This window comes from Salmo salar, chromosome ssa01 (assembly GCF_905237065.1).
Source record: "Salmo salar chromosome ssa01, Ssal_v3.1, whole genome shotgun sequence".
In the NCBI taxonomy this organism is placed as follows: Eukaryota; Metazoa; Chordata; class Actinopteri; order Salmoniformes; family Salmonidae; genus Salmo; species Salmo salar.
In genome coordinates, this window is record NC_059442.1 from 55,026,551 (window position 1) to 55,129,261 (window position 102,711).

The following is a 102,711-nucleotide window of genomic DNA, read 5'->3' on the forward strand; positions in this document are numbered from 1 at the left end:
CACTTACGTTTTTCATTTCCTTCCCTTATCAAGCTCTAAGCTAAACTTTTCTCCCTGCAGAGAGTGCTAAGTCCAGCGCTCAACACAGATACACACCAAACGGCTCTCGCATGATCTGCACGCAATCAGGCCGACAGTACTAGGAAGGAGAGAACGGTAGGGAGAAGGGAGAGAGCTGCTGCTGCATCTCCAGCATTGGACTGCCGCCAAGTCTGTGGCGGCGAAGTGAGCTGACCTCCCGCTCACCTCATCCAGGCGCACACACACAGGCTCCCATCCATTTCATACCAGAAATACTGTATCTCCGCAGACAGTATTTTACACCCGCTCTACGGATCACCTCCTCCCAGTGGCTGTGCTGAGGAGGCCGGCCCAGAAGCTGCGCCTCTCCTCTCTGAGCCAAACTGAAGCCCCGGCCTGAGCCAAGAACAACTGACCTATCGAATCACACTGTCATCTAGAGAAAGAGGACAGTGCAGGGAATACAGGGATAGTAGCCTATCCATCCAAATTTAATTTGAAAAACTGTTAGTGGCGAAAGTTATTCAACAACTTTGTCTTTCTTTGGCTCCTAGACTAGTGTCTTGATTTTACACTAATTGAATCCTAATGCTCTTTCTTTTTTAGCCATGCTTTGGTAAGTCAAGCTACTGTATTTAATAACTTACACTATATATACAAAAGTATGTGGACACCCCTTCAAATTCGCGGATTCAGCTATTTCAGCCACACCCGTTGCTGACAGGTGTATAAAATCGAGCACACAGCCATGCAATCTCTATAGACAAACATTGGGCAGTACAATGGCCTTACTGAAGAGCTCAGGGACTTTCATTGTCATAGGATGCCACCTTTCCAACAAGTCAGTTCTTCAAATTTCTGCCCTGCTAGAGGAACCCGGTCAACTGTAAGTGCAGTTATTGTGAAGAGGAAAAGTCTAGGAGCAACAACAGCTCAGCCGTGAAGTGGTAGGCCACTCAAGCTCACAGAACGGTACCGCAGAGTGCTGAAGCATGTAAAAATTGTCTGTCCTCGGTTGAAACACTCAATACCGAGTTCCAAACTGCCTCTGGAAGGCCTCCTTGCTCGCACACGCTTTTTCAGTTCTGACCACAAATGTTCTATTGGATTGAGGTCAGGGCTTTGTGATGGCCACTCCAATACCTTGACTTTGTTGTCCTTAAGCCATTTCGCCACAACTTTGGAAGTATGCTTGGGGTCATTGTCCATTTGGAAGACCCATTTGCAACCAAGCTTTAACTTCCTGACTGATGTCTTGAGATGTTGCTTCAATATATGCACATACATTACCTTCCTTGTGAAGCCATCTATTTTGTGAAGTGCACCAGTCCCTCCTGCAGCAAAGCACCTCCACAACATGATGCTGCCACCCCCATGCTTCATCGTTGGGATGGTGGTCTTCGGCTTGCAAGCCTCCCCCTTTTTCCTCCAAACATAACGATGGTCATTATGGCCAAACAGTTGTATTTTTGTTTCATCAGACCAGAGGGCATTTTTCCAAAAACTACGATCTTTGTCCCCATGTGCAGTTGGAAACCGTAGTCTACCTTTTTTAAGGCGGTTTTGGAGCAGTGGCTTCTTCCTTGCTGAGCGGCCTTTCAGGTTATGTCGATATAGGACTTGTTTTACTGTGGATATATACACTTTTGTACCTGTTACCTCCAGCATCTTCACAAGGTCCTTTGCTGTTGTTCTGGGATTGATTTGCACTTTTTGCACCAAAGTACGTTCATCTCTAGGAGACAGAACGCGTCTCCTTCCTGAGCGGTATGACGGCTGTGTGGTCCCATGGTGTTCATACTTGCGTACTATTGTTTGTACAAATGAACGTGGTACCTTCAGGCGTTTGGAAATTGTTACCAAGGATGAACCCGACTTGTGGAGGTCTACAACTTTATTTCTGAGGTCTTAGCTGATTTCTTTTGATTTTCCCATGATGTCAAGCAAAGAGGCACTGAGTTTGAAAGTAGGCCTTGAAATACATCCACAGGTACACCTCCAATTGACTCAAATGATGTCAATTAGCCTATCAGAAGCTTCTAAAGCCATGACATCATTTTCTGGAATTTTCCAAGCTGTTTAAAGGCACAGTTAACTTAGTTTATGTAAACTTCTGACCCACTGGAATTGTGATACAGTGAATTATAAGTGAAATAATCTGTCTGTAAACAATTGTTGGAAAAATGACTTGTGTCATGCACAAAGTAGATGTACTAAGAGACTTGCCAAAACTATAGTTTGGAAACAAGAAATTTGTGAGTGGTTGAAAAACTAGTTTTAATGACTCCAACCTAAGTGTATGTAAACTTCCGACTTCAACTGTAGGTTTCCATGGCCCAGCAGCTGCACGCAAGACTAAGATCACCATGCACAATGCCAAGAATTGGCTGGAGTGGTGTGAAGCTCGCCGCCATTGGACTCTGGTTCAGTGGAAACGCGTTCGCTGGAGTGATGAATCACGTTTCACCATCTGGCAGTCAAACGGACAAATCTGGGTTTGGCGGATGCCAGGAGAACACTACCTGCCCCAATGCGTAGTGCCAACTGTAAAGTTTGGTGGAGGAGGAATAATGGTCTGGGGCTGTTTTCATGGTTCGGGCTAGGCCCCATAGTTCCAGTGAAGGGAAATCTTAACACTGCAGCATACAATGACATTCTAGACGATTCTGTGCTTTTAACTTTATGGCAACAGTTTGGGGAAGGACCTTTCCTGTTTCAGCATGACAATGCCCCCATGCACAATGCGAGGTCCACACATAAATGTTTTGTCGAGATTGGTGTGGAAGAACTTGACTGGCATGAAGAGAGCCCTGACCTCAACCCCATCAAACACCTTTGGGATGAATTGGAACGCCGACTGTGAGCCAGGCCTAATCGCCCAACATCAGTGCCTGACCTCACTAATGCTCTTGTGGCTGAATGGAAGCAAGTCCCCACAGCAATGTTCCAACATCTAGTGGAAAGCCTTCCCAGAGGAGGGGAGGCTTTTATAGCAGCTGGAGCGGACCAACTCCATATTAATGCCCATGATTTTGGAATGAGATGTTCGACGAGCAGGTGTCCACACGCTTTTGGTCATGTAGTGCGGCTTAGTGATCCCCCAACCTCCTCACACCCACCCCATTAAAAAGTTCCCACAACATCTGGGAACCAAAATCTGATTTTCTTCCCCTCACTCACCATGCCCAAGTCAACGAGGGAGCACCCAGCTAGCTCCTTCCTCACCTCTCTCTCTCATATCCCCCCGTTCTATCTTCATCATCAACACCCCACCCCTCAACCTCCCCTGTCTTCTGAGGAAAAGCCGGAACACATGTTAACAGTGAGCATCTGGACTGACCTCTTGTTCCCCCTCTGACACATACACTGGAAAATGTTCTCCGGCATGTCCTTCCACTATTCCTCTCTCTCTACTGTACCTCCATATATTTCCTTAACTGATTGCTACCCACTGTCACATACATAGCATATATGATATGCATGTAAAATGCGAACAAATTATCCCACTACAAACTTTATTTATCCATCTGTCTGTCTTGCTCTCTTTTGAATTGTTTGTCCTCTCACTCTCTTTCTCTGCCTCTCTCCAAGTGTAGCCTACTGTATCATTGTTGCTTGGCTGGCCTTTCTGTAAACTCCAAGCACAGGAGCTCTGCTTAATCTCACCCCCAGCTTCCCTGTGTCTTGAAGGCTCCAGGAAGTTCTACTCACTTATAATGCTTATAATCAGGATCTCGTTAGTGTGCTTATGGACTTCTGACAAATTCCTTCCTCCTCGCTCACTCTCTTGTGTTGTAGACTTAACATGCCAGCATTCTACTGAATCTCTCTTTCCAGAGAAAGCAAGGGCTCTGCGATGAAGTAGTGTGGGCCCTGAGCTGGAGCTACCACGTGGTCAATGTGGTGGAGTAGTGAGAGCCCTGTGGTGGGGCTGTGTGGTGGAGATGCCCAGATTTGTGGATGATTGGCTGTGTGAACACTTAAACAACACAAACGTCAGTCTACAAACTCAAAATATTAATGGGAACCGTAAGATGAAGCCAGGAGCGCTCGTTTCCTGCATTCACTACAGGCAGACAGGGATGGCAGGTAGTGTCTGAATGAGACTAAGGAGAGAAAGTCTCCCTGTCGTTTCCTTTCCCACTGCCTGTTCCCAGAAGGATGAATCAGAGAGGGAAACCACAGAGTGGCCATGAGCCTTTCCATCCTCTGTTCTCTAGCCCAGAACAGCGAGGGGGGTCAGGGCCTGACCACAGCATCTCTCGTCCTCTCCCCAACCAACCTCCCAGGGGAGTCATGTGACTTACACTGCTGTCACTACAGGACTGGTCACTATTTCAACAGTTTTCATGGGAGTTTAAGGTTACTTCTGTCAAATGTGTTGGTTTGAGTATAACATGTAACCCCTTAAGGGGTCCACCGGTAAATAAGGACGTAAACACATTCATAAGCAAAGCAGAACACGCCCTAACCCTAACCACTTAAACATCCACAAGGACGTCATGACTCACGCCTCATGTCAATTTGGCTTGTCGACGTAAGCTTATTAGGCTCTATGCTTTTTTTTGTGAAGCACTAAATAAGCTGTTATAAAGCGCTAATAAATGTGTTGCGCTGTTGTTATTTAGGACTGCAATGTTCATGTTGCCCAATCATTTATCACACAGGGAGTTGGGCTTATATGCTTTACATGCAGCCGTGCTGAGGGAAATGGAATTCTAGGAATAGAGCCAGAAGTTGAGGAATTACTGCCCCCCTCAGACTTTCTTTGCCACTCTAGACCTCTGATGCATGCTCTGTCTGTACAGATCTCTCTGTTCCCGGAACTGTGAAAGAAGAGATAGAAGAGACAGAAAGAAGAGACACATTCCTTGTGCTTCTTCTCACTCAAGTCAGAAATGGCTACACCAAACGAACTGATGAAGGGTCATTGCAAATGGAATGGAATGTGATAGGTGGTGTCTTGCTGGTATTTTCCTGGTGAAAATATGAATTTTTGGTAATGAAGGATCAAAGATTATATTCTCCGGGACCAGAGGACATGTTTGCTGGCAAAGAATAATGTTTGGTTTCGATAATGGTGTTAGCGTCAAAGCCTCAGCTCAGAGGCTTTGTGATACTTGTGGGCTGAACCAAGTGTGCAGGGTCTGAACCGCCAACAGGAAATGACAGAAGTCTGTGCAGAAGCTAAAAATAATGCTTGTTGTTAAGGGAGAATAGGGGCGCGTTCAAGTGGATCACTTTTGTGAAGTTGATGGTCACCGCCTTTCATTATGTTGCATTATGGTTCTAAAAATCATCCAACTTGCGACTTAATGAATTTGACAAAAATCATGTGATCAAAGTTAGTCGCCTTCAAGTCACTGCAGTTGCTTCTCACTAACTGCACCAAGCAGCCATCACCTGCATTGTGGTTTTTCTTACCCATGCGAATGTGGCCAAAGACGTGACTGAAACAGGAAACAACTTTTCCCTGATTTTATAGCTACGGGGGATATAAATGAAAGTGATATTTGAGAACTCTCTCTAACCAATTATTTTCAGTTTGTGAGTGCGTAATATGGGGGTATAGAAAAGTTTATTTTGACATTTTTAAAGAAGGACATTTATAAACAATAGCAGCTGTATTGATCTGAGCCTTGCTATTGGAAATAGGTGGCCCGCGGGCCGGGGGATTTTTAAGTTTTCTGAGCAAAAAAATATTTATAGATTTTTGTAATGTAGTTTTCGTTGCCATAAGACTAAAATCACCAGAAAATCAGTTCAAAGTAATTTTTATTTAGGAAATCTGTTCCAAGTATTCCAATTCATAAAGAGCGAGGCACATGTGATCATATCCCAATGTAATCAAGGTTTGAAATGATTCTTTTTGTCAAATACAATATCTGTTTGGGATTCATGAGGTCAATTTGCAATGATTTATAACTATGTTCCTGGCTTCTCCCGTGACCATCCGTTCAAGGAAAAATCGGTCCACGGCTGAATGTAACTGGGGACACCTGAAACAGTGTCCGACTTTCGGCTGTTGCAGATGCACCTCCCCCGACTTCACTCGCTGACTTCATCTTAAGTCGGCTTCGTTAGGGTTACCGCTCGAACAGGACTGGGGAGGCTGCGAGTACAGCAAATTATTGCAATTAAACCACAGGCCTTATTTCAGAAATAAGCCTGTCTGGAAGGTTGGTGAAAAGGAAAAGAGCAGAGATAACAAGATACGAGATAGCTTCTTGTCATTGTTGCTAGCTATCTGGCCATCCAGAATCACAACAACACAGGGACTTCTGCCCCATTGAATCATGCAAATAGTTTTTTGTGATGTTGTCAGCTAACCCAGAACTAAAATCTCATGTAATTGCGTCAGATGCTCGATTAAGGTCTGGGTGGGAGACGTGTGAAAAAATATGATTTGTCCAAATGATCAGTGACGAAAAATTTGCACACTGGAACAGGTTCCTTGTTAGTCACGGCATCCCAGTCTTTGATACCAGTTATGTTACATGTGTCTGTCCACGAGAGATTACCAAGAATCAAACAAAGAAAATGCTATCTGTCTTCTATCTTTGTTATTGTGACTGGCAATGTTTGTTTTGTTTAGCTCAATGGTTCAGCAGGCGTTCTCTCTGACTTCAGCATTGTTGAGAAAGAAAGAAAAATCCTCCAGAACTGTAATGTTGGCACCAATTTGTTACCACTGCCCCCCCCCCCTTCTCTCCTGGCAAGCGAAGGCACCCTGGCACACGACAGCATGGAGCTAAGAATGGCGTGTTCCTCCGGCTCACGCAATGTGGTGTACTAAAATTTCCTGCAATAAAAACTTGATTGGGAAGATCCCATTAAAAAGTGAAGAAAGAGCTGTGAGCATGCCAGCCAACTGCTCTCATAGGAGAGGGAGAGAAGGAGATGAAGGGTGGTTGATGAAGGGAGAATGGAGACATTTTTAAAAAGAGGAAGGAAATAGAGTGATACTCCCCCCGTTGACCAATGGTTACCCTGCCACTGCTCTTTAAAAAAATAAATCTAGTCCCCACAAGGACCTCTGTGTTTTTTTTCTAATCCTGTTTTCATTTAGCATAGGGCAAAGCTCTCTCTCTTGCTGAGTTTCTCAAACCAAAAACTATTTCCTGAATCACTCCCTCTCTCATATACACTGAACAAAAATATAAACACAACATGCAACATTTTCAAAGATTTTACTGAGTTACAGTTCATAAGGAGATCAGTCAATTGAAATACATTAATTAGGCCCTAATCTACGGATTTCACATGACTGGGAATACAGATATGCATCTGTTAGTCACAGATACCTTAAAAAAAAGTAGGGGCATGGATCAGAAAACCAGTCAGTATTTGGTGTGACCACCATATGCCTCATGCAGCACAACACATCTCCTTTGCATAGAGTTGATCAGGCTGTTGATTGTGGCCTGTGGAATGTTGTCCCACTCCTCTTCAATGGCTGTGTGAAGTTAATGGATATTGTCAGGAACTGTAACATGCTGTTGTACACGTCGATCCAGATCATCCCAAATGTGCTCAATGATTGACATGTCTGGTGAGTATGCAGGCCATGGAACAACTGGGACATTTTCAGTTTCCAGGAATTGTGTACAGATCCTTGCAACGTGGGCCGTGCATTATCACGCTGAGACATGAGGTGATGGGGCTGGAGCATTGGGCCAGTAACCGAAAGATTGTTGGTTCGAATCCCCAAGCCGACTAGGTGAGGGGAAAAAAGGTGATCTGATGACGGCGTATGAATGGCACTAAAATGGTCCTCAGGACCTCGTCATGGTATCTCTGTAAATTCAAATTGCCATCGATAAAATGTAATTGTGTTCGTTGTCCGTAGCTTATGCCTGCCCATACCATAACCCCACTGCCACCATGGGGCACTCTGTTCACAACGTTGACATCAGCAAACCGCTCGGTCACACGACGCCGTACACGCTGTCTGCCATCTGTCTGCCACAGTTGAAATCCTTTGATTAGGGCCTAATGAATTTATTTCAATTGACAGATTTCCTTATATAACTCAGTAAAATCTTTGAAGTTGCTGTGTTTATAGTTTCATTCAGAATACTTAGAAACTCTTTCCATGTTATTTTCTCTTCCCCGAAATGTCCTCTCTTCACACAATGAGAACAAGATGGATAGTAATAGTGAAAAATGGGGTGAAATTAGAAAAAGAGGGCGAATTAAAAAAAGGGACGATAACGAAAGGTGAGAGTGGCGTGTGGCGGCCTGCCGGTGCTGGGGTTTTGAGGCTCAGCTGTTAGCAAGACAGGGTTACAGGGCTGTTGTCTGGATGTCTCTCATGTCCAGACTCCCCTGGTGGTGTCCTCTTTCCTGCAGTCCGGTTTATTGGCTCCCAGGGCCACCTGCGTTCCTTCAAGTCACTCACTGAAAGCACTCTGATACCCCTCACTGAGGGAGACACCGGCCCTTGCCAGAAACAACCCTTAGCCCCTACACCCTTAAGCACTTGCGTAGATCTGAAAGGATTGGATACGAATAAGCAATGTGGTTGTAGGTTCACCTTACCTGGCTTCTGATAGGTTAGTTGGAATTGTTTCCATATTGCATATACCAATAATTTAAATGCCTATGTGGTAGGGGATATGGGAGGTTTCTGGACCAGGCCATAGTGTAGGTCTGCATGTCTGCCTGCCTGCATGTCTACCTGTCTGTCCACATGGCCCCCGACTGAAAGTTATGTGGGAGTAATACGCCAGTACACCAGACAGCCCAATAATAGCAATATGTTCTGCACTGAGGGGGCATTTTCACTGGGCAATGCGTATCACACTGCCACACAGTATATCAAATGTTCATGCAAACTTGACAGAAAGAGCACTATTTGTTGGAGTTCATAACCATGGTGTCTGCTGGTTAGGCCTAGTTTGTGTAAAGTAAACCACCCCTGGGGATCTGGGTTAAGAATGTCCCCTCAACAAAGTGACTATGTGACCTGTGACCCACCAGAGAGCCCCAGCAGACTTTGAGTCCCCATTGACACCATGGGAGAGAAAAGAGAAAGAGGGCTTTATAAACTATTGAATGAATGTTCAAAACAGCACGAGTGACTGTTAAAACATGAATATCCATAACACTGTAGTGGAGTGTCCTCTCTCTTCCTTACTTCCTCACTCTTCTTCCTCACAAATACACACACATACAGGCAGGATAGGGGGAGTTGGGTCACATTCCTTCCATCGGGGCTGCAATTCTGCCTGCCAGGTCACTCCCAGTTCAGTCCAGGGAAACTGGGAGGGAAGAATTTCCTCTGTGAGTCCATACTGAACAGAGTATTACTGAATACTGAATCCATACTGAACAGAACTGCAACCGCAGAACAGCCTGGTTATGTATACTTGTGCATGTATGTGTGTGTGTCTGTTGTTCGAACAACTGTACCAGTGTAGATTTGTTTCAGCATGTGCACCAGCATGTGTAGTCCTATCCCACTGGGCACATTATGTCTTTGCAAAATGGATAATTGAGTAATATTTGGTTGAGACGTTGATCAATGAGATTACAACCTATGTTCATCCACTCAGACAGCCCTGTTAGTTGAATTGGTAACACTGACACCTAGCGTCATAACATGATATGACACGGTCATTAGCATGTCATAAATGTCTTTACAGCTGGCATATCCTTTTCATAACATTGTTATGACATATTTAGATGTGTTGTGACAAATTGCAATATTTTATGGCTGGTTATGACCAGCCATAAGATGGTCAAAGCCCATAAATTCGACCACACAAGGCAAACCATTCCATTATACTTCTAAATAGTATGGTATATAACATTTCCTAAAATTGGCAATTTTATTATCAATCAATCAATCAAATGTGTTTATAAAGCCCTTTTTACATCAGCCGATGTCACAAAGTGCTGTACAGAAACCCAGCCTAAAACCCCAAACGGCAAGCAATGCAGACGTAGAAGCACAGTGGCTAGGAAAATCTCCCTAGAAAGGCAGGAACCTACAAAGAAACCTAGAGAGGAACCAAGCTCTGAGGGGTGGCCAGTCTTCTTGTGGCTGTACCGGGTGGAGATTATAACAGAACATGGCCAAGATGTTCAAACGTTCATAGATGACTAGCAGGGTCAGATAATAATAATCACAGTGGTTGTAGAGGGTGGAACAGGTCAGCACCTCAGGAGTAAATGTCAGTTGGATTTTCATAGCCGATCATTCAGAGTTAGAGACAGCAGGTGCGGTAGAGAGAGAGTCCAAAACAGCAGGTCCGGGACAAGGTAGCACGTCCAGTGAACATGTCACAGTCAGAGGTCACCAAGCGCAACATAGCTTCAGCGTGTAAATCAGCTAGAAAGATGTGTCGGCATCGATTAATTGTCTCTGGCCCCCTCCCAGTTAGGGGGAGTGATGAGCTCTACAGCAGAGTCTCACAACTCAATCGCTGGTTGAAAACTGTTTTCTGCCCCTCCCAAAAGATAGAATTTGTAGATAATTGGCCCTCTTTCTGGGACTCACCCACAAACAGGACCAAGCCTGGCCTGTTGAGGAGTGACGGACTCCATCCTAGCTGGAGGGGTGCTCTCATCTTATCTACGAACATAGACAGGGCTCTAACTCCTCTAGCTCCACAATGAAATAGGGTGCAGGCCAGGCAGCAGGCTGTTAGCCAGCCTGCCAGCTTAGTGGAGTCTGCCACTAGCACAGTCAGCGTAGTCAGCTCAGCTTTCCCCATTGAGACCGTGTCTGTGCCTCGATCTAGGTTGGGCAAAATTAAAAATGCCGGTGTTCGCTTTAGCAATCTCACTAGTATAAAGACCTCCTCCATTCCTGCCATTATTGAAAGAGATTGTGATACCTCACATCTCAAAATTGGGTTACTTAATGTTAGATCCCTCACTTCCAAGGCAGTTATAGTCAATGAACTAATCACTGATAATAATCTTGATGTGATTGGCCTGACTGAAACATGGCTTAAGCCTGATGAATTTACTGTGTTAAATGAAGCCTCACCCCCTGGTTACACTAGTGACCATACCCCCCGTGCATCCGGCAAAGGCGGAGGTGTTGCTAACATTTACGATAGCAAATTTCAATTTACAAAAAAAAAAAACAATGACGTTTTCGTCTTTTGAGCTTCTAGTCAGGATATCTATGCAGCCTACTCACTCACTTTTTATAGCTACTGTTTACAGGCCTCCTGGGCCATATGCAGTGTTCCTCACTGAGTTCCCTGAATTCTTATCGGATCTTGTAGTCATAGCAGATAATATTCTAATTTTTGGTGACTTTAACATTCACATGGAAAAGTCCACAGACCCACTCCAAAAGGCTTTCGGAGCCATCATCGACTCAGTGGGTTTTGTCCAACATGTCTCTGGACCTACTCACTGCCACAGTCATACTCTGGACCTAGTTTTGTCCCATGGAATAAATGTTGTGGATCTAAAAGTTTTTCCTCATAATCCTGGACTATCGGACCACCATTTTATTACGTTTGCAATTGCAACAAATAATCTGCTCAGACCCCAACCAAGGAGCATTAAAAGTTGTGCTATAAATTCTCAGACAACCCAAAGATTCCTTGATGCCCTTCCAGACTGCCTCTGCCTACCCACGGACGTCAGAGGACAAAAATCAGTTAACCACCTAACCGAGGAACTCAATTTAACCTTGCGCAATACCCTAGATGCAGTTGCACCCCTAAAAACTAAAAACATCTGTCATAAGAAACTAGCTCCCTGGTATACAGAAAATACACGAGCTCTGAAGCAAGCTTCCAGAAAATTGGAACGGAAATGGCGCCACACCAAACTGGAAGTCTTCCGACTAGCTTGGAAAGACAGTACCGTGCAGTATCGAAGAGCCCTCACTGCTGCTCGATCATCCTATTTTTCCAACTTAATTGAGGAAAATAAGAACAATCCGAAATTTATTTTTGATACTGTCGCAAAGCTAACTAAAAAGCAGCCTTCGCAAATGGAGGATGGCTTTCACTTCAGCAGTAATAAATTTATGAACTTCTTTGAGGAAAAGATCATGATCATTAGAAAGCAAATTACAGACTCCTCTTTAAATCTGGGTATTCCTCCAAAGCTCCATTGTCCTGAGTCTACACAACTCTGCCAGGACCTAGGATCAAGGGAGATACTAAAGTGTTTTAGTACTATATCTCTTGACGCAATGATGAAAATAATCATGGCCTCCAAACCCTCAAGCTGCATACTGGACCCTATTCCAACTAAACTACTGAAAGAGCTGCTTCCTGTGCTTGGCCCTCCTATGTTGAACATAATAAACGGCTCTCTATCCACCGGATGTGTACCAAGCTCACTAAAAGTGGCAGTAATAAAGCCTCTCTTGAAAAAGTCGAATCTTGATCCAGAAATTATAAAAAACTATCGGCCTATATCGAATCTTCCATTCCTCTCAAAAATTTTAGAAAAAGCTGTTGCACAGCAACTCACTGCCTTCCTGAAGACAAACAATGTATACGAAACGCTTCAGTCTGGTTTTAGACCCCATCATAGCACTGAGACTGCACTTGTGAAGGTGGTAAATGACCTTTTAATGACGTCAGACCGAGGCTCTGCATCTGTCCTCGTGCTCCTAGATCTTAGTGCCGCTTTTGATACCATCGATCACCACATTCTTTTGGAGAGATTGGAAACCCAAATTGGTCTACATGGACAAGTTCTGGCCTGGTTTAGATCTTATCTGTCGGAAAGATATCAGTTTGTCTCTGTGAATGGTTTGTCCTCTGACAAATCAATTGTAAATTTCGGTGTTCCTCAAGGTTCCGTTTTAGGACCACTATTGTTTTCACTATATATTTTACCTCTTGGGGATGTCATTCGAAAATATAATGTTAAATTTCACTGCTATGCGGACGACACACAGCTGTACATTTCAATGAAACATGGTGAAGCCCCAAAATTGCCCTCGCTAGAAGCCTGTGTTTCAGACATAAAGAAGTGGATGGCTGCAAACTTTCTACTTTTAAACTCGGACAAAACAGAGATGCTTGTTCTAGGTCCCAAGAAACAAAGAGATCTTCTGTTGAATCTGACAATTAATCTGGATGGTTGTACAGTCGTCTCAAATAAAACTGTGAAGGACCTCGGCGTTACTCTGGACCCTGATCTCTCTTTTGAAGAACATATCAAGACTGTTTCAAGGACAGCTTTTTTCCATCTACGTAACATTGCAAAAATCAGAATTTTTCTGTCCAAAAATGACGCAGAAAAATTCATCCATGCTTTTGTTACTTCTAGGCTGGACTACTGCAATGCTCTACTTTCCGGCTACCCGGATAAAGCACTAAATAAACTTCAGTTAGTGCTAAATACGGCTGCTAGAATCCTGACTAGAACCAAAAAATTTGATCATATTACTCCAGTGCTAGCCTCCCTACACTGGCTTCCTGTTAAGGCAAGGGCTGATTTCAAGGTTTTACTGCTAACCTACAAAGCATTACATGGGCTTGCTCCTACCTATCTTTCCGATTTGGTCCTGCCGTACATACCTACACGTACGCTACGGTCACAAGACGCAGGCCTCCTAATTGTCCCTAGAATTTCTAAGCAAACGGCTGGAGGTAGGGCTTTCTCCTATAGAGCTCCATTTTTATGGAATGGTCTGCCTACCAATGTGAGAGACGCAGACTCAGTCTCAACCTTTAAGTCTTTACTGAAGACTTATCTCTTCAGTAGGTCCTATGATTAAGTATAGTCTGGCCCAGGAGTGTGAAGGTGAACGGAAAGGCACTGGAGCAACGAACCGCCCTTGCTGTCTCTGCCTTGCCGGTTCCCCTCTTTCCACTGGGATTCTCTGCCTCTAACCCTATTACAGGGGCTGAGTCACTGGCCTACTGGTGTTCTTCCATGCCGTCCATGGGAGGGGTGCGTCACTTGAGTGGGTTGAGTCACTGACGTGGTCTTCCTGTCTGGGTTGGCGCCCCCCCTTGGGTTGTGCCATGGCGGAGATCGTTGTGGGCTATACTCGGCCTTGTCTTAGGACGGTAAGTTGGTGGTTGGAGACATCCCTCTAGTGGTGTGGGGGCTGTGCTTTGGCAAAGTGGGTGGGGTTATATCATGCCTGTTTGGCCCTGTCCGGGGTATCATCGGATGGGGCCACAGTGTCTTCTGATCCCTCCTGTCTCAGCCTCCAGTATTTATGCTGCAGTAGTTTATGTGTCGGGGGCTAGGGTCAGTCTGTTACATCTGGAGTATTTCTCTTGTCTTATCCGGTGTCCTGTGTGTATTTAAATATGCTCTCTCTAATTCTCTCTTTCTCTCTTTCTGTCTTTCTCTCGGAGGACCTGAGCCCTAGGACCATGCCTCAGGACTACCTGGTATGATGACTCCTTGCTGTCCCCAGTCCACCTGGCCGTGCTGCTGCTCCAGTTTCAACTGTTCTGCCTGCGGCTATGGAACCCTGACCTGTTCACCGGACGTGCTTGTTGCACCCTCGACAACTACTATGATTATTATTATTTGACCATGCTGGTCATTTATGAACATTTTAACATTTTAACATCTTGACCATGTTCTGTTATAATATCCACCCTGCACAGCCAGAAGAGGAATGGCCACCCCTCATAGCCTGGTTCCTCTCTAGGTTTCTTCCTAGGTTTTTGGCCTTTCTAGGGAGTTTTTCCTAGGGAGTTTTTCCTAGCCACCGTGCTTCTTTCACATGCTTTGCTTGCTGTTTGGGGTTTTAGGCTGGGTTTCTGTACAGCACTTTGAGAATATCAGCTGATGTACGAAGGGCTATATAAAAAATTTGATTTGATTTGATCTTTTATGACTGACATATGGTCATGTACGTGGTAGGCCTATCTGGCTTATATTATTACAACAACAACAAAAAATGTCCTGTGATAAATGTCTTTAAATGTCCATATTTTGGAATCAAAGTTTGTTGTCACAACACTATTATTGTAGTCCTTCATGGTTTTGCTTGAATATGTTTTTACATTTATTTTACCTTTATTTAACTAGGCAAGTCAGTTAAGAACAAATTCTTATTTTCAATGACGGCCTTGGAACAGCCTTGTTCAGGGGCAGAACACAGATTTTCACCTTGTCAGTTCGGAGATTCGATCTTGCAACCTTTTGGTTACTAGTCCAACGCTACCACTACAGGGAGACATTCAAACCGTTAGCTGCAGGCGCACGCCTCATATGTTAGAAGAAGAGAAGCAGGAAGAGAAGTCCAGAGGAAAAATGTAAATTGTCCATGTCTCCTTATTCATTCTGTTTTCAGGTTTGCGACATTTATAATAATGGTTTCGTTTTTTGAAATCTAGAGATAACATGTCTATCTAACCTGTGATGAGTTCTTGTAATTTTTACGTGTAATTTAAGTGTTTTGACCAAGTGAAAAAACAAGTGAGATTTTCCCCTTCATTTGAGTGTAGCCAAACTAACGAATGCTAGCTAAATCAATGAGACAAGATAGCATCTAGGATTAAATGTATTTTCATTAAACATTTTGGCTCTTAAACATTTTTATTTTATTTGTTTTTTATTTTTACAATCGATGAGTACATATGAACCATGCTAATGATATGTATTTTAGAAGGTAACTTTTTATATATGTGTATCCAACGGTCGCATGCTAACCAATAACGTTAGCTAACTCAGCGCTAAGCGCTAGCTAGCCTACCATAGCTAGCTAGTTGTTATTAGCTGTCCCTGGGTTTTTGTTACATTTAATACACAGGCCTCTTCTATAATTTGTTTGTACAATTATCACTGTATACAATATAGTGAATAAAATGCACTGTTGTTGCTTCTACAATGCATGGGTGTGTTTCAGAGCTGCCAACTCTCACGCATTGACCCTCTTCTCACGTGCACACGCTTTACCTCATATCTCATGCATTGAAAAATACTACTTTTATTTTAAGTCCATTGTATAGTGCGTTAACGCTCCACATCTTTTGAAATCGGAACATTTGCGACTGCAATTTAACATCACATGTGGAACTTTTATCGTTGGCCTGTTTGGCCACAGCACTGTGAACAGCGGCACATTGAATCATATGATTGGTGTAGTTACAGTATGTAAGGGATCAATGGATTCGGATGCACGTTTTAAAAAACTATGGATTCGGATGCACGTTTTAAAGAACAATGGATTCGGATGCACGTTTTAAAGAACAATAGATTCGGATGCACGTTTTAAAGAACAATGGATTCAGATGCACGTTTTAAAGAAATGCACCTCAAGATTAGAGTGGAGCTGAATGGAGAGAGAGAACGTTCTCCGCTGAGTTTATAAACCTGTAAAAAGAGCAGCGCAGTGCAATGTTGTCAACAAAATGAGGTTGCTGTTACTCCAGTCCCTATCGCAGAATGCAGCCTTGTGACAGCATGTACTAAAATCTATTTAGTCCCCTCGTTTGGTAATTGGCATTTAGGCTGTGATAACAAAAAGGCAGCAGACAGACCCACGTCTGTTTTAGCAGGGAAGTTTGGTAGTGTGACCTGATTTGTAACTAAGAATAATTTTGTCAGACAGATTGTGAATGCAAAAGTGTAAGTTTGATTCTAGAGGGGGGACAATAAATGTAACAATTATTTGGTTAGGGTGTAGGGGCAGATTTATTGAATCTTGTCTTCAGGAGATGTTATTATCAATTTCCTTTATTTAGTCTGATCAGTTGAACAATTCTCATTCTTAAAGGGCTTTTCAAACACAATTTTCAAACAACCAGCACTTGGGAAACATAGATCAGGTGTGACCAACCTTCCTGGAGAGTGTGTCAGCAGTTCCTGCAAGAGGAAGGCATTGATGCTATGGACTGGCCCGCCCGTTCCCCAGACCTGAATCCAATTGAGCACATCTGGGACATCATGTCTCGCTCCATCCACCAACGCCACGTTGCACCACAGACTGACCAGGAGTTGGCGGATGCTTTAGTCCAGGTCTGGGAGGAGATCCCTCAGGAGACCATCCGCCACCTCATCAGGAGCATGCCCAGGCGTTGTAGGGAGGTCATACAGGCACGTGGAGGCCACACACACTACTGAGCCTCATTTTGACTTGTTTTAAGGACATTACATCAAAGTTCGATCAGCCTGTAGTGTGGTTTTCCACTTTAATTTTGAGTGTGACTCCAAATCCAGACCTCCATGGGTTGATAAATTGTATTTCCATTGATTATTTTTGTGTGATTTTGTTGTCAGCACATTCAACTATGTAAAGAAAAAAGTATTTAATAAGATTATTTCCTTCATTCAGATCTAGGATGTGTTATTTTAGTGTTCCCTTTATTTTTTTGAGCAGTGTATGTGACAGTGTTATGACCAGTTATGAAAGGCGATACCTAACCAGTTGCCGCAACTGAATGGATTTAACCCATCCCCTTTGAATCAAAGATGTGCGAGGAGCTGCCTTGATCGACGTCATCGGCGCATGGGGAACAGTTATTATTGGGTGTTAACTGCCTTGCTCAAGGGCAGAACGACAGATTTGTACCTTGTAGGTTCAGGGATTCGATCCAGCAACCTTCCAGCTACTGGCCCAGCACTCCTACCTGCCAGGCAAGTTATGTCAGCTGTTATGACATATTATGATATGGTTATGACCATGTCATAACATGTTCTTGTGGAAATTCTTACAGACGAGACACTCGAAGTCAATCTTAATTTGTTTATTGTCAGTGCGCTGGAGAGGTTCCAACCAACTCAATGCACCATAGTAAACACCACAGTAAACATGTCAATCAGGAGCTCTCCTTGGGCAGTCCCAGCAGTTGTCTTATATACACAGACAATTTATATTTGCATGATTTAGCATAATTAATTAATCATTACCGTTTCATTCATGTGACCTACCAATACTGGTTCATAACATGTAACATACCAATACCTCAAGAGGCTTCTTCTTTCTAAGCTGAGACATCTTTTGTTATCAAAACAAGGTCTGGGTGTACTGCCAAATTGCAGCAACTGATAAGTGAGGATTCTTTAAATCAGTCACTTGCATGAACACAGAAATTGGTTATTAGAACAGCACATGAATAGAACACATGAGTTACAAGAAAAGCACAAACATTTTTATTTTACTAGGCAAGTCGGTTAAGGACAAATTCTTAAACGCAGACGATGCTGGGCCAATTGTGCACCGCCCTATGGGACTCCAAATCACGGCCAGATGTGATTCAGCCTGGATTCGAACCAGGAACTGTAGTGATACCTCTTGCACTGAGATGCAGTGCCTTAGACCGCTGCGCCACTCGGGAGCCCAAACATTAAGATTCCCATTACGGTGTTATGACACTAGGTGTCAAATAAAGAGTTACCGTTGAATTTCCAATGTGTTATGATGACTATGCTTTCAACCATCTAAAAGCACAACCAAATTCCAATGGAAAAACAATGTCTGATTTTTGCTTTAGTTGTCATCCAAATGTCTATCACCGGGCTTTCAATCATTTAAAAGCACAGCAAATTTCAAATGGGAATACAACGTGAGATATTTTGTTTATTTATACAACAGATTGTGGTATCACTGTGCTTCATCTAATAGCAGAACCAACCCACTGGGCACAAACTGGTTGAACAAGGGTTGGAACAGGTTCAGGGAACAGAACCAAAAACTGGAAAGATTTTTTTTCTTCTTCGAGGAACAGAACCAGAACTGAGAATGAAAGTGATCTGTACTGATCAGGAACAGAATCATTATTTGAATTAAAAGCATGGGAACCGCAAAATAACGTTATTTTACGTTCTGGGCATTTTCTTCCAGTCCCACAAAAAAAACGCAACAAAGCGCCTATGCAAAGCCCTCACTGTCACTCAGAAACGTATTCCAGTGCCTGCCTGCCAGAATGTGTGTAGGCTACCTGCCCCTCTCCCACCGTCCGAAGCGTGCAGTTTACTGTAGCTACTGATGTTACAGGCGTAATTCAGAATTAGGGAGAGATTTTTCATTAGAAAACAGTGGATTCACTTTTTCAATGCTAGTTAAGGATACATAGTTATCACGTTTCACACTGGATTTATTAACTACAAAAAGGTAAGACGTGTATTCATTTTCAAATCTGGTGCTGCTCTGCACACACAAGCTTGTTAGCTAGTTCTGGTCTAGCTCTCAAACTTTAGGTGGCAAATTTGTGTAATGTAATGGAACAGAGTCATGATAAAGGGATAGCTCCGGTCCCAACATTAGTTAAGCCAACTCTCTGAAGTTCAAAGACATTCAAAGGTTCGTTCATAGAAGCCGCTCTTCCGTACGTAGAATTCTGTGGGACTAATTCAGATAACGCATGTCATACGATGCCTAGCGCCTCAGGCCCAGTGTTCTCCTCACCCGCAAAATTTCAGTAGCATGTTGCACCCTACTTGTCTGTCCAATGCATGTACATTACTGGCCCACTGCTCTACCCACTGGTGAAGTAAGTTAATGTCGAGCTACATTTTGTATGCTGTTTTTTTGGTAGAGGTCTTATGGTTTGGCCCAGAGCTTCATCTCTTCGTCCCAGTGGTATCTGGGTCCAACTCAGGTTTACACAACTTATTGGAAATTCCCAGATTGCCTTGGGGTATTGGCCACTTTTCGCTGTGGGTGAACAACAGTTCAGCTGCCTAGACCCCGAGAGGCACCACGAGTAATCACATCACATCAGCTGATCTGTGCACCCAGTCACAACCAATGTTGTGACTATTTAGCACAACCCCCTCACAAACGTTAAATAGGCATCGCAAAGACAGAAAACAGAGTTACAATAATACTAGTACTTGCCCATAAAAGTTGTTTTGACGATATCTGTTTGACAGAAAGACACCACACACCTACTTTTCTATTCACTAATGGTTTTGCTCCTTTGCCCAACAGTGGAAGTGCAGGAAACGTGATTAACAACCATGCCCAACATGGGGAAAACATACTGTATGTAAAACAACAATCTCCACCAGTCTCTCCCCTCTCCTTTCTCTAATTCCCCCTTTATGTTACCTTCAGTGTGTTTAGTTTATCCACTGAGTCCTTCTCTAGCTGTAGGAGTCCAGATAGATCCAGCAGCGCTTTGGCGTGTTTGTCTCTCTGGGGACTCTACATCACCCAGCCTGGTTAGGTGAAGGACTCCCAGTCATCATGCCAATACAGAGAAAACTTTCCATCCACTGCCGCTATACTATTCTTAATGCTATATAGACAGACAGATGGATGGATGGACTGACAGCAGGCGGGAAAGCATTCGGTTAGCCTTTTAGCCATTAAAAATATAGAAAAGCCCATAAATAAATTTGGCATTGGCCAAATGTCTGGCAGAAGAAAAATCCCATTGCGTAGTAATGCTTTTTACCCTATTCATTGATGGAAATACCAGTTGATGTAAATACATTTGACTGGTCATGCTAATTGGTCTATGGGTTCATTTGCAGAGGTGTGTATATTCGTTATGTATCTTATTAATCACAACTGAACATCATACATATACAGCCTTTGAGCGGAAAATCTGTCAGACTGTGTTTTTATAAGCCCAATCATTGTGCAACAATTCTAAATACAATTGTCTGTTAAAAATGGGTTTTGATTAAAGATTAAAAAGAGCTACTAGTTTTATTTATTAACTGATCATTTAAGCACACTTCCCATTTGCTATTCAAATGCATAGGCAACGGAAAGCAGGCTTCATCAGCCCGTCACACAACACTTTGCAATGAGCTGGAGGCAGTATGCATTTGGAAACATACACTGAACAAAGATATAAACGCAACATGCAACAATTATAAAGATTTTAGTTAAATTGAAATCAATTAATTAGGCCCTAATCTATGGATTTCACATGACTGGGAATACAGATATGCATCTGTTGGTCACAGATACCTTCTAGAAAAAGGATCAGAAAACCAGTCAGTATCTGGTGTGACCACCATTTGTCTCGTGCAGTGCGACACATCACCTTCGCATAGTGTAGATCAGGCTGTGGATTGTGGCCTGTGGAATGTTGTGCCACTCCTCTACAATGTCTGTGCGAAGTTGATGGATATTGGCGGGAACTGGAACACAGCGTCGTACACGCCGATCCAGACCATCCCAAACATGCACAGTGGGTGACATCTGGTGAGTTTTTGAAACCAGTAGCCTATTTCTCTCATGTTCTGTTGGTTTTCAACTTTCTTTCATTGTCTCGAGACCAAATACTGAGTGTCTTGACTGGGTGTGGGATATATTTATACTCGATCTCGGACAATGACGACCTGTCATTTCTTCAGGAGACCAGCAGAGTAAAAAACTCATAATTATCAGCTTCCATTCAGTCAGTGCATAAAACCGCTTCGCCAGAGCAAATATATAAATTTCTTTCTTGAAACATGAATATCTTAACAGGCTAATCTATTATAGACATGTTTCCGCAGTGGTGAACCTTCAGTGTGTGACAGGTTTGTGTTTCTGAAAGGACAGCAACCGTAATACTATCTCACTCATGTAGGAGAGTGCACTTTTTGTAAAACACAAAAGGTCAGTGGAGGGTATATGCAGGTATAAACCATATACCCACTTATTTTTCAGTGGGCATTGCGTATACTCACTTCTTACTCCCTTCTGATTCGTATTAAAGTAGTGTAGTGGAGGTATACGATTGAACAATTATGTAGTACAATAGAGAAATCATGCACGAAGTAGCCTACACAATCGCAAAGCACGTGACATATATTCACATGCGCGCTGCACACACAGCCTAATTTCTGCAGAATATAATCTGCAGGCAGCAAGAGTGTGCAGCTCTCAACTGGTTTTGGCATGGAGCAGCTCACAGAAGAATGACATCGGTATGGTAGGAAAGACGTTTCAACTTATATCTACCAGTAAATGCTAACTAAGGCAACAATGGGTATGCAAACTAGGTGTTGAAAAAGTTTAGTTCTAGTTAGTTAAAGTTGGTTAGTAGGCTATTCGTGATGCCCAATTGTCATCATGTGCTGTTTGCATCAGGGGCATAGACATGGATGGTCCTGGGTGGACAGAGGCCCACCCACTGGGGAGCCAGGTCCTGACAGGCCCACCCAATCAGATTGATGTGGTTTAAGCACTGTTGTGGACTTAAGCGATCACATTTTGTATTAAAAAAAAAGTGATTTTGAGAGTGAAAATCTGAAAAATCTATAGGAAAACTCAAAGAAACAGGAAAGCATAGGATTTTTCACACAGGGTGCCTTTCCTTCACTGAGCAGTCCGTTTGGGAACTTCTTGGCAGAATTAGAGTATACCCACTTCTCCAGGCAACACTACACTGCATAGGGCCGATGGAAAGACATCAGTCACACACAGCATGATGTTAAAGGATTAACAGTCCATAAACAAAATAAGCCAGTAGATCCCAATCATAAGAATACAAACACAACCATGAAGCATTTCCCAATCGAAATGTACAGCTATTACTTCCCATTGCAAAACTTGTTTCAGGTTTAGCACACAAAGTAACTGGTGTCCTAACGTTTAAAGTGGAATTGACAGCGTTTTAACTACTTTGCAGATATGAAACAAACAGACGATCATAAATCAGTCAAAAATATAACATCCCCAAAATCAACTTTATAAGAGGTTTTAAAAATAGGTTCCATTTGACTCAACGTTCTATGACATACACTAAGGCATTGTTGGCAGAAAATATGGATGCAGTTCAATGCATAATTAATATAATTCACCAATACATTTCTTGGTAGTGTCATGGAAATTCTACACAGGGACACTCAGAGTTAATCTTAAATGAAGGTTATACTTCTATTAACATAAGGAACATCAACACATAAAACCAGACACTTCATAATTTCAAACCCTTCATTCTGGGTTGTACAATCCTCAACCCTTCTTGTAAAACCATGATTTAAGACCTTCGCTTCATTTACATTTACATTTATGTCATTTAGCAGACGCTCTTATCCAGAGCGACTTACAAATTGGTGCATTCACCTTATGATATCCAGTGGAACAACCACTTTACAATAGTACATCTATATCTTTTTTTTGGGGGGGGGGGTCAGAAGGATTGCTTTATCCTATCCCAGGTATTCCTTAAAGAGGTGGGGTTTCAGGTGTCTACGGAAGGTGGTGATTGACTCCGCTGTCCTGGCGTCGTGAGGGAGCTTGTTCCACCATTGGGGTGCCAGAGCAGCGAACAGTTTTGACTGGGCTGAGCGGGAACTGTGCCTCCGCAGAGGTAGGGGGGCCAGCAGGCCAGAGGTGGATGAACGCAGTGCCCTTGTTTGGGTGTAGGGCCTGATCAGAGCCTGAAGGTACGGAGGTGCCGTTCCCCTCACAGCTCCGTAGGCAAGCACCATGGTCTTGTAGCAGATGCGAGCTTCAACTGGAAGCCAGTGGAGTGTGCGGAGGAGCAGGGTGACGTGAGAGAACTTGGGAAGGTTGAACACCAGACGGGCTGCGGCGTTCTGGATGAGTTGTAGGGGTTTGATGGCACAGGCAGGGAGCCCCGCCAACAGCGAGTTGCAGTAATCCAGACGGGAGATGACAAGTGCCTGGGTTAGGACCTTCGCCGCTTCCTGTGTAAGGCAGGGTCGTACTCTGCGAATGTTGTATAGCATGAACCTACAGGATCGGGTCACCACCTGATGTTAGCAGAGAACGACAGGGTGTTGTCCAGGGTCACGCCGAGGCTCTTAGCACTCTGGGAGGAGGACACAATGGAGTTGTCCACCGTGATGGCGAGATCATGGAAAGGGCAGTCCTTCCCTGGGAGGAAGAGCAGCTCCGTCTTGCCGAGGTTCAGCTTGAGGTGGTGATCCGTCATCCACACTGATATGTCTGCCAGACATGCAGAGATGCGATTCGCCACCTGGTTATCAGAAGGGGGAAAGGAGAAGATTAATTGTGTGTCGTCTGCGTAGCAATGATAGGAGAGGCCATGTGAGGATATGACAGAGCCAAGTGACTTGGTGTATAGCGAGAATAGGAGATGGCCTAGAACTGAGCCCTGGGGGACACCAGTGGTGAGAGCACGTGGTGCGGAGACGGATTCTCGCCACGCCACCTGGTAGGAGCGACCTGTCAGGTAGGACGCAATCCAAGAGTGAGCCGCGCCGGAGATACCCAACTCGGAGAGGGTGGAGAGGAGGATCTGATGGTTCACAGTATCAAAGGCAGCAGATAGGTCTCTAAGGATGAGAGTAGAGGAGAGAGAGTTAGCTTTAGCAGTGCGGAGATCCTCCGTGACACAGAGAAGAGCAGTCTCAGTTGAATGACCAGCCTTGAAACCTGACTGATTTGGATCGAGAAGGTCATTCTGAGAGAGATAGCAGGAGAGCTGGCCAAGGACGGCACGTTCAAGAGTTTTGGAGAGAAAAGAAAGAAGGGATACTGGTCTGTAGTTGTTGACATCGGAGGGATCGAGTGTAGGTTTTTTGAGAAGGGGTGCAACTCTCGCTCTCTTGAAGACGGAAGGGACGTAGCCAGCGGTCAAGGATGAGTTGATGAGCGAGGTGAGGTAAGGGAGAAGGTCTCCGGAAATGGTCTGGAGAAGAGAGGAGGGGATAGGGTCAAGCGGGCAGGTTGTTGGGCGGCCGGCCGTCACAAGACGCAAGATTTCATCTGGAGAGAGAGGGGAGAAAGAGGTCAAAGCATAGGGGAGGGCAATGTGAGCAGGACCAGCGGTGTCGTTTGACTTAACAAACGAGGATCGGATGTCGTCGACCTTCTTTTCAAAATGGTTGACGAAGTCATCCGCAGATAGGGAGGGGGGGATTCAGGAGGGAGGAGAAGGTGGCAAAGAGCTTCCTAGGGTTAGAGGCAGATGCTTGGAAGTTAGAGTGGTAGAAAGTGGCTTTAGCAGCAGAAACAGAGGAGGAAAATGTAGAGAGGAGGAAGTGAAAAGATGCCAGGTCCGCAGGGAGGCTAGTTTTCCTCCATTTCCGCTCGTCTGCCCGGAGCCCTGTTCTGTGAGCTCGCAATGAGTCGTCAAGCCACGGAGCAGGAGGGGAGGACCGAGCCGGTCGGGAGGATAGGGGACATAGAGAGTCGAAGGATGCAGAAAGGGAGGAGAGGAGGGTTGAGGAGGCAGAATCAGGAGATTGGTTGGAGAAGGATTGAGCAGAGGGAAGAGATGATAGGATGGAAGAGGAGAGAGTAGCAGGAGAGAGAGAGCGAAGGTTGTGACGGCGCAATACCATCTGAGTAGGGGCAGAGTGAGTGGTGTTGGAGGAGAGCGAGAGGGAAAAGGATACAAGGTAGTGATCGGAGACTTGGAGGGGAGTTGCAGTGAGATTAGTAGAAGAATAGCATCTAGTGAAGATGAGGTCAAGCGTATTGCCTGCCTTGTGAGTAGGGGGGGACGGTGAGAGGGTGAGGTCAAAAGAGGAGAGGAGTGGAAAGAAGGAGGCAGAGAGAAATGAGTCAAAGGTAGACGTAGGGAGGTTAAAGTCACCCAGAACTGTGAGGGGTGAGCCATCCTCAGGAAAGGAACTTATCAAGGCGTCAAGCTCATTGATGAACTCTCCAAGGGAACCTGGAGGGCGATAAATGGTAAGGATGTTAAGCTTGAATGGGCTAGTGATTGTGACAGCATGGAATTCAAATGAGGAGATAGACAGATGGGTCAGGGGAGAAAGAGAGAATGTCCACTTGGGAGAGATGAGGATTCCAGTGCCACCACCCCGCTGGCCAGATGCTCTCGGGGTGTGCGAGAACACGTGGTCAGACGAGGAGAGAGCAGTAGGAGTAGCAGTGTTTTCTGTGGTAATCCATGTTTCCGTCAGCGCCAAGAAGTCGAGGGACTGGAGGGTAGCATAGGCTGAGATGAACTCTGCTTCATACAGTTACACATATACTTCATTACACAATTTCATTTATGGATTCTGGCAAAGGCTTTTGTTTATGACAGATCGCTAAATCAATACATTTCTAGTCTAAAGTACTATACATTTCACAGTGTGCAGACCTCCACAATCAACCTGATACCCCAAATAAACAATTTTGGATAAGCCTAAATCAATTCCAGGCACGGTTGACCCTCTCCCTCCCAGCACTCATTCTTCTGGCGTTTCAGTACGTCCTACCAATGGCACGTGTTCAAAGTGGATGGGCCTTGATAATGTCTCTCACCTGTGCCACCACTGTCCTTTACAGTTCATTATGTCTTGTCCCTTTTCCTACCAGTTCACCAGCAGCATGAGAGAAGTTTGGATGGGATCTCTCTCCATGCTCACTCATGTCGCACCCCTGAGAGAAAAGATAGTTGATAGCTTCGACTGGATGCTGTGTACAGGTTGCTGGCTCGGACTCAGGTCTCACTGTAGAAGTGGTGAAGGACCATAGTGAAGCCGTTGTCGCCATTACTTCAGCCGGTTAGAGGGGGTGAGGTTCACACTGTTCTCTGCCAAATTATCCCTTCCATGCATCTAGATACCATCTGTGACCACCTTCGCCATAACCTCAAGAGAGGACAGATCAGAACAACAGTTTAGTTTAAGCCATTTCTGATTCAGGGAATCCAGACAAATGATTTCAAATCAAATCAAATGTTATTTGTCACATACACATGATTAGCAAATGTTAATGTGAGTGTAGCGAAATGCTTGTTCTTCTAGTTCCGACCATGCAGTAATATCTAACAAGTAATCTAAGAATTTCACAACAACTACCTTATACACACAAGTGTAAAGGAATGACTAAGAATATGTACATAAAAATATATATGGATGAGCGATGGCCGAACGGCATAGGCAAGATGCAGTACATGGTATAGAGTACAGTGTATACATATGAGATGAGTAGTGTAGGGTATGTAAACATTATATAAAGTGGCATAGTTTAAAGTGATACATTTATTACATCCAATTTTTAATTATTAAAGTGGCTAGAGATTGAGTCAGTATGTTGACAGCAGCCACTCAATGTTAGTGATGGCTGTTTAACAGTCTGATGGCCTTGAGATAGAAGCTGTTATTAAGTCTCTCGGTCCCAGCTTTGATGCACCTGTACTGACCTCGTCCTGGAGGGCAGGTAGTTTGCCCCCGGTGATGCGTTGTGCAGACCTCACTACCCTCTGGAGAGCCTTACAGTTGTGGGCGGAGCAGTTGCCGTACCAGGCGGTGATACAGCCCGACAGGATGCTCTCGATTGTGCATCTGTAAAAGTTTGTGAGTGATTTTGGTGACAAGCTGAAGCTGAGGTGACAAATTATTCACTGAATGACAAATTATTACTACTACCAATATTTTTAATAGAATTGTGTAAGACACACAGTTGAACCCCCCCCATCATCTGGGCGATTTTTTTCATTTTACAGGCAGGCATGTGAAGAAAATCTATTTGGATATTTAACAAAGGGCCCAAGGGGACTGGTAATTCCCCCTTTGGACACATGACATACATCATGATTCATGCGTCCAAAAAAACAACACTGCCTGTTTAATCAAAATAACAAATACAATTATTATTACAACCGTTGATGGGCCTTGTCGAGAGCCCCTCTCTTGTAATCATTGTCATTTTGTTGCATTGGCATACAGTTCTGTACAAACTGTAGTTTAACAAATCTGCTAGGACCTTAAAAAATTTGGTGCTGGCTTATCAGCTCAATATTGGGTACTATTTTTTAATATATATTTTTTAATTTGTACTTTATTTAACTAGGCTAAGTTAAGAACAAATTGTTATTTACAATGGAGCAAGGGTAGAGTCTCTCTGCTGAAGGAAGTGTTGCAGCGCCTGCAAGCCTCCAGTGTGTGGGATGTTAGTGTCTGAGAAATGACAAACCAGTGAGTCAGGCTACACTCACTAACATGCTAGAGAAGGACAAAGAACTTTCAAAGATGGCTACGGAGAGATACAAGACTTCACAGCAAAAGTCAGAGTGCAAGATGGAACCAAGCCTATCTTTCACAAACAACGTCTAGTTCCCTATGCTCTTAAGGAAGCAGTAGGAAGGAACTGGCGAGCCTACAGAAGAATAACATCATCACGAAAGTGGAGAGGAGAGACGGCTGCTCCGATCATTGTAGTCCCAAAGAAAGACGAGAACGTGTAACGGCCGTCGTTAGAGAAAGACCAAGGTGCAGCGGAGGATGTGTTCATCTTGAATGAATTTTAATACAAAAAGAGAACACTTGACAAAATAAACAAAATGACAGCCGACAGTTCTGTCAGGTACTAACAACGAAACCGAAAGCACTAAACAGAAACAATCACCCACAAAAACCCAAAGGAAAAACAGGCTACTTATGTGTGACTCCCAATCAGCAACAACAAACTACAGCTGTGCCTGATTGGAAGCCACACGGCCAAAATCAACAAAACAAACCAACCTAGAAAAAAGAACATAGAACGCCCACCCAATGTAACACCCTGGCCTAACCAAAATAAAGAACAAAAACCCCTCTCTATGGCCAGGGCATTACAGACCGTCCGAATGTGCGGAGACTAAAAGGTCACAGTAAATACCTGCATACTACCAGAGGAATATCCACTACCAAACGCTGAAGATCTGTTTGCCACTCTAGCTGGTGGAAAGGTTTTCACTAAGCTGGACCTGTCATTCGCTTATCAGCAACTGAAGCTGGATCCGGAGTCAGAACAGTATCTGACCATCAATACACACAAGGGGCTATTGAGATTCAATCGCTTGGCCTATGGGATCTCGACAGCTCCAGTGATATTCCAACACACAATGGATCAGATCTTGGACGGCATAGACAATGTTGTGTGCTTCCTAGATGACATCCTCGTGTCAGTACCAACCATTGAAGAGCACTTTTCTCCTGAACTATAACGGAAAGTTTGTGGCAAACTTGTCCACATTGTTGCATCCGCTTCACCAACTGCAGCAGGCCGATACAAAGTGAAATTAGTCTCCACAATGCGAAGAAGCATTCAAGACTTGCAAACAGCGTCTGCTAAAGAGCAAGTGGTTTTCCCACTACGACACAGAGATGAAGCTGAGACTCGCGTGTGATGCATCTCCATAAGGAGTAGGAGCCGTCGTCTCACATGTTCTACCGTCAGGTGAAGAAAACCCTATTCCATTTGCATCAAGGACTCTGTCACCAAGTGAGAAAAATTATGCTCAAATTGAGAAGGAAGCCCTGAGCATAATATTCGGAGTGAAGAAGTTTCACAAATACCTCAACGGAAGGAAGTTCCAATTGCTAACAGACCACAAGCCATCATGGAACCAAAATCAGCCATACCAACCCTGGCTGCACTTCGAATGCAACGTTGGGCTCTGATATTGCTAGCCTACGACTACGAGATAGAGTACAGATGATCCAGTGATCAAACAAATGCCGTTGCACTATCATGACTGCCATGCAAAAGTGACTCCGACAGTGAAGATGATAGAGCAGTCTTCCAGATCTCTCTCATCGACAAACTGCCCATATCGGCTTCAGACATAGCAGAGGAACAAGGAAAGACACAGTGCTTTCAAAAGTCTTGGACTTAACATTGGCCGGCTGGCCAATCTTCGTAAACGACGATTACCTTCGTCCATTCATCGACAAGAAAGACCAGTTATCTACTGATCAAGGATGTGTCCTGTGGGGATCAAAGGTGGTGGTACCTCACAAATTAAAGAGGAGACTGCTATCTGACCTGCATGAGGGACATCCAGAGATCACTCGAATGAAAGCACTTGCCCGCAGCTACCTGTGGTGGCCTGGATTGGATCAGTACATTCAGCAGCATGTAGGCCACTGCTCACCCTGTGAAGCTGTTCACAACAAGCCTGCTACTGCACCTCTTCATTCATGGTCCTGGGCTGCTATACCATGGGAATGCATCCATGTGGATTACGCTGAGAATGACAGGCAATATTTCCTTGTTGTCATCAATGTCCATTCTAAGTGGATGGAAGTGTTCCCTACTCAACTGACAAGACCATCAATCTTCTCAGACACCTGTTCGCATCCTCCTGGACTAGTCAAGGAGCTCGTCTCGGCCAATGGCCCTCCTTTCATGTCAAACGATTTCGAAATGTTTCTAAAGAACAATGGAGTAAGGCACATTCTGGCACCACCTTACCATCCAGCATCAAATGGAGCAGCGTAGGGAGCCGTGCAAACCTTTAAGAAGACCTGGACTAGACACTAAGTTCAGTCTGTGCCCACCCACCAAAGGCTTCCCCGTTTTCTGTTTAATTACCGTAACACACCACACACAGTAACGGAACGTACACCAGCTGAACTGTTTCTGAAACGCCAACCACGTACCCGCCTGACATTGTTGAAACCAGACGTGTCAAACACTGTGGCAAAGCACCAGCTACAGCAGAAGAAATCTCATGACAGACACTCAAAGACTGTCAGAGAATTCAAAGAGGGAGAGAGGGTGATGGTACATGATTTCAGACACCCCAAGTGCCTGTGGACCTTAGGTGTGATCTTGCAACGCAGAGGACCTTTGACTTACCAAGTCCAAGTTGGTCATCGCCATGTCAACGTTCATGTGGATCATCTGCTATGGTCCAACGCCCCAGCAGAGACATGCCGAGGGAACAAAAACAATAACGACCCGCAGGACTTTTCTCCTGACTGTGGATGTACAGGAGAGACAGACCTTCCACCCGAACCTGGCCCACCACCGGAAGCCCAGAAGGAGCGGAGATAACCTGTTCGACAGCGAAGGGCACCTCAAAAGCTTGACGTGTGAGTTGAGCTGTTTCAGGAGGTAACGAACAGTAAAACAAACAAACACTGTAATATTTCCTAGATAAAAAGAAAGAAAGAGGACATTACCTGGGTTAGTTATTAGGACACAAATTCCAAATTCCAAGTGGTTCTTACTAAACAACACTAACTGTACTCCCGTCTCCTGCCCGGTCATTTTCTCCACAACACAAATATTACAAGAGACACATCCCCTACGTTCTAAAATCCTCCTATGGAACTGATACATAGATGATGTCTTTGTACTCTGGGAAGGAAGTCAACAGGAACTAAATTAATTCCAAACTCGAGAGCTCTGAATACCTCATCAAAGAGAACGATGCATTACACACAGACTTATTCACAAAGCCCACAGACCGCAATACCCTGCTATGTGCGGATAGTATGCATCCCCTTCCCCTCAAGAATGATCTACCATATAGCCAGTTATGCAGGGTTAAACAAATCTGTGGCCACCAGACAGATTTTGACAGCAATGCAAAAAAAATGACAGATACATTCAAAATGAGAGGCTACAAGGACAAAACTCTTGATGCTTCTATGATGAAAATATCTAAAAAATCAAGAGAGGAATTGCAAAAAATTTTACCAAATAAGAAAAACAACGCAATCGTCTTTTGGATCAAGTACACCAAGTGTTCGGAGAAAATGAAAGTCATCCTGAAAAAGCACTGGCATATTCTGCAATCAGACAAAAAAATAAAAATCGCACACCTCTTCAAGGAACCCCCACTGGTGGTCTATAAGCGTGGTCACAATAATGGAGATAGCTTGGTGAGATCTGACCTGCCCCCTGAGCCCACTCAGACACTCTTGACACCCATTCTAAATGGGAACTACAAATGTGGCTCATGCGCACAGTGCAATAGCACCACAAAAACATCCTTCTTCAGACACCCACATACAGGACGAAAAATCCCTGTTAGGGATATCATCTCATGCAAGACCAAGGGAGTAATCTATCTCATCACCTGTTCATGTGGGAAAGAGGTAGGACAAACGTAGGACAAACGAAAGAGCTGAACACCGCAGCTCAATCAGGTGTAAGAACATTGACTATCCAATACCAGGTCACTTTGTTGAAGCTTACCATCATATCTCCTCCCTCAAATACACAGGCATTGAGCATGTTGCTCTACCAAGGAGAGGAGGTAACATTGAGATTCTACTACTACAAAGGGAGGCTTACTGGATATCCTATCGAAAAACATTGACCCCTAGTGGTCTGAATATTGACTTTGACCTCGGGCCCTTATGAACAATTCTCTCTTTTATTAACAAGTCTTATAAATTGGTATATTCTTTCTACAGCTTATCAGCATACACACAATATGTTCCCCCTGTTGATGATGCTTATTATGCGCTATGGTTGAACCAAAAGATTACATGTAACACATTTTTTTATGAAATAGGAAACAATTAAATATATATGTGAAATTGAACTAAAAAATAATGTTTTTTTATTTTTATAATATGTTTATTATTTTCCAATAAAAAATACATTCACAAAAGACAGCGATACAAACATGAACATTCATTGTACTGTTGAATGGGATGGCCAATTTAGAGGACAAAACAAAACTTAACTCGCACATACACAAAATAAAACTAAATCCTATTAGGTGGTCATTGTATAAGAAGACAGCATATAGTCATTACAAGCAGTGTCATTAAGCCAAAAATAAATATTGAGTGGAGTAGAGCACAGAGTCGGAGCAGATCATCAACCCAGTTATGAAGTGAGACTAGACCCTTTATCCAGTATCGGCTGCCATATTTTGCAAAACATTGGACTTCTATTGGAGTTATTGTATCGAATCTTTTCCATATCTATTAGCCTTTCCCTCCTGGTTATTCCCATCGACTGTACCAAACAGAGAGATCAATGGGTCTGGGGCTATAAACAATAATGTTGATGCTAATATTATGTACAATATTCAATATTATTATTATTATTATTTTTTTTTTAATAGTGTTTCCATATGATAACAGCCTAATATATTCAATATGTCATAAACTTGTCACACCCTGATCTGTTTCACCTGTCTTTGTGCTTGTCTCCACCCCCCTTCAGGTGTCGCCCATCTTCCCGATTATCCCCTGGGCATTTATACCTGTGTTCTCAGTTTGTCTGTTGCCAGTTCGTCTTGTCTCGTCAAGCCTACCAGAGTGTTTTTCTTACTCCTGTTTATTTGAGCCCGTTTTCTAGTTTTCACGTTTTTTGATCATTCTGCCTGCCCTGACCCTGCCTGCTGTTTTGTACCTTTGCCACTGCCCTGGATTACTGACCTCTGCCTGCCCCCGACCCTACCGGCCGGTCCGTACTTTACGGACTCTGCCCTGGACTACCGACCCCTGCCTGCCCTTGACCTGTCCTTTTCCTGCCCCGTTTACATAATAAACGTCCGTTATTCGAACTGTCTGCATCTGGGTCTTTTGCATCGGAGCCGGGATAAAACTATTGTTTTAACAGCTTCACTCAATTCATTCTAATTAACTTAATAATTATGACACACCCTTCACTATTGTCATTGGTTGCACTAATTGCACTGTTTGTCTAAATAACCTGGTTCAAGCATTCATGAAATTACCCTGTAGAAGGCACAGTGGGAGTTAATATATATATATATATATATATATATATATATATATATATATATATATAGAGTGTGTGACTCTTTATTTTTTATAGCTTATAGTTTAATTGCCTAAGTCAGCATCTCCACATACAATAATTATCTCTGAGTATGTGCCAGCTCATGTTTTTTTTATCCCACCCATGAAGTCAAAATGTAATTGGTTGATTCCACTGTCACTCCAAAATGTTGCCTTAATTCAGTTAAATGGCAGATGCCTTTATCTAGCTTCTGATGGCCTAGCCAATGGCTGATTTAGCAAGCTAGATTTATCTCCCCAGAGACCAGCAAAGAAAAATCCTGATTGGATATTGTTTTCTCTTCAGTGTAAACCCTTTCCTTTCCAACAAAAACTGAGGAGATTAAATCAGAACATCATTGAAAATAAAATAATTATTTTATAAATAGCCTCTGAATGCGTAGAAGGTCCATTGTTCCCAACTGTGTTTCGGTTAGTAATCATTTGTAGAGTGGCTCTATTTTACCTCAGCATGTTAATTGTTAATTGAAATGCATTCCAGGTGACTACCTCATGAGGCTGGTTGAGAGAATGCCAAGAGTATGCAAAGCTGTCGTCAAGGCAAAAGGTGGCTACTTTGAAGAATCAAAAATCAAAAATATATTTAGATTTGTTTAACACTTTTTGGGTTACTACATGATTCCATATGTGTTATTTCATAGTTTTGATGTCTTCACTATTATTCTACAATGTAGAAAATAGTACAAATAAAGAAAAACCCTTGAATGAGTAGGTGTGTCCAAACGTTTGACTGGTACGGTAAACAAACAATTCCAGGTGAAAGCCAAAGGTCATATAGCTTTCTAGGGGGGGCACTACTACATTAATAAAACATGGCCCTCTTGCTAGATTGATGACTACATATTCAGAAACAGTGCAAAACATCTGTTAGCTCAATTGGTTTGGTAAACCTATAGGATTTACATGTAAATTGGTATGTCTATTACAGATTTTGAGAACCGCATACTGAAACATGAACAATGAGGATATATACTGTGATTTCGATGAGAACCTATGGCCAAATGCTCAAGACAGGCATTATGCAATCTAGAGCCTACTATACATTGTGTCTTTCATTTATTTCATTTGATTACATTGTGAAATATGTCTTCAACGATCACACCTTTGATCACACATGGGATAGAAATTATGGAAATGTGTTGTTCAGTCAATTTGAATTGGGTAATGCAAGTGTATTGCCTAATGTGAAAACAGTGTAATGTACTGTAATATACAGTACTGTAGCATACTACATTCAAAGGGCAATATTGAAACATGTATCTTACATTTTTTTGCTAATAGATTAACTGGTTGTTAAAATGACTAATTTGAGAAGATGTCATTATGTTGAGTTTTGGTGATTAAATCAATGTACTGTATTATATTTCACAGTAAACGTATATTTTGGATCAACGGTCGTGTGGTGAAAGACGTCTACAAACAAAATGATTGCACAATGAATGGTTTTGAATGTAAGAGTGTTACAACTGTTACCCGTTTGTGGTTTTGTACTAAGAGTTTTGAAAATTCACCACATACTTGTGAAAATAGTACCAAAGCGATTAAAACAAACTGTAAATCAAGACGAAAGAGGACATGATAGTGTGCTGGGGAGGGACTACTCTGTAAGGAGCACAGTCTCCCCAGCACACTATCATGGACAGACGCTGTAGGTTGTGTCACCTCTTAGTGGACATAGGCACAATTGCAATTTCACTCAGCAAATGTTACTCAGTTTGTTTTATATGTCCTATGTGCACTATTTGTAACATTGTAAAGAAATTAATGCACACACCCTTTTTGAAATCCATTTAAAAAAGGGTGGTATTAATAATATTGGTATTAATAAAGTTCTGTATTATCTGTAGTTTGATTTCATATGAAGAATGAACATGATAAATGATGATACAGGATAGACATTTTCCATTAACAGTTTTCAAAGGCTTCAATTCCATAGACGAGCTTAATGCTTGAATTCTTGTGATTCAGTGAGCATTTAGCCACTTTCCATCTGTGTCGAGTGAATTCTGTAGCCCTTCTGTGACCTTACGTAACCGGAAAGATACTTCAGTAAAGCCAGGTAAATGTAGAGGTGGGTGGGAATGGCATGTGATGACAGCTAGACACGCTGGGGGAAAAGCAACAGGCAGCTAGCTCAATGTATGCCTAGCGCTCCTGACTGTAGCATCACAGACCACACCGGTGAAGATGGCCCTGGGAAAGTCACCCGCGGATGGTGTCGGGAGTAAGCAGGAGTGTGCAGAGATATCCTCTGATTTTACCGTTGTCAGCTCTAGCACAGGTCAGTCCAAAACAAATTAGCTGTCAAAATTGTATTGTATCAGTCAAAGTTGTATGATGATATTATAATATTAATAACAAACTATTGTCGTAGGCCTTTCATTTATATCTGCCTGAATTACATTTTAATATTATGAATTGATGCTGTAGTATTAGTTAATAAAATGTAGGTACTTCATATTAAATTCCATTATATTTCTGGACTTTCATGAAAAAGATTCAGAAAGAACACCAACAAAAATTTTACAAATAAAATACTATAAAATACTATTTTGTCCAGTTCCCTGTTAATTCTGTCTGTTCATCATTCAGTGTAACGTGAGTAGCCCGTCAACTATGTCAACCAATTTGACAAATTAGTCACTGTTAACTTTTGTTAACTTAATCTTGTTCAAATCCCCACATCTCTGGTATCTCTTTCTCACGAGATTGAATTTGGTCAGCAAAGCCTTGTGGCTATTAGGTTGCCCGAGGTTGAAGGGAAAGATAAGGTCATGTAATCCCTCTTTTTTGAAGAACGGTCCTCGGTGAAATGTGTCCTTACAAATTTTGCCGACTTCCTATGTGGTGAAAGTGAAACACAAGTAGGCCTATAGGCCTGGCCAGCCTACATCATGAAACCTGAACTAGAGAGTATACTAAAGAAACTCAGCCAGAATGTACAGTTTAATTAAAGTCAGACTGAATGACTTTGCAGCATCCATTCAAAGTCCTCACACATTCAACCGATCCTCATCCCGACTACAGATGTGGGCAGCCCAGTCAGAAAAGTCCCATTTGACAGTATGGCCCTAGGCCTCAGCAGGCGTGGGAGAGCCTACCCATCCCCAGCGTGCAGGAGCTATCGCACCACCTGCAGTCACAAGCAGCTGGACCAGCTGGAGATGGTGTTTGGACAGAACCACTACCCCGGCATCTACTGCCGTGAGGAACTAGCGAGGCTCACCAAACTCAATGAAGCACGCATACAGTTCATTGGGCCTAGGCCTATTTATCAGTCCACACGAATTGTATTAGTTTTCTATCCTGTGTGGCGGGAGGGGGGGGGGGTGATAATACTTGCAGTTACGAACTCAAACAGTTTTAATTTACAAAAGGTTTAAATTTACAAAAGACTGTGACATACTTATTATCAATTATCCTATAAAATTGTCAAATCTCAAATTCAACCTACTTAAGACTTATTTCTTACTGTATTTGACAGGTATGGTTCCAAAATCGGCGTACCAAATACCGCAGGCAGGAGCGTGCGTCTCAAAAGGTCTTGCCAATGGGCATGATGACAGGGCACGGTGCAATATTGGGCTGCATGTGTGTTCAGTCCACAGGGATGACCTGTCAGTACTACCCTCACTCCCTGGCTCACCATATCCCCCGGTTCCCGTCTATGCTGCCCCCAGGTGGTTACTCCCACTCCCACCACACAGGCTCAACCAGACAGTGTCACTGTCCTACAGTCCCACTACAGCCACAACCCCCCCGCCAGCATGAGGAGTGGTACAACCCACTAAGGAACATTGGAGCCCCACCCAGCAACGCCTGTGTTCTCCCTGACCTCCATGACTGTTCTAGATCCTGCTTCTCACTGGAACTAACGAAAGGGCAACTTCTACATCAGGAGGTAGATAGGCTGTGTTTTTAGAAGAATTAACAGTTATTCATTGCGCTGTAGATCAGATTTTTTTTAAATACATATTTTTTTGTGTCTGTGCAGTGATAGGAACTAAGGAACATGAAGAATGTAGAGAATAGTGAAAATGACTTAACGCTTTCACCCCTTGAATACCTTCCATTGCATGTTACATGTTCTGTAACTTGCAGGTTGAAAGTTCAAGGTTGCCTAACAGAGAGACATTTGTCGGTAATCTAAATAGCATATATTTCAGGCAATCCATGCTCTTTCTCCTAACAATGTATTTTGTATTCTCACAGTAAATAAAGTGTGTATTGGGAGTGATGTTTGTTTATGTTAAAAGTGATGCTAGAAAAGGTTTTGTAGAATTTCAGCCAGTAGTTTTGAAAGTAGCGTTCATGAGTCAAAACTGGTCCCCGAAAATTGTGCAGAATTCTGTACACGTCATCCATTTCGTATGATGTTACTTCCTGAAAGAAAATATAATTTGTTTTTCTGCAATTGGTTTGACATGTTATCAAATTCAAATTAGTACAATATGTTACGAATTTATAAGTGCTTAAGATCCTGTTCAAACATAACCTACACCTCAGAGTGAACTGCACTAGCATACTCCAAAAGGCCACAGTGTGTGAATGCCACTTTGAAACATACTCAACATCAGAGAATACTTTCATATTTGTTTATTAAAAGCATATTCCACAGACAACACAGTTGCATCTGTCTACTAATCTTTTAACATTTTATAGTGTTCAATTACACATTTGTATTCAAATAAACTGAATTCACTGAACAACCAACACCGAATGATGAAAATAGAACTCTTCTGTAACAAATACTTTTTCAGTATTGGAAATGTTATACATGGGTTGAATATAGATCTGGGCCTTATAACACAAAGACCTTGTAACCTTCTAATGATCTGTAGCTGTTTGAAAGCAATGCATCTCATGAGGGGAAAAAAAATCAAGTGTGGTGTACCTACGCATAACATTGTCACTTCAATAGGCAGCTAACATTTATAGCAACACAACCATGCATTCTACTTATAGCACATCTGTCAAATTAAGTTATCCCTTGAGTAATGGCATCGCCCAGAGATCTCACAGTGCTGCAAGTGAAGTGAATCCAGTGACGAAGAAATCACAATGCGCAGTACAACACAGCTCCGGTATTACATTCAGATTCTGCTAATCTCAAGTATCAGCCCTGCTGTAAACTGTAAACGGAGTTGAGCGTTCAGGGAGGTGGGTAACAGACCACGTTAGGGACGCATATAGTGATCAGCAGAAAATGTACTAATTTGTTATTGCCTGCGTTTGACCAGAACCAGGCCTGTACAGTGCGTGGCTTTTATGTTACCTGGGTCGCTTTCTGTACAAACAAATGGGAGAAAGTGTTTTGAAAACAAGAATTAGCATACTTATATGACTAGCCGAGGTATTACTTCCTGTTTCGAAACACTGTCTTCCGTTTTGTTCCAACTCTACGCAACACTGTTCATAGCTTGTTTCTGTGATCAGACAAATCCTTCAAACCTGCTTTACCATTCCCACACTCTCATATTTATTCTGTGGTACATTATGCTGCTTCTGAGCCGTATAATTGCCACTATGAGTAATAGTAAAGGCCACACTTAAAGTTAAGGACCACAGGCAGTTGTTGTTAATGGCCTAACTTAGATATTTTGGTCCATAATCTTACAGCAAAGCATCACTTAGGTAAATATTAAATTCCAACATGACTGAACTAATTTAGCTGTTAGCATACAGCAGACAAATTTGGCAGTTTCTGTAATAATATATATATATATATATATATATATATATATATATATATATATATATACACACACACACAGTTGAAGTTGGAAGTTTACATACACTTAGGTTGGAGTCATTAAAACTTGTTTTTCGACAACTCCACAAATGTCTCGTTAACAAACTATAGTTTTGGCAAGTCGGTTAGGACATCTACTTTGTGCATGATACAAGTCATTTTTCCAACAATTGTTTACAGACAGATTATTTCACTTATAATTCACTGTATCACAATTCCAGTGGGTCAGAAGTTTACATACACTAAGTTGACTGTGCCTTTAAACAGCTTGGAAAATTCCATAAAATGATGTCATGGCTATTGAAGCTCCTGATAGGCTAATTGGCATAATTTGAGTCAGTTGGAGGTGTACCTGTGGATGTATTTCAAGGCCTACCTTCAAACTCAGTGCCTCTTTGCTTGGCATCATGGGAAAATCAAAAGAAATCAGCCAAGACCTCAGAAAATAAATTGTAGACCTCCACAAGTCTGATTCATCCTTGGGAGCAATTTCCAAACGCCTGAAGATACTACGTTCATCTGTACAAACAATAGTACGCAAGTATAAACACCATGGGACCACGCAGTCGTCATACCGCTCAGGAAGAAGACGCGTTCTGTCTCCTAGAGATGAATGTACTTTGGTGCAAAAAGTGCAAATCAATCCCAGAACAATAAGCAAAGGACCTTGTGAAGATGCTGGATGAAACAGGTACAAAAGTATCTATATCCACAGTTAAACGAGTCCTATATCGACATAACCTGTAAGGCCGCTCAGCAAGGAACAACCTACTGCTCCAAAACCGCCATAGAAAAGCCAGACTACGGTTTGCAACTGCACATGGGGATAAAGATCGTACTTTTTGGATAAATGTCCTCTGGTCTGATGAAACAAAAATAGAACTGTTTGGCCATAATAACCATCCTTATGTTTGGAGGAAAAAGGGGGAGGATTGCAAGCAGAAGAACACCATCCCAACCGTGACGCACGGGGGTGGCAGCATCATGTTGTGGGGGTGCTTTGCTGCAGGAAGGACTGATGCTCTTCACAAAATAGATGGCATCATGAGGAGGGAAAATTATGTGGATATACTGAAGCAACATCTCAAGACATCAGTCAGAAAGTTACAGCTTGGTCGCAAATGGGTCTTCCAAATGGACATTGACCCCCAAGCATACTTCCAAAGTTGTGGCGAAATGGCTTAAGGACAACAAAGTCAAGGTATTGGAGTGGCCATCACAAAGTCCAGACCTCAATCCTATAGAGAATTTGTGGGCAGAACTGAAAAAGCGTGTGCAAGCAAGGAGGCCTACAAACCTGACTCAGTTACACCAGCTCTGTCAGGAGGAATGGGTCAAAATTCACCCAATTTATTGTGGGAAGCTTGTGGAAGGCTACCCAAAACGTTTGACGCAAGTTAAACAATTTAAAGGCAATGCTACCAAATACTAATTGAGTGTATGTAAACTTCTGACCCACTGGGAATGTGATGAAAGAAATAAAAGCTGAAATAAATCATTCTCTCTACTATTATTCTGACATTTCACATTCTTAAAATAAAGTGGTGATCATAACTGACATAAGACAGAGAATTTCTACTAGGATTAAATGTCAGGAATTGTGAAAAACTGAGTTTAAATGTATTTGGCTAAGGTGTATGTAAACTTCCGACTTCAACTATATCTATCTCAGGGGTGATCTCAAGGGGGGGTATTTTGGGTTAAAATTAGAAATAATGGTCCTATTTATTTTCAAATTACTGCCCTTTTGCTGGCCCGAAAATAGACTTTGACAAACCAATCGGTCAAAAAAAAAAATAATCTGTGCAGCCCTCCGTTAAATTTCAAACTCCTGATATGGCCCTCGAGCCAAAAATTTTGTCCACCCCTGGTATGCTGTCTGGATGGATAAAGGATAGTGATAGCACCACAGAGAGCGTGAGACATGTACACTGGCTCAGGTAAATTAAACAAGACAGGTTGCTTTGAGATGGAAAGTGGCGTGGTTATGTGCAGTGCACTGAGAGAGATCTCAGCAGTTAGGCAGCGTCTCTCTACTCCAGGGATTTGGCGAACTCGGCGTAGTCTATGTACCCATCGTTGTTTTTGTCATCGTCCCTTAGAACGTCATCTATAAGGCTTATGAGGTCTTCCTCTTTCATAGGCTGGCTTTCCTCTCCTCTTTCCTGCAGAAAGGTGGAAAACGCATATACTGTACATGAGTGTGTGTGTGTGTGTGTGTGTGTGTGTGTACGTACATAGGTGAATAAAATGCATTACAGTATGTGGCATCATTGGCTGTTGATATCATTTGTAATTACACATACCTCTTTGTGTACATGACTGATGGCTGTGGCTAACTCCAGCCCATCCAGTAAGTTGTTGCCATCATAGTCATGCATCTTAAAGTAGTGCAACTGCAGCTCCTGCGGCAACATATCCGACTCAGGCTTGTCAATCACACCTTCCAGATGCTCCATGATGTGTCTGTTCACAGACAGGACATAGAAGAGACACTGGTCAGTGCATTAACCAAGCATATACTGTCAGCCAAATGGTAGGTAAAGCTTTAATTCAAGCGTCTGGGAGACTTAGGCTGAGAGACTGTTTGAGCTCAGGGGTTCGGTGCCGTAGTGAGATGTTTGGACAATATACACCAATTATGTGGACACCTGTTCGTCAAACATCGCATTTCAAAATCATGGGCATTAATATGAAGTTGGTCCACCCTTTGCTGCTGCAACAGCCTCCACTTTTCTAGAAAGGCTTTCCACTAGATATTGGAACCTTACTGCGGTGATTTGCTTCTATTCAGCCACAAGAGCATTAGTGAAGTCGTGCACTGGATGTTGGGCGATTAGACCTGGCTCACAGTTGGCGTTCCAATTCATCCCAAAGGTGTTCGATGGGGTTGAGGTCAGGGCTCTGTGGGGGCCAGTCAAGTTCTTCACACTGATCTCGACAAACCGTTTCTGTATGGACCTTGCTTTGTGCACAGGGGCATTGTCATGCTGAAACAGGAAACACCAAACTGTTGCCACAAAGTTGGAAGCACAGAATCATGTAGAATGTCATTGTATACTTGGCATTGTGATCTTGGGCTTCTGTGCAGCTGCTTGGCCATGGAAACCCATTTCATGAAGCTCCCAATGATTGTGCGGACGTTGCTTCCAGAGGCAGTTTGGAACTCGGTAGAGTTTTGCAACAGAGGACAGATGATTTTTACATGCTATGCGCTTCAGCACTCGGTGATCCCGTTCTGTGAGCTTGTGTGGCCTACCACTTCGCCACTGAGCTGTTGTTGCTCCTAGACGTTTCTACTTCAGAATAACAGCACTTACAGTTGACCGGGGCAGCTCTAGCAGGGCAGAAATTTGACGAACTGACTTGTTGGAAAGGTGGCATTCTATGACGGTGCCATGTTGAAAGTCACTGAGCTCTTCAGTACGGGCCATTCTACTGTCAATGTTTGTCAATGGAGATTTCATGGCTGTGTGCTCGATTTTATACGCCTGTCAGGTACGGGTGTGACTGAAAAAGCCGAATCCACTAATTTGAAGGGGTGTCCATATATATATGGATATATATATATACATATATAATAAACGCAACTTGTAAAGTGTTGGTCCCATGTTTCATGAGCTGAAATAAAAGATCCCAGAAATGTTCCATACGCACACAAAAAAACATTTCTCAAAAATGTTGGGCACAAATTTGTTTACATCCCTGTTAGTGAGTATTTCTCCTTTGCCAAGATAATCCATCCACCTGACCAGTGGAAGCTGATTAAACAGCATGATCATTACACAGATGCAACAATAAAAAGCCACTCTAAAAATGTGCAGTTTTGTCACACAACACAATGCACAGATGTCTCATGTTTTGAGGGAGCATGTAATTGGCTTTGTGACTGCAGGAATGTCCACTAGAGAGTTTGCCAGATAATTGAATGTTAATTTCTCTAGCATAAGCCGCCTCCAAAGTTGTTTTAGAGATTTTGGCAGTAACTCCAACCGGCCTCACGACCGCAGACCACGTGTATGGCTTCGTGTGGGCGAACGGTTTGATGATGTCAACATTGTGAACAGAGTGCACCATTGTGGCGGTGGGGTTTTATTTTTATATATATATATATATATAGCTCAAAAAAATAAAGGGAACACTTAAACAACACATCCTAGATCTGAATGAAAGAAATAATCTTATTAAATACTTTTTTCTTTACATAGTTGAATGTGCTGACAACAAAATCACACAAAAATAATCAATGGAAATCCAATTTATCAACCCATGGAGGTCTGGATTTGGAGTCACACTCAAAATTAAAGTGGAAAACCACACTACAGGCTGATCCAACTTTGATGTAATGTGCTTAAAACAAGTCAAAATGAGGCTCGGTAGTGTGTGTGGCCTCCACGTGCCTGTATGACCTCCCTACAATGCCTAGGCATGCTCCTGATGAGGTGGCAGATGGTCTCCTGAGGGATCTCCTCCCAGACCTGGACTAAAGCATCCGCCAACTCCTGGACAGTCTGTGGTGCAACGTGGCGTTGGTGGATGGAGCGAGACATGATGTCCCAGATGTGCTCAATTGGATTCAGGTCTGGGGAACGGGCGGGCCAGTCCATAGCATCAATGCCTTCCTCTTGCAGGAACTGCTGACACACTCCAGCCACATGAGGTCTAGCATTCTCTTGCATTAGGAGGAACCCAGGGCCAACCGCACCAGCATATGGTCTCACAAGGGGTCTGAGGATCTCATCTCGGTACCTAATGGCAGTCAGGCTACCTCTGGCGAGCACATGGAGGGCTGTGCGGCCCCCCAAAGAAATGCCACCCCACACCATGACTGACCCACCGCCAAACCGGTCATGCTGGAGGATGTTGCAGGCAGCAGAACGTTCTCCACGGCGTCTCCAGACTCTGTCACGTCTGTCACGTGCTCAGTGTGAACCTGCTTTCATCTGTGAAGAGCACAGGGCGCCAGTGGCGAATTTGCCAATCTTGGTGTTCTCTGGCAAATGCCAAGCGTCCTGCACGGTGTTGGGCTGTAAGCACAACCCCCACCTTTGGACGTCGGGCCCTCATGGAGTCTGTTTCTGACCGTTTGAGCAGACACATGCACATTTGTGGCCTGCTGGAGGTCATTTTGCAGGGCTCTGGCAGTGCTCCTCCTGCTCCTCCTTGCACAAAGGCGGAGGTAGCGGGCCTGCTGCTGGGTTGTTGCCCTCCTACGGCCTCCTCCACGTCTCCTGATGTACTGGCCTGTCTTCTGGTAGCGCCTCCATGCTCTGGACACTACGCTGACAGACACAGCAAACCTTCTTGCCACAGCTCGCACTACCTGAGCCACTTGTGTGGGTTGTAGACTCTGTCTCATGCTACCACTAGAGTGAAAGCACCGCCAGCATTCAAAAGTGACCAAAACATCAGCCAGGAAGCATAGGAACTGAGAAGTGGTCTGTGGTCACCACCTGCAGAACCACTCCTTTATTGGGGGTGTCTTACTAATTGCCTATAATTTCCACCTGTTGTCTATTCCATTTGCACAACAGCATGTGAAATGTATTGTCAATCAGTGTTGCTTCCTAAGTGGACAGTTTGATTTCACAGAAGTGTGACTGACTTGGAGTTACATTGTGTTGTTTAAGTGTTCCCTTTATTTTTTTGAGCAATATATATATATATATATACAGCAAGCAGAGTGAACAAAACATTAGGAACACCTTCCTAATATAGAGTTGCACACCCTTTTGCTCTCAGAATAGCCTCAATTCGTCAGGGCATGGAGTACAAAGTGTTGAAAGTGTTCCACAGGGACACTGGATGCTTAGTTGTGTCAAGTTTGGAAAGGGGATACATAGTCAGTTGTACAACTGAATGCATTCAACTGAAATGTGTCTTCCACATTTAACCCAACCCCTCTGAATCAAAGAGGTGCAGGGGCTGCCTTATTCGACATCGTCTGTGCCCGGTTAACTGCCTTGCTCAAGGGCAGATCGACAGTTTTTACCTCGTCAGCTCGGGGATTCAATCCAGCAACCTTTCGGTTACTGGCCCAACGCTCCTACCCACCAGGCTACCTGCCGCTGGATGTCCTTTGGGTGGTGGACCATTCTTAACACACACGGTAAACTGTTGAGTGTTAACCTGTCTCCTCCCCTTCATCTACACTGATTGAAGTGGATTTAACAAGTGACATCGATATGTGAGCAATCATAGACTGACCAGGTGAAAGCTATGTCATGGAAAGAGCAGGTGATCATACTGTTTTGTTAACAGAATTTGGTTCCTAACGTTCTTTTGGCAGGCAATAGTATTGCACATTTTTCTACCCATTCACAATTATGTGGCCTGTTCTTTAGACACAGAATGGAAGAAAATGCTCAGAAACAGAGAGAAAAAGGAAGGTACTATCTGTCCAATAAGAAATGTTTGCTTTTGTTCTGTTGCAAAGCACTTTGGATCGGTGTACCCTAATGAACACGACCCAGTACTCACTCTCTGTCATGGACCATGTTCTTGTCCAGGTGCATGTTTGGATGGTGAATCTCCGGTGGGTGTTCTTGGGCTGCCTGCTCATGTGAACAGACAGACAGCAGAAAGCAGGAGACCAGGAGTAGCCAGCCCCACACAACGCTCCTCCTGACACTTACTCTTAACACCATTCTGGGCTGTACAGTAACTACACAGACAGCCAGAAAGAGCAGCTAGCTGAGAGAGAAAGAGAGCTCCATCTATGAACCCATATGTACATTTTTGGAAACACATAGATAGCAGAAGAATGAGAAGATTAATCAAATGGAATTGCATTATTTGCAGGCAATAGGCCTAATTGTTTTCAGTGATGTGTTATTATATGTACAGTTCGGGATGCAAACTAACTAGTGATGTTGTAGACACAGACACATTGCTGGCTACCGTTAATTATACTAGCAGAGTGCACCTTTAGACAAATCTATTAGGTTTTCAAGACCATCCGTTAGTTTAGCAAGATAATCAATACGGCGATAACAAGCCCACCATAATGAACTGGATCTTCAGCGATATTGATTATCAAAATGCATACTCACGAGCTGAAAAACAGACTTGGAACCGTTTGCTTTAGCTATTTGTATTTGAACTCTCTTCACCCTTTTTGGGCATTGCTGTGAGCCGTAGTCACCTTTCAACCCATGGACACGACAGCTAAATTCTGATTGGATGTCGGCATTTTGCGTCAGAGATTTGAAGGCGTGCAATAGTCTAACCAGACACCTGTCAGTGTCCAAAACACGAACCCGAATGTAGTTGTTTCGTTGAATTTGAGAAATAAACACGTCTGACAAGCAAATGTCAACCTTTCATAGGGAAAATGAAGCCGCCAAATTTATTTTCCGAAGATTTGAGGTTGGATTAGATCTAGAAAACTGTCCTGTGATAGCTTGTAGTCGTAGGTAATGCACTTGACCTAAACATTAGTTTGCTGTGTTAGCTAGTCAAGTGCTTCGAGCTGTCGTTTTGTAATGTTTTTGTGAAAGACTATTTAGCAGCCGTCCTGTGAAACTATGGTTGCTAAAATGTGTTCTGCCACCATGTCAAGGTATATGAATTTATGTATTCTATTCTTGACAAATGGTCGATAAGATAATCATTCCCATATAGTGTATACATATATATTTGTAATATTTTGTATTTTTATTCACAAATAGTGTATGTTGTAACATTCAATGAACTTTACTGTACGACCACCATTGGAATGCTTCATGTGTTCGTCCCCCGTACTCACAAATAAGGCATGCGCCAATTAAATGTATACATTTTGTTGGATCCACTTTGTAAAGTGTAAAGTGTTACATTCTTGCCGATGGATTTGCAACAGGTGTACGCCTTGATCACACCTACAGTGTCATTGGGCAAAATGACACGCAGCATCATCTGGATATGTGTGCAACAAAGGTTCACCTTCTGCTATAATTTCTGTCAAGCCGTCTACGGATACAATTTGATGCATATATTCGATAAATCCAATGTATGTACCACTCAGAACGCACTGCAACTGGCTCTGCAACGCAATGCTTCAAAGCAAACGCAGCGTTCCACTGGAAATGAGCCACGCTTTACCGTGCAGTGCTGAATGTGTCTGAGCAGACCATATGGCAGATGTACATTTACCTATAGTCCCAAATATTGAAGTCGGTCAATGAAAATAGTTGATAACTGACATTTTAAATACAGTAGCCTACTTGGGATTTATTGAGGGATTGGACATACACTGCGGTGAAATCATGAATAATAATTTGCCACCTGTGTGTCTCAGATCCACAATTTGAATGTTACTGTTTTATCTATACACTCTGAACTCTTGTAGGCTATTAGCGTTAATCCCAGTAGGCTAATTGATCTAGTTAGGGAAAGCTTTTGAAGGAAAATCTAGGACGGGTTATCTAGGACAAAATGCACTTCAATACAAACGCCTTACAATTTGTATTGGTTTGTAGCGTAAATAGGCTAAAGAAAATAATAAGAAAAAAACCCAGAATACTTCGACAAGCATTATTGTTTCCTAAAATCTTTGCGCTGTGTTGGCCTATTGTATGCAAAATAAATACAAGCATAATAGGGTAGAGTCGACTACAAGGATTTATAATATATCGACTGGCTATATAATAAGCTAATTCATTGAATAGATAGGTATTATGATAGGTATTATGAAATATAAACAAAGAGTCTACGAAAGTTTTGTAAAAAATCACACAATGGGTATACACACATCTTCCTATCTCATCCTCAAACTGAAGCACCTGTACAATATGTATCTTGAGTTTGTTTAAAACTCATTTTCTTTGTGTGTGCTATTTATGAATACATTGTGGTTAAATATTATTTTGACATGTCCACCAATAATGTGTATAAGGGAAGGTAGGGCAGCAGCACATGCTCATAGATTACGTTACACTTTTTTCATGTTCTGTTTATCAGTCCGCAGTTACTCCCCGGGTATCAGGGGAGTACGGTCACCGAGACAGATCGGGATCTAGAGCGGGCATGGCAACCAGCAGGGTCTCCTTCTCGCAATACCGTCTGGAAGCGGAGATCGACCGCTACAGAGCAGAGTGCCAGTGGGACAAGATACCCCCTATCGTAGAGCAACTCGTGGCCGCACGATTTCACGAAGACGGTGAGTGCTGGTGACTACCTGTTGGATTTTTGTATAGGTTTGCTTTTTTTCTCAGTAAGTTTTTGTCACATGTCCGGGCAGGGATGGCAATAGTTCCGCATGTGTTGGAGTAAGCTCAATGTCATTCCCCTACTCTGCAAACAATGTACAACTTTACTGCAGTTTGGGCATATCTAAAGCTGTTCGTTGTCTACATCAATACCATACACTTCTCAATGGACAATGTTCAGAACACAGAACATATTGTAATGAACATGTATTAACTGATTGTCACTATCACTGTAATTCTTTGTCCTTTTTATTATTTTCAATGTATGTAAGCCTATATATTCAAACACACCACTCAAACACTCAGTAGGTAGGCTAATGTAGCTACTTACCTCACCTGGCTAAAGTAAACATGGGGTAAGGTGACATGGCTCATGACCTTGCTGCGTACCACTGTTATTGTGTCAATAATCAAATATATTATTGGCTGGATGGAGTGCCCACTGCCCACCTGAAACTGTTTTCAACATGCTTGCAAGTGTACAGAACACTTATTGTGTTATTCTAGACTAAAGTGTGTAGAATTCAAGTCATCCCAAGCTGGTCTGCTGTTAAAGTATGGCTTGACAGTGACAGTTTGCCCACTGTCTTGACACTGTCCCTAGTTGTTGCAATTCAAGACAATGGTGAAATCACAATCAGTCTCTGACCAGGAAGTTTGAGATTACAACAATGTGTTGAAAATAATGTCACTTTATCCAAATGCTATGTAGAGGATTTGTTCCTCTCCTGAATAATTCATAGAAGTTATGCACCACATTAACACACCCCGTGAAAATGATTTGTAACACATTGCTGTTATACTGTAGTTAATGTTTTATAGAGCAGAATGATTTGTTTTATGTGTTTAGACACCATACTGTATGTCACATTATACATTCTGCAGCCCCGATCCTCCCTTTCAGTGATTAACCTTGACTGGGACAGTCTCATAAACATGATGGGCTACAGTATGTCAGAGATGCCAGAACATAAACACCAGTCACAGACTTGGCGTCAGAACACACCACCAGAGACGGGAGAGGAGTGAGAGAAGTGAGAGCTGGACCAAACAGGAAGCCCTAATCCAGAATGTGTATACAAGTGACTTTTATTGCCATCCAGTGACTATAGTTTTAGACACCACTGGTGTTTTTTCTCCCTTCTTTCTGGGGCTTGTGGGAAATTATGCTATGATGGACTGGGCTGGGTTTATTTGTGGCTTCCAAAGTTGCTGACCCCTGACCTTGAACTTCCACTCTGCACTCAGTCCACTTAACCTTCCACTACTCTGAATTCTGTCCCAATTCCCTCTGCCCTTCTCCAGATGACTACGGCACGCTGCTATTGGCCGAGGCCCTTCTGGAGGAGTGTCTACAGGACAACCTGAGTCTTTTACGCAACGCTACTCCTTTGACGGACATCAACCAGCCCAAACTGTCCCGGTCCAAGGGCTACCTCAACTCCATCCTGAGCAGGGGACGGCTGGTGGTCAGTCTGAGCATCTCCCTTCTGTGTCACCTCCTTCTACACCTCACTTCCTCCGATTGTACTCAGCTTTCTATCTCGTTAATTTATCTCACCAAGTTTCCAATTAGTCTATTTTCACATTTACCTGTTATCTCTGTCACTCTTCACTTAGTCTCTTGAAACAGTCTTAACAATAAAATGAGGGTTCTTGCTGCCTTCCCTTGGTTTACTTACCTGTTTGTCATTGTTATGTCAAAAACTCACAGCCCTTGTGTCGTGTCTCTCTGTCTGTCTGTCCCCACACAGCCCAGGCACCTGAACGAGGCTCTTCTCCTGATGGCCAAAATACACTATGTCCAGGGCTGTTACCATGACGCCCAGGGCATGTGTGCAAGGGTTGGTATAGACGAGCTGACGGGGGATGAGCAGCCCCTCTACCACCTGCGTCTGCTCGCAGAGGCCTTTGTCATCAAAGGTACCAATCCTTTCATAAGCAGATACTGGGTGATATGGAATATGGAAAACACGTGATGTTTGACCTGTCTGGTATTTGTTTAGTAGACAGACTAAACATTCTGTGTGACCTGAGATTTTTTACTTGATTACGACCTATGCTAAATGGACATTCAATGCACAAAGTAAACACATGACCAGGGCCCGTTTTCATCAAGCATCTATTCATTATAATCCAAACATCGAAACTGATCCTAGATCAACACTCCTACTCTGAGACGCTATTTGAATACGAGCCCAGAGCTACAAATGATGATTTCTATCAGGTATCCTCTGGTTTTAGTCTCCATCTGTACAGTGTTATGATTACATAGAGCTCAGATATGATTTGCATACTGGCATTACTCCCTCTCCGATGAACTAGACAAAGACACAGCCAAAGCCTGTAGACTGGCACGTTTCCCTGAAAAACACTCAAGTTGAACAGCACTGTGCATAAATGTACCTAATGATCTAGTTCCTAATCTCCCATGGCAGGAGTTATTATAGGCCTGTGATGACTATAACCTTGTATGGGTTTAGAAATGGCCCGTTCTAGGCTGTATGAATACAATCATTAGAATGAAATGCGACTGGGAAACGTCTGCTTGATTGGAGAGATCAGTGTTTCCTTACCCCAGGTATGTTTATATGAATATAGATCAGTGTCTCCATACCCCAGGTATGTTTATATGAATATAGATCAGTGTCTCCATACCCCAGGTATGTTTATATGACTATAGATCAGTGTCTCCATACCCCAGGTATGTTTATATGAATATAGATCAGTATCTCCATACCCCAGGTATGTTTATATGAATATAGATCAGTGTCTCCATACCCCAGGTATGTTTATATGAATATAGATCAGTGTTTCCATACCCCAGGTATGTTTATATGACTATAGATCAGTGTCTCCATACCCCAGGTATGTTTATATGAATATAGATCAGTATCTCCATACCCCAGGTATGTTTATATGAATATAGATCAGTGTTTCCATACCCCAGGTATGTTTATATGAATATAGATCAGTATCTCCATACCCCAGGTATGTTTATATGAATATAGATCAGTGTTTCCATACCCCAGGTATGTTTATATGAATATAGATCAGTATCTCCATACCCCAGGTATGTTTATATGAATATAGATCAGTGTTTCCATACCCCAGGTATGTTTATATGAATATAGATCAGTATCTCCATACCCCAGGTATGTTTATATGAATATAGATCAGTGTCTCCATACCCCAGGTATGTTTATATGAATATAGATCAGTATCTCCATACCCCAGGTATGTTTATATGAATATAGATCAGTGTTTCCATACCCCAGGTATGTTTATATGAATATAGATCAGTGTCTCCATACCCCAGGTATGTTTATAGATCAGTGTTTCCATACCCCAGGTATGTTTATATGAATATAGATCAGTGTCTCCATACCCCAGGTATGTTTATATGACTATGTATCAGTGTTTCCATACCCCAGGTATGTTTATATGACTGTAGATCAGTATCTCCATACCCCAGGTATGTTTATATGAATATAGATCAGTATCTCCATACCCCAGGTATGTTTATATGAATATAGATCAGTGTTTCCATACCCCAGGTATGTTTATATGAATATAGATCAGTATCTCCAGACCCCAGGTATGTTTATATGAATATAGATCAGTGTCTCCATACCCCAGGTATGTTTATATGACTGTAGATCAGTATCTCCATACCCCAGGTATGTTTATATGAATATAGATCAGTGTCTCCATACCCCAGGTATGTTTATATGAATATAGATCAGTGTCTCCATACCCCAGGTATGTTTATATGACTATGTATCAGTGTTTCCATACCCCAGGTATGTTTATATGACTGTAGATCAGTATCTCCATACCCCAGGTATGTTTATATGAATATAGATCAGTGTCTCCATACCCCAGGTATGTTTATATGACTGTAGATCAGTATCTCCATACCCCAGGTATGTTTATATGAATATAGATCAGTGTCTCCATACCCCAGGTATGTTTATATGAATATAGATCAGTATCTCCAGACCCCAGGTATGTTTATATGAATATAGATCAGTGTCTCCATACCCCAGGTATGTTTATATGAATGTAGATCAGATCAGTCTTTACTCTAAAGGCACGAACAGACCGGTAGGATTGTCGAGTGTCTGCCTGCCGAGAGAAACTTAGCACCTCTGAGCAGAGTGCCGGCCTTAATTTGCGAACCGAATCGATGAAAATGATGGCCATCAGTCGCCCAACAGCGGTGGTCCCTATAACATACCACACCGTCGGCAAACGAACAGCCCCCTACTGTACAGACCGACAATCCGTCTGGTGAGATTTCTCCTTTAGGCTGTGAATGAAAGGGAAAGGGGGATACCTAGTCAGTTGTACAACTGAATGCCTTCAACTGAAATGTGTCTTCCGCATTTAACCCAACCCCTCTGAATCAGAGAGGTGCGGGGGGCTGCATTAATCGACATCCATGTCTTCGGCGCTCGGGGAACAGTGGGTTAACTGCCTTGGAATATAACATAATGAGTAACAATAACTTGGCTATATACATGGGGTACCAGTACCGAGTCGATGTGGAGGTATACGAGAAAATTTAGGTAAATATTTACAATACATATAGTTAGGGGTAAAGTGACTAGGCAACAGGATAAATAATGTTATGTGTGTGTCTTTGTGTCTGTTTGTTCCACAACCCAAATCAGTTCCTGGTTTCAGCAGTGGTTACAAATATAATGGGAGCCTATTCAGAATTTAGTCTAAGTAATTCAATAAAGCTGTCTCTAGGGCAGTGTTTACCATCTCCAGTCCTCGGGTACCCCCAACAGTATACATATTTTTTTTTTGTAGCCCCAGACAAGCACACCGGATTTAACTTGTCAACTAATCATCAAGCCCTTGGCAGTGTTTCCCCAACTCGGCTTCGCGACCCCAAGGGGTGAACTTTTGTTTTTTGCCCTAGCACTACACAGCTGATTCAAATAATCAAGTAATCGTTAATCTTGAATTAGTAGAATCAGCTGTGCAGTGTTAGTTAGGGAAATAATTAAAACTTGGACCCCTTGGGGTCCTGAGGACCGAATTTGCGAAATACTGTAAGATGAGTTGAATGAGGTGTGTTTGTCCGGGTATACAACAAAAATGTGTATGGTTGGGGGTACTTGAGGACCGGAGTTGGGAAACACTGCTCTAGGGAAACCTTATAACATAGTTGGACTAGAACTAATCAGATTGTGTTCCTAGGGTAGCGAGTGTCTGTCATCAGAATTTGTGGTGAGGATGGTTTCCACATGCAGAGGGCATTATCCATTGTCACAGCACACTGCTGGTCCATGTCTGGGTAATTGTGTTTGATAAGCATCACTCATCATCATGAGATTCATTACATTCAAGGAGTCATTGCTTCCTGGCCATTGACACATTGACGTCATCACAGTGTCTGCTGCTTAAATTGAAGGGAAGAATTCATGAAGTAGCCTTGTTGAGGTCTATCATTTAATAAACCATAATGAACTATAAGTAATGTTAGTACAACAATACTAGAGTCAAGCCAATATGTTCAAAGTAGAGAGCGCTTAAGAGAGAGAAGACCTGATGGGAATCACTCAACTATGTAAAGGGTTTGACATTGCATAGTTTCTCAGCATCTTTACAAAGTTTCCATGATTTTGTTTAGGGAATGTTATGCGATAGGAATATTTGTTAGATGAGATATTGTCTATTGGCAGCTGCTCCTTATTTGATTAAGGCTGGCGTCTGGTCTTGTCCTCCCTACCGCCCTGCAGTCCTGGAGGTCTCCTCTCACTCTATTTATTTATGCCAATAGCCGTATTCCCCGTCCAGCCGTCTACTGACGGTCTCGAAATGTCACATTACCCATACTAAACAAACTGGCGTCTTCCTACCAGCAACAGTATTATTTGTTTTCAGTGTCAAAAGCATCACCTAACTACAGAAAAAAACTTTCTTTCTTTTTCTCTGTCTGTCTGTCTGTCTGTCTGTCTGTCTGTCTGTCTGTCTGTCTGTCTGTCTGTCTGTCTTGCTCTCTCTCTCGCTCTCTCTGTCTGACTCTCTTTCGCTCTCTCTCTATCTCTCTCGCTGTCTCTCTCTTTCTGTCTGACTCTCTTTCGTTCTATCTCTCCCTCTCTCCCTATCTCTCAGGTCTGTCCCTGGACCACCAGGCAGTGTCAGCTGCCTCCCGTGTCCGTCTGTCTGAGAGAGAGGAGGAATGTCTTTCCTGCTACCTGAGGGCCTGTGACACCTCTCTCGTTTACCTGCAAGAACTCGATAAGGTGTGTGTGTCTGTGTGTGTTTTTGTTGGGTATTTCTACCCCCATTGCAGATAGTGCATGTTATTTCATGGTGAAAAGCAGCACAAAAGTACTTGGTGTATGTGTTTACCAACTGAAGTTTTTACTGTTGTGTTAGCAGATGGTGGTCACCCTTAGTTCTAAAGCAGCTAAGACCAGTTTGGCCCCTCCACCACTGGACATTGACCTGGGCTTCTTCCAGCAGGCGGCTCTGCAGAGTGCGTACCTGTGCCTGCTGCATAGGGGGTGAGTCAATGGCCCACTGGGCCCAGTAGAGCCCAGTAGAGCAGTCAAAGGCTCTGGAACAGTGCATTGGGATTTCAGCAACAGCGAGTGGCACTTTTGTTTTTGACCAGTAGGTGTCAGTATTGCACCTCAGATAGGACAGAGTTATTGCTTGAAGTGGCACGATTGAGCTCCACTCATTTATACTTAGATGGAACAGCATGCTGTTCTGCTGGCACTGAATAACCCCCCCACCCAGGTTTGAGAACAGGTGGACATGTGTGCAAAAACACTATTTATCCCTATCATACAGATTTGAAGGGATGTAGGATCATTAACAATGTAGGAACAGAATGGGACTGATGCTGTCTTAGATCTACCCATATGACATCTCACTCTCCTCTCATCCTCACCCATATAATACCCACGTGTTTAGTCCATCACTCTCACCTCGCTCACTGGTGTGTCTTTTGGGACTGTGTCATACTCACCTGTTTCTTTCCATGTTATGTTATCTGTGTTGTCCTAATCGTCTACATATTCTGTTAGCATACTGCAAAGTTGCCTAGGAGCTAGGAGCACGGCTACCCTAGCTGTCGCCGACATTTTCTTCAGAGAGAAGAAAAGGGCGTCAATCCGCTGACGTGTCTCAAACCCCGTTCGACATCATTCTCACTTTGCGAGGCCTTTGTCGCTGTCAGCTCAGCTGTTTGACTTGTTTCATTGACGTGGCTGTCTGCCTGTCTGTCCGTCTGTGTGTGTGTGTGTGTGTCTGTCTATCTGCCTGTCTGTGTTTTTGTCTGTCTGTCTGTCCGCATGTCTGTCCGCATGTCTGTCCATCTGTCTGTCCATCTGTCCGTCTCTCTGTTTGTCAGGCACCTGGCCCAGGGAGCCCACCAGCTGCGCAGGGTCCTCAGGGTGGTGGAGTCTCGGGGCTCCCAGAGCTTCAGGAAGGTGAGGATATGTATTTTATGTTTACGACGACGCGACTTGACTAAGTCAGGAAAACGGTCCTGGCTCTAGTTAAATCCTAGTCGCGTTCTTTGGCGTTACGGTACGTTAATCGTGTCTCGTAGGCTGCAGCGCGGAAGCTGGCTGAGGTGTTGCTGAGCTCGGTGAGTGAGGACAGCTACTGGGCGCCCATGTCTCTCCCACCCTCCGCCTGGCTGCAGAGAGAAGGGAACGCCGGCCCAAAGGATGCCATGTACCCCTCTCCCAAACCACCCCAACGCTACAGTACTGACAGGTCGGTACCTCTACCTCTTTCCTTCCTTCCTTCCGTCCCCCCTCTCTCTCTCTCTCTCTCCCTCCCTCCCTTTCTCTCCCCTCTCTTTCTTTTCTATTCATGTGTAGTCCCATTAATCCACTGGTATTACTCAATCCCCATTCAACATTAGCACTGGCTTGAGAGATTAGCTCACATTCCCCTACAGTGGGGTTGTGTGTACTCCTACTGAACCGTTGAGCTTAAATAGCCCCAGAGCATCAATAAGGTCTAAGACAGGCCTCCCTATAGGCCCAGGCGTCCACTGTTCCAGTCATACAAAACCCACACATGGAACAGAACTTGTTCTCGCCACTTTCTGACCTGGTATTGGCTAGGAGCTCTGCGGCCAAGGAATTTATACATGCTACTATAGGGCTCGGCGATCAATGGTATACTTCAGCCACCTCTCCTATAGAAGCACACGTTGCGTTCACACTTCCATTGCCCCCCCCCAAGGCTCCAAGATGTCGCACTGAGACCATTTCTATTCGGCTACATCTCCCATGCAAATTGTCGAACTTCAAAGGCTTTGTCAGGGACTTACCTTTGGCCGTTCCGCCATCTCTACGATAGGATCTTAGGGGTCTGCGCTATCCTCAAGACGATATCAAACCCTACACCCCAGACAACATGCACGAGTGTGAATGCACTCAGGGAAATCAAATGCAGATTCGTTGTCATGGGTTACTTGTTTAGAAGTGCCCTGATAGTATCTTGCAATTGTATCTTTAGTTGGTACATCATGGGCTCAGCCAGAGGGCAGTTAAGACGAGCACATGCACAAACGTGTACGCGTGTACTATACGCGTGCACGTGCGCGTGAGAGACACCTGAGAGAGTGGCGTACTGTGATACTGTCGGGCTGGTCGGAGGGTTGTGTGATACCACCAGAGCAGGTGAAGTAGAAACAGGACGCTCCCGGCGATCTAGCGTGACGCGTCACTTCCGTTTCCTGTGTTTCCCCGCAGCGTCTTCTGTCCCCAGGACGTGGTTGAGGAGGCCGTGCTCCTGCTGCTCATCACAGAGTCTACGGTGAGACAGCCCTCCCTCCCTCTCTGTCTGTCTGTCTGTCTGTCTGTCTGTCTGTCTGTCTGTCTGTCTGTCTGTCTGTCTGTCTGTCACAAATGTGTGCGCGCACGTACGTACACGTTTGGTACATGTGTATGTGCCTGCACGTGAGAGATACCTGAGAGAGCCACCTTCCTTTGTCCCTCTCCTTTTTCTCTGGCACTTTTCCCATTCCTCCCACCCATCACTTTGAAGTACAGTCTCTCTCCCTCTCTCTCCCTTTCTCTTTCCCCCCTGAGTCTATATCTATTACTGAAATTGCTATGTTTACTTTGACATGTGTTGATTGGACATTCCTGTGGATATTCTTGTGCCCTCCCCTTCATCTACAATGTGCAGTACGTAGAGTCTACGTTGATCTCAAAATGTATTGACAGGAGTTAGGCTGGCTTTCGCTAGTCCTGTCTGTACAGGTGAAGGAAAGGACACCAGCAGATTAAGCCACTTCATAGGCCTTCTACCGCAACAGCCTTGGTATGAATCGGATCGTAGACAGCTATGTGATTCCCACCCCATAGGCCAGCGGAGACGCAGTCATCAGCCGAGCCCCCGACCATAAGGAGGAGCGGGAGACCAGTCTGCAGGACGCCACCTCTGTCTACGACCTGCTGAGCATTGGCATGGCCAGGAGGGGGCAGTATGCCATGGTGTCTGAGGTAAACCTGCCTCGAAAAACACTGGAGGCCAAATTACTAAAACTAGCTACACAGTGTGAAGGGAAAACTTTGCCTCTGACAACTGTTTCATGCCCTTGTTGCGTCGTATACTTTCGAGCAGGGTTAGGGACTCTCTTGCTCTTTCTCTAAGAGAATCTCTATCTCTCTCACCCTCTTTCTCTATTCCTCTCCTTATTCTCTCTCTCTCTCTCTCTCTCTCTAGCTTACCCAGGCTTCTCTCTCTTTACGTTCAGATTGGCAGCGTTTTTTTTCTCCAGTTGAATGAGAGTGAGCACTGCCTCACTAGGCCAGACAGGTGAACCCTCTCACGTGTTGGGGCCATGCAGGGTACCACTAGTCTTGCTAACAACAAGTCGCTGGTTATGTCTGTCTGCCTCTACTGACATCGTTCCTCTCATAGGTGTCATGGCGTGTCAAATGAACATCTAACCTTCAACCTCACTCTCCTTCAACAATGTGGATTGATATCCCAAATGCATCTGTGTGTGTGTGTGTGTGTGTGTGTGTGTGTGTGTGTGTGTGTGTGTGTGTGTGTGTGTGTGTGTGTGTGTGTGTCCTCCAGTGTCTGGAGCGGGCCATGAAGTTCTCATTTAATGAGTTCCACCTCTGGCACCAGTTGGGCTTGTCACTCATGGCGTGTGGGAAGGTGAGCTCATCGTCATATCTTTTCACACGCTCACCCCCGCACACACACACACACACACACACTATCCTACTCTAATCTGGCACTACTACCTGCTCGCAAGCATATGTAATCACTCATCCTCTAAATGTTGCTGTGAGGTTGTGTGTGCGTTAGTCAGTAGAATGCATGAACCAGAAGGACTGAGTGATAACGAAAGATGAGCAGTGTGACAGATAGAAAGATCTGGAAGCCTCCCGAGTGAAACAGGAGAATTGATCTCCTCCCTGGCCTGGCTGCCTGCAGGATGAGTTGACACCGCAGATCAATGCAGAACTCTGGAAATAGGCTGCTCCCTATAAGGATGGGGGGGGACTCAGTGTCGTCTGGTCTGCTTCTATTTAGGGCCAGCTGTGGGTGTGAGGGAGCGAGAGAGTGTGTGTGTGTGTAGTGCATTGATGAATGACCTATATGACTCCCTTTCTGTGTTATTCTATACGGAAAGTAAATATGTGTGTGATCTATGCTCCTGTTATATCAGTAGACTAGTTCGTCTCTGTCACTACTGTAGGAGAGTGTGCGTAAGCATGAGTGTGTGTGTGTGTGTGACGACTTTTTTCGATGTGTTAGTGACCATGTGTGTGTGCCTGTGTTTTACAGGGTGTGGGCGCCGTGTCTGTGTTCAAGGAGTGTGCCAGGATGAGACCCGAGGACCCCTCACTGCCCATGTTGGCCGCCAAAGTCTGCATCGGCCAACTGCACTGGGTGAATGACACACACAGTCTCTCTCTATTTCACGATACCTTTACACTTCATGCTATGCATACCATCCATACGGGCAGTCGGCCACGATTCAGAATCGCTGCAACCATTATTACATAACAGCGCTCCACACGAACACCCACCTCCACCCCACCACTGTGATAATCAGCCTAGCAATGCCGGGCCTGTTGTTGATCCAGGAGGGGGGTAGTGTAGGATTAGGAGACGCATGGTGGCATGGCAACAGAGGGGCTAGAGATCAGAGGTGGCTAGGGAGACTAAGGAGCTTACAGCCTTAATCACAGTAGGATACTATGGGACCAAAGAGCAACAAATTACACACATCTTGACCCTTTCACCGACCTTGGAACTACACATTTGCACTGTATTGTCTGGGAGTCTGGGACTAGAGTCATTCGAGGGTCTTTGACCCCTAGTTGGTAGGAGTGGAGTGACCAATAGGTATTTGTGTCCGACTGGGGAACGTTATTTTTATAGTTGAAAGAAATATATATGATTTTTGTTGCATTATTTGATTGTAAAAATTACATTTAGGGAGTTTAATAAGGGAAAATATTTTTGTTTTCGGAATTTTCCAAATTCTTTGAATATTATTACACTGAACAAAAATCTAAACGCAACATGCAACAATTTCTAAGATTTTACTGAGTTACAGTTCATATAAGGAAATCAATCAATTGAAATAAATAAATTAGGCCCTAATTAGGCCCTATTACATGACTGGGAATAGAGTGGCTGTGCGAAGTTTCTGGATATTGGCGGGAACTGGAACAAGTTGTCGTACACGTCAATCCAGAGCATCCCAAACATGCTCAATGCGCGACAAGTCTGGAGAGTATGCAGGCCATAGAAGAACTGGGACATTTTCAGCTTCCAGGAATTGTGTACAGATCCTTGCAACGTTGGGGCTGGACATTATCATGCTGAAGCATGAGGTGATTGCGGCTGATGAATGGCACGACAATGGGCCTCAGGATCTCAACACGGTAGCTCTGTGCATTCAAATTGCTATCGATAAAATGCAATTGTGTTTGTTGTACCATAACCCCACTGCCACCATGGGGTACTCCGTTCACAACATTGACATCAGAAAACCACTCGCTCACACGATGCCATACACGCTGTCTGCCATCTGCCCGGTACAGTTGAAACTGAGATGTATCCATGAAGAGCACACTTCTCCAGTGTGCCAGTGGCCATCGAAGGTGAGCATTTTGCCCACTGAAGTCGGTTACGATGCTGTCACCCTGTTGATGACAACGAGCACGCAAATGAGCTTCCTGAGACGGTTTCTGACAGTTTGTGCAGAAATTCCTCGGTTGTGCAAACCCACAGTTTCATCAAATCAAGTCAAATCAAATGTATTTATAAAGCCCTTCTTACATCAGCTGATGTCACAAAGTGCTGTACAGAAACCCAGCCTAAAACCCCAAACAGCAAGGAATGCAGGTGTAGAAGCAAGCTGTGCAGGTGGCTGGTCTCAGATGATACCGCAGGTGAAGAAGACAGATGTGGAGGTCCTGTGCTAGTATGGTTACACGTGGTCTGCGGTTGTAAGGCCAGTTGGACGTACTGCCGAATTCTCTAAAACGATGTTGAAGGCGGCTTATGGTAGAGAAATGAACATTAAGTTCATAGACACTCCGTGCTAAAAGTTCTATGAGAATAGATGTGTTTTTATTGGGGATGTTCAAATGAATCGTTTTCCATATCTTACAAATGTTTGTATTGAACTTTATTTTTAGAGGCAAAAATATGTCTGTTTTGAGTATCTGCTGTCAACTCTGTCATTGGCTTGTCAATTCCGTCACTGATGGCTAACCAACTTAAGGTATTTTTTTTTAGTAAATATTATGAAAGAAAATGTATCACTGTTCTACAACATACAGTATGCTTAAACTTTTGAAGTATTTGCTTTGCTAGACCTAAAGCATGTTTGCGTTTTAAATGTTGTTTCATGTTATAAATCTATAAAAACATGCAAACGAAATTACCCCTGGAGCATTTAATAATGCATATTTGAATAATCTTATTTTAGAATTAAACAATAAAAAAAAAAAAAATCAGCACTGCAAAATATAAACAAACTGTTGAGATTGACAGCATTTAAAAGCTTACTAGCAGGGTTGTCAAACTATTTTAAAATGTATTGAAAAAAAAGTTTAAAAAAACCCAACAACATTTATGTCATTAAACGTTATCTAGAAACGTAGCTTAGATCCTAATTTTACATCATCTGAGTTGGGTCATTTGTGTTGTGCCCGCCATCGGTAGAGACGCAACATGCTCTTGAATAAAGGAGCACCTTTATCTCCTAAATGTTTAGCCATTTCCAATGGGCAAATATGTTTTGTTTAAATCAAAATGGACACTGTCAAAAAGGAACTCAATTCAAATGGATATATCCCATAATAACATAATGGCTCTCTTTCTTTCTATTGTATGGAACTTTGTTGATAGTGTCCGTATTCTGAGAAAGAGAGGGATAGAGAACGAGGAGGAGGATGATGAGGGAGGGGAGAGAGAGAAAGAGAGAGTAAAGGGCTTATGGTACAGGAGTAAGGCAGGGGAGGGGGGATAGTCAGGGAGAGTCTAAGCAGCTGTCCTGCTGGCACCGTGTCAATGGCAATTCACCGACCCCTCCCCATACCTCACACTGAGTGAGACCCTGTTACCTCGTCCCAGCTCAGCCACACTGACTGCAGTCTGGCACTGTTTGCCGGGGGACTCTAGTGCGCTGTTCTTCACCTGAATCTAGTGTCCTTAAACTAACCACACACTGCCCACAATACAACCCTTCAGACTATACAAACGCTCTATACTATACAAACACAAAAGCTCACTAAACAAGACAATCCGAAACCAACTGAACATGCCTTTAAACACTTGAGCTCACAGTTGATCTCACAAGGTTACATAGTAAGTACTTCAGCAGACTAGACACTGTACTTCTAGGGACCCATAGCACATCGGACTGTTATATTTGCGTGTATCTGTGTGTGATAGCTGGAGGAGGCTGAGGCCCTGTCTCAGAGTGTGGTGACCATGGGAGAGGAGGCTGCGGAGTTCCTGTCCCGTGCGTACCTGACCGTGGGGTTGTGCTGCAGTCTGCAGGCCTCTGACGGTAAGAGACACCAGTATGAGCTGCTCAACGAGGCAGGATTGGTTTCCTCTAACAAACGGTGGCCTTTGTCCCGATTCACCGGGAATCCGCCACTGAGAGAACCCACTGAACTCACTTGTCCTGATAATCCGTACTTTCTTAATTGGCCTTCCCCCGTCACCTGTGCGGTATTTCATTCAGAGGTGAACTGTGTTGGAATGAATATGAGTTGGTACTCACAAAGGGCGACTAGTATTTTCAGGATTCAGAACTGTGCGATAAATACCGTAAACCTCATTATAATCCACCATGAAAATGTCGCCCAAAATGCCTTGTTTTCCACTGATGGATTTGTCCATCTCTACCTAATCTCTCTCCAGCCACTCTGAAAGCTGATCGGGATGGGTTCAACAGACGAGCACTGCAAAATCTGCATAAGTACGTACCAACCTCTCTCTGTCAGTAAGTAGCCATTGCCACGAGGCTTGGCTTGTGCAATTCAGAACGGCTCATAGAAGCAGGAGCCTATCTCCTGTTTCTGTAGCGTGAGGCAGCTTGATGTACAAACACACCCCCTGAACAGGATGCTAGTCTATCGCAGGGCCTTACCCCGAATCTATCTCCTTAATGCTGAGTGCCAAGCAGAGACACATCAAGTCCCATTTTTACAGTCTTTGTTATGACTCAGCCGGGGATCGAACTCCCAACCTTCCAATCTCAGGGCGGACACTAACCACAAGGCCACTCTGTCAATCTAGGTTGGTCTTAACCTGTGTGTTTGTTTTTATAGTTAGCGTACACTACAGTCTGTGTGTTATTCTGCGTTGTCATTGAGTGTGACCTCTCTCCTCTGAAGAGCCCATGCACTGGATCCCCATGATGCTAAGATTGCTCTCTACCTGTCTCTCCAGCTGGCTCTTGTACGCCAGGTCAGTCAGCACTGCCACACACACATATACTGTAGTACACACACTATTACGGCTCCTCATAGTGGTTCTCCATCTTTGATCTTCTGCGTCTCTTGTCCTTCGGTTTCTCCTCTACCCATTCACTGTGGGTATGTGTGTGTGTGTGTGTGAGCAGGTGGCAGCTGCCATGGATCCCCTGCAGGTGGCTCTGTCTCTGCGTGGGGACGACCTGCACTCCCTCCACCTACTGACCCTTCTGCTTAGTGCCCAGAAACACCACCAGCACGCCCTCGAAACCCTCACACTAGCGCTCAGCCAACACCCTGAGAACTTCAAGTAGGTCGCCACTCTCCTGTATTATGGAACTGTGTGTGTGTGTGTGAGTCAGTCAGTCAGTCAGTCAGTCAGCCAGCCAGCCAGTCACCCAGCCAGAGGTGCTCTGGAGGCCCAGGCCCAGACCTCTGTGTGGGGATAGGGTGTCTGAGCTCCTCACCAGAGCCACACACACTCACTGAAGGCCTTATTTAGATGTGCCAGACCGGGCATCCGCACTGCGCTGAGGAGTCTACCCTCACACACCCTTACCCTTTTCACACTGCCGCACTGACCCCAACTCTTCCATGTAGGTTGGAGTTGCAGTACTCCCTCTCTCTCTGAGAAGCAGACATTATGCAGTAATGAAAAACCACAGACACACATCATTAGTCGACCATGCAATTGGCCCGTGCCACAGAGTTGCCTTGCTATAAGAAGAATATGCATATTTGAAAGCCACGTGCTATTTTGATTATTTCGCAGTGCCACCTCACCCTAGAGTCTGCAATAATGATCTAATACACATGTTCTTCACAGCACGACCATTTGGGGTCAGTGTTGGTCTCTATGGTGTCAAGAAGAGAGCGGTACAGTGAAAATAGATAAGCAGTAAATGAATGTGATATAGAGACAGATAAATAAAGAGATATGGAGTCAGAGAAGGACAGAGCAAATCAAATATTGTTGCATTTATATTGTATTTGTAGCTATATATATATATATATATATATATATATATCTATCTACAGTACCAGTCAAAAGTTTGGACACACCTACTCATTCCAGGGTTTTTCTTTATTCTTACTATTTTCTACATTGTAGAATAATAGTGAAGACATCAAAACTATGAAATAACACATATGAAATCATGTAGTAACCAGAAAAGTGTTAAACAAATCAAAATATATTTTATATTTGAGATTCTTCAAAGTAGACACCCTTTGCCTTGATAACAGTTTTACACACTCTTGGCATTCTCTCAACCAGATTCATGAGGTAGTCACCTGGAATGCATTTCAATTAACAGGTGTGCCTTGTTAATTTGTGGAATTTCTTTCCTTAATGCGTTTGAGCCATTCAGTTGTGTTGTGACAAGGTAGGGTTGGAATACAGAAGAATATTTGGTAAAAGACTAAGTCCATATTATGGCAAGAACAACTCAAATAAGCAAAGAGAAACGACAGTCCATCATTACTTTAAGACATGAAAGTCAGTTAATCCGGAAAATGTCAAGAACTTTGAAGTTTCTTCAAGTGCAGTCGCAAAAACCATCAAGCACTATGATGAAACTGGCTCTCATGAGGACCGCCACAGAAAAGGAAGACCCCGAGTTACCTTTGCTGCAGAGGATAAGTTCATTAGAGTTACCAGCCTCAGAAATTGCAGCCCAAATAAATGCTTCACAGAGTTCAAGTAACAGACGCATCTCAACATCAACTGTTCAGAGGAGACTGCGCGAGTCAGGCCTTCATGGTCGAATTGCTGCAAAGAAACCACAAGTATTTAAAAAAAATACAAATATTTAACCTTTATTTAACTAGGCAAGTCAGTTAAGAACAAATTCTTATTTACAACGACGGCCTACCAGAAGGCAAAAGGCCTACTAAAGGACACCAATAATAAGAAGAGACTTGCTTGGGCTAAGAAACACGTGCAATGTACATTAGACCGGTGGAAATCTGTCCTTTGGTCTGAGTCCAAATTCGTGATTTTTGGTTCCAACCGCCTTGTCTTTGTGAGATGCAGAGTAGGTGAACGGATGATCTCCGCATGTGTGGTTCCCACCATGATGTATGGAGGAGGAGGTGTGATGGTGTCGGGGTGCTTTGCTGGTGACACTAGCGATACGCCATCCCATCTGGTTTGCGCTTAGTGGGAATATTATTTGTTTCCAGCAGGACAATGACGCAAAACACACCTCCAGGCTGTGTAAGGGCTATTTGACCAGGAAGGAGAGTGATGGTGTGCTACATCAGATGACCTGGCCTCCACAATCACCCGAACCTTAACCCAATTGAGATGGTTTGGGATGAGTTGGACCGCAGAGTGAAGGAAAAGCAGCCAACAAGTGCTCAGCATATGTGGGAACTCCTTCAAGACTGTTGGAAAAGCATTCCTCATAAAGCTGGTTGAGAGAATGCCAAGAGTGTGCAAAGTTATCATCAAGGCAAAGGGTGGCTACTTTGAAGAATCTAAAATATAAATATATTTTGATTTGTTTAACACATTTTTGGTTACACCATAATTCCTTATGTGTTAATTCATAGTTTAGATGTCTTCACTATTCTACAATGTAGAAAATAGTAAAAATAAAGAAAAACCCTTGAATGAGTAGGTGTGTCCAAACTTTTGACTGGTATTGTAGATATGTATCATCTAAAGCTCATATTCTAGTGATTTCTCTCCCTCATATGCATGTGCACACATTCCTTCTCCATAGAGACATTTGACTGCTTTGACCCATTTAAGAGCTTTTTGCCAGGCTCAGCCCATCACAGCCCTCCCTGCTCCAGGAATGCCCATCGCCCCGGTAACCATGAGGTCATATCGGCGGAGGGAGCAGTCAACATCAGTTGTTATGGAGAAAGAGGGAATGTGTGAAGAATTTATGCTGAAGAGGATTTGGTTTGAATAGCATACGTACACGATGACATGCATGTACAGTATGTGCACACGTGTGCATGTGTGTGTGACGCTAGTCATCGGATCTCTGCACCACAGCAGCACAGACTGTCAATTTGTTGTAGCACACACTGAATCCTTGTGCTTTCTCTCTCACTTTCTGTCTTTCTTGTTCTCCAAATAGAAAGCATTTCCTCTATGATAAAATTACGAGTTATCAAAAAAATACCCGTGTATACACGCGTTACTGTAGTGTAAAGACGCAAATCTCAATTCATGTCTCACGTCTCGTACGCCACCTCCATAGATAACATAGCAGACCCCCCCCCCCCTAAAGACAAACATCTCTTCGAGCCAAATGACACTACAGTAAATATCTTAATAGCAGACAGCATTTGGATGAAACAGTTGAAATGTGTAGACATTGTCCTTATATTTGGGATGTTTTTATTGAGCTTTTACCTTAAAAAGCATTAATAGCCTGTTGCGTTCTTAAATGGTCGGCGTGGCTTTATAAGTAAACAACTGGGAAACGCTACTGTCTTTTTATCTCTCTCTTTTTCCCACATTTTTATCTCTGTCTGTTTGAAATTGTTATCAGCTAGTAAACAGGCGTGCATTTCCAATTGAAATGCGTTTTTAGCACAAAACGAAAGAGCTGAGGAGGCTGTGGGAAGGGAGAGGGGAAGGGAGGCGAGAGAGACAGAGAGAGTGTACTCTCGCAGTTTGTTCTAAAGAAAATGAATAATCCCAGGCTTTGATTCTGCATTCATCTTGCGGCATGTCACAAGATGAGTGTGTGTGTGTGCCTGCTTGCATACACACACACACTCACACAGTAGGAAGCCCACTAACACACGGCACACCACTCCTCTACTAAACGCTGCTCTGCACGGTAGCTAATAGGAAACCCTCAGCCCCCACTGGCCCCGCTGACAGGTGTATCTGTAACACCACGTCTGTCAGCAACAGTTTTCATCCTCATGTCAGATGACACTTCGTGCATATCTCTCTCCCCTCCTCTCGCCCCTCCATCCCCCATCCCTCCCTCCATCATCCCAGCCCTTCCACCCACCCGTTAACCGGTAACGAGCCACATTTCACCGGGAGTTTTTCCGCTGCCGCCGGCCGTCTGGCTGTGCTATTGATCACCAGTGCTATCTTTAGGCTTGGGCGATATATACCGTATACCGGGATATTTAGAAATACTGATTATATAATTTGGTTTGGGGCAACCCCGCCTCGCGGGTGCTGCAGGGGTGCGTGCTACGCCATTGCTTAAAACGAACTATGAGTTAAGTATAACTATAAGAAATCTAAGCAGTGTCAAATAAATGATATCCAGCTCAGGACTCCAGCGATGCATTTGGTTTGCTAACTTGCTAGCTAAGTGGCTAGATGTCAAGATCAAGCTTCGTGGTTACAGCAGAGACATTCAATCCCTTCCTGAATCAAGACCCCTGTAGCCTAACTTGATTTGCGAGTCAAACAATAGCGCCCCCTGTGTGCACTTCCGGTAATACCGTATACCCTGGTATGGTACAGAAACGGTATGACGGTATGAAAATCTGGATAGTACCCAACCCAAGCTCTCTGTCAGTAAGAGGTGAGCAGAGAGAGGAATAATTTGAAGAGGCTACAGTTGGGTGAGCAGGGAGACAGGAAGAGACAGACAGAACAGCAGGCAGACACAGGCATCCGCTTTGGGGCTTTAAGTCCCTCTTCTCTCTCTCTCTCTCTCTCTCACGGATGAGTAAGGGCTGACTCTTTCTCTCTCCCTCTTTCTGTCTTTTCCCTTCACATACTGTACCTCTCTTCCTTTCCCAGCTCAGCCTCCCACTGTAGCATATTGTAACCCTCCAGACTCACACAGTTCCCATCTGTTGAAAAACAGAACACCAAAGCTCTGTGAACATGCAGTGATAAACATGCTTATCCTATATGATGGCAGCATCAGGTCCTGGTTGACGTGCCAACAGTATGTGCTGACCTAGCAAACACAGCAATGTTGTGTCAACATTGAGCCAATGTTGTGGGTGTGTTTTTCCTGATGTGTCGAGTACATGGTACAGCACACCAATGTGTGTATCGATGTGTAAAGTGCTAATGGTGTACTAATTGATGCATGCTGTGTTGATGTGTTGCTGTCTGTGCTCCTTCTCACTCAGTCTGCTGTTCACTAAGGTGAAGCTGGAGGAGGTTCTGTATGGGCCGGGCGTAGCACTCCAGACCTGCCAAGACATGCTGCAGCTGTGGCAGAGCCGCTATGACTTCACACATACCAGGTGTGTGTATGAGTGTGTCTGTCTGTGTCTATAAGTCCGCCTGCCTGTCTGTCTCTCTGTTTATGTGGTTAATGAGTGCGTTAGATGGGGGTGTCTGTCTCTTGTGTCTATAATGTGTTTGTGTTTCATGTGTGGTTGTGTGCTTGTGAGTGTGTTTGTCTACTGCACTGGGTGCGTGGCTATAATGGCTGCTGCTGAGTGGGAGCTGGGAAGGATTCTGCTGTTTATTGATTAGCTGCCATGTGGCGTTGCAGTGAGGGGGATGACAGCAGCAGTATCAACCCACCAGAGCCACTTCCACTCAACCGCAAACCCAGCGGCCTCCACCTCACCCTGCCAGATTTCCAGGACAGTGAGACTGGTTTGTACTGTCCACAGCCTCTTGGGTGTATTGATGTCCATGTAACCTTTGTTTAGACAGGTTTGTCTCATTGAGATAATACACACATCTATTTAGCAAGAGAGACCAGTATTTGGATAGTGTATCTTTACAAAATATGATCTGCTGTTTGTAAATGAGGGGTTTTCGTGTATGTGTATCGATTCAGAATGAACTGTTCCAGGACCACGGTCCGTATCCACAAAGCATCTCAGAAAAAGAACCTAAGAATTTTGTTAAAACCTGGGGCCATATCCACAAAGCGTCTCCGAGTAGAAAATTGTAAGTGCTGAGAATAGAGACATTTTACTCCTACTCTTATGGGTATAAATAAAAGCTATGCATGAAGCCTCTTTAGTCATAAGAGTCCACTATAGTCGACAGATTTTCTGGACACCACATGCAATGTCCTAGCCAGTTAAGAGTTACCAGCAGGGGTTCCTATGCCTTTTGCTATGATCAAACCATAAATAATCTACATCCAATAATACACCCAATAATCTACATTCAACCATAAGCCTTATATCTTGCACTATTGACAGTTATTTCACGAGGGCTATTTCACATGAGATGCCTAAATACTTATAACCACTAGGATAATAAATAAACACGTTCTTCTATCGATTATGTAATTACCTACATGATTTCAATGTATCCCTCTGGAGCGCAACATCACGTTGTTTTAAAAAAAAAGATGCCCGCATTGGGCATGACAATAAATTGGGCAATTGAAAGCATCTTGGGTTTATGTTAACTTTGATTGTGTTCGATGAAAATTATAGGCCTTTCAAACGTTGTATACAACTTTGTATGCAACGTCATTGTCAAGTGACTTGATTGATGACTACTGTGCCAATGCGATGTCGATATGTTGAACGGGGGTGTGACGAGTGTTTTGATATAACGGCAATGTTGTCAAAATTCCGCTTTCAACGACTATCAGAATTGGTAAAAAAAACAACATTATGCATGCCAACATATTAGCACAGCGTTTTGTACAGTCTTTGATATTAGGCAATAATTAAGAGTAGGCAAAGTGACCGCGTCATGCGAAAATTATATTAAAACGTTTTATCATTGCAACATTTGATGTAGGCTACAGTCACTGTGGTTGTATGAAGCGTACTATCGAAGTGACAGCTGGCGATAGGTTATTCCCCATCATTACAACAAAGGCAATGAGTGTCATCACCATCTTTCCTTTGCGGTACCTCAGACTGTTTTAAGGAAAGATAGTGATGACACACATTAACGTTGACATTGTTGCAAATTATGGGGAATAACCAATCGCGACGACGCATCTCCAGCTGTGAACTCTATGTCACGCTTCAGACAACCACAGTGACTGTACATAAAATGTTGCAGTGGTAAACTATCATTTTCGCCTGACACGATCACTTTACCTACTCTTAATTATTGCCTAATATGTTGGCATGCATCATTTTTTATTTTATTTTTAACCAATTCTGATGGTTGTTAAAAGCGTATTTTGACAATATTACCGTTATATTGTAACAACTTCCGCCGAAGTCGGTCCCTCTACTTGTTCGGGCGGCGTTCAGCGGTCGACGTCACCGGTTTTCTAGCCATCGCCGATCCACCTTTCATTTTCCATTTGTTTTGTCTTGTCTTCCCACACACCTGGTTTCAATTCCATCATTACATGGCGCCGGTAGTGTGGGAGCTGGACGCGGACATTGAGCAGGCATTACGTGCAGAGCCCGCTCCCGTTCAGTGTCCCACTGGGCATCTGTACGTCCCGTCTGCTGTTCATGACCGGTTGATCTATTGGGTCCATACGTCACCCTCCTCTGGTCATCCTGGGATCGGTCGGCCAGTGCGCTGTTTGAGCGGGAGGTACTGGTGGCCTACCTTGGCTAAGGACGTGAGGGTTTATGTTTCCTCCTGCTCGGTGTGCGCCCAGTGGAAGGCTCCTAGGCACCTGCCCAGAGGGAAGCTACACCCCTTACCCGTTCCACAACGGCCTTGGTCGCACCTGTCGTTGGATTTTCTTACCGATCTTCCCCCCTCGCAGGTTAACACCGCGATCCTGGTCGTGTGGATCGGTTCTCTAAGTCCTGTCGTCTCCTCCCTCTGCCCGGTCTCCCTATGGCCCTACAGACTGCGGAGGCCTTGTTTACGCACGTCTTCCGGCACTACGGGGTGCCTGAGGATATAGTGTCTGATCGAGGTCCCCAGTTCACGTCTAGGGTCTGGAAGGCGTTCATGGAACGTCTGGGGGTCTCGATCAGCCTTCAGGGTTTCACCCCGAGAGTAATGGGCAGGTGGAGAGAGTTAACCAGGATGTGGGCAGGTTTCTGTGGTCATATTTCCAGGACCGGCCGGGGGAGTGGGCGGCGTTCGTGCCCTGGGCTGAGATGGTACAGAACTCGCTTCGCCACTCCTCCACTAACCTCTCTCCCTTCCAGTGCGTACTGGGGTACCAGCCATTTTTTTGCATCAGAGTCAGACCGAGGCTCCTGCGGTGGACGACAGGTTCAGGCGCGCGGAGGAGACATGGGAAGCTGCCCGTGTTCACCTTCAGCGGGCCGTTCTGCGCCAAAAAGAGAACGCAGACCGTCACTGCAGTGACCAGATCTGGCTCTCTACGCGAAACCTGCCCCTCCGCCTGCCCTGTCGGAAGCTGGGTCCGCGGTTTGTGGGGCCATTTAAAGTCCTGAGGAGAGTGAACGAGGTTTGTTATAGGTTACAGCTTCCCCCCGATTACCGTATTAACCCCTCGTTCCATGTGTCTCTCCTCAGGCCGGTGGTGGCTGGCCCGCTATATATTTATATATGGATGCCAACATATTACTTATGAGTGGCAAGTAATAGTTTCAGGCAAAAATGATATCAAACATTTTACCATTGAAATATTTGATGTACAGTCACATTCACGGTGGTTTTTTGAAACATGCAATTGAGTTCACAGCTGGCGATGTCTCATCACGATTGGTTATTCCCCATCATTTGCAACAACGTCAATGACGGTAATTACTATCTTTCCTTTGCAGTACCTCAAACTGTCATGATAACCAGCCGAGATAAAGTTTTATGAGTTGATTTTACTCTTGGCTCAGAGTTTGTGTAGGCAGTGTCTTAACATCATCCTCAAATCTACTCTGAGCGGGGAGTTGTTTTTGTCTTAAAACAGGTTTTAACAGGACTCCTAAGATCTTTTTTTGAGGTCGTGTCTAGACTTGACAGTTCATGCAGCTTTAGTATTATGATCATAGAGTTCTGTTGATGGAATTCCGTCCTACATTTAAATGTGTCCACAGTGTGTCCGGATTCCCTTTTCCCACACTATATTCAAATGCCGGTATGCGTCCTACAAACGGTGGAATAGGCAAAAAATATTATGATAATACACACAACAACCTTAATCGTCTACGTGTAGGAGATTCGATTGACCGCTCTAACTTTTGCCACTTCAATCTCCTTCACCCTTAAAGGGCACTCCAGGAAGTTGGGGTCATGATCCCAGCACAATTGCGACACCGTCGTCCTTCTACACACACTTCTTCAATTATACTCTGTCTGTCCACACACACTTGAAATGTAGCCAAATCCCTTACAATTTTTACACTGCAATGGCTTGCGGACGAAGCTCTGACAGCGTATCTTACAAAAAAAAGCTTCACATGCATAGGTATTTGCTATTTATAAGAAAACAACAGGACAGACAGACTTTCTTATTTTTCTCCATTCACCCAGCGGGTCAGATGCCAGGCCCCATCCACACCAGGAATTCTCTTCAGGTATTCAACCTGAACGTCTGTCGTCACCCCTGAGATGACTCCTTTGACGGGTGCTCTACTCCAAAGTTCAAAACACAAAACTTCTGTTGTTCGGATTCTTTTCAGGCTCCTGGTCACTCTGACAGACTCCACTTTTCCCAGCGCATACTTCACCATTTTCAACACCTCAAACCTCAAATCCTTACTAAAAAACAAACGCGTCCCAACAACAAGCGATTCATTATCGTTCATACACGTATCCTCCACTCCAATTTTAGGCCATTTTCTTTTTGTTCCAGTTTTCCCTACTACTGTTGTCCATTCAAAACATTCGTCTTCACCAACTTTGCTAGACGCGCTGCTTGATTCAAACTCAGCATCCACTTCCGCCATCTTCCCTTTGTCCTCACTCTTCAGACTCTGACTCGACTTTTTATTTTGTGTCTTCCTCTGCTTTTTTTCTTCCTTTCTAGCTAGCTAGCTAGCGTTTATGAGGCCGGCAAACACGTTCCTCACACACTAGGTTCCTCGGTCCCAAGACACACGTTTTCTGGAGACTTGTGGGAGGCGGGCTGATGACGTTGACCACTGTATGCGCTTTCAGTAGCCTGATTGCGTCGAGACTGAGGAGATATCCGCACTCAATGCATCCCTGACCACCTCCTGAAGTTGTCAGCCAGATCTGAACACAATCAGAACACAAAGCGTCTTCATATTCTGACAGCAGAAGTCGCATGTAAGTGTCAAGTGTAGACTGAGATGCTTTGTGGATAGGGGCCTAGGCTCTGTGTGTATGTGTACTGACTAAGTATCAACTGTTCCTAGATCACGCTCTGTGTGTGTGATAGTGTATAATGCTGTATGTGTGCTGACTATGAACTGTCCCTGGGTCAGGTTCTCAGAGCGGTCCGTCCATTGCTCTATCTCGCCTGGAGCAGGCCATGTCAGAGGTGTCAGCCGTCAGCTCCGCCCACAAACAGGGCCCCACCTACATCTGGAACACCCTGGAGCGCATCTGGCTGCAAGCAGGTACAGGAGGGAGGGAGTGTACATAACTATCTAGTGTACACTGGAGTCAGCTAGACAAGCTTCTTACCCACTGAGGGAGTGTAGACTCTACCACCGGAGTGTACACTACTGCTGCCAGCTATAGGAAGGGAGGGAGAGTGCATTCCACTGGAGCTAGAGGGCAGGGGTGTACATCCTACCCTATAATTGTGAACTGAGCAGAGAGAAAGGCCATCACTGTACCGATGGATGAGTTAGGGTCGAGTTCCCTGTGTTGGATTTTAAGCAAAGGTAGTTTTGGCCATCTTGCATTTGTCTTCTATTTGATCCTTGAGAGTAATTTCACTGCAAAAGCCACTGAAGTTTACATCACATGTACAGTAGATACATATATACTGTACCTCAGTCAGTCGTTACAGGCATCTGTTATATCCCCCCCCCCCCCAGCACAGACCGAGCCAGTGTAGTGAATGTACCTGTGTGTGACCCGGGGTGTGTTCCCCTCTCCCGGACAGGCAGGCCCAGGCAGGGATGTGTGGCTGGGCAGTCAGTCTCTCTCCTCCCTCTCCAGTCACATTCCTCTGTCATGTGGGTCATCATTTCCTGCCTCAAATCTCACATCTTGATCGGCCAAATAGGCAGGCAGCACGAACACACACAGCACTTCTCCTCTCCTCAGGGCAGGACACAACCACCCAGCATGACCTGGCTCCACACACACACACACACACACACACACACACACACACACACACACACACACACACACACACACACACACACACACACACTATGCATGATCTCACACACACTCACATGTAGGCACAGAGAAGGGACTATTGTAGGTGAATTTGTTAATATTATTTGTGTTCTCCATTATGCTGTCAAGCCCAGGTGAGGAATATGAACAATTGTTTATAGAAAATGGGATCCGGAATAGTGGTTTTATATTTTTTCTGAGTAGCGTTATTTGAGGGCATAATAACGTGCACAAATAGCTCCCATCTGTGACCACTTTGAAAAACAGATAAACAAACATTCACACACACTTTACTTGGCTGCCGCATAAAGGCATATATGGTGTTGGCAAACACACACCACACACACACACACACACACGCAGGCTAAGTGAATGTGTTTTAGGCAAGCCTCCCCTCAAGAGTTTCTAATGGTTAAGCTGTCAGTCACTCTGGTGTCCACTCTCCCCCAGAGACAGCTCTATCCCAATGTCCTGCCCTCCATTGGTCAGTGGTGGCCTGAGGGAGGGGCCTGTGGACGGCCCACTATCCGGCCCACTATCCAGCCTGTAATTGGCCAGTGTGGTGCTTGCGGGTGTGTCTGTGCTGAGGGCAGTCTGGGGTTTGTCTTGAGCTACAGCAGCAGCATGCAATGCCCTTATTTAGGCATGAGCCTCATTACTTCCCAGGCACTGCATTCTGGTCTTGTTTGTGTGTCTGTCAGGGTAAATATGCGTCTGTATCTCTGTGCCTATGACTGAATCTTCTTTCAGTCCATTATGTGGGTATGTGTCCAATGTCATGTTGGTACAGTATGTGTCGTTTCCTCTGTTGCGACATATTCCCCAAGTCAACCTTGTGAATGAGAATGAGTCCTGAATCAACATACCTGGTAAAACAAAAAGAAATGAAACAAGAATCATTGATGTCGAACGATGGTGGCCGTGCAGTTGGTGATGTGACGTTTTAGCCTGGCTCTATCAGCACATACTGTTGTCAGCTGTCTCAACCGATGCTCAAGCTCTCTTCCCCCCCCCTCTCTCTCGCTCGCCTCCCGCCATCTCTCTCCCATAGGAGAGTTGTTCATGGCAGAGGGGCGTGTGAAGGAGGCCCAGTTCTGTGTGCAGGAGGCAGCTGTGCTCTTCCCCAACTCCCACTCCGTGCTGCTGCTAAGGGGCCGTCTGGCCGAGCTCAAAGGGAACCAGGACGAGGCCAAGAGTTTGTACGATGAAGCCCTGGCCATCCACCCCAACGGACACCGCATACTGCTGCACCTGGTGAGAGAGAGAGAGAGAGAGAGAGAGAGAGAGAGACACACACATACGGGTAACACAGTTTTGGTGAGACACACACATGCACACACACAGTCCTGGTAAGAGTCACACACACAAAGACCTGGGGCACATCAACAGGCCTATTATCCTCAGTAATGACAGATAACCATCTTGAAAATATTTCCTGTGAGCCACAGCACTCTGTAAGAAATGGTCCAATCATAAAGAGTCCCAGATCTCCCTCTCCCCCCTCATCTCCTGGAGTTGTGTGTGTGTGTGTGTGTGTGTGTGTGTGTGAGAGGGTGCTCTTGGCTTCCACATATTTGGCCAGTGGGAGTACCAATCCCTGGGGTAAGGAGCTGAAACACAGCCAGCTGGCACTGGCCCACTGTCTCCTATGACAGATGTGTGTCTGTATCACTGTGAGTGTGTGTCACTGTGTGCGAGTGTGCGCCTGCATGTGTGTTTCTGTGCGTATGTGTACAGAACAGCATGTTATGTGGAGTATGGCCAATCCTGATTGCTCCAATCCAAGTATTACAATTCAGAACCACTACTGCAGTTTCTCCTCTGAGAGACAGTATCTCCAGTTAGGATGGGACCTTTTTAAATGTGTGTGGGTGCGGTAGGTTCCCCACAATGCCCATTCAATTCGCTGTCTCTGCCTGTCTCTCTGCCTGTACTAGTTTGCTGGATAAGAGCGTCTGCTAAATGACGTAAATGTAATGTAAATGTTTTGGTGTTCATCCTATCCCTTAACCTTGGCGGCCATTTTGACATGGTCCTGTTCTCGCTTTATGAGCTTTGTTTACAAGCAAGCTAATAATAACTTGGTTTAACGAGCTACGGTAATTATAAATGCAGCTAGCTCAACACCGTTTAACGGATGTTCTCCAGACTTGCTCGCTCTTCCGCTCGCTGCCTAGCAACAGCTCGTTCCCTCCATCTTTCTGGGCGTTACCCCAAAATATCCTCCCCCAACTCCCCAATAAAACAGTGTTATACGGTGATGATGTAGTCTATATTCAACATAACCAGCGGGTTACACCAAGGGAGAGGCTTAACCAGACAATGCTATTTTTAGATTCATTACAGTATTATTAGATTCACTCGGCCTTTACAGTATTATTAGATTCACTCGGCCTATACAGTATTATTAGATTCACTCGGCCATTACAGTATTATTAGATTCACTCGGCCTTTACAGTATTATTAGATTCACTCGGCCTTTACAGTATTATTAGATTCACTCGGCCTTTACAGTATTATTAGATTCACTCGGCCTTTACAGTATTATTAGATTCACTCGGCCTTTACAGTATTATTAGATTCACTCGGCCTTTACAGTATTATTAGATTCACTCGGCCTTTACAGTATTATTAGATTCACTCGGCCTATACAGTATTATTAGATTCACTCGGCCTTTACAGTATTATTAGATTCACTCGGCCTTTACAGTATTATTAGATTCACTCGGCCTATACAGTAGTATTAGATTCACTAGGTCTTTATACTGTTTGTCAGTCCTATACTCTGTTCTCACACCACTAGCCACAGGAACATGAGGTGTTGGTGTGGGTGTGTGACTGACGTGTAAAGTATGTGTCTGTGTGTGTGTGGGTGTGACTGATGTGTAAAGTGTGTGTGACTGACTGATGTGTAAAGTATGTACAGTTGAAGTCGGAAGTTTACATACACCTTAGCCAAATACATTTAAACACAGTTTTTCACAATTCCTGACATTTAATCCAAGTAAAAATTCCCTGTTTTAGGTCAGTTAGGATCACCACTTTATTTTAAGAATATGAAATGTCAGAATAATATTAGAGAGAATGATTTATTTCAACTTTTATTTCTTTCATCACATTCCCAGTGGGTCAGAAGTTTACATACACTCAATTAGTATTTGGTAGCATTGCCTTTAAATTGTTTAATTTGGGTCAAACGTTTCAGGGAGCCTTCCACAAGCTTCCCACAATAAGTTGGGTGAATTTTGGCCCATTCCTCCTGACAGAGCTGGTGTAACTGAGTCAGGTTTGTAGGCCTCCTTGCTCGCATATGCTTTTTCAGTTCTGCCGACACATTTTCTATAGGATTGAGGTCAGGGCTTTGTGATGGCCACTCTAATACCTTGACTTTGTTGTCCTTAAGCCATTTTGCCATAACTTTGGAAGTATGCTTGGTGTTGTCTTGATGTTACTTCAATATATCCTCCCTCATCATGCCATCTATTTTGTGAAGTGCACCAGTCCATCCTGCAGCAAAGCAACCCCACAACATGATGCTGCCACCCCCGTGCTTCATGGTTGGGATGGTGTTCTTCGGCTTGCAAGCCTCCCCTTTTTTCCTCCAAACATAACAATGGTCATTATGGTCAAACAGTTCGATTTTTGTTTCATCAGAACAGAGGACATCTTTGTCCCCATGTCTTTGTCCCCATGTGCAGTTGCAAACCGTAGTCTGGCTTTTTTATGGCGGTTTTGGAGTAGTGGCTTCTTCCTTGCTGAGCGGCCTCTCAGGTTATGTCAATATAGGACTCGTTTTACTGTGGATATAGATACTTTTGTACCTGTTTCCTCCAGCATCTTCACAAGGTCCTTTGCTGTTGTTATGGGATTGATTTGGACTTTTCGCACCAAAGTACGTTCATCTCTAGGAGACAAAACACATCTCCTTCCTGAGTGGTATGACGGCTGCGTGGTCCCATGGTGTTTATACTTGCGTACTATTGTTTGTACAGATGAACGTGGTACCTTCAGGTGTTTGGAAATTGCTCCCAAGGATGAACCAGACTTGTGAAGGTCTACAATTTATTTTCTGAGGTCTTGGCTGATTTCTTTTGATTTTCCCATGATGTCAAGCAAAGAGGCACTGAGTTTGAAGGTAGGCCTTGAAATACATCCACAGGTACACCTCCAATTTACTCAAATTATGCCAATTAGCCTAACAGGAGCTTCTAAAGCCATTACATAATTTTCTGGAATTTTCCAAGCTGTTTAAAGGCACAGTCTGTTTAAAGGCACAGGCACAGTATGTAAACTTCTGACCCACTGGAATTGTGATACAGTGAATTATAAGTGAAATAATCTGTCTATAAACAATTGTTGGAAAAATGACTTGTGTCATGCACAAAGTAGATGTCCTAACCGACTTGCCAAAACTATAGTTTGTTAACAAGAAATGTGTGGAGTGGTTGAAGTTTTAATGACTCCAACATAAGTGTATGTAAACTTCCGACTTCAACTGTATGTGTGTGATACATTATGAAAGCCAGTGTAGGTAGTGTGACTCATCCCCAGGGCCAATTGGTTGGGTGTATTTTAGGATGGGTAGTGATGCCTGGGTTGGGAAGCTGTTTAAATGATTCTCACCACAACTCTCAACGTCCTCCACATCCCAGCACCTCTGCTCCTCTTTCCTCTGTTCTGCTGGCTGCTTAGCTGTGTGTCAGTTAGCTACACGTAGGCCTCTTCTCACTGAACCAGCTGCTCTCTTCATCTCTGTCTCTTTCTCCTTTCTTCTACTCACACAGACACACATATATATTCACAGACGGATGCAGACACACACACTGACGCATACAGATATACGGTCAAGGACAATCACTTCATCTCATAGAATGAATTGGGTTTTCAGTGATCCAATGCCCCCCCCCCCACCCCCCACTCTCTCTTTCTCTCGGTCTCTCTTCTCTCTGGATGGGGGTGGCTGGCAGCTCATTTGATAATGCAAATACATTATTTATAACACTTCGCTCCTTCTCGGGCTCTTTATGGGATTGCCTAGCAACCAGGGAAATATATTCTATTGAGCAATAACTCTGATGACCAGCTAGAGAGAGATAGGAGGAGGGGAGCTGGCTTGTGCCTGTTCGCCAATGTGGCGCATGTGTTCACCTCTTTTTCTCCGTCTGTCTTTTTCTCTCTCTCTCTCTCTCTCTCTCTCTCTCTCTCTCTCTCTCTCTCTCTCTCTCTCTCTCTCTCGTTCTCTTTCTTTGTTTCGTTTTTTTTTTCATTCTTTCGCTTCTCTCTCCCCTCCCCCATCTCTCTCCCTCTTTCTCTCGTTAGCTGAATGGGCGTATACTTTAGTGATTGGATTAGCTGGTTCAGCTTGTGTAGTGTTGACATAAGGTGTCTCATATCGGTTGGCTCCCCTAGGTGTATGAGTCAGGTCAGGTCACGAGCAGGTTAGTCCTTTTCTGGAGCCCCCTGAATCTGGCAAGACTAGGGTCAAGCGGGCAGGCGGAGAGACAGGGAGGGGGAGATAAAGAGCGGTGACAGAGCTACCAAAGGGCTACTAGCGATAACTAAGGCTTCCAGCGATAGGGCTTTTTGGGAATAGGGCATTGCAAGGCCAGGGCCCAAGTAATCGTAGCTCACTCTCAGCCCAGCTCCGCCAGCTCAACCAGGCAGGCAGGGATTACATCGCCGCCACATCTCTGATAGGATTAGTGGGTTCAGGTGTGGGGCGCCACGCTGGGTCACGGCCCGGGCCACCAGGGCACCAAGGGGATGAGCCTCAGATATATACTACTGGCACAGGGCCCTCTCTGCCTGTCTTTTACTCTCTCGCTCTGTCTAGTTGTCCCTCCATTTCTCTACTGCTGTCTCTCCCTCTCTTCCTCTCCTCTTTCTCAATCTTTCGCTGTTTCCCTCTCTCTCTACTGCTCTCTCCCCTCCTCTCTCTAAACACAGGGTTTGTTTTCCTCTGCCTTGTTTACGGCTCAGTATAGGGTGTTTATTTCATTGAACCATTGACCTAAGAGGATTAGACTTAGCAGCATCATGTAAACCCCGAGGAGAGGAAATACAGTGGTGAACCCTCACTGCCTCACTGTGTGTGCGTGCGTGCGCCAGAAACTTCAAAGAATGGAAGAATTGAAACTTCAGAACCGACTCTTGGGTGGTTATTTCCCATAAGTCCCAGAGTGTAAGTCCTGGTGACAGTAGGGCAGTGGAATGGCAACGATTTGATCAAAGACCCGCTGGCAGTGTGAGATGAGAACGCCAGTGCCTTAACAATGGCAACACACCCACCGTGTGATTATACTGCATCTTCCACTGTGTCTCTGCACCCCACCTAAGATCTCCTTCTTTCTTTTCTCCAGTTCTGGTCAGTAGCATCGAGAGAATACAGTAACAACTGTAGGAAAAGGAGTGAGAGAGTATGGAGTTACAGCAGAGAGGAACTTGGGAGACTGAGAGACAGAGGAAGCAGAGCATCCTCATTGGAGGTTGCGTCAGAGCCCCTAGACAGCTCTCTGAGTTTCAGCCCAATTAATCTGGGGCTTGTGAGCAGAGCCTGCATAACAAGACTCGTCTGTTTGACCTCAGGCAAGCCCTGCACTGGAGGCTGTGTGTGTGTGTGTGTGTGTGTGTGTGTGTGTGTGTGTGTGTGTGTGTGTGTGTGTGTGTGTGTGTGTGTGTGTGTGTGTGTGTGTGTGTGTGTGTGTGTGTTCATGCCGTTGGTCGGTTGCGTGATACCCTGTTATGCTGCTGGGCTCCGGAGACACACAGAGAGAAGTTCTAAAGAGACATGTCACGCTGGGCTGACCACTACTGCCCTCTCACACAGCCACACACCGACACAAAGACACACATAGGAAGTAGTCATCCTCATCACACGCACACCCCATCCTTTCTGGAAATGCCTCTGGCTGCAATCACCCGACACGCCAGTGCAAATGAAGAGTTGGGACAAACAGGAGCTTTAACTAGCAACATCTGATCCTTTTAGGCAGCTGGACATGGCTTCCCCTCCCCTGTTTCTGTGTGTGTGTCCCATTAAGACCCAAATGTCCCCTTAGTGCCCCTCTGACGCTATGTCTAGTGTCAGAGGGTTTTCATGAGCTGTGTTCGAATACTCATACCTCCCACACTAACCGTACTATTTGCACGTGAATTGAGTATATAGTATGCTTATTAGTCATAGTATGGATATAGTTAGTATGCCAAAATTTCCGGACACTATTTTTGGACACTATTTCCGTACTTTAGGGCCCATAATGCAATGCTTCGGGAAATGGGCGTGGCTTCACATCGTTTTCAAATTTGAAGAAAATGGTGGAAAATATGCAGCTGAAGTCCAACGACAGCGGATACAAATTAATTGCTTTAACTAATTATGACAAATGTTAACAAAATGTTGAGCAAAGTAATAAAGTAATTACTTTTCAAATAAGTTACCTTACACGTTACTTTGGCTGATAATTTGTTGTGCTACGATGTCCTTACGAATCACATAGCATATCGTTACAGCAGTATGTACCACTATATTAACTACAGGTTAACTAACTACCCAGCGTTTATTGACTTGATTATTCCCATCATTCTTAGCTTAGCTAAATGGTATAGTCGTTGTGCGTTCTCAATGACATTCGGGTGCTTTCGTAAATTCGCTCTGGCTATCTACTCCGATTTCAGAGCACTCTCGTCTGAGTGTACTAGAGGCAGAGCGCAGAATAATGAATTTACAAGCGCTCAACATAGGTTGAATATGGCCGGTGTCAGTTAACGTCGGCAAGAAAAGCGTAATTAAAACAGTTTGTGTGGATAAGATGAAAACTGCCTAACCAGCTCTGCTAGGGCGAGTAAAATGGTCAGTGGTCACTCTCATTTGTGTCTGGAAGTAACTAGCAAGCTAGCCAATGTTAGCTTGAGTGCTTGACTGCCGTTGTAAGGTCAGAACGCGTCCCACCTAGTCAACAGCCAGTGGAATCGCGTGGCGCGAAATACAAATACCTCATAAATGCAATAACTTCAATTTCTCAAACATATGACTATTTTACACCATTTTTAAAGACAAGACTCTCGTTAATCTAACCACATTGTCCGATTTCAAAAAGGCTTTACAGCGAAAGCAAAACATTAGATTGTCAGGAGAGTACCCTGCCAAAAATAATCACACAGCCATTTTCAAAGCAAGCATATATATGTCACAAAAACCAAAACCACAGCTAAATGCAGCACTAACCTTTGATGATCTTCATCAGATGACACTCCTAGGACATTATGTTATACAATACATGCATGTTTTGTTCAATCAAGTTCATATTTATATAAAAAAACAGCTTTTTACATTAGCATGTGATGTTCAGAACTAGCATACCCACCGCAAACTTCCAGTGAATTTACTAAATTACTCACGATTAACGTTCACAAAATACATAACAATTATTTTAAGAATTATAGATACAGAACTCCTTTATGCAATCGCGGTGTCAGATTTTAAAATAGCTTTTCGGTGAAAGCACATTTTGCAATATTCTGAGTAGATAGCCCGGCCATCACGGCTAGCTAATTTGACACCCACCAAGTTTGGCCCTCACCAAACTCAGATTTACTATAAGAAAAATTGGATTAGCTTTGCTGTTCTTCGTCAGAATGCACTCACTCCCAGGACTTCTACTTCAACAACAAATGTTGTTTTGGTTCCAAATAATCCATAGTTATATTGAAATAGCTCCATTTTGTTTGTGCGTTCAGGTCACAATTCGAAGGGTGACGCGCGAGCGCATTTCGTGACAAAAAAATTTCAAAATATTCCATTACCGTACTTCGAAGCATGTCAAACGCTGTTTAAAATGCGATTTTTCTCATAAAATAGTGATAATATTCCAACCGGGCGACGTTGTATTCATTCAAAGACTGAAAGAAAAACATGGAGTCGTCTCGTGGATGCGCATCTCCAGTGTCATTGTTCCCTGCCTGACCACTCACAAAAACTCCTGCTGTTTTTCGCCCAGAGACTGCAGAGACGTCATTCCACTTTTTGGCGCCTTCTGAGAGCCAATGGAAGCCTTAGAAAATGTCAATTTACAGCAGAGATGCTGTATTTTTGATAGAGATGCCACAGAAGGAGAACAAATTGTCAGACAGGGCACTTCCTGTATGGAATCTTCTCAGGTTTTGGCCTGCCATATGAGTTCTGTTATACTCACAGACACCATTCAAACAGTTTTAGAAACTTTAGAGTGTTTTCTATCCAAATCTACTAATTATATGCATATTCTCGTTTCTGGGCAAGAGTAGTAACCAGTTTAAATCGGGTACGTTTTTTATCCGGCCGTGCAAATACTGCCCCCTAGCCCCAACAGGTTAAATCAACTCTACTCTTCGGCCAGAGCGCTCTGAGAGCGAAACGTTCTGAATTTACAAACTGAAAATCTGACAACACTCGGAATTTACCAGTGCACTCTGGCACTCCAGATTGAATTTAAGAACACACCCGAAGTCCTAAAATGTCTAACTAGTAATTTGTTACGCTAACTAACTAGCAAGAGGTTGCATAGCAACAGCATCAACTTCCGGTAGACCGGCGAAGTGCTAGTACGCTCAACTGAAAGGATACTGTTCCATTTACAGTACTAAAATGAACTAATAGTATGTAGTATATACTCATTAAGTATGTAGTATACAGTATGTTAGTATGGTATTCGAACACAGCTATGGTTTAGATATGGCCAAAGCTTGATCCAAAGTTACAGATGTAGGATCTTAATTTAAACCAGTTTGCTACTGCAGGAAAATAATCCTGCAGCGACAGGAAATGTGAATTATTATTATGTGGATTATAACTAATGGACATTTTTAGTAGGGGTTGATACATTTTTCATAAGAGCAAATCAAGTCTGACATTTTTAAAGTGGAAATTACACATTTTACAAACCTTTTTAAATCTTGACTACACCACAAGTTTGCATTTCCTGCAACAAAATAGTGATCAAATTAAGATCTTACATCTGTAAATCTGTCTCGCTCTGTAATCTCTCAATTACTTATCCCCCATTCAAACTCACCTTTCATCACTTCACCTCCTCCTGTTTCCTGCCTTCCCCTCCTCAGGGCCAGTTGTTGGTGCGGTGTGGGCGTGTGGGTCTGGGGGAGAAGGTGCTGCGGGATGCGGTGCAGGCCCAGAGCACATCCCACGAGGCGTGGAGCGGCCTTGGGGAGGCCCTGCAGTCACAGGGCAGCAGCCAGGCTCCAGACTGCTTCCTCACAGCCCTGGAGCTGGAGTCCTCCTGCCCCATCAGGCCCTTCACCATCATACCCCGCGAGCTGTGAGGAGCAGACAGAGGGTACTACTGTATTACACACTCACATACACATGCGTATGATCATTTACACGTGCAAATTGGTGCAATATATCTTCTCTTGCCCTTTTTCACTCGTTTTGCTCCTCTCTCTCGCTCTCTCTCTCTCTCCCCCTCTCTCTTCCCCATCTCCCTTTTATCTACTCTCCTCATCTTTATCTATGTCTATGCACTCATAATAATTGCTCACATGCATTCATAGGCAAGTCAAGTGTATGGTGACACTGTTATACAGACCGTATACACCCACTACACTGTTATACTGACCGTATACACCCACTACACTGTTATACAGACCGTATACACCCACTACACTGTTATACTGACCGTATACATCCACTACACTGTTATACTGACCGTATACACCCACTACACTGTTATACAGACCGTATACACCCACTACACTGTTATACAGACCGTATACACCCACTACACTGTTATACAGACCGTATACACCCACTACACTGTTATACAGACCGTATACACCCACTACACTGTTATACAGACCGTATACACCCACTACACTGTTATACAGACCGTATACACCCACTACACTGTTATACAGACCGTATACACCCACTACACTGTTATACAGACCGTATACACCCACTACACTGTTATACAGACCGTATACACCCACTACACTGTTATACTGACCGTATACACCCACTACACTGTTATACAGACCGTATACACCCACTACACTGTTATACATACACCACTACACTGTTATACTGACCGTATACACCCACTACACTGTCATACAGACCGTATACACCCACTACACTGTCATACAGACCGTATACACCCACTACACTGTCATACAGACCGTATACACCCACTACAACACTGTCATACAGACCGTATACACCCACTACAACACTGTCATACAGACCGTATACACCCACTACAACACTGTCATACAGACCGTATACACCCACTACAACACTGTCATACAGACCGTATACACCCACTACAACACTGTCATACAGACCGTATACACCCACTACAACACTGTCATACAGACCGTATACATCCACTACAACACTGTCATACAGACCGTATACACCCACTACACTGTTATACAGACCGTATACATCCACTCTCAGGGATCATTCCTATAGTATCATTCCATGTTCTTCTCATTGACTGAGACCCTTCAGCCTGTGTATGTAACTGACATAATCCATTATGTTCAAATCACTGGTTGTTTGTATTGTATATTTCTGTATTATTAATATTATGATTCATTGTGTGTGTGTGTGTGTTTTAAATTCATTTGTCCATCTTTGTCCTCATAAACAATGACTTAAATCACTGGGATTGTGCATCTTCATCTGTCTTGTCACTTGTGACTAATCTTCATCACTTCCCAGTGCCTAACCACATTAATATGGGCAGTGGGACTCGAGCTGCTATCTTATGTAATACTGCCAGCGCAGTTTCTGCCATGAAACTCACAACCCCCTCTCTTTTTCTGCTCTCTCACTACCCCTCTCTCCTCTATCCTCTTTCTCTCTCTGTATCCTCTCTCTCCTTTCTCTCTGCTCTCCCTCGCCATTGCTGTGTCTCTCTCTCTATCTCTCACTCCCTACCCCTCCCTCTCTCTACTCTCTCTCCTCTTTCTCCGCCTGATGTGATGTGGCCTGGTTGCCTAGCAGCCATCCCGTGTTTGAGTAACGGGGGAAGCGGAGAGATATCTAGTCTGTTTGGCAACATAGGCTGCTGTAATCAATGGCTCTGTGTTCTACATTGATTTCTGTTTCAAGAAGAAGAATCCCAGTCCCCTCTCTGCAAGCACAATGTATTAACCCGTTCACAATCCAGTTATGACTAAAACGTATCAAAGTCTTTCTGTTTCATATAGGCCTACTTTGCTCACACATGATCAAAAGCCACATGCATGTCCGTATTTTATGTTGATGATAGATCACCCACCGTCACTATTTTCTTCCAATCCCTGTCTCTACTACTTCCATCGCCCTCCACCACTCACTCCCCCTGTCCTTCCCCTCATTAGCCCATGTGTGACACCTGCGCCGGGCTGGTGTATGGGAGATGAATGGCCTAATCCAGGGGTTTTCAAATCTCTCCTCGGGGTCCACCAGACATTTCACTATTTTGTAGCCCTGATCTAGTTCACCTGATTCACCAGTCCAGGGCTTGATAATTAGTTGACAAGTTGAATCATGTGTGCTAGCTTGAATCGATCAAATACATGGAATAGCTGGCGGACCCCAAGGAGAGGTATAAAAAGCACTGGCCTAATCCGAGCGGATGTGAAGTGATCTATAATGTAGCTCGGTCAGGACAAGGCTGGTAAAAGAAGACAGATTAATGAATGGGCCAGCCTGCCGCAAAGCCTCTCAGGATGACATCAGCTGATGAAGGGCTCAGGGCAGTTCTGTTCATCACCCGGCCAGTCCAGACCGAACAATTAGCCTACGTGACATCTAAAACACTTTACAGTGCCTTCAGAAAGTATTCACTTTTTCCACATGTTGTTGTGTTATAGCCTGGATGGATTCAATTGTCACTGACCTAGACACAATACCCCATAATGTCAAAGTGTAATTGTGTTTTTCGAAATTTTACAAATGAATAAAAAATGAAAAGCTGAAATGACTAGAGTCAATAAGTACTCAACCCCTTTGTTATGGCAAGCCTAAATACAGTGCCTTCAGAAAGTATTCAGACCCCTTTACTTTTCCACATTTTGTTAGGTTACAGCCTTATTCTAAAATGTATTAAAAAAATATAAATCCCCTCATCAATCTACACACAATATCCCATAATGACAAAGAAAAACAGGTTTTTAGAAGTTTTTGCAAATGTATTAAAACAAAAAAACAGATATCACATTTACATAAGTATTCAGACCCTTGACTCAGCACTTTGTTGAAGCACCTTTGGCAACGATTACCTCCTCGAGTCTTCTTGGGTATGACGCTACAAGCTTGGCACGCCTGTATTTGAGGAGTTTTTTCCATTCTTCTCTGCAGATCCTCTCAAGCGCTGTCAGGTTGGATGGGGTGCGTTGCTGCACAGCTATTTTCAGGTCTCTCCAGAGATGTTCGATCAGGTTCAAGTCCGTGCTATGGCTAGGCCACTTAAGGACATTCAGAGACTCCTGCTTTGACTTGGCTGTGTGCTTAGGGTTGTTGTCCTGTTGGAAGGTGAACCTTCGCCCCTGTCTGAGGCTGGTACTAGGTTTGTGGTATCAGGTTTCCTCCAGACGTGACGCTTGGCATTCAGGCCAAAGAGTTTGATCTTGGTTTCATCAGACCAGATAATCTTGTTTCTCATGGTCTGAGAGTCTTTAGGTGCCTTTTGGCAAACTCCAGGTGTGCTGTCATGTGCCTTTTACTGAGGAGTGGCTTCCGTCTGGCCACTCTAGCATAAAGGCCAGATTGGTGGAATGCTGCAGAGATGGAAGGTTCTCCCATCTCCACAGAGGAACTCTAGAGGTCTGTCAGAGTGACCATCGTGTTCTTGGTCACCTCCCTGACCAAGGCCCTTCTCCCCCGATTGCTCAGTTTGGCCAGGCGGCCAGTTCTAGAAGTCTTGGTGTGGTTCCAAACTTCTTCCATTTAAGAATGATGCAGGTCACTGTGTTCTTGGGGACCTTCAATGCTGCAGAAATGTTTTGGTACCCTTCCCCAGATCTGTGCCTCGACACAATCCTGTCTCAGAGCTCTACGGACATTTTCTTCCACCTCATGGCTTGATTTTTGCTCTGACATGCACTGTCAACTGTGGGACCTTATATAGACAGGTGTGTGCCTTTCCAAATCATTTCCAATCAATTGAATTTACCACAGATGGACTCCAATCAAGTTGTAGAAACATCTCAAGGATGACCAATGGAAGCAGGATGGACCTTAGCTCAATTTCGAGTCTCATAGCAAAGGGTCGGAATACTTATGTAAATAAGGTATTTCAGTTTTATATTTTTAATACATTTTTTATTTATTCTAAAAACCTGTTTTCACTTTGTCGTTAGGGGGCATTGTGTGTAGATTGCTGAGTATTTGTATTTATTTAATTGATTTTATATTAGGGCTGGAAAATGTGGAAAATGTCAAAAGGTCTGAATACTTTCCGAAGGCACTGTATGTTCAGGAGTAATAATGTGTACAACAAATCACATAATAAGTTGCATGGACTCACTCTGTGTGCAATAATAGTGTTTAACATGATTTTTGAATGAGTACTGCATCTCTGAACCCCACACATACAATTATTTGTAAGGTCCCTCAGTCGAGCAGTGAATTTCATAGACAGATTCAACCACAAAGACCAGGGAGGTTTTCAAAAGCCTTGCAAAGAAGGGCAACTATTGGTAAATGGGTAAAAATTCAAAAGTAGGCGTTGAATATCCCTTTGAACATGGTGAAGTTATTAATTACACTTTGGATGGTGTATCAATACACCCAGTCACTACAAAGATACAGGCAACCTTCCTAACTCAGTTGCCGGAGAGGAAGGAAACAGCTCAGGCATTTCACCATGAGGCCAATGGTGACTTTAAAACAATTACAGAGTTTAATGGCTGTGATAGGAGAAAACTGAGGATGGATAACAACATTATAGTTACTCCACAATACTGTACAGAACAAAAAATATTCCAAAACATGCATCCTGTTTGCAACAAGGCACTAAAGTAATACAAATCAATTAACTTTTTGTCTTGAATACAAAGTGTTATGTTTGGGGCAAATCTAATACAACACATTACTGAGTACCACTCTCCATATTTTCAAGCATAGTGGTGGCTGCATCATGTTATGGGTATGCTTGCAATCTTTTAAGGACTGGTGAGTTTTTCAGAATAAAAAAATAAACAAAATGAAGCTAAGCCCAGGCAAAATCCTAGAGGAAAACCTGTTCAGTCTGCTTTCCACCAGGTGCTTCTACAAAGTATTGACTCAGGAGTGTGAATCACTTTGTAAATCATATATTTCTGTATTTCTTTTTAATAAATTTGCTAACATTTCAAAAAATATGTTTTCACATTGTCATTATGGGGTATTGTGTTTAGATGGGTGAGAAAACATCTATTTAATCAATTTTGAATTCAACAAAATGTGGAATAAGTCAAGGTGCATGAATACTTTCTGAAGGCACTGTACACACGGCCAGTATATCCCTGTATAGTAGGCTATTCTGCGTTCTCCAGTCCAATATGATCAGGCACTTGCATTGGTTCTTCAGAGGTGGCTAAGGCTCAATTTATACTCAACTAGAAGTACTCCGTAACCGCTTTGTGATTTCACCACACAGAGGGCTCTGTTCAGAGATGTTGTGTATGCTGTAGGCTGTATCTTTATGCACGCTCCAGTAACGTTTTGCTATGGAGACCGTTTGGAGTATAATACCAGCCATAGATCTGATTCCACGTGTGTTTTGTGTGTGATGTACCCATGTGTGTTGTAGTCTTGTGCCCTATAATTTCCAGGAGAGACTTAATTGTCTCTTAATAGTTCTGATTGTCCCTAGCTCTTTATTCTCCCCTATGTATAGGTGGGTCCCAGTGACCGTGTCTGCTATGTGGCAGCATCATGGTGATGTCAGGTGGCCCTGGCAGGGTTCTCTCGTTACCCTCCGAGGTGGCTGGGCTGCCAGGTCCCAGGTCACTCAACCTGAGCACTTAGGGCTGAGAGGGGGGGGTCAGGTGTCTGGGCCCGGTTACACCCCTATGACAGCCTGCCTGCACCCCCCACATACACACTGACACATAGTGTGATGGATCTGGTTGTTGTCGGAGTGGGAAACAACTGGACTGACTGCAGGGGAAAACATAATAGTGCCCAAAGTACTGTTGCACGGTATAGCGCTACCACGGTAACAACAAGGTAACAAAACGTTATAATGCTTGTGATACCAACATTTTAGAAAACTGTACTATCGTTTCATATAAAGCTTGACAAGAGTTTGGGCCCCATAGAAATGGAATTACTAGAACAGGTAAAGAACCCCAGAACTGCAATTTGACTGTACCCTCAAGGGTACACTCAATGTGGCTGCGGGTCCACCGTTCATGGGACAAATTGCCAGTTCTAGTCATTCTATTTCTATGATTAGCCCTGTACAGTACTGTATGTGAGGTGGTATTCCGGACAAAAAGGGAGCAACCATGTGAGACTGCCAAACTCCAGGGGGTTATTGTAGGGCAGAGAGAAGATAATATAGTGGACGCTAACAACAGGTTATGTGTGGAACCGGCGACCTAACAATGCATTCTATAACGGTGTTGACACACAAAGGCGGCAGCCATTGAAGAGGCAGATTTCCAATTGTAACTCATCCTTCTTGATAATGTTTGAGGTTAGCCAGTTAGCGTAAATGAGGTACAGCAGCAGAGCGATCACCAACCTTGCCCCCAGTTTGTTTTTCACCAGTCCGACTCACCTGATCGCCCTTAAACAGCCGTGGTCCTCGTCCATGTGCCAAACATCATGCCAGCACCATTACAGGATAAACAATGACCCCTTGTTTCACTAAAACAGCCTATTCAAGCTTATTAAACTTTTATAGGTCATTTAATAGAGCTGTAATGTCGGCCTATCACAGCTGTTAATCATCGCCCGCCTTGGTGTCATGCTGCCTTCTGAATTCTTTAGCCATCTGTCAACACAGAGGTGTCGGGGCGATGGGAGTGGATATGACCCTGCCGGAGAGGACATAAGTGAACAGCAGTCCAAAGTTAAAGTAAAGTTAAACTAAGCAAAATCAACTTGCTTTTCTGTTAAAATCAAAAATTCGAATCAGGTCCCTACACAGGCGCAGAAGGATCCAATGAGGGCGGGACATTTTCTGGTGACCTTGCTGTGCCTCTACTGTTTTAGAGCCCCCAAAACTTTTTGTCTGCAGACACAATGATGTCCAGCTTCTGTCCAGCTTCTTGTACAATGATGTCCAGCTTCTTGTACGATTAATAACTGTGGCTATAAATGCTGCAAAATCCACCTTCTTCAGAATGAGTGTATCCAGATCACTTGATTGACGTAAAACATTTGCAGCAACATTTCCTCCACATAGGAGATCTGCTGTACAGCCCTGACCCTTGTCTCCTCAACCTCTTTCACCCTAAAAAAGCAAGTTTAGGTCGGGCGGCCATCTTGGTTCAATGCATTGTCAATAAACAAAGTTTGTTTTTGCTCGTTTGGCGCTATGGGGTCATCAACCTTGAGAGTGAGGTGGATTGGAGTGACTAATGACACTTGTTGTCTCTCCAGATCTGGTATAAGCCAATTCAGGACAAATGTCCTTACAGCAAATATTGGAAAACACAAATAGTCCAAAAATATTTAACCACTCGGTTTGATGCTGGACCACTTCCTGTTCAAAGCTGCCAATGATAAGGATAAGAGGACTTTCAAAACATCCACTATCGTGGCTTGGTCCCTGCCAATATTCTCCTGAATTATTTTAGCTATTCCGGAAATCAAAAGGTCCCAGAAATGCAATAGGTAATGTTTGAGTTGCCTGTTCTGCCTAGATGGCCTTGTTGACACCAGATAATTTCTAATGAAAGTGAGTGATTTCATCCCACAATAAACCTGGGCTGCAGCTGACCCATCTGTCACCACCCTGAAGAGGATTTTACATGGAGTTTAGAAGGTGTTCAATTAAACAAGCTTATCTCTTTCCCTTTGCTTTTTGATATCACAAAATGTCAAGTAATTAGTAGACAATAGAACCACATTTTCTTGTAATAAAATGTAGCCCAGTGCCTTTTCTAAGATTAATTTATTTTGCTTTTTTGGAGAGAAGGTTTAACCTGGGTCAATCAATGTTATCCTTTTCTCACTAGCCCCATTTATACCTGGTTCTAGCATACATCCTTTGTCCTGATCTTGTCCACATTCTGATTGTTCCCACATTTTTAGACAGGTGTAGACAATCAAAAGACACATTGTGATCTGACTGTGATCAGATCTTCCTGATCACTTCAAGAGGTAGTCAGGAACCCATTGTGTCTGGATGTCTGACAAGTGTAGACATTTGTTTTGTACACTGCTGCTACTTACTGTTTATTATCTATGCATAGTCACTTCACCCCTACCTACATGTACAAATTACCTCAAACCTGTACCCCCACACACTGACTCGGTACCGGTACCCCCTGTATATAGCCTCGTTATTATTTTATTGTGTTACTTTTTATTATTTTTTACTTTAGTTTATTTGGTAAATATTTTTTAAACTCTTGAACTGCACTGATGGTTAAGGGCTTGTAAGTAAGTATTTCACGGTAAGGTCTACACAAATAAAGTTTGATTTGATTTTGATTTTAGCTGGACAGTGAAATAATTAAAATCATCATTATATTGCCTTCTAAAATCATTAACGTGTGACACCATTGACTTGTGGCATCAATGTTTTTTAAAATAAATAATTAAATACTATTTTAAAAGAATATCTGTCAAATAATGTGCATACAGGGAGGGACTAGGAATTCTGGTCACAATGCAGACACAGTGGACAGATAGGAGACACATTTTAACACCACTGTAGGGCATCCCAGCCCCCAAACGGTCTCTTCTTATCAACTGTATGCAAGAAGTTCCTCCGTGTTGTCTTAGGAAGTTGTTTAATTTCGTGATATAACGATCTTGTCTCATTGCTGCAACTCCCCGACGGGCTTTGAAACATGACCCGCCAAACCGTGCTTCCTAACACCCGCACCAATGTGTCGGAGGAAACACCGTTCAACTGATGACCGAAGTCAGCCTGCAGGTGCCTGGCCCGCCATAAGGAATCGCTAGAGCGCGATGAGCCAAGTAAAGCCCCCCCCTGGCCAAACCCTCCCCTAACCCGGACGACACTGGACAAATTGTGTGCTGCCCTATGGGACTCCCAGTCTCGGCCGGTTGAGACACAGCCTGGGATCGAACCCTAGGCTGTAGTGACGCCACAACACTGTGATGCAGTGCCTTAGATCGCTGCACCACTGGGAAGGCCCTGGAAGTCAGCATTCTTATCTCTCCAACCCTCATTGTCTTACTTCTGAGAAGCAGAGGTTACATCATGTAGGTCTGATATCTGATTGGAGGTTAACTTTACAAGAATACTGTTGATCAACAACTCAGTTTTGGAATCCAGACAACTCAGATGCTTATGAGAGGGTCTTAGATTCATTGTTCTTTCTCTTATTTGTTTCTGACTTGCTGTGGTGAGATACCTACACTCTTTCTCTCCCTCTCACAGGAGCTATGGTCCATGGCACAAGTCATGGTTTCTTTTTCTCTCTCTCTCTCTCTCTCTCTCTCTCTCTCTCTCTCTCTCTCTCTCTCTCTCTCTCTCTCTCTCTCTCTCTCTCTCTCTCTCTCTCTCTCTCTCTCTCAATAATGCCTTGTAATGCTTTTTAATGCTTTGTAACTTAAGCTTATGCACTGTATAATGTTATCATTCATTTTACAAAGTAATTAAATACACTTGTATTTAGAATTCCATTCTCAGACATTTCTTCATTGCATATTAATGTAACTCAACTATAGTCTCTTGCATATTGCTATTTATCTCACGGAGTCAGATAAACATTTTAATTGGCTAATTGCTTAGTCTTATTACGAGTATCGCATGTGAGGTATTTATAATGTCATATATATTGTATATACACATGTCAAATATTACTGCCCGCGCTACACAATGTGTAGATCAAGGGTGCATGATCAAGGGTGCATGTTAGAACCAGGTATAATTGGGGGCTAGATAGAAAGAGACATGGAGGGAGAGAGTGTCAGCCTAGCCCACGTCTTTCACTGATGCAGGACGTGCGAGAAGGGCTGTGCTAAATTGTCACTATGGGGCCATATGTTACAGATCAGAGTGTTCTTATGGTGACCACTGACCATGAAGGATTATAAGATAAGATCTAGCCTACTTTATTGACAGAGATGGGAATGTGTCTTTATGCTCACACCCCAAGGGACTGGAAGCAATTGGTCAGCAACAGTGCAGCGCCCCTGGAGGAATTGTAGGGGGGTTAGGTGTCTTGCTCAAGGGCACAACAGCAGGCGAAGGTATCTGGGATAACGTCAGGAACCCTCCGGGTTGCTTGCCCGCTTCTCTACCCACTAGGTTACAAGTGGCTGTAGTGTCCCCTGACCACAGCCTTGAGCAATGATGCACCCACCACAAATACTCAGATACCACATAGTACTTACGGTACCAGGCTTGTGGCCCATGTTAATAGGAATGTCTTTCTGTCAGCCTCAAAGTGTGCTCCTTAGTCCCCTAAATAATGACAACGGAAATAAGAGCCCTGCTCTTGAACCACTTGAGCCACTTGTATGTGTCACTAGTTGGAGACAAGTAAGTGAGGTGTTGGGAGGTTTAAACTGATGTGCTGAGATAATGACATTAGGTATATATTTGCGATTATTGTGAGAATACAGACATTGTGAACTGACATCAATACAAGGAAATGGAACTAGTGAGACGCACAGAGGGATGTCTCAAAAGATGCCCTCCCTGTTTTTTTTCTCTCATAGCTCCACAGAGAGGAGAGTATTTTCTCTCTGCTTATTCACACAGTCAAGACTATAATGAAAATGTGGTTTCAGCCACTCAGCATCCAGGACCGAAAAACGATCTGTTGTATAAACCCCCACAACTACTTGGCCTACTCTCCACAGGTCTGATTCTTATCAAGGTCTATGCCAGTGTAACTTGTGTCCACATTATCCCGTGTGTTTGTTTTGCTCATGGACAGTAAGAGTAGCCCTTTTAGTGTGTGACACTGGCTGCTCTTCTAATGTTGAATGTGCAGCAAGCCGCACTAAGCTACTGTATGTGCAGGTGATGGATGACTGAACTGCATTTCCCCCCCCTCACTCACTCACTCACGAGTGCATAGCAGAGCAGATACTGTGGAAGCAAAACAGCCTGCAGGACAGGCTGCCAGCAGAGAGAGAGTGAGAGAGCGAGTGGGGTATGCAGAAGGACTTAGGGCTGGATTCAATCCGTAGCGCTGAAGATCAGCGTCGTAGCGCAGTTGAAATTTGAAGGTGATTTTCGATTGAGCTGACGTACTCAGCGTTTACCGTACATGCAGTCTCTGCGAACGCAATCAGGCTGTAACGCTGATCTTCGGCGCTACGGATTGAATCCAGCTGGGGCCGGCATTATGGGCGGGCCTTAAGGGGCCTGGCCCGCCCTACCGTACCTCCTTACCCGTCCAAATAAAATATTTAACTATTGATCATTTATTTGACCGAGACGCGTGCAGACAGAAACACGCATAAATCTCAGATAAAGCATCTGAGCAAGCGAAACAGCGCCCCTCTGTCTCCGTATGTGTAGCTCATGTATCTAATGCTGTCTGGCCAAAAAGAGTATGGCATATCATACTCTTTTTTTTGGCAAGACGGCATCAGATAGATGGGCTACATACACTATGACAGAGGGGCGCTGTTTCGCATGCTCAGAAGTTTTCTCGGGTGAGATAGTCTCAGCCACTTGCTAAAGGCGTCCACATACATAGGTTTGGTTTGCTCCTAGCAGAACTCGGCTAGGCAAGGCGAGCGTCTGTGCTTGCATACTCTCTAAAGACCTTTACTTGAAACATGAGAAAAAAAAGTGGCAATACTACTGTTTTGTCTCTCTTGAGCCACCGTAGCAACATCAAAAGCCAGAAACACTTCCTGAAAATCTGTGGTTTTTGCCGAGGTCCTAGTCGTGCTAATCTAACTAACATGTTTGGTGCAGTATTTCTCAAGTGAAAAAAATGCGCATGAAACTAGTCGTCTCTCGTTGAATGACAACAAACGCTTAATGTTCCCACTCCTTCTAGGAGTACTACTGTAGACCAATCACCAAAGAAGGGGTGTAGACATCAGCTACCGAACTTCACATACGTTAAACTTTAGTGAATGAAAGTTGGTCAACCAGCATTGCAATGCAGATGAATATCCATTGGTTTCCCTGGTTAGTGTCTCTAAAATGTATTTAGGCAAAACAAACGTATTTGATAATGGTATGTGGTGACCCGTCTGCCAGGAAGGCTCATAGGTCCCTGGTCCTGCGGTCCTCTGTCAAACAAGACACACACTCACTAGAACACAGCTAGCTAGATCGTCACTGATCATGACTGTGGGAGAGAGAATAGCTCACAACATAACAGCTGCAAAAATGACGATTTCTGTTTAGATTTTTATAAGGGGCTCAATTAACCATCCGAAATGACATGATGTTTAGGAGTGCGTGTGTGTATGTGTGTGTGTATGTGTGCGTGCGTGTTTGTGTGTCCAGGACCAGGGCCTTCTCTCTGAACACAAACAGGAACCATTTGATTCATTACTTATAGTAGGCTAACTCACACACAAAGGCAAATAAACCTGCTCAGAGGGACTAAAGTTGAATGGTTGTCTTGAAGATTATTTACTGGCACGAATCAGGTTTATAATAAGCATTCAATGCCAAAACACGGTGAAGTTGGATCATTGAGGCAGTTCCAATTGTATGAGTATTTATACTTGAACCACTGCATATACAGTATATTAATTACACGAGGTTCAAAACATTTATTTTAATGGCTTCCAGCTATCCTTTTCCCCCGCTGCCCACACATACTGTTGACCATAAGCAGAAAATAGCACACAGCCTCTCCTAGCCTTCCCGTTACTGGACATTTGTATGTCTCTGACCAAGCTGAGCCAGTAATCCATCCATCCCTAGCCCTCCTGATAGGGTGATTCATAGCACAAGGAACGAGAGAAGAAAAGAAAAGGAGCTCCTAGGAGGAGCCATTCTCTGTCCCTGAGCTGGGAGGCTCAGACTAGCTAGCTATAGCTATCATTACGTGCCATTTGGATTCACGCTGGGCAAATTCACTTGATATCCACCACCTGCCCATCAGCTCGCAGGGGAGCTGATCCGCGGTGGAGGTGTTAATGCAGGTGTATTTCACAGGAGATTTTAGAAAGGACACGGGGGACCGAAGCACTCTCGCCTTCCCGTGACGAGCTGTCCTGATGATCTGTCCTGATGATCTGCCTCTGTGTAAGGCGCCTGGCCTACTTTTCGCTGCTGCTAGAGCGAGTGCCACATTCTCCCGGCATTGGCACAGATAACTGGCCCATGCCGCAGATGTCTGCTGAACCTTTGACCTTTGGTTAATCACGGGTGTGCTGCAGCGAAGGTCCTCGACCACCTCTATTTCCGTGGATACACCGCGTGTACGTAGTGCAGATCCTCCAAGCTATTATCCTCAACCACAAAACTTCAGAGGCCATGGCCAAACAATAATGATTTGATTTGGATAATCCCAGATAGGCTATTGAGTTAATGTCGTGGAAATACAATAGAGTGGAAATAAAGGCTCCAAAAATGGTTTGTTCTGAGTGCGCAAATCTGGGGCACAATTTGGTCAGAGTACGAAGAAATTAAGTCAAATCAGAATTTAAAAAAACAATCGCCCTCTTTGTTGGATTTGCAACACTTTAAGCCCTGGGGATATTTCTCTGGGAATATGTGAAAGTCTATTTCCCATTCTTAGCCTGCAAAGAGCAATCCAAGAGAAATCCTCTGTTGCCTATTTGAACGAGTTTGATAGGGACTCTCTGGCTGACTATTCTCAGTGTAAAACATTAAGACTCTGTGACCCTTGACCCACTGATATATGGCGAACCTGCTTCAATTCATCAACTAGGCAGCTGTCTGAATGGCTGTGGCCACAAATACAATCGCCACGGGATTTGTTGAGCTCTTTAACCTTTGACAGTACACTTGGACTAGCCCTGACACGCCACTAACAGTGAAAAAATTCCCTACTACATAGTCATAACACCCTTGAGATTTCTTTACACATTTCCTTCTCTGTCAACACGAGACAGCTGCCAACACTGCTCAAATATCTATCAAGTACGGATGCACTTGCTGCAGCACACACAGACATTTACATTTTACATTTTAGTCATTTAGCAGACGCTCTTATCCAGAGCGACTTACAGTAGTGAATACAGTTCATACATTTCATTTCATGCATTTTTTTTGTTTGTTTTTTGTACTGGCCCCCCGTGGGAATCGAACCCACAACCCTGGCGTTGCACACACCATGCTCTACCAACTGAGCCACAGGGAAGGCAGTGCAACCAAACTTGAATCATCAATCAACACAGTGCCGTAGTATGAATCAAATGCGGTCGGAGAACAGACTCTGTGATGGGTGTCATAACCAAACCAGCTGAAACACGTGAGCCTGCAGTCTTTGTTGGCAATGTAAGGGCCTTAGTCATAGCCAGTGGAGACTAGATATTCACAGGCAGATAATTGGCACTCTGCACTGCCGAACGAAACATCACGTGTCTGCAAGGAAAGGAGTGGTGAGAGAGGAGATGAGGTGCTGTAGAGAAGATGAGCATAGATCAGTGGAGGCTGGTGGGAGAAGCTATAGGAGGAAGGGTTCATTGTAATGGCTCGAATGGAATAAATGGAATGCTATCAAACACATCACACATGGAAACCACATGTTTGACTGTTCCACGTATTCCATTCAAACCATTACAATGAGCCCGTCCTCCTATAGCTCCTCCCACCAGCCTCCACTGGCATAGATAGAGACCAAGGGGCTAGGGTTACGGTCTGGAAGCACGCTTTTGACTGCACATATAGTATTGTTTCGATACTGCAGTTTAACTAAATCCCAGCTGAGAAAGACAATTCCCATTGTTGGCCCCATAGATAACTCAAATTTGAACATTCCTAATAAAATACTTTATTTTTTCAACTTTGTGCACAAAACATCCATTGAATTATTCAAATGAAAAAAATCTTCCATCACTGACAGCCGAAGATATTAACATTTTATATTCATGCTCTGAGGTCATGACCCCAGCTGGCCAGGGGAAGTGATGGTTGGCTTGTTTAGCTGTCCAGGTGCTCTGCCAGAGTTCCCGGATCATGTTCACGCAATACTTTTGCCTAGTGCGCACTGAGCACTAGCGCGCAGACATAGTAATCCCAGTAAGAAAAACGGCAGCAACCACAAAATGGCGCATGCAAACGTGAGTAGATTACGTTGAAAACAAAGGTTGGCCATCTTGGAGGCAGTCTCTAGTTCTTATTATACCTCAGTGGGCCAGACCTGTTGTGTGGCACTGAAATGAAGAGGTCAGGTTGTTGTTTGTACATGTTTTGAAGAAATGAAAGATCACAGGAAAAAGATATCTAGGGATGATTCAAATATCAAGGAGATGAATCATAGGCAGTCTGCTTGCGGTGACTCAGATTTGACACTGTCAACATTTGAATGATAGATTATGCAAGTGTTTACTTGCAGGGTACCTTGGGCACTGGTTTCTCGGTCACATTGTAGTGGCATGGTGAAAGGTCAATTTCCTGGACAAACTCTCGGGTTATAATTTCAAATAAAACTGTGTTATTAGAAGATAAATTACTGCTGATAACACCCCCTTTGCCTCACCTCCCTAGCTCCTCTCCCCCCACGCCCCCTCCTTTTGTCCCCCTCCTCTTGACATTCTCTCCCCACCTTGTCGCGGACTGCCCAGGGTGAGTTGTTTGGCCGGGGGCAGTTCATAAAGGAGTAGGAGGCCTGACGTTGGAGGACCTCCTGGGTGGATTCAGTGAAGCCTAGTGGTTAGAGTGTTGGACTAGTAACCGAAAGGTTGCAAGTTCAAATCACTGAGCTGACAAGGTACAAATCTGTTGTTCTCAACAGGCAGTTAACCCACTGTTCCTAGGCTGTCATTGAAAATAAGAATTTGTTCTTAACTGACTTGCCTAGTTAAATAAATGTAAAGTAAAAGCCGTAGGCTCCCAGTAGCAGCAGGTCCCCCTTCTGCATCTACATCTGGGCGACTCTCCAGGCATGGGCGTTTCCTGGGGGAATGGCGATGAAAGAAAAAGGAGATATACAAATGTTTAAATATTGTAGAAAAAAAATGTTATAACTCCCGCACACGATTTCCCGCATATACAGGAAACAGAGATTGAAAAGGCATTTTTGGACAGCATCACCTTTAACTGCACTGGATAGAGAGTTTTATGTCATATCTTAAAGGTACTACTTGTAACAATTCAACAACAAACCGTCTCTTGTTGTCAAATTGACTGGGGCCAGTAAATATCTTGTTTTGTCCGTTGTTGAATTGACAACAAGAGATTTGCTGGCCCCAGTCAATTTGACAACAAGAGCTGGTCCGACTTGTTGACCAATTAGAAGGCTCCACCATTAGAATGCAATTTTGTGTGGGCCTCAATCATTTTTGGGGGGGAAAAAATATTGTGAAACACTATCATTCCACTATTACTGTAGATATACAGTATTAAGGACATTTTCGGGAAATGACGGTGTGAAGATGTGTTACTGAAACCTACTGCCAGTTGTCTTCCCCTCACTGAAAACACCTACTTTCAAGGTACCCATCCACCAGCCGCCCCTGTCACACCTCTCCTTTTTCATTGCCCTTTAGATGGAAGAAAGGCCAAACAGAAGAACGGTGTGTTTATGGACTATATTTTGAAGTCTGTGACCAAATAATACAGACTTCATTTCATTTCTGCATTTTAGCACTTTAGTGACTGCATTTTAGCTAATGTATTTCTTTGCCAAGAGACTGAATCTAACTTCAGTGTATTAACAGCCATAATATCCTATGACTACCAACTCCTCCTGAGGGCAAAGATGATCTCACTTCACAGCATATTTCTGCTCTCAACAAACCATTTTTTAAATCACCCAATACAGTATCAGTACAAAGATGGAAATAACACTGAATAGTCTTAAGCTTACCCTCTCATCTGCCCTACGTGAGGCATCATTGCGGGATATGTCACCAACTTTGTGTTTTCCCCATGCTGTGTGTACGCACTTCACCGTCTGCTGTTTGTCCAACAGAGATCCTGTTACAGCCTCTTCCTCTATCAGACTGACTGCTGGTAGCAGCTCCACAAACAATCCCTTTTTCAACAAGCTGATGCTGTGTGACCCAGGTTGAAGTTTAGGATATTGATTATGAACAAATCAAAATTGCCATAGTCACTATGACATTGAATCCTTTGTGACGTCACACAGGCCTACCGCACGACCAGTTAATAATGTGTCCCAAATGTGTCATAACTGGTTGTCTAGCGGCATTATAGTGCGACTGTCATCTTTATAGGCTACTTTTTGGTAGGTTAGTTGTAGTCTGATCGGGATCTTTAAATAAGTGTGAATGAGTATCCTTGAGAATGAGAATAGCTATTACATAGCTATTACTAGATGCATAACACACTTCTACCCAACAAATTTGGGCGGTCACATAGACACGTATGAAAAGCCTTAATAAATCAAGTTAATAGTTATTAGACATGTCTTCTCAGAGGGTTATGGCCCTGTTGAATAACTCATGTAAGACCCCTTTATTATAAGCACCTGTCTCTAGTGGCCTAGTCCAAACTCCCTTCTCAGATCACATAGAGCTGAGTGATGCAGTGTAAGTATGAACCAGAGCTAAAGGTCATCGAGACAGCCTGCTAAGATTTCTGTGGGAGCAGGAGCAGAATTTTCTACTCCTGCCTCATTGTTAGGCTACATGGAACTTATGATTCAAAGGAGCCAGGAATTCATGTTTAAACTACTTGTCAAGGGAGTCTCATGTCATGTGACACTGAGGCTGTGTTTACACAGGCAGCCCAATTCTGATCTTTTTCTACTATTTTGACTAATCAGATCAGCTGGGTTTTTTTTCTTCCAATAACTGGGAAAAATATCTGAATTGGGCTGACTGTGTACACGCAGCCTAAGAGACATGCTAAAAAAGGGACCCACACAATCCAATGATTAATCTCAAATCCCAGAATCAAATGTCACGAGACATGTTTAATCATATTCGTACCTCAGCCCCTAATCCACCCCCACAAATTCTAACTGCATAATGGTAGTTACTTGACACTGAGGAAATAGCTGTGATAATGCCAAAGCTTGTGCTGCGCAGCATACTAGCCTCAAGGTGAAACAGAACTGATGAGTAACTCACAGGCACTGTATTAGTACACGTTGGCCATAAGGCTAAATGTTCTTGCAATTATATTACCCATGGCCTGAACAGTACTTGCAGAT

The 102,711-nt window shown here is 43.8% G+C and overlaps 2 protein-coding genes, 1 long non-coding RNA gene and 1 pseudogene across 10 annotated transcripts; 2 read left to right on the forward strand and 2 right to left on the reverse strand.

Moving 5' to 3' along the window:
• Window positions 1–35,502: 35,502 nt before the first annotated feature.
• On the forward strand, window positions 35,503–38,611 carry LOC106605358 (homeobox protein prophet of Pit-1-like; annotated as a pseudogene). The gene is made up of 3 exons (XR_006770158.1): window positions 35,503–35,596; window positions 36,343–36,565; window positions 36,775–38,611. The product of XR_006770158.1 is annotated as a homeobox protein prophet of Pit-1-like (transcript).
• A 1,913-nt stretch (window positions 38,612–40,524) lies between these two features.
• Window positions 40,525–46,208, reverse strand: LOC106605118 (multiple coagulation factor deficiency protein 2 homolog). Of its 5 annotated transcripts, none has more exons than XM_014200460.2 (4): window positions 46,120–46,205; window positions 45,548–45,756; window positions 41,374–41,533; window positions 40,527–41,232 (listed from the first exon to the last, which is right to left on the reverse strand). In XM_014200460.2, exons 2-4 carry the CDS (start codon window positions 45,712–45,714, stop codon window positions 41,101–41,103), a joined length of 459 nt encoding a protein of 152 aa, XP_014055935.1. In that variant the 5' UTR covers window positions 45,715–45,756; window positions 46,120–46,205; the 3' UTR covers window positions 40,527–41,100. The 5 variants fall into 5 exon arrangements, with proteins under 5 accessions (XP_014055959.1, XP_014055935.1, XP_014055926.1 ...); XM_014200451.2 differs by having other exon boundaries at window positions 45,548–45,783; window positions 46,120–46,192; XM_014200477.2 differs by having other exon boundaries at window positions 40,528–41,232; window positions 45,548–45,621; window positions 46,120–46,208.
• Window positions 46,209–46,296: 88 nt separating this feature from the next.
• On the forward strand, window positions 46,297–85,959 carry LOC106605097 (tetratricopeptide repeat protein 7A). 3 transcript variants are annotated; one of them, XM_014200414.2, is made up of 21 exons: window positions 46,297–46,435; window positions 48,008–48,206; window positions 49,561–49,724; window positions 50,010–50,178; window positions 54,388–54,518; window positions 54,658–54,782; window positions 55,637–55,715; window positions 55,838–56,007; window positions 56,997–57,060; window positions 57,615–57,752; window positions 58,336–58,419; window positions 59,056–59,160; window positions 62,185–62,302; window positions 62,662–62,719; window positions 63,138–63,210; window positions 63,365–63,525; window positions 68,295–68,411; window positions 68,666–68,772; window positions 73,425–73,559; window positions 75,350–75,552; window positions 84,394–85,959. In XM_014200414.2, exons 1-21 carry the CDS (start codon window positions 46,379–46,381, stop codon window positions 84,610–84,612), a joined length of 2,676 nt encoding a protein of 891 aa, XP_014055889.1. In that variant the 5' UTR covers window positions 46,297–46,378; the 3' UTR covers window positions 84,613–85,959. The 3 variants fall into 3 exon arrangements, with proteins under 3 accessions (XP_014055889.1, XP_045575795.1, XP_045575799.1); XM_045719843.1 differs by having other exon boundaries at window positions 46,330–46,628; XM_045719839.1 differs by lacking the exon at window positions 58,336–58,419.
• Window positions 85,960–100,138: 14,179 nt separating this feature from the next.
• LOC123743396 (uncharacterized) lies at window positions 100,139–102,067 on the reverse strand. The gene is made up of 3 exons (XR_006770160.1): window positions 101,401–102,067; window positions 100,986–101,074; window positions 100,139–100,487 (listed from the first exon to the last, which is right to left on the reverse strand). It is a non-coding gene; the product is annotated as an uncharacterized lncRNA (long non-coding RNA).
• Window positions 102,068–102,711: the final 644 nt, after the last annotated feature.

Coding starts and splice junctions, on each gene's coding strand:
- LOC106605118 (XM_014200460.2), bottom strand. CDS start 45,714: ATGGTGTTAAGAGTAAGTGTCAGGAGGAGCGTTGTGTGGGGCTGGCTA. Junction 41,534..45,547: donor AACATGGTCCATGACAGAGA/GTGAGTACTGGG, acceptor GTCTGTGAACAG/ACACATCATGGAGCATCTGG. Junction 41,233..41,373: donor TCAGTCATGTACACAAAGAG/GTATGTGTAATT, acceptor ACCTTTCTGCAG/GAAAGAGGAGAGGAAAGCCA.
- LOC106605097 (XM_014200414.2), top strand. CDS start 46,379: ATGTCAACCTTTCATAGGGAAAATGAAGCCGCCAAATTTATTTTCCGA. Junction 56,008..56,996: donor CAACGCTACAGTACTGACAG/GTCGGTACCTCT, acceptor GTTTCCCCGCAG/CGTCTTCTGTCCCCAGGACG. Junction 57,753..58,335: donor AGTATGCCATGGTGTCTGAG/GTAAACCTGCCT, acceptor TGTGTCCTCCAG/TGTCTGGAGCGGGCCATGAA.